The sequence below is a fragment of the Telmatherina bonti genome (assembly GCF_933228915.1).
Source record: "Telmatherina bonti genome assembly, chromosome: 6".
Taxonomy (NCBI): domain Eukaryota; kingdom Metazoa; phylum Chordata; class Actinopteri; order Atheriniformes; family Telmatherinidae; genus Telmatherina; species Telmatherina bonti.
The window spans coordinates 11,510,418-11,653,360 of NC_136624.1; the positions used below are offsets into that span (position 1 = coordinate 11,510,418).

The 142,943-nt window shown below is 41.0% G+C and overlaps 7 protein-coding genes across 10 annotated transcripts; 1 reads left to right on the top strand and 6 right to left on the bottom strand.

Annotated features, from left to right (window-relative positions):
- Positions 1–4,157: 4,157 nt before the first annotated feature.
- On the bottom strand, positions 4,158–15,367 carry LOC306757642 (C->U-editing enzyme APOBEC-2-like). 2 transcript variants are annotated; one of them, XM_079242756.1, is made up of 4 exons: positions 15,042–15,367; positions 10,879–11,097; positions 8,077–8,385; positions 4,158–4,698 (listed from the first exon to the last, which is right to left on the bottom strand). In XM_079242756.1, the coding sequence occupies exons 1-3, from the start codon at positions 15,248–15,250 to the stop codon at positions 8,082–8,084; spliced, it is 732 nt and encodes a 243-aa protein (XP_079098882.1). In that variant the 5' UTR covers positions 15,251–15,367; the 3' UTR covers positions 4,158–4,698; positions 8,077–8,081. The 2 variants fall into 2 exon arrangements, with proteins under 2 accessions (XP_079098882.1, XP_079098883.1); XM_079242757.1 differs by lacking the exon at positions 4,158–4,698 and adding an exon at positions 4,714–7,566.
- Positions 15,368–17,212: 1,845 nt separating this feature from the next.
- On the bottom strand, positions 17,213–30,557 carry ddx27 (DEAD (Asp-Glu-Ala-Asp) box polypeptide 27). 2 transcript variants are annotated; one of them, XM_079242798.1, is made up of 21 exons: positions 30,425–30,557; positions 28,543–28,692; positions 28,408–28,467; positions 26,443–26,629; positions 26,154–26,206; positions 25,993–26,079; positions 25,681–25,786; positions 25,435–25,608; positions 25,197–25,347; positions 25,015–25,114; positions 23,581–23,722; positions 23,326–23,479; positions 23,166–23,247; positions 21,960–22,137; positions 21,777–21,883; positions 20,888–20,981; positions 20,372–20,466; positions 20,172–20,286; positions 19,967–20,060; positions 17,674–17,733; positions 17,213–17,318 (listed from the first exon to the last, which is right to left on the bottom strand). In XM_079242798.1, exons 1-21 carry the CDS (start codon positions 30,506–30,508, stop codon positions 17,303–17,305), a joined length of 2,289 nt encoding a protein of 762 aa, XP_079098924.1. In that variant the 5' UTR covers positions 30,509–30,557; the 3' UTR covers positions 17,213–17,302. The 2 variants fall into 2 exon arrangements, with proteins under 2 accessions (XP_079098924.1, XP_079098923.1); XM_079242797.1 differs by having other exon boundaries at positions 19,967–20,063.
- Positions 30,558–35,437: 4,880 nt separating this feature from the next.
- pltp (phospholipid transfer protein) lies at positions 35,438–55,884 on the top strand. Its single transcript, XM_079242748.1, has 15 exons — positions 35,438–35,493; positions 43,263–43,395; positions 45,299–45,398; positions 45,483–45,611; positions 48,325–48,480; positions 48,666–48,729; positions 49,520–49,675; positions 49,759–49,935; positions 51,607–51,666; positions 52,287–52,451; positions 53,334–53,401; positions 54,251–54,293; positions 54,386–54,449; positions 54,525–54,601; positions 54,699–55,884. The coding sequence occupies exons 2-15, from the start codon at positions 43,284–43,286 to the stop codon at positions 54,819–54,821; spliced, it is 1,494 nt and encodes a 497-aa protein (XP_079098874.1). The 5' UTR covers positions 35,438–35,493; positions 43,263–43,283; the 3' UTR covers positions 54,822–55,884.
- A 1,492-nt stretch (positions 55,885–57,376) lies between these two features.
- Positions 57,377–69,427, bottom strand: khk (ketohexokinase). 2 transcript variants are annotated; one of them, XM_079242638.1, is made up of 8 exons: positions 69,292–69,427; positions 67,468–67,584; positions 65,126–65,260; positions 61,623–61,695; positions 61,268–61,414; positions 59,233–59,321; positions 58,824–58,981; positions 57,377–58,583 (listed from the first exon to the last, which is right to left on the bottom strand). In XM_079242638.1, exons 1-8 carry the CDS (start codon positions 69,384–69,386, stop codon positions 58,480–58,482), a joined length of 918 nt encoding a protein of 305 aa, XP_079098764.1. In that variant the 5' UTR covers positions 69,387–69,427; the 3' UTR covers positions 57,377–58,479. The 2 variants fall into 2 exon arrangements, with proteins under 2 accessions (XP_079098764.1, XP_079098765.1); XM_079242639.1 differs by lacking the exon at positions 65,126–65,260.
- Positions 69,428–73,842: 4,415 nt separating this feature from the next.
- kcnq2b (potassium voltage-gated channel, KQT-like subfamily, member 2b) lies at positions 73,843–104,506 on the bottom strand (the record flags this gene model as incomplete). Its single annotated transcript, XM_079242917.1, has 20 exons — positions 73,843–74,485; positions 74,906–75,081; positions 75,158–75,278; positions 79,632–79,763; positions 81,399–81,437; positions 81,587–81,695; positions 81,858–81,905; positions 85,742–85,945; positions 88,078–88,157; positions 89,626–89,655; positions 91,005–91,073; positions 91,152–91,246; positions 92,721–92,816; positions 92,890–93,000; positions 93,110–93,235; positions 95,136–95,311; positions 97,120–97,246; positions 100,663–100,753; positions 101,202–101,352; positions 104,374–104,506. 20 exons carry the CDS (start codon positions 104,504–104,506, stop codon positions 73,843–73,845), a joined length of 2,757 nt encoding a protein of 918 aa, XP_079099043.1.
- Positions 104,507–106,873: 2,367 nt separating this feature from the next.
- Positions 106,874–132,186, bottom strand: ralgapb (Ral GTPase activating protein non-catalytic subunit beta; the record flags this gene model as incomplete). The annotated part of the gene is made up of 30 exons (XM_079242880.1): positions 106,874–107,046; positions 108,195–108,334; positions 108,496–108,550; positions 109,518–109,620; positions 109,729–109,832; positions 110,022–110,334; positions 110,462–110,620; positions 110,710–110,895; positions 111,392–111,547; positions 114,260–114,363; positions 115,812–115,966; positions 116,417–116,565; positions 116,643–116,825; positions 116,992–117,101; positions 117,986–118,129; positions 118,210–118,345; positions 119,406–119,520; positions 121,548–121,715; positions 122,046–122,175; positions 123,563–123,722; positions 123,913–124,067; positions 124,158–124,205; positions 125,036–125,086; positions 125,289–125,428; positions 125,510–125,641; positions 125,796–125,970; positions 126,065–126,231; positions 126,764–126,966; positions 128,352–128,522; positions 132,139–132,186. The coding sequence occupies 30 exons, from the start codon at positions 132,184–132,186 to the stop codon at positions 106,874–106,876; spliced, it is 4,233 nt and encodes a 1,410-aa protein (XP_079099006.1).
- A 2,064-nt stretch (positions 132,187–134,250) lies between these two features.
- Positions 134,251–142,455, bottom strand: ctsa (cathepsin A). The gene is made up of 14 exons (XM_079242919.1): positions 142,386–142,455; positions 140,231–140,391; positions 140,039–140,150; positions 138,936–138,986; positions 138,766–138,852; positions 138,538–138,693; positions 138,240–138,416; positions 137,567–137,658; positions 137,381–137,459; positions 137,153–137,301; positions 137,004–137,079; positions 134,903–134,992; positions 134,690–134,791; positions 134,251–134,561 (listed from the first exon to the last, which is right to left on the bottom strand). The coding sequence occupies exons 2-14, from the start codon at positions 140,389–140,391 to the stop codon at positions 134,478–134,480; spliced, it is 1,416 nt and encodes a 471-aa protein (XP_079099045.1). The 5' UTR covers positions 142,386–142,455; the 3' UTR covers positions 134,251–134,477.
- Positions 142,456–142,943: the final 488 nt, after the last annotated feature.

Below are 142,943 nucleotides of genomic sequence, written 5' to 3' on the forward strand. Positions count from 1 at the left end.
ATGATTGCGTTTGTCAAGCCGCCACTCCGAGTCAGCCTGTCGCAAATCTGATCACGACAATTAGAGCCTGGACTGAGGATGGGCTAAGGAGACGGAGTGAAAGTGAGGGGGTGGTGGGGATTTTTTTTTTTTTTTTGTAGTCCATGTCACCTCTTCATACACCCATACCAATCTTTAATTATATCACCAGATAAAATGTTGGATTGTTGTGCACCAATTAAAAAGGCAGAATTGCAGCTTTTTTTTTTTTTTTTTTTATTATTGTTTTAATAAACACATAAATATACTAAAAGACCAAACTTTTAAAATATGTTCGATTTCATTTCACTCACACAATCAGAAACGAGTTCTCCAGGAATTCACTAATCCTTAATCTCTTGTTGATAAATAATGTTAATGTAATATTTTATTGGTTAGGCACACAGAAATCCTTACCTTCAATTCATAAAATTACACAAAAAAAATCTAAAAATAAAATAAATAGATGAAAATATAAACATTTTTACAAGAGCAACATTTGGTAAAAAAAAATCAAATTAGATAACAATGAATAATGCTATTTAGTCATAGATAATACATATATATATATATATATATATATATATATATATATATATATATATATATATATATATATATATATATATATATATAAATATATATACATATATACATATATATATACATATATATATATATATATATATATATATATATATATATATATATATATATATATATGTATATATATATATATATGTATATATATATGTATATATATATATGTGTGTATATATATATATATATATATATATATATATATATATATATATATATATATATATATATATATATATACATGAGTGTGTGTGTTGGTAGAACTTGCAGACATAATTGTGGAACTTGCAGACATAATTGTGGAAGTATTTTCAGATCCATGACTCTTGCCTCCTCTAGTGGCTTTCGGACAACATTACAAATACTAAACCTAATTTAAAGTTGTTGACTAACAACTATCAGAAATAAGAGGGGGAAAAAAAACATTTTTGGAGACGTTTTCTGTATCACTTTACAGTGGTCAATTACGGTGGTCAAAATAGTGTTTTTTGTTTAGTGTAAACACAATATCAGTATTAATAGATTTATTTACAGTCATGAGCAACAGGGACAACTTTTTATCTTTAATGATGATGAGAAGCTGGCAGCTTGTGCTTTTGTATGTAGCCTCCTCCTGTTCTCTGTTCAGACATTTGTATAAATCAAATTCAGTCAAATTTTATTCACAGACACATAATCACTCGCTGTAATGTTTCCACAGACTGAGTTCACAATAATTCAGGTACCTCAGAAGTGATTGGATGATTTTATTAACGCTTCAGCAGGTGTTTAAAAACTGCATTGATGGCCTCTGGCAGCTGGGTTTCCTTTGAGAAAAAGTGAGACAAACAGGTGATTCTCTTTAACTAATTTGGATTTAAAGAAATTCAGTGGTGTTGAGAGGTCGTAGGTTTGTTGACACCAATCCAGGATTATGGAGAGGCACAGGACAGGACAACCAGAATAAAAGCTGTGCTTGAACAGAACTCAGTATTTTCAGTCAATCATCCACTATGGCACCGTGTTGTCTTTCATCCATCCCCAGTCTATCCATCCAGAGAAAACAAGCTTAGTTCATAATCCTCAATCCAATCCAAAAACAGCCCCATAAAAAAAATGGGAAAAGCGCAGGATGGGACAGACATGCACTACATAGCTGGGGCAGGCGGGAGGGAAAACAGGTTATACACAAACACCTAGAAAACACTGGAAACAGCTGGATATGTACTGGAGAAAACTCTGACAAGCGGGCAGTTCGATGAGGCAAAGTAGCTGCTTAAATAGATGGAGAGAATCAGCAAGCAGCGCTGAAGATTATATGCACTCAGAGGCAGCTTGGAAAGACTCACTTCAAACCGAGACTATGACACAGATACAAAACAAGATGACATGACATGGAGCATCCTCAAATTACAGTTTCATTCATTCATTCATTCATTCATTCATTCATTCATTCATTCCCAGCATTTGTCAGGAGAGGTGGGCTACATCTTGGACATGGTAAAAGATTAATTTGGAGTAACTTTCAGTTCCAGCTCGTATGTTTTTCCCCTGCTGGACTGAATCTAAATTAAATTAATATTATATTCTTTCCACCAATACTTCAGCCTACATGTTACAGGTAAGTAAAATATCACATCAGTGGACAAGTGGATTCAGACTTCTACATTGACTCAGGCAGCAGTCAGGCTGATAGAACTGTAAATGTCTTTATTATCTATAGGCTAAAGTTAACAAAGCTGCTGGCTAACTGATGGTAGACATACATGTGTGGAGACGTTTGTAACTGCAAAGGCAGCATCACGCGGTGTTTAGAAGTGGGTATACTTGATGCTGACTGAAAAATAAGTGGGTATACCTTGGCCTACACCACTGGTTGCCGTGTTAAATGACAGAGCGGGGTTAGTGGACGATGACGTCCATGGTGCGCAGAGGTTGCCAACTTTTAATCGCCACAGACTTCCAAACTTCATGTGGTCTACAGATTAGCTCCACAACAGCGCCTACACAGCCTTGGGGTTGGGTTTCCATGGCTGAGCTGCTGCATCCGAGCCATATATCACCCTGTGCAAAGCAAGGCATCTGCTGCAGTGGTGTGAAACCTTTTTCCACTGAACAGTGGAAACGTGTTCCCCTCCATGACAAATCATGCTTCCATCTAGCAATCTGACAAACAGGTCTGGGTTTGGCGGTTGCCAGGACAACGGTACCTGTTTGACTGCATTGTGCCAAATATAAAGTTTGACAAAGGGGGATTATGATGTGGGGTTTTTCTTCCAGAGCAGGGCTTGGCCCCTTCCTTCCAGTGAAATGATCTCTGAATGTTTCAGTATTTCCTTACTTTATGGGAACGGTTTGGGAATGGTTCCTGTCTGTTCCAACCTGACTGCACGCCAGGACACAAAGCAAGATGCATAAAGACATGGATGAGCAAGTTTGGTGTGGAAGAACTGGACTGTCTCCACAGGTTCTTGACCTCAACAGGACAGAACACCTTTAGGTGAATTAGAGTGGAGACTGTGAGCCAGGTCTTCTTGTTCAACGTCAGAGTCTGACTTCACAAATGTGCTTCTGGAAGAATGGTTAAAGATTTCTAATAATAAACTCCTAAACATTTCCCAGAAAACTTGAAGCTGTTATAACTTCAAAGGGTGCCGACATCATATAAAACCCAATGGATTAAAAAAGCGATGTCACATAAGGTCAATGCATGCAAATAAAGATGAGACAATATTTTAAGCAATATCGTGTTTGTGAGGCTGACTCACAGACTGTGTATAAAAAGATGGCCGTAGCCTCCATGACGTCACCCATAAGTTTATGAAGAGCTGAATTGAAGCTCGGTGGGCGGTTCCTACCATCGCCATCTTGGCAGGGGCATGCGTGTCATCTTGCCCGGAAATACAAATATAAGCAAAGAGGTGGAGCTGAGAGGGGGGCTGTGAGCATCATGGTGGATGATTGACATTGAGTTTTCTGTAGCTAAGAGCTAACAGAGCTAACCCGGAGATAAGAGGAGCTAACCAGCTAGCGGAGGTAAGCGGGCTAAAGCTAAGTCACTCTGTTAACTAGCTGAAAACCGTGGCTGTTCTACGTTCTTCTGACTTAAAGCAGGAGATTTGGTACCTGTCAATCAAAAGGACACGCCACTAAATACGCCGAACTCCACGATTACATTACTTTTAAACGGGTGAGTTAGAAAAAAATTCACTCCCCCCACAGTTGTCATGAAGGTAAACCTGACCTATTAAACCGAAAATGGATTTTTGAACCAGGCTGTAAACATGTTTATTGCTGCTGTGAAGTTGGTCTTTTTAACATGGGAGTCTATGGGAATTCGCTCTGTTTTGCAGCCCCTAGTGGATGAAGGGGGAACTGCAGTTTTATGCACTTCCACATCGGCTTCACTTTTAACTGCCGGAGGCTCTGTCGATCTTTCATATACAGTCTATGGGCTGACTCAATGTGGAGATGAGATTTTTTTTTTTTAGAAAAGAAAATGGCCATTAAAGATTAAAAACAGTTATTTTATTTATGCAATATGTAAACAACAACAGACCTCCGTGTCACATGTTTAATGTAGGAGTGATTCACCAGAAACAACACAAACAATAAACATTAAAGTTTTACAGATGAAAGCAGTAACAAAGCTTCTTTAAGTGATTTCCGTTGTACCAATTCGTATTTAAAGTTACGTCTGAGTTCTCCACACAGAAAAATTCTGCTAACCTTGGCAGAAAAAATTTGTACATTTACATTTGGTGGGTTTTTCTGTTGTAACAATTGATCTAAGATCAACGGTAAGCCTTTCTTTCTTTTTAAATGGAGCCACATTTTTAATGAAAATGCCTTTTTGGGATGGACAGCAGGGTTTAGTGTGTGGATTTGTACCCTTTCTCTGACAATGTCTGATATTAACTCATGTTTGGGTTTGTTTATTGGTTTGGATTTACTATTGCAACAAGTAAAATGTACAAAACACTAGTTTCCTTGTTTTGCACTTAGTAAAAGTGTGGACCAAACATCGTTCATCAAAAAGAAATTAGCAGCAGAGGCAGTCAGGGAGGCAGACGTCAGCTTTGAGTGGTCAGCGATGGACAGCTGGAGGACAGAGAGAAACTTGACGTTAGTAACAGGAAGTAGAACCAAGCAGGACTGAACAGATGTGCATGTGATCGTACAAGCCTTGACAACCCTTAGAGAAGAATAAAATGTTTTTCCATGTGACTTTGTGGCTTTGTTACAAATCTTTCCACAAGGGGAACATCTGGTTTTGGATCATTTTCATTGTACAAAAACATGAAATTAATGTAAATTTTCATATGAAAATTTCACATGGAAACCATGTGATTTTATTTGGTCACGTTATATTATATATAATATAATGTGATGATGGGTGTTATATATTATATGCATGGGTGGTCCTATAAATGTGATTGGATGTCTGCAAAAAGTGTTGAATTTTAGACATGTAAAGGTTGTTTCCACAGGAGTTCTGCCAGTCGGAGCACGTTTGGCTGTGTTGTGGAGTGTGTGTTGAAGCTCCTTCACATGCACTGTTGCACAGCTAACAGCTCTGATCTGTTCCACTTTGATGGTTTTATCATTTTGATTGGATCTGACGTCAGTAAATAATGTTTTAGAATAAAACTGTTTTCTAAAAATGTTTTTTTTTTCTCATACTCTGGGTGAAAACTTCAGCAGCACATAGACACACCAAACTGTCCAGCTGCTCCTGTCTGTGTTTCTCAAGTTTTGCATAAAGGTTTTTTATTTCATTCAAAGCTTGATTTATTGAACATTTTATGCAAAAAAGAAAGTATGTGAAGAAATAGAGGTTTTTATTGTTATGGGCAGATTTTTTTTTTTTATTAGGTGATTTATAGAAATATTCGAAATCCCCTCCATAAAAAAAAAGGAAAAAAATACACCTGACATTTGTGTTAGCAAAATGCAAGAAAGACTTTTAAACTGGTTTCATGCAGTATTCAGATTTATTTTTCCAGAACTAAAGAGAAATTTAACACTTCTTTGTTTTATAACATCTTATTAGCACATTTAAAGAACGCTTACATATTATTCATGGAAATTTGCAACATTATACATTATTTAAAAAATTGTGAAATAATAAAAAAAACTATAATATAATAATATGATTGTTATAAACTATTATTGTATTAAAATATTTAATTCGTTAATGATGTGGTTTATTAAAAACATTTTAAAATGGTAATTACATGACACAATACAGATTTATATATTTACCAGTTAAAATTTTGTATTCTGTTATCTCTATCACACATTGTAGGTCTGTGCAGGTCTAAATGTTTAGGTTAGCAGGTCGAGTTCCTGCTGTTTGATTAGCTGCTGCAGCTGCTGGTTAACAGGAAACCAACCAGAGAAAAAAAGCACAAGACATCTAACAAAATGAGACATTAGGATGGAAAAATGTGAGTGAAGATAGAAAACTCCCTAGAAAATGAATGAAAATTGGACAGACAGAAAACAAGATGTTGTTTTTTTGTGTTAAAATTGGAGGAAACGAAACATAAACCAGAAGAAAACCAGTGAAGCTGCAGAAAAGCAGTTATGGACTGAGGATGAAAGTAGAATTCAGTAATGAAACAGCAATCTGATTAGTCAAGGAGATGATGCTGGACGCTGCGAGATGGGATAAAATTTCATTTCTCATCATTTTAATTTCTGATATTTAAGAAACTCTTGAGCTTGACAGAATGAATTAAGAAAAAGTGTTTGATTGTTGCCAATAGTAACCATCAGTTTCTTCCTCTAATGGATGACAGTTAATTAAATTGTTGGAGCAAACACACAGGTCTTCAATAATTCCCTGCAAACATGTTTTACTACATGTTTAGATAATGTTTGTGAATTAAAATGATTTAATGTTTTAATGCAACCTTCTAAATGTTGAAAGAACACAAAATATGTGTTTCAGATGTCAAACATGGCTTTTCTGTAAGGTTAAATAAAGATGTGAATAAAATGTGATAATGTAGAACCACATAAAGCGTAAATTTAGCATCATGCGCTTATGGATCTGTTTGTCTCAAGTCCTTTAAACTCTAAGACATTATTTACTGTTTTCAGTCTGCCTGTTTATTTATTTATTATGTTTTTCAGGTTTGTTTTTATTGTCAAAATACATGTAGCATCTCAATCCTTTTATTCACATTCACCATCAAGACAGTATATTTTCAGGACAGCCTCCATTGTCAGATAATGAAACTAAAATGATGTAAAAATTAATTTATCAGTACACATGGCACCGTAAAGGCCAACTTTACCAAGAAAACAGAATTTATTAGTAACAGCAATTTGTATAAATAACACACAGATGAATAGTGAGGAAGCCTTTTCTCTTCTGCATTGCATTCCCTCAAGTCTTGGCTTTAAGGACAAAAACAAACACACAACAGAAACTATTTACATATTTAGACTTTCCTCCAGCTGCATCCAGACAAAACCAACTCCAACGTGGCTTTATTCCACATAAAGGAACATTATTTTTGTTCGTAGGATTTTTTTGCTCACTAGCTGATCTTTGGTTGCTCCTCATTGAATGTTACCAATTTAATCAATTTAATCTCTGAGTGGTGGGAAAGGAAGCAACATCTTTATAATTGCAAGGTAAATAAAGATCTGATAGAAACATAGTAATGGTAGCCATATTTTTTTACCATAAAAATGTGATAAATAATAGTGTTGCAGCTAACTGTCCAATGCCACCATTTCCTTCAGCCGCAGCAGGTTAAACACAGGAGATACTGATGACGAGCACAAAGCACAAAACTTCTTCATCTTACATTTGTTTATTTTCAGCATCATAGCCAAATAAATCAGCAACGAACTAAACAACACACAGAGAACGAGATCAATAAATTACATAACTTGCTCACCCCAGCCCTACATCCTCCAAGACAAGAGATGGACTCTGCAACTGTTTGTAAACTAAGAAAACACACCCAAAGTGACACATCCTCCACCCAAGTGGCAATCAAGTGTGCACACATCAGCATATTCCCAAACATCAAATCACTTACATTATGGCTCCTAGTGTCATCATACATTTAACATATAGTCACTGAATAAACACTGCATTGTGTGGCTGGATTGTAAATCTCCTGGATGGGAGGTAAAATGCCTGGAAAATGTCTATAGATCATTCAAAGCAGGATCCCCAACCCTGGTCTTCGAGGACAGGTGTCCCGCTGGTTTTCCAAGTGTTCCTGTTGGAACACACCTGACACTAAACACACATGGATTTCAATTCGCTGTGGTGCTGCGTAGACACTTGAAAAACCTGCAGGACCAGTCCTCAAGCACCAAGATCAGGATCCCTGACCTAAACGGTAAATTATTCATTACAATTAGAGTTACACACCACTGTTACTGTGGACGATATAAGTAACAGCACTTAGGACACCAGAGCTTTGAAGGGTTAATGAATGAAACACTTACTGTGGTTACTCCAGAATCTCTGCCAGCTTTTCATGGTAATACTCATAATTGTCTTTGCAGTCTTCCCACAGGTTGAAAGGTTGGTCCTCAGCCTCCACAAATGTGTCCCAGGTGTAGGAGAAGTCTAGAGGCTTCATCGCCCTCAGTTTGCAGCCAGCACTGTGCAGGATTTTCAGCCCAGCCTGGATCTCTGCTTCCTCCCACTCAAAGAGCCGAGCAGCAAAGATGCTCAACTTGACATTTTTTCTGGACTTTAATATCTCAGCTATCTTCGAGGCACAAGCAGCGCAGGGACTGGAGGACATGTACCTGGCAAAATGAGGAGAAGAGCATGATTTCTGCACATCAGAGATGTAGAAGACAGTAGTCAGTGTAGCAGCACCAGTTTATCCGATTGATTAACCATTCTCACCTGGACTGGTCATGTTTAAATCTCTAATCTGTGGCAGACTGCCAATATAACACTTCCTCCCACTGCAATGTTCCCAGTTGTCCTCATTTCGATTTGGTTTAACTGTCTTACAGGTCAGCCTGCAGCTGTTTTTGTTGTACACCTGTAGTGATTTTTTTTTTTTTTTTTTTTTGGTATTTTTAATAGGTTTCATTACATTTTGGGTTTCCCTTTTCATGTTACCTTAAATAACGGAATGAGGTGTTCCCTCAGTTGAAGTAGGAATAAGGAATATAGTTAACTGGGTCACTAATGGGGTTCAGGTAGAATTACTCCCACAAACATTATTAAGAGTTGACTTATGAGTAAAAAAGTTCCTTGCTCAATGCGGCACATAAAGGTGACTTATGAGGCGTTTCACTCACACTTTTAGCACAGCACAGGACTGAATGCTAAGTGTCAGTTGGGATGACGACAGTACCAGCTGCCGTAAACAGAAGTTTAGATGACATGACTTCCAAGTCCATTGAAGTGACTGTGACGAAGTGGGTGAGACTGTAATTGTCCCTAACATTTACCTTTTCTCATATTTGTCCCTTTAACTTTATTCTGTTATTTCTGTTGCCAGGTAACCATGCTGTGCTAACTATCCCGGGCTGTTAGTGTTTGCATTGTGTTGCATTTTTCATTGTGTTACCGTTTAACATTATTCTTTGTTTAACTCCACCTTGCAGGATCGGTGTTGGGGAATGGCCAACCCAGCACATCCTCATTGCAGGTGTGGGTGACTTCTTAGATTAGTTGATTGGGAGAAACCAAATGGAGGATTTCCTCTTCTGCAGTTTCTTTAAGTGTGGGCTCATTTGAAATAATATATTAGAACTGGTATTCCTTTTGTGTATTTTTGTTTGCTTAGGAATTTGGTTTGTTTATTCATGTTGGTGTAGAATAAGGTTGCTGGGGATAGTGATATGAGGAAATGGTTTAAGCTAAATTAAATCAGGTGTGTGTCTTATGGGGCAAATAAGTAGTCAGTTTTGGGAGCTGGCGAGGAGAGAGAGTGAGGAAAAGGATGTGAAACTGGTGACTGATTGGCCACAGAGCTTTGAAATGTACGATGGACAACTCTTGGAAAATAAAATGTTCATCTTTAAGGAAATCCCAGGACTGCTGATTCTGTCTACGTCTGATCTTCTTCAAATCTGGACACATCACCTCACAGTGACCTATGGCATAATTTTACAACATTTGTCTCAGAAAACTAGTGAATCTTCTTTCTTAGTGAATCATTAAATGGAGATGATGAGTGCATATTATGGCAATGATAAACAAAATATAAACCTTGGTAATAAAAAAAAAAAGAATGTTTCTTCATTTAACTATTTAAAAAGAAAATTGTTGTACAATTTTGCATGTGGTAACTGGTGAGATAACATCCCTCATTAAATCCATAACATAAACAACATCCAATCCGTCTAAAATGATTCAGTTTGATCAGGTCATCGTCCAATAAAGCTAAATCACTGCCATCCTCTACACCTCTGGTGGTCTTAAACATCTTAGTGATTCTTAGACCCGAGAAGTTGATAAATAGCTTTTATTCTTAAGTTTGAGAGTAGGACTGAATTACAAAAATTCTCAGCACTCAGGACTGAAACTTGATAAATACAGTCCCTGGTCCTCTTTTATTTGTGTTCTCCCTTATGTCTGGTATCATATGTGTGTTTGTGGGAAGCACCTAGTGAGGAGAGCATGTTTGCACACACTAGGAAGCAGCTATCCTAACAAGCTGCATACCTAGAAGGCAAAAACACTGTTTGGCATCCAGTTCAAACACATGTTAACACATCTGCTACATCATAACTGCTCAGGTTTACTTTTTACCTTCTTCATCAGAAATTACTTCACTCATTCTTCAAACTACTGAACTAATTCTGACTGTGATCGTCTGATTTTCACTCACAGTAATGAAAGTAATGTGGGACATTTTTATTTGTTTTTTTTTGAGTGTATTTACTCTGACAGTAACACATCTTCTATCTCTTCTGTAGTAATCTCACATGTCTCAGCTTTCTTTTGAAACCAGGATAATATATTTTTCATACATTGTTTGAACCATAGATGTGGGAAATATGTTTGCTACTGGTAAAGTGTTTTAGTGTTACATTCAGGTAAAATTTTTGTGTTAGCTCTCAACGCTATAGGATGTTATCAGATCAAACTAAAGACAACAGACCTGTCACTTAAACAGCCATGAATTCATGGTTTAACAGAGTTACAGTTTTGTACAGTTTCTTAATTATTTTCACCATAACGTTGAGTTTATTTTATAAAGAAAAGCAAGTGAATTTCATGTTCCCGTTATGGAACTGATGCTTTCTATGCTACACTATAAAAAGACAGATTTGTACCAGGTGACTGTGTATTTGAGGGTAGGGTCGATGTGCGGCAGACAGTGTGTGAAGAAGGCCTCCTCAGCATGAGTACCGGCATGCTCGTCCTCCAGATAACCTCTCAGCAGCCCGTCGTTCCCGTTATCCACCAGATAACACAGGAAGGTCTTGTTTCGACCTGAGGAATATTCTACGTTCTTAAACTGGAACTTAAAGACAAAAGGATCTAGCCGGTCTCTGTGGAGACAACAAAGGAACAAAACAAAAACACATTAGTTGTACAGGCGGCTGGGAAAATGTCACACAGATGGACCCTGAGAGAAAAACCATGTGACCCCATGTGGTTATACACGTGACACACAATGTGAAACACACATTAATGTGTATGGCATGAGTTTTGTTTTATTTTAACCTGTAAAAACTACATATATAATCCCACTGATTTGTCATATGAAAACATGGGTTTCACACGGAAATGGTCATGCCTTTTACATATGATTACACAAGTTTCACGTAGGTTTTACATGCAATTGCATGGGATTCATGTGGTTATATGAGCTACATGTATGAATGTTTGCATATATATACCATTATTTCATGTTTTACCCATAAGAACGCAGCACGACATGTATCATACATACTTTGTAAGACATTTGGCATCACTTTATAGTGCAAATTTGCTCACAGTCCTGTGTAATACAGTGTAATATTTGTCTTCTGTCCCCTAGTGGACAGCAAAAAACAGAAGATTATACCATGTAAATTTTGACATATCACATGGTCATAAACGTTAAGTATCCCTAAAAATAATTTTGGTACATTCTTATTTCAAATGTTATAAAAAATAAAACAATATATATAAATTAAGACCTCATATTTAAAAAAAAATTTGGAAAAATTTCAGGTCTTTATGGGTTAGAGTCTCTAAATAAACAGTACATTTTTCTGGTGGATCATAATCCTCTTGAACAATATATAAATGCCTGGGAAAACTTCCATAGATCACCTAAACCGTGAACTATCCATTGAAATTGACCCCAGAGAGTTACACACGATACTGTTCCTGATGATTGTTGACAATATAAATAAAAGCACTTGGGGTGAAAGAGAGTTTTTACAGTTAATTTTAATAAACTGCTGATACACTGACATTCTTACACAATAGTAAACATATTTGATTGTTTATTAATTTTAAATTATGTAACTAATGTAACTTTAACTTTTGTCATTTTACAGTAATTTTTCTAATGTAACTTTCTGAGAGATTTTGTCTAAATTTGTTTTATTCATAAAATGACTATACAGATATACTGATTTCCTTTTTTTTTACAAGCGTGGCATCAGTCCAGCTTAACATATGAAATGATCAAACCTCCAAAGACAAGAGGATCAAAGATCTACCATCATAAACTCTATAGAAGTAAACCGGGTGTTGGTTGCATCATCAAGTCCAAAATGTTGCTTTTATAAAATAAAATCTTGTTTTGTAATGAAACTGTTTTAAATCATGTTGTATCATATATATATACATATATATATATATATATATATATATATATATATGTTACTCTCTTTTAGCATTTCATGTTATGCTGTAACAACATGATTTAAAACAGTTTCATTCAGTTTACTAATCAGCACTCTTTTTTTTTGTTAAATTTAAGCATTTGATTAAAGTGGAAATTATTCCCAGAACTTTAAAATATGTATAGTTTTTCTATATATTATACATATACATATATATATATATATATATATATATATATATATATATATATATATATATATATATATATATATATATATATATATATATATATATATATATATATATATATATATATATATATATAAACTATACATATTTTAAAATTCTGGAAATAATTTCCACTTTAATCAAATAACAAAACAAAAAAAAAAGAGTGCTGTTTAGTAAACTGGATGTAAATATTCTTTGTTAACCTTATGAATTATTTCCATACTTCAGTCCAACTAAATTTGTAAGGGTATACATTTTTTTTCTTTCATTTAAACTTGCATGATGGAAGAAGATACTTTATTTAATGAAGTAGTTACTAAAAGTGCAACTACATGAATAAATTGTGCTGATCAAACAAAACAAAGTTATGTTGGCAAGATGTTTAACTCACATATAGAAGACTAGTTTATTTCTGTCTTAGGGCATATGATCTTCCAGTCTGGGTTCTGCGGCAACACACTTTCATAAATGTCGGTCACCCGGTTAAACAAGGTCTGCACTGGGAACTGAGGAACCAGAGTACTGAAATGAGCGACACCAGTAAGCACAAGTTGGGGTTAAACGTGATTAAAATGCAGTTCTACCCTTTATTTTGATGGATCAGCACAATTAATTCATGTTGCATTATCTTAAAAAGAGCACTCCTGGTTAATACGTTATATTTACCCTCAATAGTAACACCACAGCCCTGTGATGGACTGGCGAGCTGTCCAGGGTGTACCCTGCCTTTTGCCCAAAAGACTGCTGGGATAGACTCCAGCTTCCCCACAACCCTTCATCGGATTTAACGGTTAGAATGATGAATGAATGAATGAATGAATGAATGAGTAACACCACAGTAACCCAAATACATCATGATAGGCCAGAATACTTACATTTAATTCAGATTTTCAGAAAATGACTTGCCTAACACATCGAGGAGGTTTTAGTTTTCAGCAAAAACTGGGATTAAATGTTAGAGTCGACATGAAGGTATAGAAACTGTAAAAAGAGAAAAGTTGCTGTAAGATTCTGATTCATCCCAGTCTGTAGACTCAACATCTGGACCCAGTGCTATGTGGTGTGGAACCAGTGCTCTGTGGTGTGGACCAGTGCTATGTGGTGTGGAACCAGTGCTCTGTGGTGTGGACCAGTGCTCTGTGGTGTGGACCAGTGCTATGTGGTGTGGACCAGTGCTCTGTGGTGTGGACCAGTGCTATGTGGTGTGGAACCAGTGCTCTGTGGTGTGGAACCAGTGCTCTGTGGTGTGGAACCAGTGCTCTGTGGTGTGGACCAGTGCTCTGTGGTGTGGACCAGTGCTCTGTGGTCTGGACCAGTGCTCTGTGGTCTGGACCAGTGCTCTGTGGTCTGGACCAGTGCTCTGTGGTCTGGACCAGTGCTCTGTGGTCTGGACCAGTGCTCTGTGGTGTGGACCAGTGCTATGTGGTGTGGACCAGTGCTCTGTGGTGTGGACCAGTGCTCTGTGGTCTGGACCAGTGCTCTGTGGTGTGGACCAGTGCTATGTGGTGTGGACCAGTGCTATGTGGTGTGGAACCAGTGCTCTGTGGTGTGGACCAGTGCTCTGTGGTGTGGACCAGTGCTATGTGGTGTGGAACCAGTGCTCTGTGGTGTGGAACCAGTGCTCTGTGGTGTGGAACCAGTGCTCTGTGGTGTGGACCAGTGCTCTGTGGTCTGGACCAGTGCTCTGTGGTGTGGACCAGTGCTCTGTGGTGTGGACCAGTGCTCTGTGGTCTGGACCAGTGCTCTGTGGTCTGGACCAGTGCTCTGTGGTCTGGACCAGTGCTCTGTGGTGTGGACCAGTGCTCTGTGGTGTGGACCAGTGCTCTGTGGTCTGGACCAGTGCTCTGTGGTGTGGACCAGTGCTATGTGGTGTGGACCAGTGCTCTGTGGTGTGGACCAGTGCTCTGTGGTGTGGACCAGTGCTATGTGGTGTGGACCAGTGCTATGTGGTGTGGACCAGTGCTCTGTGGTGTGAACCAGTGCTATGTGGTGTGGACCAGTGCTATGTGGTGTGGACCAGTGCTATGTGGTGTGGAACCAGTGCTCTGTGGTGTGGACCAGTGCTATGTGGTGTGGACCAGTGCTCTGTGGTGTGGACCAGTGCTATGTGGTGTGGACCAGTGCTATGTGGTGTGGACCAGTGCTCTGTGGTGTGGACCAGTGCTATGTGGTGTGGACCAGTGCTATGTGGTGTGGACCAGTGCTATGTGGTGTGGACCAGTGCTCTGTGGTGTGGACCAGTGCTATGTGGTGTGGACCAGTGCTCTGTGGTGTGGACCAGTGCTCTGTGGTGTGGACCAGTGCTATGTGGTGTGGACCAGTGCTATGTGGTGTGGACCAGTGCTCTGTGGTGTGGACCAGTGCTCTGTGGTGTGGACCAGTGCTCTGTGGTGTGGACCAGTGCTCTGTGGTGTGGACCTACCCTGTGATGATTTCAAAAGGAGGAAGCTCCATGGGCTCAACCTGAAACTCTCCATTCTGACTGTCAGCTGCAGCACCATTAGTGGGAGATGCAGCTTCCCCAGTGTTCCCAGTTTTATCTCCTTCCTCCTTCTTTTCCTTCAGGTCTTCAGTCACTTCCTCAGACTTTTTGTCCTTCCTTTTCGCCAAAGTGCGACCTTTTTCAGCCATGAGTGAGAACAAAAAGCTCCACAAAAATCAATGTTCAGGATGTCTAAAACAAAGTAAAGTTGTAAAGAAAATACAATGAATGAGAGACAAAGACAGCTGATGTGTTACAGAAATGAAGAAGCACCACTCAGTGAGGGTGGAAGAGGGTGGAAGAGCAGGGTGAAGGAATGTCAGCCAATGAGAGAGCTGGAAAGAGGAGACGAGTTCATGTCTATATATTATGGCTGCCGGCATGGTGTATATTAGGGTCCATCTACACTTGGTAATTAATCTGCAGGATGTTCTACTTATGGTTGGATTAGAAAACCAAATTTAAGGCAGAAAATAAATAAAACATTAAAAGCATGTTGGCCTGCTGAATGGTTCGACTGAATTTTGGCCCAGAAGAGACAATTATTCCAACATATTGAAGCAGACTTAGAATAAAACAGAGTCTCTCAGCAGTTCTTTCTAAAAATACCAAAGATTTATTTAGGTCCAACAGAAGCTCACAGGCAGCTGCACTTCACAGACTGGGCAAGTTTATTTAAAGAGCTGGAGGGACTGGGGGTCAGGGTGGGGGTGCAGACGTCTATATACTGTATCTGCACTCTGACTTTATATCCACCACCACGTGAAGACTTGTAGAAAATTCGCTTCTTACTGTTACTTTTCAGAGCTTTACAGTGTATGGCAGCATTAGTAAGAAGATAGCAAACTGGAATCACACAAGGAAGGTTTAACTCCAAGCTATGTGACTAAACCCCCCAACACACACACACACACACACCCAAACAGCTGCATGATGTGAACCTGACATTTCCTGACCTGAAGGATTTAAACACTGACTGTACTCTTCTGTATGCAGGCTTCATGTCAGTCTACTTGTTTCTGATCCTTTCTGAAGGTTTTAATATAAATCAGTTTAAATAATTACACTGCTGGTGTGATTAGTTCTGGACTCTGTGTCGGGGAAGGATGATTCATCCATCCATATTCTATTTATCCAGGATCAGGCTGCGGGGGCAGAAGTTTAAGCAGGGAAGCCCAGACTTCCCTCTCACCCACCACTTCTTCCAGCTTATCTAAGGGAATCCTGAAGCATTCGCTGGCCAGATAAGGGATGTAGTCTCTCAAGCGTGTCCAGGGTCTCCTCCCAGTGGGACATGCTAAGAACACTTCAACAGAATCAATCCAGGATGCAAGAGAAGTACCTCTCAAACTCAACCATGATAAAAATGGCATCCTCAGATTCCTGGATAACATCTGTCTCAGTATTTGTAACTCTTCTCTGTCTTGATCCCCTCATATTCACAACCTCAGTATCATCCTCAACAATAAGCGGTCTTCTGAGAAACACATCAACCAGAACATTATCAGAACATCCAGTCTCTTTTCATCTTTTTCCTGCAACAGAGACCCTTGCCCTTGCTTTCGTCATGTCCACATCATCCTGTAAAGCTCGCCACAGAAAGCTTCAACACCTCCAAATCTCTGCTGCCCGCTTCCTCACATCTCCACTGTCCTCCGCAAACTCCACTGGCTTCCTCTTTCTGCAAAATCTCCTCACTTTCGAGCCCTCCATAACCTTTACCACCACCCCGCAGTCGCTTCTCCTCTGACACAAACCTTCAGGTCAGGACAAACACCAGGATTTTGGTCCTGTATGTATTTCATGCTGTACAGAAGCTCTAGACAAGAAGTGTGCCTGAGTTTTATTCGATAGTGTCAGGCTTCTCTGATCTTTCTCTCCAGTTTTAACCACTTTTTCCAGTCAACTTCATGTAATTGTGTTGCATCGTCATGATTCTTGCACCTGTGGATCCAGAAGCCCCTCTCCATAACACCCCCAACAGATGGTGTCCACCACCCCTCAAAGAAAAATTTACTGAAAGATTGAAAGAATCACAATTTTTGTAGTTTTATGTTTAAGTGTTGAAGCTTAAGCTGAGCAGGAGCGTCCTCACAAACCAAAAACACCATCTGTACAATTCAACTTTATTTAAAATGTGTTACAGAACAGAGACAAAGACAAACATCTAAGTGAACGTGTGGAGAAGTCCAACATCCACCTCACTTCTTCTTGAACCTGTGGAATAGAGTAGAGTCAGTCAGCTTCAGTTCTGAGCAGACATCTGAACTGCAGAGCATGTTCAGGACATCCTGGTTATCTCCAGGTTATGTTTGGTATCTTCCACAACTTCATCTAGATGTTATTACAATTATTTCTAAATTTAAAACTATTTCACAAACATTAAGCCAGAAAAACATCAAAGCATTCAAACAAAAACTGAAAAAATGTTGTATCAGCTGACTCTTCCACATCTTTCTTGTATAGAATGATGGAAATAACAAAGATGAACATTTCCCGTCCAGGCTTTGACCTGGAAAGACCAGAACACTCGAAACTTCTGAGCGTTTAAGACACACAAGATGTTACTGACCTGGAGCTGCCTGACCGCTTCCTGCCAAGTCCAAGTCGTTTCCTGTCTTCAAAGGATGGTCTGTAAGGATGAAGACAGGTAGTGAGACTGGCGTACTGGACAGGCGGATGTCCAGACGTTCAGTCAGTCAGACATCCAGAGGTTCAGTCAGTCACCCAGAGGTTCAGTCAGTCAGACACCCAGAGGTTCAGTCAGACATCCAGAGGTTCAGTCAGTCAGTCATCCAGAGGTTCAGTCAATCAGTCATCCAGAGGTTCAGTCAGTCAGACATCCAGATGGTCAGTCAGTCAGTCATCCAGAGGGTCAGTCAGACATCCAGAGGGTCAGTCAGACATCCAGAGGGTCAGTCAGTCAGACATCCAGAGGTTCAGTCAGACATCCAGAGGGTCAGTCAGACACCCAGAGGTTCAGTCAGACATCCAGAGGTTCAGTCAGACATCCAGAGGTTCAGTCAGACAGACATCCAGAGGTTCAGTCAGACATCCAGAGGTTCAGTCAGACAGACATCCAGAGGTTCAGTCAATCAGTCATCCAGAGGTTCAGTCAGTCAGACATCCAGATGGTCAGTCAGTCAGACATCCAGATGGTCAGTCAGTCAGTCATCCAGAGGTTCAGTCAGTCAGACATCCAGAGGTTCAGTCAGTCAGACATCCAGAGGTTCAGTCAGACAGACATCCAGAGGTTCAGTCAGACAGACATCCAGAGGTTCAGTCAGACAGACATCCAGAGGTTCAGTCAGACAGACATCCAGAGGTTCAGTCAGACAGACATCCAGAGGTTCAGTCAGACAGACATCCAGAGGTTCAGTCAGACAGACATCCAGAGGTTCAGTCAGTCAGTCATCCAGAGGTTCAGTCAGTCAGTCATCCAGAGGTTCAGTCAGTCAGTCATCCAGAGGTTCAGTCAGTCAGACATCCAGAGGTTCAGTCAGACAGACATCCAGAGGTTCAGTCAGACAGACATCCAGAGGTTCAGTCAGACAGACATCCAGAGGTTCAGTCAGACAGACATCCAGAGGTTCAGTCAGTCAGACATCCAGAGGTTCAGTCAGTCAGTCATCCAGAGGTTCAGTCAGTCAGACATCCAGAGGTTCAGTCAGTCAGTCATCCAGAGGTTCAGTCAGTCAGACATCCAGAGGTTCAGTCAGTCAGTCATCCAGAGGTTCAGTCAGTCAGACATCCAGAGGTTCAGTCAAACATCCAGAGGTTCAGTCAGACAGACATCCAGAGGTTCAGTGAAACATCCAGAGGTTCAGTCAGACAGACATCCAGAGGTTCAGTCAGACAGACATCCAGAGGTTCAGTGAAACATCCAGAGGTTCAGTGAAACATCCAGAGGTTCAGTGAAACATCCAGAGGTTCAGTCAGTCAGACATCCAGAGGGTCAGTCAGACATCCAGAGGTTCAGTCAGACAGACATCCAGAGGTTCAGTCAGACAGACATCCAGAGGTTCAGTCAGACAGACATCCAGAGGTTCAGTCAGTCAGTCATCCAGAGGTTCAGTCAGTCAGTCATCCAGAGGTTCAGTCAGTCAGTCATCCAGAGGGTCAGACAGACATCCAGAGGGTCAGTTAGACATCCAGAGGTTCAGTCAGTTAGACATCCAGAGGTTCAGTCAGTCAGACATCCAGAGGTTCAGTCAGTCAGACATCCAGAGGTTCAGTCAGTCGGACATCCAGAGGTTCAGTCAGTCGGACATCCAGAGGTTCAGTCAGTCGGACATCCAGAGGTTCAGTCAGTCGGACATCCAGAGGTTCAGTCAGTCGGACATCCAGAGGTTCAGTCAGTCAGACATCCAGAGGTTCAGTCAGTCAGACATCCAGAGGTTCAGTCAGTCAGACATCCAGAGGTTCAGTCAGTCAGACATCCAGAGGTTCAGTCAGTCAGACATCCAGAGGTTCAGTCAGTCAGTCATCCAGAGGTTCAGTCAGTCAGACATCCAGAGGTTCAGTCAGACAGACATCCAGAGGTTCAGTCAGACAGACATCCAGAGGGTCAGTCAGACAGACATCCAGAGGGTCAGTCAGACATCCAGAGGTTCAGTCAGTCAGACATCCAGAGGTTCAGTCAGTCAGACATCCAGAGGTTCAGTCAGTCAGACATCCAGAGGGTCAGTCAGTCAGACATCCAGAGGGTCAGTCAGTCAGACATCCAGAGGGTCAGTCAGTCAGACATCCAGAGGTTCAGTCAGACATCCAGAGGTTCAGTCAGACATCCAGAGGGTCAGTCAGACATCCAGAGGGTCAGTCAGACATCCAGAGGTTCAGTCAGACATCCAGAGGGTCAGTCTTACCCTGCTCTGTACTGTTTCAGAGTCTTCTTGCTTGTGTTCGTCAGCTCCTGATCAAATGTTGACTTCTTCTTTCCTCGTCCTGGTTTCTGGATGGCTGCTGCAGAGACACTTTGTTTAGGACATGTTTTCTGTGTGTGTGTGTGTGTGTGTGTGTGCGTGTGTGTTTGTGCGTGTGTGTGTGTGTGTGAATCTCTGCATGTGTTACCTGTAGTCTCTTCTTCACCCATCGCTCTCGCCCTCTTCGGCCGTCTCTCTCTCTTGGCCGCCCGCTCAGCAAACATTTGGGCCTTCAAGATCTCAAACTGAGCACGCTCCTCCGCCTGTGACATCACAGGGAGAAACATCCGACTGAGCATGCTCAGTGCATACCTTACACATTGACAACTGATTGACAGGTATCGTTACCGTCAGCTGTTGCTTCTTCTTTCCTTCTTTCAGGAACTTTTCTCTCTTTTTCTTTCCCCTCAGAGCGACGTCAAAGTCCTGCAGAGCCTTCGCCACTGAAACATAAACACAGTTACTAATTCATACTACACAGCACCACAGAGTACTACAGAGTACCAGAGTACTACACAGTACCTCAGAGTACTACACAGCACCACAGAGGACTACAGAGTACTACAGAGTACTACACAGCACCACAGAGTACTACAGAGTACCAGAGTACTACACAGTACCTCAGAGTACTACAGAGTACTACACAGTACCACAGAGGACTACAGAGTACTACAGAGTACTACACAGCACCACAGAGTACTACAGAGTACCAGAGTACTACACAGCACCACAGAGTACTACAGAGTACCAGAGTACTACACAGTACCTCAGAGTACTACAGAGTACTACACAGTACCACAGAGGACTACAGAGTACTACAGAGTACTGCAGAGTTAAAACACTGAACTGAGTATTTCTACTCACTGCGACTTTGTTTTCTTTCTTGTTGAGTCTGAAACCAAACCCGCTGTGATTGACAGGGGGCGGAGCCATCAAGACGCTTCTGAGCCACGCTCAACTAAACACACACACACACACACACACACACACACACATAAACACCTTTCATTTCAGCGCAGACTAAAAGCGTCATCTTTCAGTAAAAAAAAAAAAACCAAAAGTTCCAGTAAACAGATCTTAATAAGATGCCTAAACCTGATAAGACCTGGCTCGGTGGTCTCAGTGGTTTACGCTGCAGCAAAGTTAACTATGAGGTTTTACATCCAGTCACTACTTGTAACCATAACAACATGATGGGATGCATCCTCCAGGTTCTCATAATCTCCAGTCTGAGAAAATCTCAGATTTAATGTTCACACAATTTTATATGTATCAATATATTAATAAAAGTTGGGACGTTGTGTAAAACGTACACTACCAGTCAAAAATTTGAATTTAATTAATTATTTTAGGAATTTCATTCTCTTTTTAATACCTAGAGTAAAATGATATGCTAATTATTTTCAACCAATGCTAAACTGCATACATTACGAAGACAAGATATTTAATCTTCTTACCAATGAACTTTTTTTGTAATTGTGAACGTAAATATGATACAGGATCAATCAATGAACCAATAAATCTCATTGATCAGACGTTTGATTTTGGTTTCAAAGGGGAAATACTACTTAAACTCCAACTGAGATCTTACTTTTTCTACTAAGGGCTCTACTTTTTGTTGAGGGTTCTACTCAGGGTTCTCCTGAGGTTTCTGGTGGACTTTTGGCTGAAAGTCAGACGGGAGGTGAACAAATGTACACATGACCAGCCGTGCAGGTGAGCAGGCTTACAGGTTAAAAAGTGTGCATCTTACCTTTGCCTCAGATGCAGCCAGCTCTTTCTCTTCTTTCTCCAGCTTCATCACAGCTTCCACATCTTTCTCCAGTTTGGAAATGAGATCTCTGAACTTCAGGATGACCTCTGCACAGAGTTCAGGCACAGTTTACAGACAAGTAACCACAGCAGGTGACGTCATGTTCACTTCTGGTGAGCAGACCTGCTGGCAGGACGCGAGCCTTCACACTGTTTTTGGCAGACTTCACAACTTCTTTCAGCATCTTCCTCTCAGACTCTCCGACCAAAGACACGGAGCGTCCTGACCGGCCGGCTCTGGCCGTCCGACCCACTCGGTGGACGTAATGTTTGACCGTTGAAGGCATGGTGAAGTTGATTACCTGCAGCAGGAAGAAAATTTTAGTTCAGACACCTAAAGACACGGAAAACACGTCCTCGGAAACTGAAATGCGTCCACACCATAGACTACAGTCTATAAAAAGATGGACGGAGCCTCCGTGACGTCACCCATAGGTTTCTGAAGAGCTTCAGCTCGGTGGGCGGTTCCTACCATCACCATCTTGGCAGAGGATGCGTGTCGTCTCGCCCAGAAAATACATATATGGGCAAAGAGGTGGAGCTAAGAGGGTAGCTGTGAGCGTCATGGTGGATGATTGACATCGAGCGAACTCCAAGTTTTCTGTAGCTAATAGCTAACAGAGCTAACCTGGAGATAACGGGAGCTAACCAGCTAACGGAGGTAAGCGGGCTAAAGCTAAGTCACGTTGTTAACCGGCTAAAAACCGCAGTTGTTCTGCGTTCTTCTTACTTGAAGAGGGAGATACCTGTCAATCAAAAGCACACGCCCCCAAATATGCCGAACTTCGAGATTAAATTACTTTTAAACGGGCGAGTTAGGAAAAAATTCACTCCCCCACAGTTGTCATGAAGGTAAACCTGACTTATTAAACCTAAAATGGATTTTTGAACCAGGCTGTAAACATGTTTATTTCTGCAGTGAAGTTGGTCTTTTTAACATGGGAGTCTATGGGGATTTGCTCTGTTTTGCAGCCCCTGGTGGATGAAGGGGGAACTGCAGTTTTATGCACTTCCACATCGGCTTCACTTTTAACCGCCGGAGGTTGCCGCTTGGTCTGCACGTGATTTGATCACTGAATAAATTACGGAAACGAAGAAATCAGGAAACAAACCAAACTGCCAAATTACAACCGTGTTTATAAAAGCAAATATTAATCTGAAGTTTTTTGGTCTAATAACAAAACTTCAGAGTTTAGGTGTCTTTATCACGACTGTGTTTTGAATTTTACAGTCAAAAATATGTCACACGGTCACAGGACTCATCAGTGTCCATGTACAGTCCAGCTAGTCTGGAACTCGTCAGAAGAACCACAGTGTGTTTGTTTCTTACCGTTTTCACACCATCAATGTCTAAACCTCGAGCCGCCACATCCGTCGCCACCAAGACATCAATCTGCTCGTCTTTGAAACGCCTAGACAAGAAGACATCATTAATGAAAGGAACACAAGAGTAACACAGAGAACAAAGAAAAAGAGTAAATAAGAAGAACCTGAGGTTCTCCAGTCTCTGGTTCTGGCTCAGTTCTCCATGCAGCTCTCCGACCTTCAGGCCCATCAGTCCCAGCAGGATGTGCAGTCTATGTGCCTGTTTCCTCGTCTGAGTGAACACCATCACGTGATCCTGGAAGGTCCGAGTCAGCAGAGCTGGGAACAAACAGAGCAGTCAGTGGCTGCAGGACACCATGGTGAAACAGGACCACAGCAGGTCCAGACCACAACCAGAACAGGACCCCGGCAGTACCTACCTGCCACCACGGCCTCTCGGTCTCCTTCTCTGTGAGGTCGGATTCTGACAAATTCCTGCCGCAGGTACGGAGCCACGTCGGTGTTGCTGTTCACAAAGATCCTGACTGGCTGCTTCAGCGACACGGCGGCCAGATCCTTTACCTGCATACAGGTCACATGACTTACATACTCTCATAGAGGCAGGTCACTTGACTCCGGTGAAGTCTTTGACACCGGGATGTTTGGTTTGCTTGTGGCTTAAGCTTGTTCCATTCTCCACGAGAAGCAAGAGAACAAGAAAAAACTTCTTGTTCGTCAGGTCCATACATCCTCCAGGAGAAGCAGGTCTGCAGCGGGGAGGGCTCACTGTGGGGGGGGGGGGGGGGGGGGGGGGGGGGGGGGGGGCAGATGTCTGCTTTTATGTACACTGAACCCGGTTGTTACCTCCGCCAGGTTACGTTTTTCCCGGCGTCGTCGTGTTTAAGATAACTCAAAAGGTTACAGACGGATTTTTATAAATATTTCAAGAGTTGTTGCAAATGTAAAAATGAACTGATTAAATTCTGGCGGTGATCAGGATCACCGTTTGGATCCAGAAATGTTTTAAAAGGATTCTTTAACATCATGCTTGGTGGAGGTTTCCGCTCTGAGTGTTTTTCTAGTTTCATATTTAAGGAACAACTTCGTCTGTGGCGGGGCGGGTCGTGCACGCGGCTGGGCGGGTCGTGCACGCGGCTGGGCGGGTCGTGCACGCGGCTGGGCGGGTCGTGCACGCGGCTGGGCAGGTCGTGCACGCGGCTGGGCGGGTCGTGCACGCGGCAGGGCGGGTCGTGCACGCGGCTGGGTCCGAGTGTTTTAACGCCACATGTAAAAATGTTTCTCACCACTTCGATCAGCTGTTTTATCAAAACAATCCGTTTTACCTGCAACAGCAAAAACGTGGAAGCAGCAACTCCGCTTCCTGCTTTTTACAGTTTTAACGACGCCCACCTCAACTGTCCGACCAATCACACGATACGTCTCGGAACCCGCAGGGAAAAAAGTTCTTCCAGCCCGATGTGTCGAGAACTGTCTTCAAACACGTCCGTGAGAACAAAATGACGTCATTTTCTTCTCGGAGCCTCGAGAACAAGGAAAAAGCTCTCGCTTCTCGTGAAGGATGTAATAAGTTTTACTGTTCTCCTGTTCTGCTTTCCATTAAAACCATGGCAACCGTTAAACTGCTACCGATATGTGTCTATGACACCATCATCATGTGACTCATCTGCTGTATATTCATTTGTTCTACTTACATAATTATCATAAAAAGGTCCATATAATTCATCTGATTTCTTGATGTACTTGTAAATGGCACAGCTGTCTGTCTCTGTGACAAAATATTTTTGTTGCAGAAACTGGTGGGAGGGGCTTAAGTGGGCCTTCCACAATGGGAACGACCAGGTGTAGGAATGTACCTCTTCTGACATGGTGGCAGAGAACAGCATCGTCTGTCTGTTGTAGGAACACAGCCTGATGATCTCCTTCATCTGCTCTTCAAAGTACTCATCCAGCATCCTGAAAGAACCAAACAGAACCAGACCACCCAGGTAAGTCTGCTGATGGAGACCCGTTCTCCTGCTCAGGCGTGGAGTTTCACCTGTCGGCCTCGTCCAGAATCAGGATCTCGATGTGGGTCAGCTCAAAGCTCGGCGTGTTGTGTAGGTGATCGATCAGTCGGCCCGGTGTAGCTATCAGAACATCTGGACCTGCCCTCAGTGCTGCCTCCTGAGACTTCAGGTCTAAACCACCTGAAGATATGGAACCGCAACCGGTTAGCTGAGGTCCACGTCAAGACCGGAGTCCAGCACGCATCTGGACTCTTAATATAAACATACCAACAGCCAGGCAGGTGGTGATGGAGGTGAACTGGGCCAGCTGGCGGGCCACAGAGTGAACTTGGATCCCCAACTCTCTGGTGGGAACCAGAACCAAAACCCGAGTCACCTGGGATGTCCTGGGTTTATAAACCAAACGCTCCAACACAGGCAACATGAAGGCGGCCGTCTTTCCTGAGGAGGGAAATCATTTGGTAAAGAAACCCGTCCCAAAACCACAAACCCGTCCCAGAATGCTGCCTGTACCTGTCCCAGTAGCAGCACAGGCGCACAGGTCTTTGCCCAGCAGGCCGACTGGGACGCAGGCCTTCTGGATCGGGGTTGGCTGCTTGAAGCCTAAAGCTGTTACAGCCTGCAGGAAGACAAGAACCACGACAGAACGCCAGCAGTTTGAGAACACCTGGTGGGCCGACCCAAAGATGGAACAAAGACTTCCACAGTTCAGGTTCTGGTTCTAATGGAAACCAGTAGCTCTATTTCCTGGGTCTGGCTGGAACCTGGACCCGGCCTGAATTGAACCAGTGGGCTCTGTGATTGGTGAAGAGAAATCTGTTTTACCTTCAGGATGGGTCTGGACAGGTTCATGTCATCAAACGTCAGCTGATCATCGTACTGAGATGCATCTTCACAGAACGTCTGCTGAGCCTAAACACACATAAACACCGTTACCACGGTAACGTGATGTACAAACCCTGACATCAGCCGCTCTTCTTCCTCACCTCCTCCTCGGCCTTCCTCTTCCTGCCACGGCGTTCCTTCTCTCTCAGGGTGTCTGACAGGAGAGAGACAACGAAAAGAGTCAAATCCTGAAGTTGTTTTACGAACAGAATCAAATCAGAAACAGAGATCTGAAACTTCTAGAAGCTGCATTTTCCAAGAACAATACCGCTGACAGAATGTTTCGTTAACATGGTTTAATATCAAGACAAATAACTGGAGATTTGATGTCAGGACAGCACAAAGAAAACGATTTTGTCTACATATTAAAATAAAAACTGACAGATCCACCTGATTTGGTCAGAACCTCTTCATCACTAGAACCAAACTCGTCTTCTTCATCTTCCTCATCATCATCATCATTATCCTCATCGTCTTCATCGCAACGATCAGCTGGCTCATCTTTTATCTCTTGATCTTCCTCCTCCTCGGTCTTCCCTAATGAACCTTCAGCAGCAACACTCTGAGATGATTTCTCCTGCAGGTCAAAGTAAAACTCTTAGGAAGTAAAATATCACAGGACAGGAAGTAGAACCCCCACAGGTCAGGATGGCAAGTTTATTTACCATATTTTCACGACCATAAGGCGCACATAAAAGTCTTAGATTTTCTTCAAAATGTGCGGCGCGCCCTATAGTGCAGTGCGCCCTTTGTGTGCGTGTTGTTGTTGTTGTTGTAATCGGACGTAGTAGAGAACACCATGAGAACGTTAAAGGGTGAAGTGTGGGCGTTGATCGCATATAAAAGAACAGGTATGTGCGTTATGCAGAACACCTTTTTCTAACAACCCTGAAAATGGCAAAAAGACACGCTTATGAAGCACAGTTTAAACTGAAGGCCATCAACTACACCAAGCAACATGGAAATCGAGCAGCCGAGAGAGAATTTAAGATTAATGAATCGATGGTTCGCAAGTGGAGGAAGATGGAAAACGAGCTCCGACAGGTAAAGAAGACGCAGCTGAGTTTCAGTGGACATAAGGCAAGGTGGCCCGAGTTGGAGGACAGACGCTTGGGCTAACGTGTCGGCTGGCACTGTTGTCCGCGCTTTCGCAAAAGCCGGCATCATTTCAGAGGAGCCGCACGGCACGGAAAGTGACTCTGACAGTGAAGAAAGTGAAGCTCGCATGTTTGCTGGAGATTTAGCGCAGCTGTTCAATTCAGAAACAGAGGATGAGGACTTTGATGGGTTTGACTGATGACGATTACCGGTAAAAAATGTGAATACCAAACTCAGTTTTGGTCCCGGTCTATTTTTAAATACGCACACTTGTGTGCTTGTTTTATCCGTGTGTTTTACCATGCCCGCGCCGATGATTGATTGATGATTAAAAAATGTTTGTACTTTAATCAATACTTAAATAAAGCACAACCAAACCCGGTTTTGCTCCTGCTCTATTTTTAAAAAGGCATACTTGTATGCTTGTGTGCACTGAGAACGTTAGAGGGGGATTGTACCGTGGGCGTGGATTGTACCGGTATATAAAACCCGTGCCCTATGGTCAGGTGCGCCTTATGTATGTGTTAAACACAGAAAGGGCGCACATAACTGAGACTGCGCCTTTTAGTACGGTGCGCCTTATGGTCGTGAAAATACGGTATATAGCACCACTTAACAACAGGGTTTTACAGAGACAAAACATCAGAAAAAAAAAGAAGCATTAAAAATTAAAACATGAAAGAAATGAAAAAGAAACTTCATTAAATAAAGAAACACACAGATTTGGACTTAAAATGAACTCGAAATAGCTTTGATTAAAAACGACTGAAATGCAGCAGAGAACAGGAGGTTCTTTAAACTAGATCTAAATAAACTGAGTGTTTCAGCCGATCTGAGACTTTCTGGGAGTTTGTTCCAGACATGTGGAGCATAGAAGCTGAATGCAGATTTTCCATGTCTCGTTTAACTCTATTCACTGATAAAACATAATAAACTGATCCCAATGATGAGTGGGGTCTGTAGGTACACAATGGGACTGACCCCTCTGATGTACTTTGGTCCTAAACCATTCAGAGCTTTATAGACCAGCAGCAGAACTTAAAAGTCTATCCTCTGACAGACAGGCAGCCAGTGAAAAAGCCTCAGAACTGGACTGATGTGGTCCACTTTCTTGGTTTTAGGGAGGACTCAAGCAGAGTTCTGAATTAGCTGCAAGTGTAGATTTCTTAGGAAGACCAGTAAAAACACCGTTACGGTCATCAAGCTGACTAAAGATGAAAACATGGACAGGAAGTAGAATCGGCTCCATGAACTCACCTCAGTTTTCCTCTTCTTCCGGATTTTCTCTATTTTTTGGTCCAGAGTCGTGATGGTTCTCTGCAGACAGAAACATGGCATCAGACTGCTGAAGACTATATTCAGGGTTCTACTGCAGGTTCTATTGTACTCTACCTTTTTCTTGAGTTGCTTCAGGACATCACTCATGGTCCAATCATCATCCACGTTCAGTCCATCTCTTTCTCCAAACTCAAAGTCACAGTTAAAGTCTTTTGACACGTGGCTTCCAAACTTCTTCTTCCTGTTTAGGACAATTGGTTCCTCCTGCAAGAAGAAACACAAAAGCTGGTTTAAAAAAAGTAATCAGCTGATATATACAGTTGTGCTCATATTTATTCATACTCTTTCATTAAAGAAGGAAAAAAACAGCTGCCTGTAAAATAAGCTGAAATTGTCTAAAGTAATAATAAATTTTAAAAAAATTATGACAGTCATTACATTATTTTCTAATTCTGGTTCAATTGAAATATATTTTTAAATGTAACAAATGATATAATTTATTACATATTACATCAGCCATAAACTAATATTTAGTTGAACAATCCTTGAATGTTTCCGCTCCAGTCAGGTGTTTTCTGTTCCTCTCAGTCAGACTTCTGCACCTGTTGACAGGTATTTTGTCCCACTGTTCAACAGAAAAGTGCTCCAATTTTTCCAGGACCAATTTTTTTTTTCTTTTTTTTTTCTTCCTTCAACTCAATTAAATGAAAGAACAGTGTATTATTTTACTAAATTATATTTTTTAGTTATTGTTCCTTTTTAAAGTCTCCAGTTATTTGAGTGACTGTTGTAAATTCAACCTTTTCTTTAATAGAAGGGGATGAATACATATGAGCACAACTGTAGTCTGTACACACTGATCTCTCTTGCAGGTCCACATCAGACAGTACTTTTACTGGGTAGGAGTAGTATAAGCTGGATGTAAATGTACGTAAATGCATGATGTCACAGCAGTCTGACTGTCTTTGAATTGTAAAGAAGAAGAATGCAATACAGAAACAAAATAGTGGACATCAAGCAGTTTGTACTCTTTCTTCTTGGCATGTGGATTTAAGCAGCCAAAAGCTCTTATAGGAGAGAAATCCACAGACCAGCAGAATAGGTCCAAAACGAAGGAATGTACAGTATATCCAAGGCCGGATTATCCCATGGGCATTAAGGGCACAGGCCCAGGGGCCCACACCCACTTGGGGCCCAGCTGTTTGGACATAAAACAAAATGTACATAAAAGCCAGATAGTTTCACCACAGTGTCTAGTGTTCTGCTATTGGTATCATTGGCTGAGAGATGTTAGAAATGTTGTTTCACAGTGTATCATTCACAATTTTAACAATGTTACGGTGGGGAAGTGGGGCCTGTGGGATACACTCTGCCCAGGGGCCTGTACACTTTTAATCCAGCCCTGAGTTTATCATAACAGTGTAGGGCTCTGGTCCCTTCCACTGGACCTCTTTGAGAAAACAGTGGAGGTAGGCAGCCCTTAATGTTACTGGTTACGTCTCCAAAGACCTCTCCTGGATAACCAACATCACTGCAGCATGACTGGGGTTTTTCTTTCTTTTTAATAAAGTAACAAATTCTCAGTTCCTTGACATCAGAAGAAACATTATGACTATATAGGACTAATGTTCAGTGTTTCTGTTACTCAGATTACCATGGTGACCCTAAATCCAGCTGCTGAACATGTCTTTAGTTGTTGTTGTTGTATGTATGTTGTTTGTCTCATTTTGTGCTGATGCTGGTTCGTGTTTCAGACAACATGCAGGTTATTATGGGATGACGTCAGAGCTGAATGTTAATGAAGAGGAGAAAAAGTGTTCTGATTGGTTCCTGCAGACTGTTTCTGGTCTTCGATAGTTAATTATAAACAATTAATTAATCATACAAACAAAAGCATAGTGTTGTTTTTTTTCTGTTTGCTGTTTACCAGCCGGCAATGAGCAACCCTGCTCGGGTCCAATCCCCCTCCAGTCTGACCCAGTTCCGACACACTCACCTCCTGCTCGGACTCGGTGTCGGGTTCTTCGGGACTCTGGTCCTCGTCCTGGATTGTCCCGATCATCCCGAACTGCTCCAACATGTTTCCTGGACTGTGGACACAGTCTAGACCAGATTCTGCAGCGCTCCTTCTACACACGTGTGTTGACGGAAGCCGGAAGCGAAAGCCGCTGGTTTCCGGGTCACGCCACTTACTCGAGGAGTGGTCTGTTTTTGGAGGCTTTGGCGCCACCTGTCGTTGCTGAGTTCACAGACATCCACCAAACTGCGTCCCAGTCCAGCAGCGATGATGTCTGTTTCATCTATAGACTGTATATGAAAGATGAACGGAGCCTTCGGAGGTTAAAAGTGAAGCCTTTGTGGAAGTGTATAAAACTGCAGTTCTCCCTTCATCCCGTAGGGGCTAAAAACAGAGCAAATCCCCATAGACTCCCATGTTAAAAAGACCAACTTCCCAGCAGAAATAAACATGTTTAAAACCTGGTTCAAAGATCCATTTTAGGTTTAATAGGTCAGGTTTACCTTCATGACAACTGTGGGGGGGGGGGGGGGGGGGGGGGGGGGGGGGGTGTTTCTAAATTGCCTGTTTAAAAGTAATTTAATGTCGAAATTCGGCATTTTTAGGGGCGTGTCCGTTTGATTGACAGGTACCCGATCTCCCGCTTCAAGAAGAACTAGAACAACTGCGGTTTTTAGCCGGTTAACAACGTGACTTAGCTTTAGCCTGCCTACCGTTAGCTGGTTAGCTCCTGTTATCTCCAGGTTAACTCGGTTAGCTCTTAGCTACAGGCAGCTCGGAGTTCGCTCGATGTCAATCATCCACCATGACGCTTCCTACCATCACCATGCCAAGATGGTGATGGTAGGAACCGCCCACCGAGCTTCAATTCAGCTCTTCAGAAATCCAGGGGTGACATCACGGAGGCAACGTCCATCTTTTTATATACAGTCTATGGTTTCATCACTGTGGGCAGGGCCGGATTAAAAGTGCACAGGCCCCTGGGCAGAGAGTGTCCCACGGGCCCCACTTCCCCACCGCAACATTGTGAAAACTGTGAATGATACAGTGTGAAATGACATTTCTAACGCCTCTCAGCAGGTGGTACCAATAGCAGTACACTACACACTGTGGTATAGCTATCTGGCTTTTATGTACATTTTGTTTCATGTCCAAACTGCTGGTGTATGCCCCATGTGGGCCCCACAAGTCTCCAAACGGGCCCCAAGTGAGCGTGGGTCCATAATGCCCATTGAATAATCCATCCTTGACTGTGGGACAGGATAGATACTATTTTGAGCATCACTTCTTTCTGCATCCTCATGCTTTTTCTGAAGTGATTTGGGGGTCTATCACTGATTCTCCTGGCTGACCATTGCTAGAGGTGTCCATCATCAACATCAGCCGATGACTTTCTGAGATATTTCCCCACTTAGCATTTCTATTAAAACATCTGAAAACCGCTCAGCTTCACTGTCACCTTCTACTGCAGCAGAGTTCCTAATCAGCCAATTACTTTACTAATTCCTAGATTAAGTGGGCTTCCATGTTCTGGTTTTCACCAGTAGTAATTTAGTTTTCTTTCAGAAGATAATGTGTTCCTGGTAAATGTACTCAAACACAATCACATCTCTTGATTCTGACACTTCAGCACTAATCTCACATGCATCACCTTTCTTTTCAAAGAGATTATCAACGCTGCCATTGTAATTGAAAAGATATACTCATTTATTTTGGGTGCATCCTTTTAGACAGGAGGGAAAAAGAGAAAAAAACATTGTAAAAAAAAGAGTTAAACAACAACATGATTTAATTTTACAAACTGACTGATGTGATGATCTCATCTGTTTTAAACATTCATTCATTCATTCATTTTCCGAACCGCTTATTCCAATTCAGGGTCGCGGGGAAGCTGGAGGCTATCCCAGCTGGCTTTGGGCGACAGGCAGGGTACACCCTGGACAGCTCGCCAGTCCATCGCAGGGCCACACAGAGAGACAAACAACCACTCATTCTCACACTCATTCCTAGGGGCAATTTAGAGTGACCAATTAACCTAACATGCATGTCTTTGGATGGTGGGAGGAAGCCGGAGAACCTGGAGAGAACCCACGCATACACCGGGAGAACATGCAAACTCCACACAGAAAGGCCACTGACCAAACCAGCCAAGGATCAAACCAGTGACCTTCTTGCTGTGAGGCCACAGTGCTAACCACTGCGCCACTGTGCAGCCCCTGTTTTAAACATGTTCATCATAATAAAGTTAATGTGTGTTTTATGAAATATTTTACAGATTCAGATCTTTGATCGATTCAATAAACATTAAATCTGATTCTGACTCCTCTCTAAACATGCTGAAAATGATGCTGACCAACAAACTTTTCTTCTCTGAACTAGAAAAGATTCTTTAGCTGACAAAGAACGAAACTAAATTTAACGTAATCAACGAGTGACTTGTACCTGATGAAAGTTCATCTGACTCTAGACAACAGTGATGATTTGATTGATTCGGAGATATTTATGAACTAATCAGATAATGATAGATTTTTCTCCTTGTAAATCATCTCCATCCCTGTCATCACCTCTGACCCCTCAGATGTATTGAATAATGCAGCTTTAGCTGGGTCGTAGTTTGTTATTTCTTCACAGTCTGTATGTCCTTTGGTCTGATTTTCATCTTTCTCTTCCTCATGGCACCAAAATGCTTTGAGTTGGTCATCAACTTTGATTGTCTTTGCCCAGCAAATAATCCATTATCAATGGAGCTCAACTCTGATAACTGCAGTCACCATGGCAACTGCTGACCAAAAGCGTGCCAGATATTTCACTCCACTGGAGTGAGAGTTTCTCATACAAACATATGAAGAATACGAAGAGGTTTTCCAAAAGAATAAAAAAGAAGACTGCTGCTGCCACTAAAGAGAACGAAAGCTCATGAAAGAAAACTTCTGCCTGAGTCAGTATGTGAGTTGGAAGTGACTTAATATTTAACTTGTTTAAAATGATAGCATGTGGAAGAAAATTGTAAGTTTTGCACGCAAAAGAAAAAACCTCTGAAAGTGCAATTGAGTCATACAAATAATCAAAATAATGGCTAAAACTTAACAAAATGTACATATTAAAAATGAAAATATTGATGGTTAAATTTTCAATTGTATTTATGTTCGAATCTAGAGGTGAAAAACAATCAAAGGTAGATTATTAGATGGAGCATCTTTTGTCAGTATTTCACAAAAGCTGACATACAAAGTAAATATTCACTGATGTTTCTACATCCAGTAATTTAAACACCCAAACAAATATTTATTAACACTTATAGTAGCCTACATCTTCTTTCACCTAATGTACAGAATTCCTTTGTTAACACAAACATAAAGCAGAGCACATGCAGCTAAAACTGACTAAACACTGCTATAGCCTATTCATGGGTTTCATGTGACGTCACTGCGTTTCAGCGGCGCCATCTTTAGGACTGTCCTGAGACCAGAAGTTTTGCTAAGTAATGCAAAAATATTGTAAGAAAACAAAAAAATATAAAAATCTCCAAGTGAACGTTGTCATAAACTTGTTAATAACAAGTTTACTGTATTATTATTGTGTTGTTTTTATCTTAACCAGCACTTTACAACGGTAAAGTGTGAGCCGTTTGTTGTTGACCTTCCAATGAATGACGGAAGAAAGTTTGCTAACTTTAAGACATTTAAATTTAAAATGAAATGCTGCTAATGTGAAACATCTGTTTTAAATACAGTAAATGAATAAAAAGAAAAAATAAAGACAGGGAAGATTTTGGCACGTCTCCTCCTTTTAAGGGGATTTTTATTCAATTTCTCTGGTTCTTTATTTGTGGGTGTCATCACTGTATCTGTGTAGATGTTGTGGACTAATTGTGTTAAAGACAAACTTCCACCATGCAGTCAGAATCACCCATTAACTGAAATCCAGTCCAGTTTAAACCAGATGAAGCTCCCAGCAGGAACGTAACTCTTCTTTTCCTGCAGCGCAGAAATGTGAAGAAATGTGTTGTTTTGTTTGTTTTTTCTGTGGAAACCAGGTGTTGACCTGCAGCAGGACCAGTATTTTATCGATCTGTGGACCAGGTACCATGAGAGCACATCAACATTTACTCAGTGTTTGTTTTACTCAGACGTCTTGTCTTTGTGGAACTGCAGAGGCGTTGCTTGTTTGATGTTCTGGACTGAATCATCTGGTCTTCCTACACTGGATTCTGACCCATATGACAACTTCATGACTCAGAACTCGGCACAAATGGACTTTTCTGACTCTTCTAAGTATAATAAGATCCCACAGCCAAGGTGAATTTTCAGATTCTGGATCAGGACTATGGATTAGATCTCAGGATTCCAGATCAGGAGTCTGGATCAGATTCTTAGATTATGACTGAATCAATCAATCATGGTTTAGGACTCAAGATCAGGACTCTGGATCTGGATTCAGAGTTTAAAAAAACTGAATCAAGTTTCTGAATCAGGATTCTAGACCAGGAGTCTGGAACAGGTCTCTGAATTATATTCTGGATTAGCATCCCAGATCAGACTCTGTTTTTTGCAATTTTCAATTCTGGATCAGGACTTTAGATTTAGACTCTGGATCAGGATCCTGGATCAAGATTCTTGATTAAGACTCTGGATCGGGATTTTGGATCAGGAATCTGGATAAAGTCTGTGGTCAGGACTTTAGAAGAACCAGAACATGTTTACTAATCTGGTTTACCGCTGGTCCAACAACCAAAACTGGTTCTAATGGTCAGAACTGGATCACCTCCTGAGCCCAGTAACACCAGCAGATTACAGATCAGAATATTTAACTCTGAATCTGACAAACTATCAGGGCCATCGACAGTCCTCGAGATTGTGTCATGGATTCAGAGAGAGCAAGTCTGCAAAGAGGAGGAGGAGGGGGAGGAAAAGGGGTGGAGGAAGAGGAGGAGGAGGAGGAGTCAGTCCCTGGAGATAAAACTGTGTACAAAGTGAGAGATGGTCAGAGTGAACAGACACAGGATAACAGAACTCCTCCTCCTCCTCATCTTCATCAGCAGCTGATCTGTGAGTTTCAACACTCTGACATTCAAAAGTTCACCGACGGAAAGACAGAAAACCAGACAGAAAACCAGACAGAAAGACAGAAAACCAGACAGACAGACAGACAGAAAGACAGAAAACCAGACAGAAAGACAGAAAACCAGACAGACAGACAGACAGGTAAACAAAGCAGTAAACAAACAGGTAAACAGGGTGTCATCATGGACAGGTGAGTCAACTGTTCAAGTTCTTCTGACTTCTCTGTGTCTCAGCTGTTCTGAATTCTGGCTTTGGCTGCGTTCAGGTGTTCTGGTACCGGTTCTGTAGGTGGTTTTGGTTCCTCTTTGCTGTTGGTTCTGCGGTTTTTCATCACTGGAATTGTAGCTGGGAGGTTTTGGGAGCACATTGAGGGGCTGGTTCTGGTCTGTTCACAGTGAGGCAGCAGAGCCAGATTTGTGGCAAACTGGTAAGAATTTGGTTTGATTCTTTAAATAAACATAAAAATCTGAAGTCAGTGTGAAGCTGAAGTAAATACACAAGAACCGGCAGCAGTTCTGGGGGTTCTAATTAAAGGCCAGCAGCCAGAAACCATGTGGCAGCAGCAGCTGGATGCTGATTGGCTGCTGTCACTGCGCTTTCATCAAACCCACTAATTACAAAGCACGCGTGTGTTTCTAGGAAATGGAGCTTTTGAAATCTTCAGACCTGGTGATTAGTGTGTGTGCTCAAGTGTTATTACAAACCACGCCTCGGTTTGCCCTGAGTTTTGTCTTCAAGGAGATCTTCTTGTGGATTGGGACAACATGGAGGTTCTCAAACTGCCCCAATGTGAGACTAATGGGTTTTACAATCTCTCAGACCGATTATTAGTCTGAATTGTACTGAAGTTCTGATGGTCCAATCCAAAATAATAGACCAGTCTAAACAGCAGAAGCTTGTGGTTCAATGCAGCCTGCAGGATACAAAGCGATGTCAGCTCTTTGTGTTGTCATGGTGATAGGTTTATTCTCTGGGATGTCGTATGGGAATACAGAGTCATAAAGATTATGTGACTGTAAAATAATATTTACCAAAAATGGCAGATTTTCGTTCTTTTTTTTACACTTATTTATTTATTCATTCATTTATTTAGACTATTTTTACACGTGTCTGATTTATAGTTTTTAAATCTTGAAACTGGTTTCCAGCCAGTCACAGAATAGATTTATAAGCCAACAGATAGTTTAGAAATCGCAGAGCAATTTATATCTATGATATGTTCAGAGAACTAGACCTAACAGGGCTTTCAGATCTAAGGACTCAGGTCGGTTAGTCCAGACCAGTCTAGACCACATTGAAAGGCATTATTTAGCTGTTAGGCTGAAAACAAGTGAAATAAAGTGCAAATGACTTCCCCAAATGTATGTATGCAGGAAACCTTTACAGTAACTTTCATCAGGATTGTTGCTTGCTTTTAATAGTTTTCAGTTTCATTGATTTCTTATATATGAGATTATGATGATTTTATTATTACTATAATTATAATATTTTAATTGTCTTAATACGATTTTGTTTCTCTTTATTTTCTTTTATGTACTTTCTAATCCCTCTTCTGCACCCTGTTGTAATGCTTTAATGTTCTATGTAAAGCACGTTAAATGATCTTTTCCATTAATTGTGCTGAACAAGTAAACTTGCCTTGATTTGATGGGATGGTGACAAATCAAACGGTGTAATCGGAGGACAGACGGCTTTCTGTCCTCCATCACTGCTGCAGGTTATTAAAGAGGGGGGTTTTTATGGATGCATGATGGTGTAACTTCTTCTGTGACTCAGGTGGTTTATAATTTATGATATAATGGGAATTTATATCAACATTTAACCCCTGTAACATTCTGCTTGAGGCTCTTTTGTACATGAAAACTATGGACTGTATGTTGAAAACACATTTTTTAATTAACCCTCTGATGCATGAAATTAAAAATAAAAAAATATCCATGCCACATTTTTTTACATGCAATATTTTATTCCTACTATCAATCAAATCAAAATCAATCAAAACTTTATTTATAGTGCACTTTCATAAACCACAAGGTATCCAAAGTGCTGTACAGGTTAATAAAACAAATCAACATTAAAAGCTTGAATAAAAACAGTTAAATAGACAATATATGACAACAACAACAACAAAAAGGGGTGGGGGGGTCCTAGTAGTCCTGCTCTCCAGAGTTAAAAGACAATTCAAAAAGAAGTCTTTTAAATGAGACTTAAAACCACTTAAAGTCGTAGCAGACCTCACAGAAAGGTGAAGACCTTTCCAGAATTTAGGGGCTGCTAGAGAAAAGGCTCGTACAGACATGTACAGAGACACTTCCCTTTGTTTTTAATATTATTTTACTCTTTTTTTTAAAAAAAAATCTATTCTATAGAAATATTTATAAAATGATATACTGTCATATTTATTTATTAGAAATATTCCATAAAAATGGACCCTCAACATTTTCTTGTCTTGTCCATCTCTGAGGTAAACTTGGTAGTTACATGTATGTGTATATATGAAATGTTATACTATATTTGTTTATTCTTCAGTGAGTGGTAGTGTGTTGGGTGACTCTCCTAATGCCCACTGAAGTGGCAAAATTATAAACATACCATGCATCCTCACTTATGGATATACTGGAAAACAGCCTTTATACAGGTGTCCACTGTAGTGGATACGATGCATCAAAGCTTTGAAGCTAGGTTTCATCATGTACAACAAATGTAAATGTATTTCCATACTTTGAATCATGTCCCTGTATTTATATAATTACACCAAAAATGGATTACTTTTCTATTTGATGTTTGACAGTGGATTTATTTTCTATAAATAAATGTAATCAACTTATTCAACTTTGAAACTCTTAAAAATTAAAATTTAAAAAAAGATTTAAAAAAAAAAAAAAAAAAAAAAAAAAAGAAAGCAAAGGGATTGTGAAAAAACATGAATTTTTTTATGGTGCAGCGATCAAAAAGGTCCTGAAGGAGAAAAGTGAGATTTCTTCTTTCTTTTGAAGAAAAGGAAAAAGTTAAGGATGATGGATTGATGTTTGGAAACATTCATTTACAACCATAAAATCTTTATATTTGATTTGGTCTGGAGATGGATCCAGTGATTTGTTCTGGATAATAATATCATCAGGAAAGTTGTAGTTTTTATTTTTAGTTTGTTTTCTGTTTTAGTTTTAGATTTCTCTGTTGTTGTTGTTGTTTTTAACCTGAGCTGAGAGTCACTGGTTTCCAGCTTCTCCTATGTTTCAGACCATTGAAGGCTTGATGAGCCAATATCAGCTGCATATTCCAAAAACCGCGTTTTTAGTTTAAAATGAAGCCCAAAAAGGTTGTGTTTGGCTCTGATGAGGACTGAACCCTGAGTGTGAAAACACTCTGTGACATCCATTTCAACGAGACTCAACTTGAACTGCAGTAACCTTTGTTTCACAACCCCCTCCGCCCCCACTCCGTCCGGCAGCCTCGTGACCCTGATTCTATTTGTCGGACTGAGAGTTCGGCTCCGCTCCAGCTGTTTGCTCCTGATCTCAGCCTGTTTTCAGCAGTGTGCATTCAGGGAAAAGTTGTGGGAGGAAAAATATTTTCCAGTTCTGGATTTTTTCTGAAACCTCCACAGAATCTATTTGGTACTGTATAATCCAGGAACGCATCCGCCTGCACCTCCTTACTCATCAAAACCCAACATTCATCAGTTTTTTAGGATGTGAAGGTCTTTCTGGATCATTTCAGAGAGAATCTTTCCTGACCAGAAGCTTCATCTGAGGCTTGGTCTGAAAATCCTCCCTGCTCTCGGATCCACGCGTTTCCATTTCTGCTCTAAGTTCCCATGATGCCTCTGTTTTCTTTGCCATTTTGGCTATTCTTTTTGTTAAATACTTATTTATGTATAAGCAGATGCCTGTCTTTTTATTTCTCTTTTGCCTTTTAGTAGTGATCTGTCCTGAGCTTTCTACATGTAAAGAGTGTCAGCTGGATTTTAAATCTCGTTGAATTTTATTGTTCTTGCTGTGCATGAAAACCACCACTCATTGCTCTGATGTTTGCAGCTTCACTTGTAGAGCATCAACCATTAACGGTGGCATTCAAACATTTTATTATCCCTAAATAACTTCTGGTTATTTGTAATAAAAGAGATAAATTAGAAAAAAGAGAACTGAACAGGAGCAACTTTGAGACATTTTAGTTTGCGTGATTGGGAAATGAGAAGGACACTAGAGTTAATTTCTAATTCTTTTATCTATTAAAATCCCATATTATGCATGTTGTCGAATATTTCATATAGATGTCAGAGGTCCACCAACATTGTTTTTACTCAGCCTTTGTCCTTAATTTCAGTCGTTCCAAACGTTGGTCCAGTGGTTTCTGTTGTGAATGAGTTGTTTCTGTGTCTGAACCTTTAGATGTCCAGACACAGTGCCATCCACGCCCACTCCACACCCCTCTCCAGGAGAGGAAAAGGCTTTTGCTGGCACCTGCGTGGTGATTTTAGAAAGCAGGCTCAGCTAGCTGGGGGAACGGGTTTGTGGCATTATCCACTATGGGGGTAAGCGGTTGTTTCCCTTCTTAAGGTCACAAAAGGAAAGATGTCAGACTCACCTGTTTAAGCACATTTTCATTTGCAAAGCAAGGTGACAAGATGTTATCCCAGGTAACTGCTTAGTCCAATTAAGGTTTGCCAGGAAGCTGGAGCCTATCCCCGCAATCATCAGGCCAAGGGCAAATACACCCTGGACAGGTCACCAGTCCATCACAGTAATGTCCGCGTAGTGTTTTTAATGTCAAATTGTGCATCTTCAGAAACCCCATTTAGTGTTTCTTAGTTGTACTGCTGTGATAAATCATGTTGTAAAAGCCTGCAGGATTTGATTGTAATGGATCATCTTGGTATACACTGTTGTTCCCTGAGCAGAGGGTCCTTATTTGTACCTTAACAGTGTATTCAATCCAACTATTTGCATTTGAGTCTTACTCATTTACTTATTTATTTGGATTGTCTGCTTTGCTTGGGTAGGTGTGAAGGTGCAAATTTACTCTGATCTGAATCAAAGACGTTAACTGTACACCGTCCACAAATGTGGGTTTCAGCCTGCTTCAAGTGAACCAACGGAGGTGTCAAACTCCAGTCCTCAAGAGCCGATATCCTGCAGGTTGTCTGTTGTTTCCTTCCACCAACACAGCCGATTCAAGTCAAATGGATCCAGCAGCTTCTTGTCAGCCTTCTTATGCATTTCAGTCAGATGTGTTGGAGCATGGAGACAAAAGTAACCTGCAGGAGACCGGCCCTTGAGGACAGGAGTTTGACACTAGTACAATACAGAATGCTGACTACAAAGCAAAGGGCATTCTGGGTAAACACAACCAAAACATGTTGAAATGTTGCACCATGCCAGAAGACATGTCTTGTAGTCAGATGTGGAAGACTGAGGTCAAAGATCAGACAGAAATATAATCAACCCAGGACAAGTAGGATCTGACATTTGAAAAAGGAGCTCCATGCTTTTAGTCTGATATGATGGAAACAGAAGTTTTCCTGCATTAACCAGTAGATAAATGAGTCTTCTCCTTCAGTAATGCAGCACTACCTCTGGTGAGGAAGGAAATACACTTTACAGAAGGTGTGTTTTAGAGAAAGAGCAGTATAAAAGCAAACTCTGACTGGCTTAATGATGCAGCCCAAATCGTTCCAAGTCTGGAAGTCCATTAGGTGTGAATGCATCTGAGGATCAGTAGTGTATTTCTGGTGAAATCCTGCACTGTAAAAAAGTCGAAAAGTGAGTGAGTGAGTAGAGATTTTTTTTTCTATCACACACTCAACACGTCACATTTTGACATGATGTCACACTACCAGCCTTTGACTGGCAGACCCTGTTTGTAGCGCTTCCTCCTGAGCTGCAGCCAGGGTGGTGATAGAAAGAAGGATAATGTAAAACAAGCTTTTAAAAAAAATCAGAGCTGTGTATTAAATAATTGCATTTAAAAAATATAAAATAATTATTAAAAATGAGCAAAAAGAAAAAAAAAACCTATTTCTTTCCTCAACACTGCACAGTCATATATCCACTTAAAATCTTCTTTGAACATACAAGGAATTATAAAACCTTAATCTATGAGTAAATCTTATTTACCGTTTCACCCTTTCATATGTTTTTAATACAGTCCATTTCCTGGTGTTCTACCCTAACATTTAGAAGAAACAGTACAAATATGTACTTTTTACTAAAAGTATATTCTGTATGTGGGAAAAAAAGGAAAGTAATTGAAAAATAAGACATCCAACAAATTAATTTATTATTGCACAAGCTGTGAGTAAAACACAAAAATAATAATAATAGATTTAATATATGAAAAGGGGTAACACACACAAAACATTACAGATGCACACAGAATATTTATGTTAATAAATAAAATGAAACAAAACAGATGTATATACAAGACAACAGAGGTTAGTTTTTAATGTTGTACATTACATTTAGTGGAAAGAGCATGAAATGTAGTAAAAGTACCATCTATGTAAAGATTGCTGTATTTACTTTCGCCTGTCCTTTGCTACTGGACAAACAGAGTGAAACTAGCTGGGGAAAAGGAATAGTTAGCATTTATATTTATTCCAGATGGGACCATATTGAAATATTCTGACACAGTGAAAATTACTTCTTACTGTGAATAATTTTTTAGAGTAAAGATTATTATAGGAATGTAGTACGAGGAGTGTTCAAGAGAGAGAGGTGGTTTAAATGACCAGTGCAGGAAGTGATGACACATTATTTGGTGCCCTATGTCCTAGTTCATGATGCTCAAAGAGCAAGCAATGGATCCACACTGATAAAAACATGTTATGTTAACATGAATGATTACAGTTTATTTTCTTGGCTATCAGTTCAAACTCTACAATAAAAGTCCTTTCTACGCATCAGAGTAGCATTTTTCATTGCACTGATCACATATTCAATGCTTTTGGAAATGTAGCTTTTGCTTTAATACAATTCTCTGTGTTTATATTTTTTTGTACATGACTGATTTATGTTTAAGTAGAATGTATGTACTGCTACAGCAGCATTTTGTTCACGGCTGTGATACAGACTTGATACTTTTAATTTTGTTCTATGGAAGTGACTGAAGTGTGTATTTATTTATTTATTTATTCTTTTTTTTTTTTTTCCAAAATGCTGTGAGTAAATTACTATTAGAAGAAATAATAGTAAAGAACATATGAAGTAAATTGTAAATCAAATGTATTGTGTCATGTGTTCAGCTACTCTGTGTTCAGTAACGTTACTGTTGTTTTTAAATGGCTATACATCAGTGTGTAGTGTTGTCTTGGGCATTTCTTTAGTCTCCAGGATCTAACTGTTGTGTATTCACAAACTCTTGCAAATCAGACTCACAATGAAAACACAACTAAGCCATTTGTTTATCTTGTTAGTACTCATGGTGACAGTACTTTTTGTTTAAAGTCTCACTTACATAAATACCTGCTTTTTAGAAATGAGCTGTTTTTAGCAAGTGACATGCTTTTGCAGGATATCCACTGGTACTGCTGTTAGTACTAATATTTGTGGGAAATGCACTAACTGCTGGGCAAATGTTAATTCTGCTGTGAGAAAAGCACCAAAGCGACTGAGAAAAACGGTAAAACTGTCAACGTTGTGGAAATATTCTCATCTCAATAAACAGTCAGGCTGAGAAACTGAAAGACTAAAAAACAACTGATCTTACAGAGAATCTATAATATGTTGATATTTTATTCTTCTATTTTGTTTCAGTTCATTGGGCCCTGTTTCAGGATGATTTCCTGTCACTTGTTCCTCTTTGTCTTTTTCCATTTGGGATCCATCATGGCCGCTGCTGAGCCTGCTGGCTGCAAAATCCGCATCACTGACAGAGCACTGGAAATGCGTAAGTTCTTTAAAACTTATCCAAAATAAAACTGGAATCCAGATTCCAACCCTCACCAAGAATAAGTCCCTGTATAATCCAGCTCAAATATTTCCACCCATATTATGTTTTTCTACAAGGCTGACGGTTGCCAAGGTAACGGGCTAAACCTCCTGCTGAGGATTCAGAAGAGGTCCAGTTTTAATGAGATGTAAAATCTCTCAAGGTGGATATTACTATAAAGACGTGACAGAGAGCTGTATGTCTAGAAACATTTGGTCCATCTTGTTGGGATTTCTTCTATGGCAGGACCTCAAAGGAAAACTGATTAACCCTTTCATGCATGAATTAAGTAAAACAATGCAACCTTTTTAAATACAGTATTTTACTTCCACAGACATATGCAATGATACTTTTTATTTATCAGTGATATTTAGAGTTTATCATGATTTATTTATTTTAATGTATTCTATAAAATATTTATAAAATGATATATAATTATATTCTGTAAATCTTCTATTATATGTAAAAGAAAATAAACATTTTCTTTTTCTATTTATCGCAAAGGCAAACTTGCGTGATTACATTATTTTAAATTATATTACATATCCTTTCTGCAGTGAGTGGAAATGTATTGGATGACTCACTAACATACACTAAAGGGGTTTATTTACAAAAATACCACCCTCATTCATGAATATGCAGGAAAAAAGCTTGTAATTATGTGTCTGCTATACAGCCACAATGCATGAAAGGGTTAAACTGAGTTATACCTTATGGAAAGTAAGAGAATATCAAATTAAATTTATTTGTATAGCACTTTATATACCAAGAGCAAACAAGTACAAACAGTAATCTCCAGCTGAAGTTTTGCATCTAAGACTTAGAAAAAAAACTGCGAATGCTGATCATGCAGCTACTTGGTCATTGGCTTCAAGCTTCACAGCTTGAATTGCTCTTACTAAACCGCAGGATTCAAAACACGGTCATAGCTTGACTCAAAACACCATTGTCACAGGACCAATGATGCACAAAGCTTTGAACGTCATTGCTTATTCACTATGCTTTATTTATTCAACATGCCACCGTAGTTTCAGCCTCGTCATGGCATTTTTAAAGTTTTTCCTTTGAAATCCAGACTGAAACAGTAAACTAGAAACTAAATGTTTCTGCGTTGATCCAAATACCATCATCAGTTGCAAACTGGCAGCAGGAAAGCCCTCTTTTCTTGTTTGTATCAACTTTTAGTCTAGTTTTTAACCCTTAAAACTCTGCTAGATCAAGAGCACCCCCAAGTTCTATCGCTTATATCATCAACAGTTTCTCAGGAACGGCAGTCTGTAACTCTGTGGGGTGAATTGTGAAGGATGATTTACCCTTTCTGGGATCCATGGACATGCTACCAGATCACTATTATCTGGCTAAAAGATCTTTATTTTGACCTGAAAATCACAATGAAACTTCCTGCCAAGCTTTTTACCAGCCACATGGGTTAAATTGTCATTAGGTAGCGAAAGGTTTTGTCTTTCTGAAAAGAACAAGAAAAATCATCCACCTGTTCCTGCAATGGTCATATCACTGGAATAAAACCAAGATGCTTTTGATGCACTTTGACACCACAAAAAGCTGTTTTGTTTTTTTTTTACTTTATTTCAGACATCTTATCACTGCACATTGGATGGATGGATTGATGGATGAATGGATGTGTGTGTGTGTGTTCCCTGTCTGCCTGATTCTGATTGCCACCAGAGTTTATAGGAAATTTTAATTTATTTTCATCAAAGTGAATTTTATCCCATGTGGGGGAGTTTGGTGGGGGAGGCACTCTGATGGCATTTCCCTGTTTCCTGTCAGTGTTGCTACAGTACTGCAGCTTCTACTATCTGCTGTAACCATAGCAACCGAGTGTGTTTTGTGTTTCCAGTGAAATATGAGACTCAGAAGTTTGTTGAAGAGGAGCTCAGTAGCATCAATATGCCAGAGATGAAGGGCAAAGAAGGACGTTTTCAGTACACCATCACTGAGTATGCCGATTATTTCTGTCGTGAATAAAACTGTAGTTCTCTGACGTGTGAATTCATCCTCCATCTGTTCTCTCCTGTACTTAGTGTGAAGATAACCGAGCTGAATCTGACCCACGCCGACCTGCAGTTTATCCCTGACGTGGGTTTGTTGTTTGATGTTCAGAACTCATCTATCTCGCTAAGTTTCCACCGACGGATCCTCTACTGGTTATTGTTAGTTCTGCACAACACTGAAATCTTGAAACTACACTAACAATGTTGTATTTTTGTTGTATTTTTGTTTTGTCATTATATGCACAGTCATGAAATCTATTTTAAGTGACAAGAGATCTCGTTCATGCATCTATCAAATCTTAAAGGGACATTGTGTAAGAATTACTCCCATCTAACACTGAAAACATCCAATGCATTAAAACAAACAAAGCATTTTAGCATCTCACCTTTTGCTTACTGCAATAACAGCAGCCACTGTGTATCAAAAAGCCTTGACAACTCTGAATCAAGCATGTCATGTGACACTTCATAGAGAGTTCACTCAAATGAAGAGGTTTGTGAATGCATAAATATTGCAAACTGCATCATTAGTCCGGTTATACTCTGGTGAAACTGAATGTTTACGTGGTTCCAGTGGGTTTCCTAGTCGTGGTAAACACTAACTTTCAGTTGCTGTAAATCAAGTTGTTTAAAACTGGTGCGATCTGAACTCAGTTTTACAATCTTTACTCTGGTTTCCGGTCAGTCAGAAAATAGTTTCTAAAAACCCACTGATTGTTTACATATCCCACAACGGTTTAGGCCCTGACTATATCTAGATATGTTCAGACAGTGTATTATCTATACCGCTTAACTAACTAAAGCTTTGGTCCGAATCAGTGGGTCTTTGCTGCAGGTGGAGAATGAGGTGGGGCTGGTTATTGGACAGGGCTGGATGTCCAACCCGGCCCCCTCAACATTTTGATTTGTGGCCATTGCTAACCCTAACTCCCAACACCCATTGCCCGTCTAACCACGCCCATTTGACATCCAGCTCCGCACAATTTCCAGACCCGCCCCATTCTCCAAGCTGCGCTTATTGGCTTTTCCCAGCAATCATTTCATCTTTCATTTCATTTTTATTTATTTCATTCAAAACAACATAAAAATAAATACAAAATAAGACTGCCAATTAAATATGGCTTGAATGAAAAGGAGCAGAAAGAAGAGCAATCTTATGATATCTGCCCCTTATCATCAGGCAAGAGGCGGGGTGCACCCTGCAAGGCAAGAGGTGGGGTGCACCTGCAAGGCAAGAGGCAGGGTGCACCTGCAAGGCAAGAGGTGGGGTGCACCTGCAAGGCAAGAGGCGGGGTGCACCTGCAAGGCAAGAGGCGGGGTGCACCTGCAAGGCAAGAGGCAGGGTGCACCTGCAAGGCAAGAGGCGGGGTGCACCTGCAAGGCAAGAGGTGGGGTGCACCTGCAAGGCAAGAGGTGGGGTGCACCTGCAAGGCAAGAGGCGGGGTGCACCTGCAAGGCAAGAGGTGGGGTGCACCTGCAAGGCAAGAGGCGGGGTGCACCTGCAAGGCAATAGGCGGGGTGATGAACTGGCTACCTGGGTAGGTAGCCAGTTCATCACAGATTAATTTAATTTATGATGATTCATTTATTTCACTGTGATTGTTGCTATGTTTGGCAGCTTTTTACTACTTTTTAATGCATTCTTTGCAACATATGTAACACTTTTAATGTCTTATGTAAAACACTTTGAATATTTTTGTACACAAAATGTACTATACAAATAAACTTGCCTAAAGCCACTCTAAAAGTCAGTGGGTGGAGGCTTTATAAGCTGCATTTACTGAGACAAAAAGCCGACTTTTAACGCAACTTAAAAGCTACTGAAACATACATTACTGAAACCACATCAACATACACTTCTGTACCAACAATGCGAATGTATTTTAGCAGGGTCGACTGCTATGCTGCGTATGATAACAAGCAACACTGTCTAACATAACCAAATGAAAAAAGTTGGCTTCTGGAAAGTTAGCTGAGGAAGTACAGTTGACTTTTCTTTTCAGCTTTCATTTTAAAATCATTCTCCTTCTTCTGCTCCACCTGCAGAAGGCTAGCCCGATCTTGATCCTCTTTTTTGAATGCTCAGGTCATTCTGCCTTTATAAACGGTATTTTTCACTTTCCTGGCGATGGTGAAACAACTTCTGCACTGCTCCAGTATTTGCATTTGCCTGCATTTTTGTAAATGACAATGAACAGATTTTCTGGGATAGTAGGCCTCTTTCTGACTGATCTTCTCTTCCAGCATCTTGATCATTGTGTGCTAACTCACAGAGAAAACATGTTCTCATTCCACGCCTGTGATATTTCTTCCCTAACATTGACTGTAGTTTCAAGATGGCAAACTGTCATGGTACTTCCCTAATGGCTTATCCATCGTATGTATAAAGAAATCTAAAGTTATTCGCTTACAGTGATGTGTCAGATTACTAGCAGAGGTCACTATACACCAATGATAACATATTTATGAATGCAGACATCAATTTTGGCCAGTAAACAACAGAAAATGTTACACAATGTCCCTTTAAATGTCCGTTCTGGGTCCGTTACACTGCAGAAAACTGTGATGTATTTTCAACATTACTTAAAGTTGACAGTGTTGTACCACCGTCCACTAATGTTAATTCTGTTGTGACCCTTCAGAAAGTTTTGGTATTTTATGCAGGAAGAGAAAGTTTGCCAGAGACTCCTCTCTTAGTTACCGTTGCTAATGAATGATTGGTCAGTGGGACTTTCTAGGGCAGGGCTCAGCGAAGGGTCAGAGTAGCTTTTTCTTTAACGTTGGAGGTTTTTAAAAACATGAAGATAGCTTCATGGGACTGACAAACTGTTCGCAGCTGATACTGTTTTTGTTTTGGCTGTTTTTGAGTCAGTTACGACACAGGAAACATAAACGCCTCAGCTGAAGGAGTGAACATCAGAACAGCTGTGAACCTGGTCAGAGACTATGAGGGACGGCTTAAGATCAATAACATCACCTGTAATGCCAAAATCAACAAAATGATGGCAAAGTTCAGCGGAACACTTGGGTAAAATACACTTGTCAATTCATATTTATGAATGATAATCAGAGCTGATTATTGATGACAGGTCTGATAACACACTGAATACCCTCAAGACCTTCCGGATTTTGTTGTTTAGGCAAAATTATCACTTGGCAATAAGAAATAAAGGTTGTTCTTCATAATGGTCATGTGATCTTTCTTTTTTTCAGGAAAGTTTATGACTTCCTAGGCAGAATTCTGACGTCAGGAATGCGCTTCTTCCTCAACCAACAGGTGACTTATCTGGTTCTGAACCCTCTCTGTGACCCTTTGTCTCTTTTATCCTGCTATCTCCTTTGTTTTCTGCATGGTCACCAACAAGTGGTTATAGAAGATAGCTGTGCCCCAGTTTAGGGTCTGAACTAGGGCTCTTCGAAGTGCGGATTCATCGGCTGCTACGTCATAGTTGCACGCCAAGTGCTGTCCCAGTTCAAAAACTCCTTTGCATCCACCCTTCATATCTGCACTACAAGCTACAAGTGATGCATCCTTCACGGCCTCTTTTCTCCCAGAGTTCATTGCACGCCTGATGGAGAAGAATCAGCAGCAGAGTGCCAGCAAGGATGTTTTTCTTTTTAATGTATATCAACACACATATTTGTCACAGCAGACAAGTTGGGATTGCATTGCATCCGATAACCACAAATGAATTTATTACATGCGTCTGACCAGGATTTTACTGACGTTAACGTCAGCTTGACAGAATGGCTGTCAGCCAGAGGAGAGCTCATCTGGGCCATCTCCCCCACATGTTTGTAATTCAGACACACAGGTAAATGGAAATAAATAAAATTCAAATTATTGGCGTAATTTTCATTTGAAAGTCACCAGAGGTCTCCTCCCGCCCATCTCATTGGTTTAAAGGAGCCATATTAGACCAGTTTAAGTCAGTATGAGTCTTCCAAATGTCCTCTTTAGTTCCTCTTTATTCCACTGAGCTCAGATGTGAAAAGGTTATCATGCTGTGATTTAGTCCTTTGTAAATAGAATTGAATTTAATTTACCTGTTTTTTTTTTCTGTCAGATCTGCCCATCTCTGCATCATGCTGCTCTGGTTCACGTAAACTCGATGTTGGAGACGATACCTGTGAGGACAGAGGTGGATGATTATATTGGGATTGATTATTCCTTGATCGATGATCCTGTGGTGACATCCCGGAGCCTTGATATGCATTTCAGGGTCAGACTCAGACAATCTGAATTTGATGGACTGTCTACAGCTATCAACTGGGTATTTATTTACTGTTGTTTGCTTGTGTCTAGGGGATGTTCTTCGACCTGTCTCACCAGAATCATACACTGGTGAACTATGCTGTGGACCCGATCATCAGAGAATACGACCGCATGGTTTATCTGGCTCTGTCTGAGTTCTTCTTTGACAGCGGGATGTTCTCTTATTACACTGCAGGAATTTTTCAAATGGACATCGTCAATGAGAAGGTGAAGCCCCTACAAACCCTAACAGGCAACACAGAGACATGCAGGTGCTGAAACATTTCCACTTTAAAACAAATAGCCTACTCCCCTTTCACAGGCCATCATCAGTGAGTTCAAAGTAAAAAAAAGTACATCAAGATAGGCCTTTAAAACTGGCAAGAGCCTCAAACTAGATATATTCAGGCTCACCTCAATACACAGTTCAGGCTCTGCAACCAGTCTGCTTGAGAAGGCCTGAACTCTTTTCCACTTAGAGGTTCTTTCCAGTGAAAGAGGTAGCCCCCCTCTAACTTTAAGTGTGTGAGTGTGTAGGGGGAGGTGGGGGTGTGCCTATGCATCAAACAGCTGTTCAGAATACCTACCCTTTTTGATTGCTTGAAAGAGGAACTTGAGTATGTTCCTACTAGGAACTAGGGACTACTACCTGGCAGACTTTAATGCCCCTGTGAGTGATGACTGAGACCAGGAGCAGTGTGGCATGGAGGAAAGGTTTCCCCTGATCTTAACCTGAGTAGTCTCATGTCTTGGACACTCAGGTGAAGGGAGGTGATCACTACCTGGTGGTTAGTTGGCTCAGATGGTGGGAGAGGATGCTGGTCAGGCCTGGCAGGCTCCAACATGTCATGAATGTCATGATGGAACCTGTGGAATTTGTTTTTTAGTCGTGGTTTCCTGTTTTATAATGTAGTTTTTCTTGTTTAATTTCCTTGTTTCTTGTTTCCTGCTTTCCCTGCTGTTTGTTAATTCACATGGTTTCATTCAGTCCATTCAACCTACCTGTGTCTCGTTCTGTTTCTCTGTAAATATATTACTTTGTTTCAGTTCCCATTTGCTAGTTTGTTGTTTGTAGTTCATCCCCGTGTTTCTCAGTTGATCAAAGACAATTCTCTGCAATTCCTCTGCTTCCTACACTTCCATCCAGCATTTGTGTCCACAACCCCACCACCGCACCATGACAATGAGGGCCTGTTGGGAGCAACTGGAAAAATCCAGTCAGAAAGTTTTGCTTCCAGAACTGAGGGAGGTGGGAGACATTGGGCGCCGTTCTGTGCCTCCATTGTCGAGATGATCAACCAGTGCTGTGGCAATAAGGTGGTCAGTGCCTGTTGTGTAGTAAGCACAAAACCCATTGATGGATACTGATGATGAGGGACACCATCAAGTTGAAAGAGTCCTATTGGGTCTTTTTTTTTTTTTTTTTTTTGCCTCTGAGACTCCTGAGGCAGCTGAAAAGTATCCAGCTTTGGTGATCACTGACGTGAAAACTTGGGTAAGGCATTTTGTGCGGCCTTGAAGAACTTCAAGGAGAGTCCAGTCCACTATCCGGCTGCTCAGGAGGGGGAAGTAGTGACTATCAACACAGTACAGTAAAGACCTTTGGTACAGGTACAAAACCTGCACCTGTACCTGACCTTGACTTCAAACATGGTGGGTCAGAGATGGATTGCCCTGTCTCTCATTCAAACATACATATATCCAACATGTTTCTGTAGTTTGAAATCCACTGACAAACATACAAAAGGCTGTAAAATGCATAAAGTTTATTTGTTAATGAGCCTCACAGCATTGTAGCTTAAAGCCAACAGGAATAATAACCCAACACACACAGTTCAAGAGAAGCAAACCAATCCCATCTGAATTTCACTCATACTGATTTTCTCTGTCCTCATTCAGATGCCCAAAGACCTGGAAGTGTTGTTAAGAACTACTTACTTTGGAACTATTATGATGATGGTGAGTAAAAGTGCAGTAAATGCACTCAAAATACAATGGAAACAGTACAGACCCGTCATCTGTGATTATATTTTATATGCTTTGACAACTACTTACAAAATGTTAGGAATAATCAGATTTAGGGTGAAATTTAAGGAAAAGGTAAAGAGGTATTGAATCATGAACGTCAGACATTTAAGGAGGATCTTGAAATGGTAATTCCTTTATTTTAAACATTTTGTTGAAACAAAAACTAACAGTGGTGAATATACCACAATATAACATCTAAATAACTTGTCATGTTAAGTTTCACCTTGGTCTGATGATGTCAAAATGTTGACAAGATGATGAAAAGGACAGTTTAGATCAGGGATGCCCAGCTCCGGTCCTCAAGGTCCACAATCCTGCAGGTTTTCCATGCATCCATGCTCCAACACACCTGACTCAAACTAATCAGTCACTGTGCAGAACTTCATTGGCTGTTGGATCCAGTTAATGAAAGAGCCCTTGAGGACCCCTGGTTTAGATCATCAAGCATTTAGTGATGTCCAAATTGTCAGAACATTTAATGGTCCATTCATGATTCACAATCAAATTAGTTGATTTTTGGTTTGTCTGTCTTGATGTTCCGGTGTGGTTAGAACCCGGCTCTGGTGGACGCCCCCATGTCTCTGCAGCTCGCTGTCAACTCACCTCCAAAAACCTCCATTAAGACATCTGGAGCAACGGTTGTTATGACAGCCACTGTCAAGGTGATGGTACTGCCTCCAGGTCGGCCTCCAGTCCAGCTCAGCAGCATGACGATGGTATGTATAGGCACACACACACACACACACACACACACACACACACACACTGTCCTTTTGCAGTGCATCAATTTGTAATAAAATACAAGCCAATATTAGGGTACATTCCCATCTGCCTTTTTGATTAGAATCCGAGTCCGTTTGTGCGGAAAAGCCGCTACGTTTGTGGAAATGTGAACGCCCCAAACGAGTTCTGATGTGGCCCAAAGAAGTGGACTCTGTCTGTCTACAAACGCAGGTCTCAGCGCGTTTCAAGCAAACCAAATACAGGAAGTGGACTACAAGAAAATGTCACCTCCTGCAATTGATGTAGCAGTGCATTGTGGGTAAATACATAGTGATCCTCTGCCTCATCTGTTCATACTGCGCCCATTGTTACAGTGTATTTCTGCAGTATACTTACATAAGAAAACATAAAAACCCAAAACAGTGATAGTTTCATCTCCATGTTTAACTCACAGGAGTTTTCTTCTTCACGCGGGTCTCGTCCTCTCTTTTGCTAAATATGAGCGCAGCGCCACCTTTGGTGAAAATGTGGATATATCAGTGTAAAGGTTTGTGAATGCAAACTCTATCTGAATGGATACACCCCCTACTACTGAGCCTAGTCGCAAATTGGACCGAGTCTGGCGGACTATCCTGATGTGAATGGACCCTTAAACTTAAATTGGTTTAACTGGAATTAAAACAAAACCACTTTTACAGAATCATCTTTCTGGTACACCTGCAGATGTCCAAAGGTTTTAAACTATCTACAAACCACAGCTGTCTTTCCAGTATCGCTACAGGTTTTCAAAACTGGTTTGAACCAGATTTTAGTGGGTCCCAGTTCAAAGTTTGAACTTGCTCCTCTATAATAAGTGTTGTGTTGTTCTCCTGCAGGAAACAAAGTTTAATGCCAAAGTGTCCATAAGAGGAAAACGTTTGGCTGTCCATGCAGATCTCCGCAGGTACATGATTTACTGTCTTTGTGAGGACAATCACTGACACCTGTATTCCTACACTTCCAACCCTGAAACCAAACTGGATTGTAAGATCAAACAAAATCTGAACCCTCATTAGGATGTACCAAAATCGAGACTGGGGACAGTGTCTTCTTAAATAAGTCTAAGATGTTCTGACTGAGCAGAGATTACGTCTCTCCAAATGGCATAAAACAGAAATGAACGTGGGAATATAATTGCTGTTTTCTGGAAGCTTCTGACTCCTGAAGCCAAACTGGGAACTTGTTCCTCAGAGAGAGCTGATAACCGAAGGTTCTGCCTCTAAAACTACTTTTAGAACCTCGGACCAACTATTAGGTTTCATCAGGTTTAATGGCTATTTGGGAGGTAAAAAAAAAAGAAAAAAAGAAAAATGAGGGATCCTAGATTTTTATTACTAAAAATCTAGCATCTATAATAGATTTGCAGAAATCAAATGAGGACTCTTAAGAGTGGTTGTGGAAATCCCACTGATTGTTTGTATCAGTACTTATATATATATATAAGTTCATATAAAACACAAAGACAAATCTTTACACTCGCAAATTAAAGAGCAATGACATGACAAAATAAGAAAGTGCTCAGTGCATCCTGGGGCATCCCTCTGCAGTCCAAGTCTACCAGGGCTGAACAATTTATTTAAAAAAAAATCCAATTGTGATTTTTCTGACAAATATTTCAATCCGGTTTGCAGTGTAATCTTTTGTATTTTAAAATCTATTTATAACTTGATGTAGAGGATTACCACAAGAGAGAATGAACTGATTACATGTGAACACTACAATGTATTGATTTTCAACCCATTTCTTCCTGCAGGTTTAAGATCTTCTCCAACCAGTCAGCTCTGGAGTCTCTAGCGGTAAGTTCATTTCAACACTGTGATAGCATCAAAAATATGTCCAGGGGAACTTTACAGAGACTTCTCCCTAATTCCTTCCTGTTCTTCTGTAGCTGATTCCTCTGCAGGCTCCTCTGAAGACCATGCTGCAGATGTCTGTGGTTCCTCTGATCAACAGTAAGAAACTCCATGGAGCACACAAACACCTGATTTCGCCGCAAACCCACTGTGACGCTGTCTGTTTTTTTTTAGATTGGACCAAGAAGGGCGTTCGGATTCCTCTCGCTGATGGAATGGATTTTATCGAGGATGTTGTAGAATATCACAACGTGAGTATTCAGACATAGCGGCATGATGCTGCATGGCTTCCACCTGAACAGGTGGCATTCTGTAATCTTTATTGAGCCTCTATGTCCGTCTCTGCAGGGTTTCATTGTGATCGGAGCAAATCTTCATTTCAGCAAAGGACTGAGAGAAATGATGGCAGGAAGCATTGAGACTGACCCGTACAACAGCACCAGTACCAACTCCAGTTCCAGCACCTTCTAAATGTAGAGTAGAAAGATATGATACAACATGTAAATATTTATGCATCACAGTGATATTTAAACAAAAAGACAACAAACACACACAGTGTTAGAACTGTTTTTACAGTGTTAATAAAGTTCTGATTATTTACTGCGACGTCTTTAAATAAAAAGTGCAGCGTGTAGCTAAATCAGAGGTCCACGATCAATATGTATCATTAAAATCTGTGTTTATATTAGTATATGATCATTTTATTAAATTGAATTTTATGGGGGGTTTTTTGTTTTAGAATGAGTCATTTCTATCTACTTGCTGTTGGCACACACATAGATGGCAGGTGGCATATTTGTGGCACTATTTTTACTACAGTGTCTCTGAATGGACAAAAAACTGTGTGAAGCAGAAAACCTTTGAGCTTAATAACTGCAGTATCGGCCTTGTTTGATACGTGGTCGAGCGCCTTTTAGGATGATGCTTTAGTCGTGCAGCTAGAGGGGCAACCAGGGTGCACTGACCACCTCTGAAATCTGGTTTGACACCCTAGGGGCCACCTCAGATGGTTGGCATGTCACAGGAGGAGGGGGACGGTGGTCTTTCCAGACCTACATGGATCAACAGTATTACTCCACCGGTTAGAAGTACATTTTGGAGTAGTTTAGTAACTAATGACTGCTAAACTGACATTGACATTTGGGTGCAGAGAAGAGATTCTGTCCCTGCTGATTGAATGAAGCATCAACACGATCAAAACATCAGGTTTTGAAGCTGACAGAGAGGCTTCTACATTTTAAAGAGATTTAATTTTCTGATATCCTCAAATCATTCATTAAGAAATTATCTTGTTTCAGAAGTGCTGAAATATGTATAGTTGTGATGTTGATCTTTGTGAAAATATGTCCAATGGGACAGTACGGGATTTCTGCAGCATATCAACGACCACAACTATCCAGCTGAAATCAGAGCTAAACCAGTTTTACCAGATTTTATTTCCTCTTACAACCACATGGTCACAACGATGGTCTCATGAATCAGCAGGGAAAACATTCTCATGATAACTTTGTTTACCTGTACTGTAACTATGGCAACGTCACATAGCTGTGTGTGGTCATTTTACTGTTCAAAAATCATTTATGTGTTTAAACAAATAAACTGTTTTATTTATCACCTTGTGATGTGTTTATTTACAACAACAATGAACTGGATTCTAATAAAACACTAAATCATAATGTGTTACTGCTGTCTCTACAGAACACACACACACACGTGTGTGTGTGTATATATACATATATATATATATATATAAATATATATATATATATATATATATATATATATATATATACACATATATACATATATATACATATATATACATATATACATATATATATGTATATGTATACATATGTCACAATCAGCCTTGCTTCCTCCAGCATTGCTGCTTGCCACACCCCTAATCAGTTCACCTGCCTCTGCCACCTGTTCACAATCCCCATCAGTTCAGCCTGCGCATATATGCAGCCTCCACCATTCACTCACTGCCAGATTGTCATTGCTCTCATGCCTGACCTTCCAGCACTCCGACCACAATTGCCTGCCCGTTACCGACCTGATCTGTCCCCGACTTCCGCTTCCTGCCTTGCCCTTGGAGCCTGCTCCCCAGTGGTTACTGGGTTTCCGTCCTGGAGGACCCCCAACCGTGAGTTGTGGATCTTCACTCACCTTGTTGTGCTAGGTGTCCACTCTGTCGGCCCAGAGGAAAGTTACTCTGCCCTGCTCTGCTCTACTCATTGGGAACCAGAGTTCAACTCCAGCACCGGCTTGGGCAAAAGGCAGGGTACACCCTGGACAGCTCGCCAGTCCATCGCAGGGCCACACAGAGACAAACAACCACTCACGCTCACACTCACTCCTAGGGGCAATTAGAGTAACCAATTAACCCATCATGCATGTCTTTGGATGGTGGGAGGAAGCCGGAGTACCCAGAGAGAACCCACGCACACACAGGGAGAACATGCAAACTCCACACAGAAAGGCCACTGCCCAAACCTTGCCCCAGCCAAGGATCAAACCAGTGACCTTCTTGCTGTGAAGCCATAGTGCTAACCACTGTGCAACCGTCTTCAAACATGTTGTTTGAACATGACCACACAAAAAACACATGGGTTTCACATGTGCAAAACTACATGTTAACATGTGAAATGCATGGTTTTCCAGTCCGGCCAGTTTTGTAATGGACCAGATTTATAAAACTATAAAAATATATCATGTGAACACAGGTAACCAAACACAGAAACCATAAGTACAATAGAATAAAATCTTTATATGAACATTTTACTAGTAAGTAAATATAAACATAATCAAAGATGCTTTTGATCAAGGTTTCACTCCAGTTTATTGATCAGGTCACTTCAGTTAAGCTGCATCAGATTAATAGTAGAGTATTTGTTTAGTATCAGGTTACACCATTTCACTATTTATTAATGACAAACAAGTTATTGATCGAGTTATTAACAAAATGATAAAACTAAGAAACTGTTTCTCAGTTAAAGGTATCAACAATTAAAGGAGCTACACTTGATTCTGCACTGAGCAAGCAGGACTGTTTTGTTTGAACTGTAAGCACAACCCCAATTGTTTTTCCTAGTGAGAAACAGTCCTCTTCCTCATGCTCTTCTACCGCTTGACATGCATGTGGTAACATGCACATCTCATACTCGCGCACAATTCTCCATAAGAAACTGTTTTGGTTGTAGTAAATGGCTGCGTCTCAGGTAATTGACTTTTTTTCCCTCTTAAATCCCCACTGGAAATGACAGCATAACAAGCTATTACTTTCATAAACTGTGTTAGTTTACCATAACAGCTTAACAACAAAAGATTTGTATACAGATTTGCAATTATGGTGCGTTATGATGTTATGATGTTATCAGTTAAACGTTACAAAATGACATACCAACCTAACAAAGTGTCTGTTTGGCCGCTGCAACTGAAAGTGATGCTGTGATGTAAAACGGTTTGTGTTAGCATTTGCGCTACATGCTAATGTCATGTTACAGTGTAAATATCGTTATGTATTATATATGGTATGGAGATACAGGGGTTAAGATGGTCAAACTACCAGAATTAGAGCCAGTAGTTAAGGGCATGGTGCGGGTACTGAGATTTATTCCTTCTCAGGTCACGTTTGTGCATCAATTCTCTCTTCTCTTATTTTTAATCCTATTGGAATGTTTTCCTGTGTATGCAGTGACAACCAGTAGAGTGTCCCAGCTTTCTCCTTGGTGGCCATGCTATTCTGTTTATCAGAACCGTTGTACGCAAGCTAGAAGAGACAGCGTTGTTGCTATTTTAACATTAACGCATCTGTTAAGTGTAAAAAAAAAATAACGCATTTAATCATGGAACCTTTGTATCAGAGCACAATTTCCGGGTTTTACCTCTTATCACATTATATAGTAGAAATAAACAGCATTTTCCTTAACTAGAATAAAATAAAATCAGGCATAGTTCCTTTAATAATGAACTAATTTCTAGTTAATATTCAAATAAATTGCACTTTGTTATTGTTTCACATTGATTTCAAAAACAGGATCATCTGTTTTCTAAATAAACTTAACTAAAGGAAATGTGATTAGTTTGATTTTAACTAGTCTCAAACTAGTCATGAAATCTTAAGTTACACGTCGCTCAAGGTTTCACTGATGCCATCGTAACCGTGGAAACCACATTTTCTGCCAGCAACCCTGCAGCCGAAGGTCAGAGCTTCCTGCAAAGTTCCACCTGCAGACAGAACAGATATCTGTCACACACCCAGATGTTTACATGTTGAATTTAAATCTGATCTGGACAAACAGAATCAATACAGACAGAAGAAAAGTATCAAATAATCCAAAACTTTTCTTTCTGGTCACTGTCACTTTAAAAACACTGGACATCAATGTCAACACTGCCTTTTTAAACTCCACCCACAGACCAGCTTTGTATCAGAGGGAAAAGATATTGGACAGAAAAATGTCTCACCTTTGGACAGTGTGTAGATGACGCTGGCGTTGAATGTGTCTCCAGCTCCGAGAGTATCAACCAAAACTTCTGGGGGAAAAGCATCTGAATGAACGAGCAAACCATCAGGACCCAAAGCATCAGCTCCTTTTTCTGCCCAGGCACAGACCAGGACAGCCCTGAAAACGATGAAGAGATGGATGGGTTAGAAAGATGGGTCAGGGCAACAGGTCAAACAGACCAGTTAAGGACAGACAGGTAATATAGATGGGGTCAGAGACAATCCAGTCCGACAGACGGGTCAGAGACAGACAGATCAGTCAGACAGGTTAATCAGAGACTGACCAGTCAGTGAAAGACAGGTAAAACAGACGGGTCAGTGACAGAAACATCATGACATTAAATATGCTGCCTTCATGTCTCAACCCACCCCTTTCTGACTCGATGGTACAGTCCTTTTAGTGCTGCTTCAGCCGAATGGAACCCAAAGTGGCGTGCAACATCTTTACTGACAAACACCTGAAGGAACATGGACATTTGACAGACAGATTATTTCCAGACCTGTGGACTGAAATCTCACTGTGGACTGTAGAGTTCAGTGACCCAAGAACAAAGACCTCCATCTCCAGAATCTCTGACTAGATTAACAGTCCCATCAATGTCTAGTATCAGTATTAGACCTCTACAGGGAAAGTTTGGCAGAGTTTGTCATCAGAAAGAGCTTCAACTCCCATCTCTAGCAGAGCTATACCACTGTCCAGGATAAGCTGGGGGACATTGAGTCTGAGTGTGCTAATAATCACTAGTGGTTAATGAAGGGATCAGTCTTTTGCATGTATCAAAATATTATCATCTTCATCCTGAACACAATGAAAAGCCTGTTGTTGTTTTTGAAATAAACTACCCGACTCATTCATAGCAGAGTTGATTTACTAAAACATCATCAGGTTGACTGAAAACTTGGCTCAACTGAAGAAGTTTGCAGAGACTGTGGGTTTAAAACATTTTACACTAAAGTAAAAGAATGGATAATAATACTGACATGGGCACAGTTTTAACTATACTTAACTACACTGCAGCCACTGAACTGACACATTTTTTTGTGAGTTTCTTTGGTTCATGTGACGGGAGAGGGAGCTTGACATTATTGTTGTTGAGGAAAAGGGAATCATTGCACTAATACATTCTTAATTTGACAAAAATGGACTAATGTGCACAAATATGGATCAATAGAGAATAAAATGGATTTACAAAGACAAATACTTAACTTGGACTAAAAAATAAATAATATCGATCAATATGGACTTGCAATGACTTGCATGAACAAACATAGACCAATATGGACAAATATAGATGATGGATGGATGGATAAACAACATGAAATAAACTTTTATTGTTATGCAGATGATACTCAGATATACTTATCCTTTAAACCAAACGCATCACCCCGAGAGGCTACAAAATTGTATCGTTGACATGAAGACTTGGATGTCTAGAAATTTTCTCCTCTTAAACTCAGATAAGACTGAAGTAATTCTCTTTGGATCTGAAAAACTCAGGGCTAATTTTTCCAGTTTTGTAATGAACCTGGATGGCATTACTTTAGCTTCCAGTGCTACAGTGAGAAACCTTGGAGTTATATTTGACCCTGACCTGTCCTTTGGTCCACATATTAAGCAGGTTACTAAAACAGCCTTCTTTCATTTACGTAATATAGCCAAAATTAGGGACATTCTGTCTCAGAGTGATGCAGAAAAACTGGTTCACGCTTTTGTTACTTCGAGACTAGATTACTGTAACTCTCTATTACTGGGCTGTCCTAAATATGCCCTGAAAAGCCTTCAGCTGATCCAGAATTCTGCAGCCAGAGTCCTGACCAGAACCAGCATGAGAGATCATATTTCTCCAGTTTTAGCCTCTCTTCATTGGCTGCCTGTTGAATCTAGAATAGAATTTAAAATCCTTCTCCTTACATATAAAGCCCTCCACAACCAGGCACCACTATATATCAAAGACCTCATTGTTCCTTATATACCAACCAGAGTACTTCGTTCCCAGACTGCAGGCTTACTTGTGGTTCCTAGAGTCTCAAAGAGCCGAGCAGGAGGCAGAGCCTTTGGTTATCAGGCCCCTCTCTTATGGAATAAGCTCCCAGTTAGTGTTAGGGAAGCAGACACCCTCCCCACCTTTAAGACTAGGCCGAAGACTTATCTTTTTGATAAGTCCTATAGCTAGGGATGGTTAGCATCCCTTAGTTATGCTGCTATAGGTTTACTTGGACTCATAATGACTCTCATGGCTTAACATGGACCTAACATTTAATCACACGGACGAATAAGGACTAATGGACTAAAATTGACCATTTTAGACTAAAATGGATCAACATGGAAACAAATGAATTCACATGGACCAACATGGACAAACAACAAAACAAGGAAACAAACACACCCCTAAAGCGTTCGTACCACATCTCCATAAGGAAACAGTTGATACAAGGGTTCTCTGGTTTTTTCTATCTCCACGGAGATGGTGATCCTCTGCTGCTGTGGCAACATGCTGTTATATTTCTCCACCAGTTGGATCATCTTTACCTGTTCTTCAGCGTTTCGTCCCTGCAGAGTTAAGGAGGCAAACAGAACCCAGACATGTTTAAAGGTTTTGATTCAGTTCCTTAAGTTTATTTCATTTCAGTAAATTCTGCTTATTTCCACAATTCTTACAAAAAGTATTATTTCAGAAAAGGTTCAGTCTGGGTTCATTTAAATATTTTGGCCAGGTTCAGTCAAGTTTCTTTGGAGAAGTTATTTTAACTGGGATTACCTCCCAGTGTATCCACTTGAACTGACGGAGGTCAACTTTGGAAAAATCCTCCAGTGTGACATCAGGAAGGTTCCTGACAGGGGAAATGAAGTCATATTTTATGTCTTTCATGACTAAAGCCAGATAATCTGGAAAAATTTCCTGCCATAATTGGCTCCTCAAAGACCCATTTTTAAACTCTGAGGTACAAAAAGATCCATAATTCCAGCATGTTCAGGATCAGAAAAATTTTCTCAACAAAATCTGTGGAATGACTCTTTAACATGTCCTTTTTTTATTACATCTGTGCTTCCAGGTTGACCAGCTTAGTTTGAGTCTTATGTACAACGACTTTCTACACAAACCTTTCCGGTTTTTACTTCTGTGTCAGGACATTTAAGGGATTTAAATGCTGGATAAATGTTTGTTTCCATGCCCAGGAATTTCACATTCAACTGATCCGTACAAGTAGTAAACCATCAATCATTATGATATGCATCTGTTATAAATTTGATTAAACAGACCAACCTTTTGATTCTGATTAATTACCAAAAATTCCTTATTGTAAAAAAATTATTCATAGAAACAAAGATTCTCTTTCTACGAGACACAATAGCTGCGTTTCCATTACTTTTTTTTTTTTTCCAAAATAAAAGCGATATTTGTAAGTTTCGACAAACAATTGCGATTTGCAGGTGTTTCCATTGAGCACTGTTAGCGCATAAACCCTAAGTCTCATAAAATCTTGTTATTCTCGCGAGATTTTACAAAAAATTGCCTTTGCCACTTAGCGTTATTTTGGTGTTTTCTACTTGCTGTGGAGAATTTGCATTGGCTTTTCAAAGCTTTTTTCCCCTCATTTTCTATTCTAAAACTGAAATTTGATATTATTTGTTTCAGACCGCGCCATCTGTACCAGAAATACACTGGTCATGCCCACTCCTGTCAAGTTTCCATTACACTTGTGCTATATGTTTCTATATCGAAACATCTGGAAAAACCACTTCATGAGTGTAAAAACTTTTCAACGATACTTGAGGCTTTTTTTGAAATGTAATTATTTCCATTACCAGGTTTTTTTTGTTGTTGTTGTTGTTGTTGCTATATTAAGTTTTTGCTCAATTCTGGGTGTAATGCAAGCGTTTCCATTTTGTGTTTTCATTTGGTGCGTACCAAATGAGGCACAAAATTTACTCTTTGTAAAAACAAAAACTGAAATAAAGTTTCCCTTCCTATTTGGGATCTGGTCTTACCTGAGGAGTTTGATCCAGGCACAAGTTGGTCAGAAGAAACATAAATAGCAATAAATTAAGACTGGTTTACTATATAATTATTTTTCTCATTTTGGAAGACTTTCCCCGATCAAAGATCATTTGATTACTGAAAAAATTATTTGATATTAAACTATTAACATATCAAAATAAATCAGAAAATTGGTGAAAATTAATTCACCTCAAACCACTGCAGATGCTGAAAATGACTCTTCTGAATCTATACAAGCAGACTGACCTGAGATGAGTCCAGGACCCTCTGCTGTTTAATGCTAAGCTAATTCAAGCTATCCTGACTCCATCAAACACCAGCTGAGATATGAATTTTGTGGAAAATGTTGAAATTTACAACGATTAATGTGAAAAGGCATTGACACAAGGATCAACAGATTCCCAGAACCAGACTGAAAAACAAAGTAAATCCAAAACACAAGAAGGCAAAGAAAATTTTAAAAAATGCTGACAGAACAAATTAGCTGCTGGCCAAATTTGATTTCAAGAATGACATTGATCAAATTCCCTATAACTAATGAAGGAATTCTAACATCAACTTGATGGGAAAAAGTTGGGAAAATTTATATACATCAATAGTTTTTTTCAAATTTTTACATTGTCTAGTTTTCAATACTTGAGTGATTGTACGCCGTTACTGATCAGCTGGTAGCAACATCATGATCAAGTGGATTAATTCCGATATAGAGGCAACATTCTGCAGTGGATGTGAACAGCCGTCATTAAACCAGATTCAGGATCAGGATCGGTTTTTCATGCTGAAACAACATTCACTGAATACGTCACTTTTTTATGCACCTGCATAATGAGGTGGAGTGGGCGGGGCAGAGTGGAATGCACTTTTTAGTTACCATGGTGACTGAACACTACTCACTTTAATCAGTGATATTTGTGAAGTGAAATCATCCAGATTTTATCTGAAAGTAATAGTTTGTTTTAATTTATTTGTACCAAATGATACCACTCAATAGGGCTGTGACATTACGCTTTTGTCCCAATTGGATTCGTTTGATTTTTTTGGGTGCCGATTCGATTTAAATTGCGATTCTCACAATTCTTCAATATTGCTGATTTTTGTGGATTAAAAACAAAATAAATTAATAAAACTTTATTTTTACTCATCATTTTTCTATATTTCAATGAGGAAAAAAACAACACAATAGCCAGACCATCATTCTGCTGCTATAATCCCTAAGAAGACGAGTAAAAAGATCAATAAAAACAATAAAAATGACAAAAATTTGATAATGGATTAATTTTATTTATTTGGAAAAAAAAATCAATTTTTTGACAAAAAAAAAATCCTGATTTTCGATTTTTCGATTCGATTTTCCCACCCCTACCAATTAACTCATTAGCTTCCCAGCTACAGCAAAAAGCCACATGCTGTCAGCATTTTGGTTCAACTTTCAGGACTGCAGAATGTTGTAGATGTGGAGGGCTGATTTTGCTGGGTGTTGGGTGCGCTCCGAGTGCGCGCTCAGACACCATATTTTGGGGACATTTTGATGAGCGTACCTAACCAAAGCGGCTTTCCGTATACAGAAATTTGCAAAAGACATCAAAGGCAATCAATTAGTTGACACCAAAATGTACCCAGCTTTCAACAGAAATTTGCAAAAGACCTCCTTGGCAATCAATGAGTTGACATCAAAATTTATTTATCGCAATTTAAACTAAATGTATTTATACCAAATGATAGCAGATTCACTGAAACCAGTTTACACCAAATTTCAGTGAAGAAACAAGAAGTCTTCACTGTATGCGTCCTCCGTGTTTTGGAATTTAGGGATTAATGCTTCACTATATGATTCTACTTATCTCTGACAAAGTAACATATTGATCAAGTCTCCATGGTAGCACCGTCTGATTGATGAGTGGGTATTTAGTGAACACTGTTTTGCGTTTGCTGTCGTCTTACGTATCGTAGAGAACAACGGTTCGAGATCCGCTGGATGGACAAACCACACAGCATGCACATGGAGTTTGACCCTTGACCTGCCAAACCACTGCTGAGACATCAATGGCACGCCGCGAGAAGTCGGCCATGATGAAACTGACAGAGACAGACAAGAAATATCACTGTAGTCCCCAAACTAAAAGTACTGAAAGAAAACTGAGCTCTGGTTGACCAAACATGACGTGGCGGAGCCTATCTTTGGTGGTGATAATGATGTCGAAGATGGTGATGATGCTGAAATAGAGGTTGTTACTGAGACAAACAAATACACCTGTCCACACCTGTTCATGTGCAGGATGGTGCGACTGCCTGTACTGACGTTGCTGATGACCACAGAGGCTGGAGACGTGCACTGAGCATGCTCAGCAACCAGAGACACATCCACGCGGAACTTCTGAAAATCTTCCAAAATAAAACTACAGACAAGAAACTGTTTTGATTGTTTCTGCATTTCAAAATAAAGCAACAGCATGTAGTTTCTCCTCGAACCTAAGAAAAGAAGAAACAAGGATACAACCAGAGACAAGGACATAACCAAAGGAGACAGACAGAAAACTGAAACAGAAAACCAGAGAAGAACAAGCCAAGATATGGATAAATGTATCTCTACCTTCTATCCCTGCAGGGCAGAAGGTATGGGGTGGCTGTAGCTCTGGAGGAAGGGCAGTCATCAGTCAATTGGAAATATAGAATGATCAATTCTTGTCTTCACCTCACTATGCACCAAAGTTTCCTTGGGCAACACTGACGCCACACACTGACTAGTGATGTGTCCATCTTGGGTATGAATTAGTGTGACAGGTAAAAGAGAACTTACTATAATAACAATAGAAGAGCTGTTTATAATTGGGAGGAATTGTATGTGGTATGTTGAGTAAAAGTACTTAGAGTACTCAACATATGACTGAAAAAGCACAACACAAGCACAGTAGGGCTGGGTGATTAGTTGGATTTTTAATCTCAATTACGATCTGGGTTTTCAACAATCATAAAAAAAAAAATGCAAGTGCAATTTTTTTTTCTCTTTGCAATTTACTCTCCTGCTGTTGCCAATCGAGCATCACTATCATTGCAGCGCTGTGCTGTAAACTCCTCCCACAGCCACTTTGGTTTTATTCAGCCACTGTTGCCAACTTGGCGACTTTCTCACTAAATCTGGTGACTTTCCAAACCCGCTTGGCAACTTTTTTTTTTGTTGTTAAAAGTGACTAGCAACAAATCTAGCAACTTTTACTGGAGTTATTAGAGACTTTTCTGGTGTTTTGGCAACTGACTTGAGGCCACATATTATTCTGCAGTTACTATAAAATAACGAGCAGTGGGAGCCTCTCCCGTCCTAAAGCACTCCCAGGCGGCCAGTCTCAGTCGGCTCCGGCTGCAGGTCAATGTAGTATAATTGCAGTAGGTTGTGGAAGTTCACCACAACATAGTTTTTATTTATCTATTCAGTTTACATTAATATTTGCACTTTGTGAAGTCAAAGCTTCATGTTATACGTTTGCTTTCTAAAATTTGTGGAATCCTACAGACAATGTTTAAAAGCCACTGTTTAATGTTAAATAAATTTGTGTTGTTAAAGATAATGGATAATTGTGTTAAATAATCAAGATCTTAATTTCAGTCAAAATAATTGTGATTATAATTTCTGCCAAAATTGAGAAGCCCTAAAATGCAGTTAATTTATCATTTACAACTAGAAGAGATATAAACAGAAGAGACAACCAGAGAAGAAAAGGATACAACCAGAAAAAATAAGGAGATGACTCAAAGAGACGATCAGATAAGAAAGGAGTACAACAATAAGAAACAGGGAGACAACCAGGGGAGGCAGGGATACAAGCATAGGAGACAACCAGAGAAGGACAGAGTACAACAGGAGGGCAGAGTGGCAGCATAGTGGTTAGTGTAGTGGACTTGGGTCTGCAGGAACCATGTTCAAGTGCTGTTCCAGGCCCGACTGCTTTCAGTTAAATCTAGGAACGGATAAAATGCAGAGTAATGCTGACATGCTTTCATCACAGAGCTCTGTTCATTTACTCTTCACGTTGAATTTCTCAAGCAAATTTTGTGTAATTTTTAAGTTTTACTTAAAATTCTATATGTGAAGTGGACGTGTTGCTCCTGCTGCTGCGCTGGCCAAAAATGGAAATGTTATTTAGAATAAGAAGTGAGTGAGAGTCTGGAACGTGTTATAGTTTGAATCGAGAATAAAGTACAGGATTATACATGAACATCAGAAGACATTATGCTCAAACTTTTCTCACATTGTGAGGAGGAAGTCACATGATCATAACCGTTAGCTCAAGTGTCAACAGGCTCCACTGGTAACAATGAAAATGACATTTAGTTGTTGCCATGGATACATGCAGTAATGTCTAACTCTGGCTTAGTTCTAACTGAACAGTATATATAGTAGAATGAGTACACATATAACATTTATATAGGACCAGTCGTTAGTGTGGAAACACCTTGATACTTTAAGTCATCACGCCGTTTTAACTTCATCTGTCAACAATATGTTTCTTTCAATCCAAGTTTTAAACTACGACTCCTCATGAGAAAAAGATTTACCATGATAGACAAATGTAGGATAACCTTACTTATAATATTGATTAGTACTCACTCAGCCACGTGACCAGCAGCCACTGAGCCCATGAAGGAGCAAGAAGCGCCGAGCAGCGACAACACGGTGCAGGAGTTTGAAGCATTTCCTCCTCGCTGCCATCGCTGGGACAAACATCTGCAGAGAGAGACAAGGTTTTACTCCACGGATCCATATATTTTATAAAAACCTTAAGTTTTCCGTATATATTTTTTAAAATATGTGCAATTCATGATTTTTCCATGTCTTGTTGTATTTTTATATTTAAATATAAAGCAGGAGATAACTTGTAACATTCACATGTTTCTTACTTAATAGATCCGGATTCAGTTTGTATCATGTGATGAGTAACTCCAGGTGGTTGGGATTACTACACACATGTGGAAAGGGACACGTATGTCCATGTAAAAAAAACTTGTGGCTCTTGAAAAATAACTTTAATTATAATTGTGAAATACTGTATTCTTCAGTTCCAGACATAGTTGTTAAATATTTAGTAATATAAAAGATCCAATGTAATTTCTAAGTTGTAATGTACATTTAACTGAATATTTTAAATGTGATTTATGAAAACACATAAAAATGCTAAATATATAAAATAAGTCAATAAAAAAAAATCTTTTTAAAAAAAACTAAAAATAGAACAAACATATTTTATTTAAGAAGTTTAACAACAACAGGAAGAAATGAAAAACTTAAAAACTCCATTAACTTGATAGACATTCATTCATTCATTCATTTTCTAAACCGCCTAATCCAATTCAAGGTCGCGGGGAAGCTGGAGCCTATCCCAGCTGGCTTTGGGCGACAGGCAGGGTACACCCTGGACAGCTCGCCAGTCCATCGCAGGGCACTTGATAGACATAGCCACCCAGAGCCATTTAAGACTCATTTCAGCAGTCTGGCTCCACCTGCTGTTGGCATTGGCAATAAATGAAAACCTTCAACTTTTTCATTTTCGTGCAGATTTTGATTTGTTTCAAAGTCCTTCGTTCTGCAGTCTGAAGCAGCTACTTCTGATGCATTTAATAGTTATTATTAATTATAAATTGTGTCCTAATCAGTTCTGTGTCTGAAGAATGAACAATGGCCTCAGCCCAAACATAAATCCCACTTTCACATGTCAGATAGATGTTAAAACCTTCTGTTAACAAAAACAACCAAACAAGTTTTGCTATTAAGGACTTAAAAATTTTATTGAAAGATTGCACTTTTTAAAATTATTATTAATATTATAATCATTGTTATTATTTTTATTACTGTTACCTTTCTAACATAATAGTTTCTAATCTTTATGACTTTACTGTCATATAACAAAAAAAGAAAAAGGGACAAATACAGGTAGCTGGTAGATACAGAGGAATCCAGTCTTTCATTTAATTTTCATTCATTTAATTTAATGGTTCTGTTTTGCTCAGTGTACAGCTGTAAACTTTTCTCATAAAAGTACAGTCATGAAGAAATTATGTACCATCAAATCCTGCAGTAGGCACAAACAAAATCTCCCCAGTTCCTCGTGTTTGTACCGCTGAACTCATTTGCTGTCAGTGTTAGCATTAGCCTGTGAGCTAACCTGCTGTCAGTGTAATATTAGCCTGTGAGCTAACCTGCTGTCAGTGTAACATTAGCCTGTGAGCTAACCTGCTGTCAGTGTAATATTAGCATGTGAGCTAACTTGCTAAAGGGTTAGCATTAGCCTGTGAGCTAACCTGCTGTCAGTGTAACATTAGCCTGTCAGCTATCCTGCTGTCAGTGTAACATTAGCCTGTCAGCTATCCTGCTGTCAGTGTAACATTAGCCTGTGAGCTAACCTGCTGTCAGTGTAATATTAGCCTGTGAGCTAACCTGCTGTCAGTGTCCTCCTCAGGGTATTTGTCCACTACGCTGATGATGTCGAGACAAACCAGACCAACACACAGAATTTTCTTCTGATCCTCCATGATGGTGCAGACACAAATTCAAAAACATGCTGGACTTTGACTATAATAGATGCACGCACGCGCGCACACACACAAACACTTGCAGCACGGTTCCCTCCAGTTACAATAACAAGGCACTTTCTAGAAGTAAATACTCCAAAATAAAAGCGTTGTCATTACCAGTGCTGCTAGATTATGTTTACAGAAAAGTTACAAAAAAATCTGTAACTTTGAAATGATGGCATTTTAAAATTACATGGAAAGATTGAAGTTACACCAAGAGAAATGAAAGCTACAAAAAAAAAAAAAAAATCACAGACAAGGAAGTGAGAGACAGTAAAACAGATTTATTTTCCAGTGTAAGTCTCGTGATTTTCTGTTCCCTGCTGGACATGTGATGTAAGTGTTTACATATTTCAGCCTTTCTGTGATGAAGTTAAAGTTAAATATTAATCATAAAGTGTTAATGACAAGGGATGAATACATATTTACACACAGTTTTATGACACTCATTCTGAATGTGAATCAATGTTCATATCACTTTCCCATATCGAAACTGAAAATGGATCCAATTAGAGATCTTTGGAGGGTTTTCCCAGGTTCACCTGAGTCAGATTTGTGTGTTGGAAACCATCATCTGGATTCATGATACCATGTACGGACCTATCACAGTGATAAAAAAAAAAAAAAAAAAGACCAGGTTTTGTCAATTTAACATGACTCATCAGAACTGATGAAGTCTGACAACACCCAAATTATTTTTTTTTTTTTTTTATAAACTTTGTATCCATTCCTGATAAGATAAACAGAGACATTAGTTTACTTATTGATATTTCAATCTATGAGCTATGTCTTAATAAAAAAGAGCTGATATACAACAAACCTGCAGTCATCCATCAGGATCGACTGTTCTGTAAATGTTGGCCCAATCAGACATCACTGGTGTTATTTTCAGATTAGTCAGAATCATCAATTAACTATTACTCAGACAGGATGTTCAGTTGCACAATTTTACATGTTTATATACAAAGTTTGTTCCAGTGTCCATCATGTTGATCAGCATCTACATGGAGGAAGTGGAGAGCAGAGCACTGAACTCTTACAACATCAAGCCACTGGTTTAGATATGTGAATGGCACCTGAGTAAAAAGCATGTTCAAGAAGTGTAAGCATTTACAGACCATACCAACTCAAGTTCACCAGAACGGATACTGAAGACATCATGTGTGGTTACACAGGGGACAATGAAAGCTTCAACACTGAAGTTTAACAAAAACCCAAATACAGACCAGTATCTACATTTAAGCCCTGTTTCCACTAAGTGGTTCAACTTAGTACAGGATTTTTTTCTACATGCAAAAACTAGGAAGGATGCAAAAACATCTGATCCAATCCATTTTTGGGACCTTTCAGTTGAGATCTCAACCTTACCAATCTGACCCTAAAAGGTAGGAACTTGACAACACTGGTTGATTGGCCAAAACAATCGCCATTTTCCATTTCACCTGCATAGGCCAGATAGCATAGTCCAGGGGATGCAGTTTTAATTGGCTCAGATTTCCACAATATTTCACACCTTCCTTTGGTTGTTTTGCTTTCACACTGAAAATATTCCCAAAACAACCACAAACCAAAAAGTATAGAAACAAAACCAAGAAGAAAATCCACATCATCAGTTTTAAAAACAGCATATTCAGCATATGTATTAACATCAATGGATTAACACCAAGTCTTTGAAGTTTTGGGAATTCTTTTTTTTTACATTGGTATTGAAACCTAATGTAGTTTTCACAAGAATCTGTCTAGCACGAGCAGCAGAGGAGGCAGCAAACTATCCAAAATGTTGCACTATGTTGCTGTCTACGCAACTTTCTCTATTTGATTGACTGGATAGTCCATTTGTTTGCACACTGTAAGCAAACTTCATCAGGATTCACTTGCGAGTGAGCCAAACAGACCAGAGAGTCGTTCGAATGAGCGTTCACACTGCCCCAGACTAACCGTACTGCCCGCTGAAGGTGATCAAGGTTCATTTAAAGTGGACTTAACAGTGCCAGTGTGAATTCACCCGAAGAGCCTTTGCACACCTACTCCGAATATTTTGTTTGAATAATTCGCACAGCAACATTTTTAACTATAAAAGTGTAAAGTTAATGGGAACATTCACATCAGTAATTAAATTTCGTCCAGCAATTTTGCAAGTTTTATTTTTTCAAACTGAGGTCAATTTTTTTTTTTTAATAGTCGCATCTGATCGTTATATAATCGACCAATCAGAGAAGGAATGTGGACTGATAGGTCACCAGGTGCGAGCTATGCAGGTGTCACTGCTATTTCATTCAAACTTTGTACTATCATGGGTGAGTGTCTTTATTATTTTTCTCTACTTCTTGAAGTGAGCAGCTGCTGCTACAGCAGATGCTTGAACTGTCCCACGGACATCCTAAAGTCCATCCTGAAGCGACCGTGGTTCAGCTTCAGCTCCTGAATTAAACAATAAAACTCCCCAAGTTCTCCTCTCTCCAAGAACAGGATGAATCCAGTGCCTCTTTTTGTCTTTTCTTTTGCAGCATCAGCACACCGTTGTGGCCTGATGTGGAATCTACCTTGCATCCTTGAGAGTTTGCTTTAGAATTTTAATAATTTATTCACAATTTCACATTGCACTTGGTGTGCATAGATAGAAACATCAACACCAGGACACCAGTCCTGGTGTGTAAAGGCCCTAAGAGCAGGAATAGCAGCATGTTTAAATATACTGTGCTTTTTTTGTTCCCATAAAGGTGCAGGGAAAAAAGGAACAGAACACATCAAGAAACTCAAGACACTTATGAATATCACAACTTACATTAAAATCTGCTAAAATATCTTTAAAAAAAAAAACGACAGAGAGAGTAACAGACAGGACAGAAAGAACACAAGGAAGACTATCATCATCCCATATGTGCCATGTATTTTGAGAAACTCAGGATGACCCTATCCAAACATGATATTCTAGCATGTTACAAACTAAACAACACCTCTAAACGCATAGGACAAGACACTCAAGTACATACTCAGTGGGATCACGCTGAAGTACAGCATCTGAAAAGAAGAGGTGGTCTCCGTATGGGCTGTCATCCAGGAGGTTTCAGAACCACTCGTTGACTTTAGGACCAAAATAGTTTTGGTCTTACTAGAAAGAAATTCATATGTGACTATTATCTTGATGTGTACCTGACTGGTCAGGTGAGTAAAAGGCCCATTTATGCTTGACGTAGAAGACAGAAATGCAAGTAAATGGACAGTTTCTTCTGTCTCAGTCAGTCACACAGGTAAAAGTCTGTTTTGATCGGGCTTACCAATGATCACCTGAGGCAAAAAAAAAAAAAAAAGAAGCAATACCACTTCAAATCATGGGGACAGTGGTGAGTTGTTTAGCTGACAAGCAACTAGTGAAACAAACAAATCCAAGAAGAATAAGAGGAACAAGACGAAGACGACATAAAAAAAAAAAAAAAAACGGCAAGTAAAAGTATCAAAAGAAGACTAAGTTGAGGAGAGCATCAACAATTGTGGACATAGTACGACCATTTGAAGAGAGGCGGCGTCTAACCAAGTTCATTGTGTCTTCTGTCATTTTTTCTGCTGTTGACCATATGACCTGACATCAGATCAAACGGCTTCCTACACTGCCCCCTACTGGATCCTTACATACAACAGCTTATGAACATCTAGTGCTAAATTTTGAGGATGCTGCCAAATGATGCTTAAAACCCAAAATACACAAGGCATGCATGATAAACACCCACACATGTAATTAAAAACAGGTAAACTGTTATCTTTAGCACTACCAACACCACCCATACAACATAGATCAAACAAGCCATTTCCCCAAAGACAGACAAACCTCTACAGTTAATTAACTGCCAAATTAATTTGAGTCAAGTGTCTTCGAGCAGGGAAACTTGAAAAACATGCTAAATTGTAGCTATTGTAGAGCCGAACTGAGTGAGGGTTTTACACTGGTGAGACATCTTGGTTGTGAACTGGACATAGTCTCTGTGTTGGAATGGTGCTGGTTTTCTAGGATGCAGGTGAGGACCAATGGGTTTGGTGTGTACCAGCTCTTAGGATTCAGTGATGGGGACTTGTTATAGAGACTGGGCCTGAGCTCTGAACAGGAAGTACAGAGCACGGTCATACATCAAAATTTGTGACATCCCCATCATGCTACCCAGGTTCTTTACAGTGAGTGTACAGGAACCAATAAGGTGCTGGAGTGTCAGTAACAGAACAGACATGTGCAATACAAAGTCCAATACTGGTGTTTACTGGGCGTCCGGCTGCTATGCAGCGCCAGTACCCACAATGCCCCGCTGTGATCCTCCAGCTGGTGTTTAAAGTCTCTGTGAAATTGTCTTTCATCACATCACAGAGATCATCATCTCAGTTTCAGGAAGGGTTCTGCTGGTTCAATTCTGGTTTACCTGTGTTTTCACTTGGTACCGGTCCAGGCCCGGTCTGAGTGAGGCGAAGGGGCGCAGAGTTCGGAGTCAGAGTCTGACTCGCCCTCTGCAATGTAAGGTCGGACAGCAGCACAGCGGGCGGCGCCTCCCCCTCCCTGGTGCTCCCTCAGGTTGGTGGAGGAGTAGAAGCTGTTATTCAGGAAGTCCAGGTTCTCTCTAGACTGGGAGATGGAGAAACCACTGAAAGATCGCTCCAGCTCCTCGTGGTCTACTGATGGGATGGAGATGGAGGTATCGCTGTCAGGTTTAGCTTCTTCCCCACCAGCGCCCCCTGCCCCAGTCCCATTGGACACCTCTCCCCCTCTTTCCGGTCTCTCTGATCCACCTCTTTCTCCAGCACTGTGGCGGTTTGATCGGTTCCCACCATGTCTCTCTCCAGCAGGAGGTGGGGGTAGTCGAACCAGTGACGCATCCCCCACTGGACTTGGAGTGTTCCCATGGCTGCGCTGAGGAGGGGGAGGGGCCTGTGGTTGGAGTTGGGAGCTGATGGGTTGCCAGGACGTGGAGGGTGGGCAGGTTGGGGCAGAGTAGTTCCTGTGTCCAGTTGAGCTGCTGGAGCGGACCATCTTGGTTACAAATCGGTTCTTTTCTACTTGCTCTCCAGGCAACACCCTGTAAAAGAGGATAACATAAAAACAATCAGAAAACTTTCAAATCTGGCTTTGAGATCCTGTTTGGATTGACTTCACAATCAGAATTTACCTTCAGTAAGGAGAACATTTCTTATCTACAGAACACTCAAACAAAAACTAGGTCTTCTTTAGAGATCAGGTCTGCTTATTATTCTTTAACCATTCAAGACCCTTCAATGGTACCGTCAGCCCTGCATGCTTGCAATCCCATCAGGTGCTTCAGCACATCCAACATCAGGTGCACCTTTAGGACTGTTGGTCTTGAAGAGTTAATATTTGCTGTTCTGTTACTGGTTCTGGTACTTTGGCATATTTATTTCTTTATTGGTTCTGGTTCTGTAGTGTTTCCTTCTGTTATTGGTTCTGGTTGTTTGGTTTAAAAGTACTATGAGGTACTCACTGCAGGATTTTGGAGATTGACTGGCTCTTATCCAACTGATCCACTGGACTGTGGTAAGGTGGGGCTGGGTCTGGCTCCTTGGATCCAAAGTAGGCATCTGTCTCAGCCTGAGGAATTCCCATTCGCTGAATGTAAATATTCACTAGAAAGTCCAACTTCCTCTCCATGGACAGGACCTAAGGGACACAAAACAATATTCAAGACTAACTTGGTACCAGAAGGTCCACTTAAACAGTTTTAGTTATCACTTACCTGCTTCTCAACCTTCCCCAGCCGCCCCATCATGCTTGGGTCCTCAGGTAGTTCCTCCCCAGCAGATTTAGGACGATCTTTGTCTGCAATTGGTGTTCCTCTTCCAACTATTTGATCGACCCTGCAGATTTTTTTTAGATTAATTCCATTATTTATTCATTCCTCCTTGGCAGAAGCAACAACAAATGAGAATAATATTCTCTGTCGGTTCTATTGTCTTTCCATTTTCCGCTGAATTATTGATGAAATTTATTACATTTTTACCAACATTTATTTATCCTTGCTGTTTGCTGCCAATTTATATTTTTCTACTGTCAGACTAGCTGCTACTTTTGCCTATTTTGCTGCCTCATCATATGCTCCTTATTTTCTTGTTCTTCTCAAGACTATTATGGAGGAACAGAAAACCTTGTTCTTTTTGCAAAGCTCAGCAAAGAGTTATTTTTTGTGGTCTTGATTTGAGAGTTCCTTTGGCTTGTTCTCAACACATCACCCATAAATCATACATAATAGATGTAGTTATATGCTACAGTTTAGCACTATAGCAGTACCATGCCTTTCATGAATTATAATGAAGAAGAACGCAACACAGAAACAGAGGAGAAAAAATGGTGGACAACCAGCAGTTTGCATTGTTTCTTTTTGTGTTATGGTTTAAAAACAAAAACCCACTGTATGTTTAAACATGACACTGTTCCAGCTTTGTTCTTTTTACAGAGTTGCACAGGAGCTTTAGATCAATCAATGGATTGCATTGTGTCAAACTCCACCCTTTACCTTCAGATTGGTAAGTTTGGGATCCTAGTGGATAGGTCCCAAAAAAGTAGGATGACTCAGATCAGATAATCTGGCATCTTTCTCAGCTTTTGCATTTAAAAATGCTTAACAACTTGTGTTTTATGGGCCCAGATCTATTGGTGGCAATGGGGTTAAAGGAAATCCCTGCAATGTTCAGAATTCCTCTGGCTGCTTCTGTCTGCTGTCACATAATCAATAAAGATCAGTGACCTAGTTCCACTGGAAGCCATTCATACAAATAGCATTTACAATCTTTTATGATGTTTTGTTTGTTTTTTTTGTTCTCATGAATTATCATGGTGGAGCAGGACATGTCACGTTCTTCGTTCGGAAGGATGTTTTAAAAGAGTTATTCTTCAACAAGGTAAATGATCCTACCCTGCTTTTTTTTCTGAGAATATACCAAACTCTGGATTTTCCACTCCCAACATTTCTGTTCCAGACCTTTTAAGTGCTTGAGTGATGATTAATCAATAAGGGAACACCTCAAGTCAAGTATCCAATGACCTTTGGTCTCATAAAAAAGGCAGCGAAATGTTAAAGAGCTTTAATTCCTAAACCAACTTCTCCAATTGAGATGTTAATACCCTCTAGTTAGAGTTTAAAGTATTTTGGTTAACAGCTAAAATGACAACACTGGTGTAGGGTCTAAATATACTGTATATAGGTGTGGAAATATATATGTTTTATCAAATATCTGAGGTATTTATTTTTTTATTTTTTGCTTCCTGCTCTCGGAGAGGTCGGACGCTTTTTCTCTCCCTCCCGTTCCCACTCTAACCTGCTGCTTCTTTGTATTGTCTATCTGAGCCTCTCGCGCCATTTCCTTTAAAATTTAAATCATGGATCTGGTCAGCTGGTCTTTCATTGCAACTCATGTATCTGCTGGATACATGATAAAGGTCATGTGCCTGTTGCTTCTTTCTGTGGAGGATTTCTACACAACTGGATTTATGATAACTGGGTTTTTTCTGTTTGGTGTGTGCAGTTTCCTCATGTCTCGCAAATTTTGAAAGATCTGTGATGGACTATGCCGAGCAACTCATGCGTGACAGCACTGGACCGCGACTGGATGCCAGTCTTGCCCAATCTGTCAGGCTTGTTGTGGTTCTGGAGCTCATTCGTAGGTGGGAAACATCATGGAGAAGCTGTTGCTCGGATTTGGTCAAAACTGACCCCCCAATTTGGCTGTTTTGGAGTTCGACTGAGACCACTAAGGACTCAAAGCTGAGCCAAACAAAGCTTAGCTTGACCCAAAACAAAGCTGTTATCTGAATCTGGCTCCCTACACTGGTCTCAGGCAGGCTGGTTATCACGTCTCCTGGAATGTAATGCTGCCTGACGCTCAGTCCCTTTCCTAACCCCCCTCCCTCTCTCAGGCCTGTGGAACTTAAACTGAACTCAGCTCTCAAGGCCAAATTTACATCAGGTGGCAAAGATGAACTGGGGAAAGTTCACAGACTCACTCACTGAACACACACACACACACACACACACACACACACACACACACACACACACTGTTACAGACACACTCTCTTATCTTTCACCGCCTTCTCCAGACCTCGCCCCTTCCCCCACTCATGAACGGCAAGTTGGATGGGCGTGCTGCTAGGCTGGCTGTGACCTCACTTGGCTGTCTGGGAGACCCCAACGTACCCCCCCTCCCATCTTGTGTGTTGTCTATTGTCTGAATTTGTGCTTATTTTTAGAGGTGTGTTTTTTTGTTGCATCTTTATCCTTCCCCCTTTAGGTGAAGTGTAGAGATACTTCTTTTTTTTCAGCACCCACCCGTCCTTCCTCATACACTACTCACAAAAAGTTAGGGATATTTGGCTTTCAGGTGAAATTTATGGAAAATGCAATATGTTCATGCTACAGTGATATAATATCATAAAAGTAAGACATTTAAGTAGAAGGATGCACTACTGATTTCCTCATCTCAAAAAATTCATTCAACACAAAAGGTAACAACAATGGTAGTTACACCACAACAAAAAATTTGAACGTCTCAATAACTCGTCATGTGCCCTTGAGCATCAATTACAGCTTGACAACGACGTCTCATGCTGTTCACAAGGCAACTTATTGCCTGCTGAGGCATGGCATCCCACTCTTCTTGAAGGGCAGCCCTCAGGTCATTGAGGTTCTGGGGTGCAGGGTCTCGAGCCTCTACACGACGGCTCAGCTGATCCCACAGGTTTTCAATGGGATTCAGGTCTGGAGAGAGTCCAGGCCATTCCATTTGAGGTACACCAGTCTCCAACAGCCGTTCCCTGATGATGCGGCCTCGATGAGCAGGAGCATTGTCGTCCATGAAGATGAAATTAGGCCTGTGCTGTTCATGTAGGGGCACAATCACTGGATTAATGATGTTATTCAGGTAGTATGGGCTTGTCACTGTACCATTCACAAAGTGTAGGGCAGTTCTGTACCAAGTGGACACCCCTGCCCACACTGTAACACCGCCACCACCAAAAGCTGGCCTGGTGACAACAGTGGCTGATGCATAGCGCTCTCCCTGACGTCTCCAACATCGTTGCCGGACATCATTTCTGCTCAGTGTGAATCAACTTTCATCAGAGAACAGCACTGAGGCCCACTGGTTCCTCGTCCAGCATAAATGCTCCCTGGCCCATGCAAGACGATGACGCCTGTGCCTGGTGGTGTGGTCAGGTACCCGTGCAGGTCGTCTAGCACGCAGACCACACTGATGTGAACGGTTTCGAATGGTCTGACGTGACACTTGGGTGCCTCTCACCTCTCTTAAACGTGCCTGGAGTTGAGTGGCATTCATCATCCGGTTTCTCAGGGCAGTGTTCACAATGTAGCGGTCATCAGCACGGGATGTGGCCAAAGGACGTCCACTTCTAGGCCTTTCTGTGACTCTTCCAGTCTCTCCATATCTCTGTTGCAACCTGCTGATGACACTCTGTGACACTCCAAGCTCAGTGGCCACTTCTGTCTGAGAACGTCCTGTTTGAAGCATCGCAATGGCAAGGGACTGTTGTTCCATTGTTAGGTGTCGTCTTGGTCTCATGATGTCAAAATGTGAACAGCATGATGAGGACAACTGTTTAAACACCAGCTCTAATTGAACCAGGACATTTATTGGTCAATTCAAGGATCACACACCTGCCGTGATTTTTGCCATTAAGCTCCTTGTTAGAGAACAGCAACTCGTGCAAAATTTATTGAAACATTTAACAGTTGGACATGTGCATTTAAAAGCTTAGAGAAGATCACATTAAGTTCACCTGTACAGGTTTGAATGCATTTTAGGCTTGTTGTGAAATTTCACCCAAAAGCTGAATATCCCTAACTTTTTGTGAATAGTGTATCATCTTTTCCTCATTTATAAGGCGGCGCCCGTAAAACTGGCTGCGGGGCCTAAGCTTCAGTTCAGTTCTGTAAACTTGTCATACATTTTAATTGTCTGTATGTCAAACCTTGGACGAGCTGGCTTGAACCTTGAATTTCCCCTCGGGGATAAAGAAAGTATCTTTGATTGATTGATTGATTGCTTGATGGATTGATTGATTGATGGATTTATTGATTACTTTTCTAAATCAGTTGATATCTGATGTGGAAGTTGTTTGTATGTATGTAATAAATAAAATTATGAAAAATTTTAGGTCAGAGGTTGGGGATGAAAACCAAACATTTAATGTCTCACCTGGCTTGCAAGTTCTTAATGCGGGCGAGCATGTCCAGGTGACCTGCAGAATACTGTTCAATCACATCCATGACATCATAGGGGCGAAGACTCTCCTTAAACTTCCTCTTTGATACCATGAAGCGCATGATACTGAGAAAGGAAACAGGAAGCCAGTGGTCACCGTACAAGACTTCCAGAAGGAACAGGTATTCCTTATTCTGATCTGGAAAGTACTCTAGGGATCAGAGGACTACATCACATCCATCTACTGAGAATTATTTGAATAGCGACTGATACCCTTTTTCAACCATAGTGGTTCCAATTCTGGTTCATGACAGGAGCTAGTGCCAGTTCCCGAACTGCAGAATCATGTCATCTGTCAATATCTATTTCAACATATGTGACTTCAATGCAGTATTTTCTGAATTTCTGTGATAGACTAGAGCAGATGGTCTGTTTTCACATAAATAAAAATAGATTTTTATGAATGTATGTTGAATGGATGCTTAACCAGGTGAACGCCAAATTAAATTCAGATTAATCTCTGAACTGTGTTAGCATTTGCAAACACAGTGATCTTTATGTTTTGCTGGTCCAGCTGGTCTCAATAGCCCACCCTCAGTCCCTGCTAAAGAATTGGAATCTGACCTTTGGTGGTCCAAATGAAACTGGGTATAAATTAAGCTCATGTGTTAACCAATAATGGAACCATTGTAGTGAAAAACAAAACTCTTGAAGGAGAAGGAAGAGAAGAGAAATCATTTCTCTTTTGGAAAGAAAGGAGTTAGCTGAGGTGGATTAACAGGATGCATCCGAAACTGATGTTGATCTAGACTCAGACCTGGACTTAATGGAAGGATTATTAAAGCCCTCAGGTCTGGGAAGTCTTTGTGCTAACTGTTCTTGAGTAAAATCTGAAGATGAAAACCAGACAAACCAACACAAAGATGAGTTCCACCAACCTGCTCAGGTATCCGGGTCTGAACAAACTAGACAACAAAGACAACCCCCACTGAGCTGGAAGTTCTGGAGTTAAGCACGCTACCATTCACAAGTATAACTGACCCACAGCTTGTTTTAATGGTCTGGTGCAAGTTAAGGTCTGGACTAAAACACCAGTCTAAGTCAAAACCTGAAAATGTTAGTTCTAACTACTCCTGTAAGCAGCTAATCTAGAATCAGGTTGAGACTTTATAAGACCCGAACCTGAACTGAAGCTCATTGTGCAGTTCCCACTGTCGCCATTTTGGCAGCGTCATGTGTGCCATATCTCCCGGAAAATACAAAAAGCGGGGAAAGAGGTAGAGCTGAGAAGGAGACTGTGATCACCGGGGTGGATGATTGACATCTATGGAACGCCGAGCTGTCTGTAGCTAAATGCTAACTGAGCTAACAGGTGCTAACCAGCTAATGGATGTAGGTGGGCTAAAGCTAAATCACACTGTAAACTGGCTAAAAACTGTGGTTGTGCTACATTCCTCCTTCTTGTAGCTGGATATCGGGTACCTGTCATCCAAAAAAACACACCCCTAATTATGCCAAAATTTTAAATGAAATTACTTGTAAAAGGAGGAGTTTTAAAATAAATTCACTTCCCCACATGGATTATAATGAATAGGTTTGAAGCACACTGCCGTGCCAGATTATTATTAATACTACTACTAATACTACTACTAATAATAATGATGATAATAATAATAATAATAATAATAATAATAGTAATTCAGGAACACAAGACAGAACACAGTGAAACAACATAAACAATGAAGCTAACTAACGTCAGACTGACTGCTCTTACCCAACAGCTGATGGTGACCTTTGACCCTGGGGTGAGCACAAATAAAAAATAAGTAAATCAAAATAATGTGAATAAAAACATGATTCAGTGCATAATAAAACAGCAAATGAAGAGTGAATAAAGCGATGAATGGTTGGCAGGTAAAGCAGGTGATCCTCTGACAGACAGCTCATACCAGATGGCTCTGATGGTGACCTTTAACCCCGGCGTCAGGTCCTGGGGGACGAACTCACAGTGACAGCTCTTGTTGTCGTCTGCCATGTCTTCTCCTGGCAGGCTGGCTTCTGAAACAACAACAACAACCCGTCTGAATAGTTAACACCCACCACCCCATCTGAAACACCCGACTAGTTCCTGCAGTACTCAGTCATGTGACAGTCCAGTGGCCTGAAACAGCTGAAGCATCCTGCCTGCCTTAGCGTGTGCGTGTAGGCGTGTGCGCTGACCTGGGGAGCTCTTCTGTCTGAACTCTTCATCCTGCATCTCTATCAGCACTACAGGAGGAAGAGGAGAGAGGAAACACCTTCATCAGAGGAAGATCACACTCATCACTGTCACCAGCACCACGGCAAACCAAGGAACGATACCAGCAAAGAACATTTTATTAAAACCTTAGCACATATATTCATCCCTACTTTGCTCTCTGCTTCGTACGTCGACACCGCCATATTGGTTTCTGCTATCAATTTTAACAGGACTGAAGAGAGAAAAGATGCCTGGATCTTCTACAGTTTGGGGCTAAACAATCAATAAACATCTTTATGTGATCAAACAGAGTTACTTTCCATTTGCATGAAGAACTTGTTTTGTTAGTTTTTTGTTTTGCGTGTGTGTTTTCAGGGCATTGCTGTCATGTAATCCAGGATGATTATATGTGAGTTAGCTTCCATAGTATATTGTTTATTATGTGAATAATCCACAATCTTTGCTATTTAACTAAATCTACTTATGGATGCATTAATGTACAAATATTTAGTTTTTCATACTTTATATAGGGACACTTTTTAAACCAGAGGACTTAAATCTATTGTTTATAGACATATCTTGAATATAATCTATCTATAGTGTTTAGCAGTTGAAAATCTACCACATCTGTTCCTGACTAACACTTGGTTTTAGCTTTTCCTTTGACAACAATTTTCCCATTCATTTTACATTTAACTAACTTTAATCCCAATAAACAATTTGTCAGTTATTAATGATGAACAATTAAATTACAGTTTCAAACTTTTTTCATAATAACTCAAATATTAAACCCCAAGAAGCTGAAAATGAATAAATATTTCATGTTTAATCCCGTTTAAGATGAACAACCATTCACTTGTGCATCTCTGGGCCTCTTGCCAGGACCAAGATGGCTGAAACTTTGACACGTCGCACTCTCAGATAGAGGAGCAGCATCGATGCAGCTTCTACTTATATATGTCTATGATTAAAACTGCTGGCATTGAATTGGTGGAACAGACTGCTCAGTCTTCTCTGATGTTTCTTGTCCTTTAAAGGTGGAGTATGTCAGATTTTCAATATTTAAAAAAAAAAATTAACTAAAAAAATAACTACATAATTATATAGTTTTTTTTAAACATGTAGGTTCCAGTCTGTCCATAGTTGATGTGTTATTAAATTACAAGTTTAATTAATGACAAAGACCCTTCTTAAATGTTTGCCTACCAGTAAAAAAATGTGCTTTTTGTCATTTGGATTAATTAAACTTCTAATTTAAAAACGCATCAAATATGAACAGACTGGAACCTCAAAAAACTTTCTAATTACGTTTGTAGTTATTTTATTACTTAATTTATTTTGAAAATATTGAAAATCTTACATACTCCACCTTTAATGATTTCATGATTCTTCTATTTTCATTGAAAAATGAATATCACTTTTAGTAAATATCATGAATTTATTTTTCTTAACACATTAAATGATAGTTAATTTATATAAAAGCACATTTTAATCCTTTTAAAATGTATTTTGACATCACCTTCATCAATTTAGCTAAATTTAAACCTAAATAAAGTTGTATCATGATGTCAGAGACAGTATCCAGATTATTTAAATAACTTACAGACAGACTGATTGACATAATGATGAAATAGAACAACTTTTCTGGGAGCTAATATCTTCAATTTTCACTTCGTCTGCTTGAAGTTAACTATTTCTCTGGTGCATTTCAGGAATGTCCGCTGCATTGTTTTAGATAGTTTAGATTAGCACCAAAACACGAAAAGGTCACTACTTTTAGTTTAGCTTAACATTAAGACAAGAAACCGAAGAGTCTGTTACCATTAAATTTGAAAAGCAGGGAAGCTTAGTTTAGTTTAGCAGCAAGACTGGAAACAGCTGGAACAAATTGTTAAACAAGCCTGGTGGTGCATTCAAACTTCATCGGGTTACTATGGAAGCCAACAGCAGTCGTGTCTGCAATAATTTAGTTTGACACTGTTATGTTGAGATTACAGGGCTTTTTTATGTGCTACGTTTACATTGAGCCAAATATTTCTATTCCATTCAGTTTGAAAGTTTAATCAGAATGAAAATGATCCATGTCTGTAAACACCTCATTAGGAATGAAAAGTGCCAAAACATGAAGGATTTTTAATCAGTTTTACAGAGGTAGAATATTGTTTTTCCCAAACTGGTCATATTATCGCGTAAACATTGAATCGGAAATTGTCAGGTTGCTTACGTATTACTTTGGAAGATGGCGGTGAACAAACAAATTTACTGGACAGCGACAAAAAGTACATTTTTAATTCGAATTCTTAAAGAGTGACATATCGTTGCAAGGCCAAAGACGGTCAAAATTCAGAAATACAGAGCTGTTCCAACAAGTCAACATAAAACGTAGAGTGGCTGGTATCAACCAAAACATCAGGAATAGGAAAACATTCAAGACAGGCTACCACAAAGCCAAAATTCAAAATGGCAACAGTGGAATGACTCCTCTAAATTGACCTTTTTTGAATAAACAGACAAAATCACAGGTGGACATCCACAGACAAACTCACAAGAACGTCTGTCTCTACCACGCCTTTTCCTTGTTGTATGTGTGCATGAGTGTCAAGCTGCTGCTTGATTAAAAGTACGACAAAAACCACAACTGTGATGACCTCTATTTTTGATAAACCACATGACAGAAACATCTTTTTGCACATGTCCAACAGGACTATTCGGATTCAATGTTAGCGCACGTACACACCAGATCGGAATAGATTAGTTCCCATGTAAACAGCTGCCCTAAAATCTTTTATCGAAATGATTTCGGTCCGAATGGGAATAAAATCTCCATGTAAACATGAAGCGTTAGACACATGTACATGGCTAACCTTGTAAGAAACACGGCTGACCCTCTATCATTTTACAAGACTGCATTTAAGCCTCATGGGAGTTTTAGTAAAATGCAAATGGAAACATTTCCTGAACTAGCACAAGAAGTCAGAGTCAGTCAAACCAGTTGGGAACCATAAAGTCCAGTTCAGATAAGTGATATCCAGCTTAAACACATCAGATGCAGTTGAAACCAGTCCCAACCAGTTGCCCCTGCATCCCAGATGATGAGATGACCAGTTAAAATTCCTGTTTCCTCTAAAGATTTCCTCCTCCTTTCCTCTTTTGTGTCTCACTGCTCTTCTCTTTTCCCTCTTTTTCATGGTTTCCTTTCTGGTACTGGTTTCATAGGCTACACCTCCTCACTGCCTCTCAGGTTCTCTGTAGGTCTGTAAACACACTGCAGTGATCTGTGTGTAAATGGCAGTAATACTCATGAAACTACAGTTATCTGAATTCAGTGGATATCTGTGTTCCTCGCAGTCAGAAGATTCCTGCCAGACCCTTCACTCATCTCTTGGACTGGACCGCACTTGTTCTCCCTGCTGGACTGTGACTTTCATGGGTGTTATGACCATAGGTGTCAGTGCGTGGATAGCTGGTGTCTATTTGTTAGATGAACAGTAGATCTGTGCAGACTGAGCCAAGACACTCAGCCAACACAGATCAGTTCAGTCACCCAATGATCTTTTAAGGTCAGCTTCAATAAACTTTATTAATCATTTCCTTCAGGAAAGGCAGATCTCTGTTCTATCAACATGTAAAACTGTTTCATAGCAAATGTGAAATTATGAATCTTATTCATGTATTGTTATTTATACAAAATTTACTTGAATTTGAAGATGATTTCTGATTTCTGTGTTTGTGGAGGATGCTGAATGAGAGCTGAACTTCATATCTGTGTCTATGAAAATGAAACCAACCTGACATTTTCGTTGTTGTTGGCAAACTGGAGCTGTGAAAAAGGAGCTGGGACCACCAGCTGGTGGACATGTTTTACCTTCAGAGTTCTGACGAGAAGCAGCTCCTCGGATTCTGAAGGCCTGCCTGGTTCTGCTGCGTTCTCCAAAGCTCCAGCTCTTTGGAACCTTGCTGGGACTCTCTTCTAGACTGGGCTCCATGCTGGGGGATCTTCTCAAAGCCTGGATTCCTCCAGGAGTTCCAGGAACTCCAGGACCAACACCAGTGCCAACTGCAGGAACTACTAATGGAGCACAATGGTAAAGAATGAGACTCAGAGCTGCTACACAGTGTCATACACCTATCCTGTTAAAAAGAAGCCACACCATGGAGGTAAACAATCTGATCCTGAATGGAACCAGATCCAGTGGACCATTGGGTCTCAGGTAAAATCAGCCCATTAAAACAAGGGTGGGCCACTCTGGTCCTCTGCACAAGTCTGCTAATTGACTCTGATGTTTGTCCGGCGTGTTGCAGCAGGAAGATTCGAAGCACTTGCAGGACTGTGGCTCTTGAGGCCTGGAGTTGCCCACCCACAGCTGCTGTGTGTTCACTGAGTGCAGAACATCCAGACTTGTTACTGATATGATACAGAAACTATTACAGACAGAAGTAACGCAACTCAAAATCAATACAATGAAGAATCTACAGCAGAGAACCGATACCACTCAGAACTGTTTTTAATCAGAAAGACGATGATTCAGATGTCTGTGGGTTTTTGATTTGTGTACCATTTTGTTAAAATGCTTGCTAAGTTTGAAATGAACTCAAGAGACGGAGCTTCACATGTGTTCGTTGTTGCTGAACAACTTGTAAGTTTTTTCTCCAAAAAAACACTCCTAACTTTTGCGCCTACACCATAGACTGCATATAAGAAGATGGACGTAGCCTCCATAATGTCACCCATAGGTTTCTGAAGAGCTGAATTGAAGCTTGGTGGGCGGTTCCTACCATCGCCATCTTGGCAGGGGCATGCGTGTCGTCTAGCCCGTAAAATACAAATATGGGCAAAGAGGTGGAGCTGAGAGGGGGACTGTGAGCATCATGGTGGATGATTGACATCAAGTGAACTCCAAGTTGCCTGTAGCTAAGAGCTAACCGAGCTAACCCGGAGATAACAGGAGCTAACCAGCTAACGGAGGTAAGCGGGCTAAAGTTGTTAACCGGCTGTGTTCTTTTTACTTGAAGCAGGAGATCAGGTACCTGTCAATCAAAAAGACACGCCCCTAAATATGCCAAATTTTGAGATTAAACGACTTTTTAACAGGCGAGTTAGAAAAAAAATCCACTCCCCCCACAGTTGTCATGAAGGTAAAAACTGACCAATAAACAAAAATGGATTTTTGAACCAGGCTGTAAACATGTTTATTTTTGCTGTGAAGTTGGTCTTTTTAACATGGGAGTCTATGGGGATTTTCTCTGTTTTGCAGCCCCTAGTGGATGAAGGGGGAACTGCAGTTTTATGCACTTCCACATAGGCTTCACTTCGCTTGGCCTACACCAACGTGATGATGTAAAACCGTCTGTGCCATCTTATGATGACAACTAATAAAGGGTTCAGTCTGCTGACTCAATCTGAACATTACAGTTTGTGTTTCTGTTAGTTTTTCTGTTGCCAAGTGGCTGTTTTCTTTCTTGTTTCATTTTGTAGAGTTTTCTCCTTGTGTATTTGGTTTTCATCTCTTCCTGATAATCAGCACACCTGGTTAAAAATGCTCATTTGCATCACCTGCACCATGTTAGTTTATCTCTGTGTATCTATACCCCTTGGTCTAATTAACTACTGCTAGAATATTGCTTTCCACTGTGCTGTCCATGTAGTAAGTATGTGACTGTTTTGTTTTTTTGTGTGTGTGTGTGTGTGGGGGGGGGGTTCTGACATTTTAACTTAGGTTATTTTCATGAAACCTTCAATTCTTGCATCTGTCTACCTCTGGCCTTGTCAGTCCTACATTTGGGTCCGCTCCCTCCACACATCATGGCATCAGAACCAATGCCATGTAGAATTATGACTTCAAACAAATACAATGCTGAACAATATAACTGAGTACTGACTGAACCAATACAACTCAGAAATGATGCGACTGAACAAATACAGTTCAGAACCAGTAAGATTCAGAAGTTATATGACTTATAATCAATATGACCTAGAATCAATACAACCAAGAAGAATTACAATACAATCCACACAGAGATAATCTTCAGGATTCTCTAATCCAGACTGTCTATATCTGGAGACTAAAAACTTCCACCTGATCCATTTCACTTCTGAAGATAAATCAAATTACTTATTCTTCCAGTTAACTGACCAACAGCAGGTCTGGTTGACAACAGGTCAAGTTCACCACAGTAAGTTCCTCTGCATATCAGACCCACCGTGCTGAGGAGAGCCTTTCCCTTTGGTTCCAGAACTGCGGGGGGATGAGAAGACCCTCTCCTTCAGACTGACTTTCTGGCTACAGAGACGAAAAAAAAGAGACATTTTGAACTCAGAACTGTCCAGCCTGCTTGCTGAAAATGTTTCTGTAAATAAGTACCCTTTAATTTATTTTGCACCTTTAAGAAACGAACCACAAAGTGTTTCACAAAGTTCACAGATCTCAGACTCAGAGGGACAAACTTCCAGAGAGTTGGAACCACTGTTGTAAAAGATCTTTCATCTTTAGCTTTTAGCTGTGTCCTGCACAACCACCAGGTCATGATCATATAACTTCAAGGACCAGATGTGGATGTATAGCTGCAAAGGAGCTGATATAAACTAGTTTTTGACCACGTAAAGCTCTAGACATTAAAACAAAACATTAGAATAGTTTTATACAGGTTTGAATAGTGGTTTTAAAATGGCCCTAAACAGATCCACAGGGAATGATCAAACTTGTTTTTTGTTTTTTTTTAAGTGGGTTGATGACTGCATTCTTGAAGTAAACTGAGATTTAACCCTTTATCAGGCAAGTGACTATTTTTGATCACTTTGTTGTCTTTTATTTTCAGCATATAACATTTTTTTTAAAAAGATGCAACAACAGAATGGAGGTCTTGGTACACACCAGAAGGACAATTTTAGGTTAAAATTTCTCATTTCAAAGTATTTCATTGAGTTCCCTAAAAAGGGTTAAGCCAAAAAGAGATATATTTATAGTGAGCAGACCAATGGGCTGAAAGACATCACTGAACAGAGATGTAGGTAACACAGATTATGCTTTCACTGAGATTTCTTTTTTAAATCCTCATTCAAGAAAAATGGAGATGCAGGACTAATGTATTTAATTTAATAGCATTTTAGGATTGACTCTGCTATTTGAAAGGTTTGAGGGATATGCAGCTTATACAACTCTAACTTACTGTTAAGAGAAAATAAAAGTTCCTTCAGATTAAAAATATAAACATGCAACACTTTTTTTTCCATATTCACTCAACCTTCCTGAGAACATTTTATGTTTTTAGAATTATGAAGATTATTTAGGTCCAGGAGTTGCTCACAAGAAAACCAAGCATATAGTCATGATAGGAGTACCCGCATGATGAGGAGGCATGTTTTATAAAGGCTCTCACTCTACGGTGTACACATATGTGGCCTACTAAGCACAAAACTGTGATGCAGAGCTGGTAGGGGCCCTAGGAGATTATGTCCAGAGATGGGTGGGGTTGGAGGCTAACAGGCGGGGTTTACTTTAGTCTAGAGATGCAAAATGAACACAGAAAGCTAAAGTGGGAAGATTTAAAACCTGCTTTAAAACTGAGACTAACAAGGACCAGAGTATTTTTTAGGATTTTTGTCTGGTAATGCCTGTAAACCCATGTTTTCAAACCCATAAAAAGGAGATTGTTGCTGAAAATGTCCCGTTTTAAAAAATGATGTGATGAACATTTCTAACAGAGAACAATAAGGCCGGTCTGATCTGAGAACCGGAACTGGAGACTAACCTGGGAGAAGGCTCAGGCTGGACATCTTTCCTGCAGAGACACAAAGACATGTTCTTGTTGTCCTTTGACAAAAACATATGATTTTTTACTTTTTATGAGGCAATTAACTATTTATGTTTCTTAAATAGACCTACAAAATACCTCCACATGCTACTCAATGAAATCACAGAACCACATGCAAACTGGATACACATGCAGGCAACGTTATTCTGGACCTTTTGGGGCCTGTGGATCAGCGGTATGTCAGGAGGAGGAAAGACGAAGCATACGCTGAAAAGAACACCTTGCCTACAGGGAAGCATGGTGGTGGATCAGTGATTTTCTGGGGCTGCTTTGCTTCCTCTGGAACTGGAAACCTACAGCTTGTGGGGGGCAAGATGAATTCAATCAAGCATCAGGAAAACCTGAGAAAAAATGTGATGCCATGTGTGAGGAAGCAGAGGCTTGGGCATCTTTGGACCTTCCAACAGGACGATGATCCCAAGCATACCTCAAAGTCCGCAAAAGCTTGGTTTCAAAAGAAGTCCTGGAAGATGTTAGAGTGGTCATCACGGTCGCCTGACTTGAACCCCACTGAAAAATTTATTGGGACTTGAAATGGGCAAACCTGAGAGCACTTGTGAACTGGAGACCTTTGCCCATGAGGAATGGGCTAAATTCATACAGGACCACAGCCAGAAGCTGGAGTCTGGCAATGCATCACGTCTGCAGCAGCTCATACAAGAAAAAGGCTACTCTAAGTACTAAAAGTGCTTTTTATGAAGGGATTGAATAATTTTGAGACTGCAGTGGTCACTGAAAGCGGCATTTTCTGTTGAATTTAGAGAAAACACTTATATTAGTTGAACTATTTAAATGTTTCTTGTTTGATTTGTTAATAACAAGCAGCTGCTAATTTGTAAATTTTTCCAATAAACATAATTTATAGTAAGAGTTGAACCATGTTGACTGCAACTGTATTTCACTGAGACTAACTTTCAACATTAGGTTAATTGGTCACTCTAAATTGCCCCTAGGAGTGAGTGTGAGCGTGAGTGGTTGTTCATCTCTCTGTGTGGCCCTGCGATGGACTGGCGAGCTGTCCAGGGTGTACCCTGCCTGTCGCCCAAAGCCGGCTGGGATAGGCTCCAGCTTCCCCGCAACCCTGAATTGGAATAAGCGGTTCGGAAAATGAATGAATGAATGAATGAATAACTTTCAACATGAAAATGGGGAGAAACTTTTAGTACTGTCCCCTTACTATTTTTTAATAGTACTAATTTTTAAGTCTTGTAATGTCCTCCAAATTTTCAAGTATGTCTGAGGGACTGCTGAAGGGTTAAAGGATGTGCCATTTTATTTTATCTTATTGTTTTGTTTTGTTTTATTTTTTATTTCACCTGAAAGAAAGTCCTGACTTGTTCTTGAGGTTCCTCAGTAAGTCCAGCTGATTGAGAGGAGGAATCAGCCTGCAGACACACAGAAATGGGAGTAAAGCTGCAGCAGGAATGTTAACGGAGCGGGATCATACCCAGGTGGAGCCTCACCTGTACATCGGCACAGACACCGTCCGCTCATAATGATCCCAAGTCGAAGTCAGATCGGTTCGGCTTAGATTGGTTGCGTAAACCCTCCAGGCTGCCTGCAGACATAGACAATCCCTTTCAGGAAGAAACCAGCTGTCTCCACAGATATTGATGCTGAAATTGGCACCAGTTCATTTCCAGGCTTTAATCCATCTTTGATCAGGCTTCATCTCTGATCTACAAGTATTAATCCATCTGCTGCTATTAGCAGCTCTGACTGGATTTATGAGTGACACCAGTAACAGCAGGTTACTGGTGTCAGTTTCAACTGGTTTCGGTTTACTTGTGACTTAAACAGGAGTTTCATCCAAACAGTTTCTACAGATGAACTCCCAGTTCCAACTGAAAGTACAGAACCAATCAAAGGCTTGTGCACCAATTTATTACAGGTAGATGGATAAGGATGTCCAACCTGTTAAATATGACTGAACTGAAGGAACAACTAACAGGCTGAACAAAGTCAGAAAAGTCTGAAAAATATTTTTTGTCTCCGCAAAGTTTTGTAATCTGATTGAATTGGCCTGATCTTCCCTTATTAACTGTGAGCTGGCCCTGTCGGCACATTTGAGGGGGCTGTTGAGAAAAAATCCTGTCAATAACAAAGAGGATGGTTCTTAAGTGAAGAAAATCATAAAGTTTATTGAACAGAAAATAAGAGGGAACAGGGAATTACAAATTGCAATTTGGAGAAACCCGTCCAGAGGTCTGATCGAGCAGAGGTCTGGAGGGGCTCAGAATACAGCTAGACTGAACCATCTTTTTAAGCCCTCGCATAGAGTACGTCAACTACATATCATAAATCTACGCTAGTCTACCCAAAACAGGGTTTGTTGTAACTTAAAGTTTGAAGTCAGCCTGACCACTAAATGGTAATCTTCTCTATTGCCTCAGCTACCTGACCCCCTAACAATAAAACCCTCACAATGGGGTGAGAGAGGGGGTGATGTCCACCAGATGTCAGGTGTCTAAATACATTACAAGACATCTACTTTATTTATGTCAGTCAGGCTAAATAAGCAGATACTAGATAACTGAGCTTAAGTTAATCATGACCTCTTCGGAAAGCCTATAAGGCAGTAATCATAAATGAATATATACCAAGGATTATTAAATATATGAGTACCTAAAGCTAGAATATGAAATTTCTACAACAAGGCTTTTCCACTTTACTGGTTCCAGTGCTGGTTCAGAGCCTGACACAAATTTAAGTCATTTCTGTTTGGACACCCAAGCACTGAAAAACCAGCACCGTAGCAGCACCAGTTCATGACTTAGGGGTTGAGAATTGGGTTCACCAAACCAGTTAAATCTTACCAGAAATTATGATCAGAACCAACTGGACCGACTTATCAGCACTCTATTTATTATCATTCAGAATTTAAAGTTCAGTATAAAATCATCATTCACTTTGTGGTGATGACTAAACTGCTGGGAGGCAGAAACTGAGCTGAACCAGGAGAAATCAGAGTAACCCTGACAACTTCAGACAATCCCATCACCGAACCTGTGAAACATCAGAAAGGGATTCACCTGTATGAGCCCGGCTGCTGGGTTTCGTCTCTTCTCAAAGTGTTTCTGTCTGTGCTGCTCCTGAACCTTCAGAGCAAAACCAGAACCCAGAATGCCCTGAAGACAGACAGAACAACAGGTGAGCAAACAGGTGAGCAGGTGAGTTCAGGTAAATGTTAAAGTGACTCACAGCCGGCAGAGCAAAGAATGAAACTCCGATCAGTGTGAAGGTCGCAGCTAGCAGACGTCCATTCCAGGTGATGGGAAACTTGTCTCCATAGCCGATGGTTGTCAAGGTAATCTAACAGACATAGATACAGACCAATGAATGACCATCCCTCTGTCAATCTGTCAATTCATCTGACTGTCAAAGAATGACTAGGTTGTCAGTGTGTGTGAGGGAAACTTACCAGTCCCCACCAGAGGGCATCAGCATAAGTCTCAAACTGCTCATTGTCTTCTTTTTCGGCCAAGTACACCAGGAAACTGGCCAGAATGAGACACAGAAAGCCAATATACCAGGCAGTGATCAGCTCCTGCAGAGTGAAACAAACAGAAACTCCTTTAATCAACGAGAAATTAACATCTAAAGATCAATACACTGGAGAGATTGTTCCTGTCTTAGCAGAAGAATAAACGTTCTGTTTCTGAGCTGACTGCAAGTGTGAAAACAAGCTTTCTGTCATTGTTTGTTAGCAATGTAATGTACTGATAAACAGTCTGCCCAACAGGCTCCGCCCACACAATCACAGGTTTTTACAGATTCTTTTATGCGCATCACAAAACCTACGGCACATCAAGGGTTAATCAGTAGCTGATCAATACAGTCCAAGGTCATTGACAATGATCAGATGTCTGGAAGATGATACAGCTGACAAACTGGAACTTGCCAACACTTCCAACCTTTTCTTCCCTCTTCCTCTCTGCAGGAATATTCATAATCCCTGATCGGCTAAGAGAGGAATATGAAACTGATACTGAAATTTACAAACCATTATACTCCGATGGTAACTGCCAAACCCCGATATTCCCAAACTAAATGCTCCCAAACTCCTATAGTCTGACATTCCCAGACTCTGATACTCCAAAACTCCAGCATTCCCAAACTATGATAATCCCAAAATCCAAAATTCATCAAACTTTATTTAGAAAACACTTTTCATGCAACCAGCAACACAAAGAGCTTTCAGCTATAAAAGCAATATCTTCAGATTAAATTATAGCTTTCAAACACCAATTTAAAAACAAAAACACACACCACATAATATTCTCCTTCACACATGCACACACACACACATCTCCCCTCAAAAGTGCTCCCAACACTGATTCTAAACATATAGACTCCAGTATTCCTAAACTCAAATACTCCTTCATGTCCTCTCTGCTCTCCGGCCATTTATTTTTAAGTCTTTGATTGATTTCTTTATTTCTTCATGAAGGCGTAGATTGGATTTTATTATTTTAGTTCTAATCTTAGTCATTAAATCATGAGCTCTAATTCTTCCAAACTCTGATATTATTCTACTCTGCTGTTCCCAAACTCCAAAATTTATGAACTCTGCTACTATTTCCGTTCTTTATTCATGAGCTTTGTTTCAAACTCCAGTATTCCTGAAGTGTCTCTATATTATGCACATTTCAGTCTAATTCCTTTTAATATGCAAGTCCAGAAGGGCAAAAAACTAATCAAGCATTTTTCACAAACCCCTTCATTCATTTTGTGATTTTGATCCTCTCAGATCAGCCTCTGGTAGAAACAAGCGAACAGAGAAAGCTCCGCCCTCTGTCCTGCCTGCAGGCTGCGTCTGATTGGTCAACTGCTAGGAGTAGTAATACTGAGCAGTGAAGGTGGGCGTGGCTTTCTTCTTGTGAAGGTGCACAACCTGGAGAAGATGCCCAATCACTGAGTCCCCCTCGGACATCACTAACATTTTAAAATAGAAAAAACTCTCTAAAAACTATCATTCCATCGCCATGGAAACCGAACGTAGCGAGTGCTGTAAAACTCTAACATGCGTTTAGGTGATAAAAAAATGGCAGACATCACAAGTCTGATAAGTATTCAGCACCATAACACTGTAGAAATCTCAGAAAACTAGAAATAGCATCATAAAGCCCCTTTAAACTTCAATACTCATGAATACAATACAATACAACTTTATTTATAAGGCACTTTAAAAACAACAATGTTGACCAAAGTGCCACATTGTGGGGAGTTTTTAAAAAAAAAAACGAATAAATAACATACATTAGGAAAACTTAAAAAAAATTTCAGACATCTAAAAACAATCAAAAAATAAAAGCAATCAAATTACAACAATCGAACCAGAAACCTTTGTCAGTCTGTTCAAGTTGGCTGTTTGGGTCGTTCTCATGAGGGATATTACATCATTAGGGGCGGAGCAAATGTTTAACAGATAAACAGCAGGCCGTTACCTTGCTGTGGGCATAAACTACTGATCCCAGCAGTTTCCAGGTTCCTCCTCGTCGGTCCATCCGTATCATCCGGAGAATCTGAAGAAATCGGAGAGACCTGATGGCTGATGTGGCAAAAACATTTCCTTGAGTCCCCGCAGCCAGGACAGAGATGGACGCTATCAGCACCATGATGTCTGCAGAAAGACAGGTTCAAGTCATCATTGTTTTATTTACAACGTCGTTCTAATGAGAAACTGTAAATAACGAGCAGAGAAACATCCTAAACATCATAAACATCAGCAGCTTCCACAGATCTGTCCTGAGGTCTTCATCGGAGTGGCTCGTACAGTTATCATGGACAATGGACAAATATGTCTTCAGAATTTCCTCTTTGCCATTTAATGGTAAAGCTTGCTACATACTCCACAAGAAGCAAGAAGTTTTTTCTTGTTCTCGAGGCCCCAAGAAGAAAATGACATCATTTTGTTCTCGTGGACGGGTTTGAAGACAGTTCTTGACACATCGGGCTGGCTGAACTTTTTTCTTGCGGAGCTCCGAGAAGTATCGTGTGATTGGTCGGACATTTGAGGTGGGCGTGGTTAACACGGAGAAATCATGAAGCGGAGTTGCTGATTCCGCGTTTTTGCTGTTGCAGGTAAAACGGATTGTTTTGATAAAACAGCTGATCGATGTGGGGAGAAAGTACGAACATTTTTACATGTGGCGTTAAAACACACGGACCCAGTCGCGTGCACAACCCGTCCTGCCGCGGACGAAGTTGTTCGTTAAATATGAAACTAGAAAAGCACTAGGAGAGCAGAAACCTCCGCCAAGCACAATGTTAAAGAATCCTTTAAAAACATTCCTGGATCCAAACGGTGATCCGGATCACCACCAAAATTTAATCAGTTTTTCATTTTTACATTTCCAACAATTCTATGGACCTGGAGGATGGATGGACCTTTTTTCTTGTTCTTGCAACTTCAAGTGCAAGAACTCAGTTCTTGCTTCTCGTGGAGGATGGAACAAGCTTAATACAGTTTGATTTCATTCATCACCTGTTAACGGTGCAGCGTGTACCAAAACCAAAGGTAAGAGGCAACTAAAACACACTACTAAAATGGTATTTTAGTAGTGTGTCACATTGTCACTATTTCCACCAGTTTGGCGTGAGACAGCTGTCACATTTGTACTTATATGAATAACTTTCTGTGTGAAGTTAGAGACCTCTGAACTATAAAACTGCAGAACCAGCTTTGTACATCACTTCAGAGAACTTCCCTTTCTCCACACACACTGAACTCATACTGACTGAACTTTAGGACAGTTTAGGACTCATCATGTCATCTGGATCAGGTCTTTTATCAGTTCCCAGAGTCAAAACGAGACATGGAGAAGCTGCATTCGGCTTCTATGCTCCACATGTTTGGAACAAAGTCCCAGAAAGCGTCAGAGACACTCAGTCTATTTAAATCCAGATGAAAGACCCTCCTGTTCTCAGCTGCATTTCAGTAGTTTACATTCAAACCTATTTCAAGTTTATCTTAAGTCCAAATTTGCATGTTTCTTTAAAGTTAGAATTGATCAAAACTTTAATAGTTTTTATCTATTGTTATCTCCTTTACCTTTCTTGCTTCAATTTGAAATTATGCTTCATATTTTCTAATGTTTTATTGTCTCTGTAAAGCAGTTTGAGTCACCCTGTTGTTGACTCATGCTGTATGAATAAGCTTGTCTTGCTTCTACCTGGACTGTAAACAGGTTTAATGTTGAGAGCACGGAATGAAGCTTCGAGATCTTCAGAACTTGGTAGAAAACTTGATGTCTACATAAAAATCTGTTTAAAGACAGATCTCGAAACAGGTTTTTTAAAGTAGATTTCTGAAAAATCCCTAGAAGATTCTGGATTTGTGCTTAAATAGCAGCTAATAAATCTGTGTTTCATGTCAGTGAGTTCAGATCTGATCAGAGCAATGACGGAGAGAACGAGGATCAGGCTCACCGATGACACAGAAAGGTTTTCTGGCAAATTTCAGTCGCCCTCTCCATCCCCGGTACCGACAACAGCAGCCTGCAGCCCAGATCCTCACCATGTACTCCACCCCGAACACCACGATGGTCACCACCTCCTGTTACACAACAGAAATAAACTAATCAGACATTTTGTGGAAGGAGAAGACAAACAAAACAGAAACCAGACAAAAACTTTGTCTTGTGTTGCATCTTGTCTCGGAGTCTGGACACTTAAAAGACTCCTCATCAGAGCAGATTTAAGCATCACGCCTCCCCATCAGCGATCCATGTTCGTAGACACAGCAGAGTCCATCAGGACTTGTAATATTTATTCTTATTGTGGCTGTGAGGTGAACCAGGTGGGCCCAGATAACGTCCCAATTCCAGCTTGGTAACCATGCACTGCTGTGGTAATATCTTCTGGTTTGGTTTAATTTCATCAAGTTAGTTCAACTGGCGAGTTTATCTTGGTTATCTGGCTGGTAATAAAGTGTACCACTGGATCACCAGTAACCTGGTGGTAGTGAAGAGGTTAATTTAGGCTCGTTAAGTCCATTCGGTTAGGTTAGTTTGGGTTAATTGTTGCTGTTAACTTGTGTCCAGTTGGTTTTATGTTTTGGTTTACTTCCTGTTTGGTTCCTGGTAGTTTTACATTTTTGTTTTTTGGGGGTTTTTTTTGGTTCTGCCTCTCAGCTTTTAACATCCTGTCCAACTTGTTTTGTGTTTCTTCAGGTTGATGATGCTTTACCAAGGTTCTGCTCCTTGTTCTGACTTGCTTTTGGATTGTTTACTGGTTTACCAGTGCCAGCAGGGACTGGGTATGGTCTCCTACCCAGTAGGTCCTGAGTGCCTGCACTGATGGCAGCCAGGTATCTTGTCTTAGTTTTTGGAAATGTTTCAGTTTTGATTAAAGACAGACATTTTCCGCTCTACCTGGGACTGAACCAGAACCACCTGCTTACAATGCTGTTGTAAAGAGGTTCTGTTCTTATTGTGGGGTATACTCTCCTACAGGAAGTTAACAACCATTCACACCCTGAATCATGTGAGCAAAACTTCAGGCAGGTAAATTGGTGACAATGAGCCAAACAACCAAAAGAATAGAACCTTCCAGATAAAACCAGAACCAAAGCCCAGTGGGCTTCTATCACAGCTCTGAGGATTACCATGCCCTGGTTAACAGGTTACCATCATTCCCAGTGAGATTGTTTATAAAGGCTCATTCTGATGTATGGTGGGCTGTTTGGCCGACTAACTGACTGACTGACTGACTGACTGGCTGACTGGCTGACTGGCTGACTGACTGACTGGCTGATTGACTGGCTGACTGACTGACTGACTGACTGGCTGACTGGCTGACTGACTGGCTGACTGACTGACTGACTGGCTGGCTGGCTGGCTGGCTGGCTGGCTGACTGACTGGCTGGCTGGCTGGCTGGCTGGCTGGCTGGCTGACTGACTGACTGACTGACTGACTGGCTGGCTGGCTGACTGACTGACTGACTGACTGACTGACTGACTGACTGACTGGCTGGCTGGCTGGCTGACTGACTGACTGACTGGCTGACTGGCTGACTGGCTGACTGACTGGCTGACTGACTGGCTGACTGACTAACTGGCTGACTGACTGACTGACTGGCTGACTGACTGACTGACTGACTGACTGACTGACTGGCTGACTGGCTGACTGACTGGCTGACTGACTGGCTGACTGACTAACTGACTGACTAACTGGCTGACTGACTGACTGACTGACTAACTGGCTGACTGACTGACTCACTGACTGACTGACTGACTGGCTGACTGACTGGCTGACTGACTGACTAACTGGCTGACTGACTGGCTGACTGGCTGACTGACTCACTGACTGACTGGCTGACTGGCTGACTGACTGGCTGACTGACTGACTGACTCACTGACTGACTGACTGGCTGACTGACTGACTGGCTGGCTGACTGACTGGCTGACTGGCTGACTGGCTGACTGACTGGCTGACTGACTGACTGGCTGACTGGCTGACTGACTGGCTGACTGACTGACTAACTGGCTGACTGACTGGCTGACTGACTGACTGACTGGCTGACTGACTGACTGACTGACTGACTGGCTGACTGGCTGACTGGCTGATTGACTGGCTGACTGACTGGCTGACTGACTAACTGACTGACTAACTGGCTGACTGACTGACTGACTGGCTGACTGACTGACTGACTGACTGACTGACTGGCTGACTGACTGGCTGACTGACTGACTGACTGACTGACTAACTGGCTGACTGACTGACTGACTGACTGACTGACTGGCTGACTGACTGGCTGACTGACTGACTAACTGGCTGACTGACTGGCTGACTGGCTGACTGACTCACTGACTGACTGACTGACTGACTGGCTGACTGGCTGACTGACTGGCTGACTGACTGACTAACTGGCTGACTGACTGGCTGACTGGCTGACTGACTCACTGACTGACTGACTGGCTGACTGACTGGCTGACTGACTGGCTGACTGGCTCACTGACTCACTGACTGGCTGACTGGCTGACTGACTGACTGACTGACTGGCTGACTGGCTGACTGACTGGCTGACTGACTGGCTGACTGACTAACTGGCTGACTGACTGGCTGACTGACTGACTGACTGACTGACTGACTGGCTGACTGGCTGACTGACTGGCTGACTGACTGACTGGCTGACTAACTGGCTGACTGACTGACTGACTGACTGACTGACTGACTGGCTGACTGACTGGCTGACTGACTGACTAACTGGCTGACTGACTGGCTGACTGACTCACTGACTGACTGACTGACTAACTGGCTGACTGACTGACTGACTGACTGGCTGACTGGCTGACTGACTGACTGACTCACTGACTGACTGACTGGCTGACTGACTGACTAACTGGCTGACTGACTGGCTGACTGGCTGACTGGCTGACTGACTGGCTGACTGACTGACTGGCTGACTGGCTGACTGACTGGCTGACTGACTGACTAACTGGCTGACTGACTGGCTGACTGGCTGACTGACTCACTGACTGACTGACTGGCTGACTGACTGGCTGACTGACTGACTAACTGGCTGACTGACTGGCTGACTGGCTGACTGACTCACTGACTCACTGACTGGCTGACTGGCTGACTGGCTGACTGACTGGCTGACTGGCTGACTGACTGACTGGCTGGCTGACTGGCTGACTGACTGGCTGACTGACTGGCTGACTGGCTCACTGACTCACTGACTGGCTGACTGGCTGACTGACTGACTGACTGACTGGCTGACTGACTGGCTGACTGACTGACTGACTGACTGACTGACTGACTGACTGACTGGCTGACTGAGGTCAGTAAACTGATGGGAATGCAGCTGCAGTGCGGTTGGCTGAATCTTTGACAAATAAGAAAATCTTGAACCTCAGACAATGAGCAACAAGCTGAGCAACAACAGGAAACATGATCAGAGTTCCTTGAATGTGGATCAGATCAAAATCGATTATTGTGTGAGGGTGTGTTGTCTGAGTGTGAGTTCACCAGGATGTAGAGGGCGTCCTCTGAACTCTTCTCATATTCTCTGATGGTGGAGAACACAGAAAGAACCAGGCAGGAGAACACCAGCAGGAACCTGAACACAGAACATTAAACACTTGAAAACTGAGTCTAGATCTGCAGCTTCTGCTGGATTCAGAGACCCGATCTGCCTGTATTTATTGATCTTCAGCTATTTCTGTAAACTCAGGGAGACATGAGACGCACTTCTGGGAATCAGATCTCTTTCTGAGTCCTACAAACATTTCAACAAATAAATCTGATTTTGTTTAAAAGTAAAACATGTAAATATGTTTGATCACTATGAAAAAGCTTCCATAAAAAAGTAAAGGATGAATAAACATCTTTATTTGTAATCCTGGTCGCAACATAACAGAGTAAGTCTGGATATAAGAATCCAGAATCACAGACACAGTTCATCAGAAATCTGACCACCAGCACAGATCTCAGGTCAGCAGTTGGTGATTAGTTTAGAAAACAAAGAGGACATAAACACTGTAGACATGCAGAGGTGTATTACTTACACATAGGCGTGGTAGATGAAGGCCCAGCCTCGAGGTCTTTCCAGGACGTTATACAGGAAGTTCTGCAGTCGTCTATAGAGAGCGTTTCGTTTGGGAGGTTTCTTTCCTCCAGAGACGCTGCTGCGCTGACGTCGAGGACCTTCATCTCCACCTAGACACATTTATGACAGAGTTCCCATCAGCATTCACACAAACACCAGATACTTTGAATACATAGGATCACTCAGGGCTCAAAGCTGGAATTAACTGTATACATGTCTTTGTTACTACCATTGCAGTCCTCCTCCACATCTTGGGTTTTATAGAGAAGTTTTTAAAGTCTCCATGAGATCCAACAACAGAAAGCAACTTCCTGTATCAATAAAACGTTGACCTATCAAAGTTTGTTGGGTCCATTGACTTAAGTCCTCAAAACAAGCAGAAGCAACCAATAGAGGGAGTTGCATCAAATAAGATAGATAGATAGATAGATAGATAGATAGATAGATAGATAGATAGATAGATAGATAGATAGATAGATAGATAGATAGATAGATAGATAGATAGATAGATAGATAGATAGATAGATAGATAGATAGATAGATAGATAGATAGATAGATAGATAGATAGATAGATAGATAGATAGATAGATAGATAGATAGATAGATAGATAGATGGATGGATGAGTTACACATGAGTAATTATTATGGATTAGATTACCGAGAACTTTTAAAGGCACCCACAGCTTTCACATTACTCTTTCCCTCACTCATACTTGGGGATGGTAAACCACATGTGTAGCCACAGATGCCCTTGGGCACAACCACAGAAGCATGGCAGCCAATAAACCACCAAAACGTTCTTCATATTCATACCGACATGGAGGGAAGGAGGGGAGAAGTATCCGAACAGCCAACCTTTCGGTCCTTGGACCACCTGTTCTATGCTTCCTGAGCAACTGTCCCCTCATTACATTAGTTTTATTTTAGGATGTCCCAGGAGTCTAACCTGAATAAACATTGTGCCCTTTGAGGGACTTTTAAACTGATTTTACACGGCTGACAACGTCCCTGTCACCAGTGTGGCCGTCCTCATCAGCTGTGTCAGCTGCTGGCTGTAGAGGGATGGGGGAAGGTCAAGCCAATAACAGTATGGATCTAACCAGGAACTGAAACCTGAGCCCATCAAAGACAGAGCAGAATGTGACATACAGTTCAGAAAACCAGACCCAGTCTAAGTTCTTCACCTCCATTTTAAAACTGGTTAATCGCTAAGTTGCCTAATTTACACAACACATGATGGTTGAGGATCCTTTTAATTTCTGCCTGAATGATTTATAGGTTAGAGTTAAGTTCTTTTGAAAATGGTCCAGTACCAGGACTGAAACAAGGAGGAAAGCAAATACTAAACTTTGAAGAGATTTTAAAAGATTTTAATGAAGTCTAAGATGAAGACGTGAGGACTACATCAGGATGCGGTCTGGAGCTTTGAGCGGGCATCACGGCGGTGTAGTGGTTAGCCTAACACAGCAAGAAGGTTGCTGGTTTGAACCTCAGCTAGGAGGGAACAGTTCGAGCAGTTTGCATGTTCTCCCCGTGTACTCTGGCTTCCTCCTTCCCACAATTCTGAATTTTACCACAAATCAGGCTTCTTCAGGTCCGATGTAAGACTGAAAAACACAGAAGATCATTCCTGCCAGCAGCCATCAGCCTCCGGAACAAGACCTCCTCTAGTTAATTATATACTACAATACTGAATTTCCCTTTGGGGATTAATAAAGTATTTTTCATTTCATTTCAATTCATCACTCACATATGTACATATTTTGCTTTGGATAAAAGTGTCTGCCAATATACTGTAGAGTCTCAGTATGACTGGGATTCTGGATGGAGCATGTGGACCAGGACTTTAGACTGGGATTCTAGTTTGGGACCTTGCCTCATAACTTTGGGATTGGACAGGAACTGGTTGAGGATATTAGACTGGATCAGGACTCTGAAAGACGACTCTTGATCAGGACTTTGGATCCGAGTTCTTCGTCTGGACTTTGGATTGGGACTCTGAATTTGGACCTTAAGCAGAACACCAGAGACTCAGCCCAGGATTTAATTTTGGTTGCTTCTTTTGTTCATCAGAATTAAACACTAAAGCTGAGTGAAAAAAAATCATTTTTGTTTCTTCAAAATAGAAAATAGGTCAAGAAAAAAAAAACATTCAGACAGAAGAAGGAGAGAAGATAAAGGAGAAAAGACGGTGAAGACAAGGTAGAGAGAAGAAAATGGAGGAGAAAACATAGAAGGGAAACATGGTGGAGAACTGGTGGAGGATATGATGATGAAGACAGGGTGGAGGAGAGAGGAAAAAGGTGAAGGAGACAAGGTAGCGGAGAGATGAAGGAGAAGATATGGAAGAGAAGATGAAGGAGAAAAGTTGGAAAACAGGATGGAGCAGAAAAGGTGGAAAAGAGGATGGAGGAGAAAGGTGGAGGAAAGAACATGGAGGAGAAAATGAGGTTTAGAAGAGGTAGAGGGAAAAGGTTGTTGGAGAAAATGTGCAAAGGATGATATGGAGGAGAGAAGACAGGATGAAAAGTGGAGAAAAAAAAGTTGGAAGAAAGAGGAAGAGGAGAAATGGTGAATGAGATAAGAAGATAGATTGAGACAATGAAGGACAAGGGGTGGAGCAGAGAAAATAGATGAGAGAAGATGGAGGACCAAAATGTGGAAATGGAGAAAAGTTACAGGAAAGAAGGAGGAGAAAAGTGGATCGGAAAAGGTGGAGGAGAAAAAAGGAGGAAATATGTGGAGAAGAATAAACAGAGGAGAAAAGTTGACGAGAAATGGTGGAGAAGAAAAGATGGAGAAGAATAGATGGAGATCTGATCTTGTGAAAGGCTGCAGCTGTTTCGGATTTCAGGTTGAATGTGGTAAACAAAGGTTGGTGCCATCAGCCAATCACAGATCATGTCTTGGTCTGCTGCGCGTGCAGCTAAACATCTCATCTCCTGAAAACAGCTCGTGCAAACTCTTCAATCTGACTCTGAAAAGGGTTTCATGATGTTTCTTCTGGTTCAGTGTATTAAATCAGAGACACCTGCACACTGACACGCGCAAACACAAAGACACACCTACCTACACACACACCTACACGTACGGTTTTCTGGGCGCGTGTCACGGTGAATTAACTGTTTACCTGCAATAAGAAGTGCTCCGTCCCTGCTGGACTCGGTCCCTCCGGCCTCCAGGCCCACAAAGCCGACCTTCAGCTTCTTCTGGTCGGCCTGTGCTCCGGGAAACACGCCGCCGTTCCGGGATTTCTGCACCATGATGGAGAGACTTGCACAGAGCTGCCGATCTCCTGCCAGCCCGATCACCGCACTCCGAGGCGGGGCAGAGCCGGAGGGAGCATCGCTGCTGCGGAGCGGAGGATGGAGGAGAAAACCCGCAGAGACAGACGGGCTGCAGATTGGCTGATCAGCAGCTTTTTTTTTTTTTTTTCTTTTTTTGTTTTCCCCCCTCACCGACTTCCCACACAATGCCTAAAGCAACAGAATGACGTCACTGATGTGTTATCGATCATCGCTTTAGAAAAGAAAAACATAGATCTGACGAGCAGTTAATAAAAACGATATCATCACTGACTGTCACCAAGGTAACTGAATCAGCTAAAGATGGTAACTATGACAACCAGAAGGGAGGCAGGTGGAGTCAAAAGACCAGCAGCGCAGTGAACGAGGAGGAGAGGAAGCTCCCTTATTGGATGATTCAGATGACGTTTTTAGTTCATTATTTAGGTGGCCCTCATAAAAATGATGACATCAATATGATAAAGTCATCAGATAGAATTATCTCGTAAGATCGCCCACATGTTCAAAAGCAGAGGTCCAATTCCGAGACCACCCTATGGGATCCTCTGCGCTCAAGGCTGCGTTTAGAAATTCTGTCTATAAAAAGTATATTTTAAAAAAAAAAAGAGTTGGTGATGAATAGCAGCTTTGATAAAGTGTTGGTGCTCTGTGGAAACGTGCTGTCGCAGGCTGGATTTATAAAAGTATCTGTCAATCTGTGATACCTTATCAGAACAGAAGAATAAGAATAGTTTTAAACATTTATAAACCCAGCTTTGTATTTAAAAATAGTTAAAAGAATAAAGGGAATTAATCTACATTTTTGTGGATAAAGAATATCAAAAAGTCGTTCAATAACAAACTTTAAAAAGAAGTAAATGTCTTCATAACACAAAAATATCAAAGTAGCCTTTATAGGCATGCGATTTCAAATAGTATTCTGCTGGTATGAGTCAACAGTGTGGATTAGTGAAAGTGGTAAGCCTTCATAATATTGAATAGATAAAAGAACTTATCAGTGACCAAATCAATAGCTGTGACGTCTCAACATTTTGAATTAAACCAAAAAAGTAGCCCAGGCCGACCCTGAAAGTAGTTACTAATATATGTATGACTGTAGGAAACTTTCCTCAGTGTAAATTATCCCATAAAAATATGCTACCTTATACAGTAGTCTATATTTGTACGATAGGATGCCTAGATTAGGTAAATTTGGGTTTTTATATTGGCAATATACCAGAACAGTTGTAACGATTTTATCTGTAGGGATTATACTGGATTTGATTATAATTAAATAGCTTTAGTTTGAATTATAATTGGATTAGTTTGGACTATTTTTAAAAGTGAATTCTTGTGACTTTTGCTGTGAATTGGCACACAACACACATTTTTTTCTCACAATAAAATACAAGACAATAATATTTACTTTATTCATCAGCTGAGAAATTGGCTTCCGTTTTATCCACATGTCAACTGTTTATCTACATGTAATTACACTAGATAGCAGAGTAGAAGCTATTTGATTTTTGTGATAAATGCAAAACCTCTTTATAGTATCTGCACTAATTAGGAAGGATCAAAGATATATATAAAATAAAATCATCAGATTATTAACTAAATTGTGATCTATATTGACAAGGGACATGGATTCTGGCAGGCTGAGAAATGCAGCCTGTCTGTATATTTTTAGGCTGTATATATTTAGGTATGTGCAAAGCACCTTGTGTTTGAACACAGACTGAGCTTCAAAGACATAAAACATGACAGAGTCCTGAACTGATTCAATAAAATAATAATAAAGGTGCAAACTACAACTATAGCCTGTCAGAGAACCATTTTAACTGCGTTGCATAATTTAATCTCTTGTTAATGTTTTTTATTGTTCCTTTTTGGATTTTTTGATCAGATCAAGGGAAAAAAACAACTTTTGCTTTGTTTAGCTGCTTCAATACTTTATTTCTAACGCTTTTAAAGACCATATGTTAGCTTTTTTAATGCTTAATCCACTTTTTTCATAAAGTCCCACATGTGTCATTCAGCCAGAGAAGATTGTGTTTTATCTTGACCTTGTGTAACATAGTAACACAAGAAAGGAAGGAAATTGTTTTTGTTCCATTACTGTGATTAATCACATTCTGTGAGTCATTTTCAGATGGTTCCATGTTTTTCTTTTTCTGGCTATGAAGTAAAGGTTTGTTTTCCCCTCCCAGCAAACATTTTTCATAGTTTTCATGTACATGTCTGTAGTGGGAAGTTATGATCAGGAAATGATCATGGTATGTTTTAGTTATGCAGTCTGATTTTCTTTGTGAAAATCCATTGCATCAGCGTCACCATGGTAACATGTCAAAGGTCGTGGAACAGGGCAGAGTAGAAGGCTGGTTCAGAGTGTTGACTGCTGTATCGTAGAATGATGTCACTGATCATATGTTTCCTTCTAATGTGAGGTGGAGGGTTGGAGTCACTCTCCAGTCGTCGCCGACGGCAACAGTTAACTACCATCTCTCTGACCAAGAAACCTGAAGACAGAAAACAAAGGAAAAAAAGGCCCCAATAAAGTTTGTGTGTTAATAGTTTTCAGATTGATATTATTCTTTTCCACATTGTGGTTTTTTCAGTTTTGTTCTTTACCTCATGTCTTGTTAAGGAAATAGGGAAAGTAGCAGCAGTGATGTTCCTGAGGATAAACTATGTTTTAACCAAGGAGCAACTTCCGGCGGTAAAAAGTAAAGCCTATGCGGAAGTGCATAAAACTGCAGTTCCCCTCTCATCCACTAGGGGCTCCAAGACAGAGAAAATCTCCATAGACTCCCATGTTAAAAAGACCAACTTCACAGCAGAAATAAACATGTTTACAGTCTGGTACAAAACTCCCTTTTCAGTTTAATAGGTCAGGTTTACATTCATGACAACTTAATTTTTTTCGAACTCCCCCGTTTAAAAGTAATTCAGTTTCTAAATTCAGCATATTTAGAGGTGTGTCCTTTTGATTGACAGTTAACCAATCCCCTCCTTCAAGTAAGAAGAATGTAGAACAACCACGGTTTTTAGCCGCTTAACAATGGGACTTAGCTTCAGTCCGCTTACCTCTGTTAGCTTGTTAGCTCCTGTTAGCTCCGGATTGGCTCGGTTAGCTCTTAGCTACAGGCAGCTCAGAGTTAACTAGATGTCAATCATCCAACCCCACGCTCACAGCCCCCCTCTCAGCTCCACCTCTTTGCCCATATTTCTATTTTTCGAGTGAGATGACACTCATGCCCCTGCCAAGATGGCGATGGTAGGAACCACTAACGAGCTTCAATTCAGCTCTTCAGTAACCTATGGGGTACGTCACGACAAGGACGCCCCCAAGTGGTGGCCGGTGCCACCCTGAACAAAAAGCTGGCCACTACACTGGCCACCCCTCTTCAGTTAAATGGTTTTATGTCAATTCTCGGTGGTGTTTAAATAATTACTGGGATGATGGCTAGCACTGACATGTGGATGTAAGTGACCCAAAATGAATAACAAAATCCGTTCCTGTTTCATGGGCTAATGCTATGAAGGCTTGTTTGGGCTGATGCTACTAAGGCTTGGCTAACATTAGCTTGGTTACCAAGCCTCAGTCACGGTTGGGAACAGAGAAACACAAAGCCACCTACCAAGACAACAGAAGGTAAAATCTTACCCAGAGAGCTCTTGCTGACCACACTGCCATTCACCAATGGGCCAACCAAACCAAGCTTGCTGCTGGCGTTTCCATGGAAACGGATCTTGAAGAGTCCAGTTTTCAAAGGGTGGATAAAAATCAGCTGGACATTTGAGCCACTAAGAGACAGATTGATTGACAGCAGAGTTGGTGAGGATTCCTGATGGATGAGAGTTTTACCAAGTTTCAAATGGTCATGCCTGGTTTCTAAAGGTTTTGCCTGGTTTTAGAGAGTTTTACCTGGTTTTGGAAGGGGTTTACCTGGTTTCAGGGATTTTACCTGGACTCTGGTTGAATCCTTGTCTTTGATAGCAGCTCAGATAGCGGGAAGCTTTCTGAAACACAAATGCACATTTGTCACCACATAAATAGAAAGACCGCCTGGTTAGTGCTGGTCTGAAAATGAATCTGAAAGACAAACAGAGCCAGTGGGTCTGAAGAAAAGAAAGTAAAGGCTGGAATGGACTGTGAGGTGGAATACAAAGCAGGCCTTGTACAGGGCATCTTACAGGAGCCATCATGTCTGAGCCAAGCCAACTTCTGGGGTTCATATTGCAGCCCTCTGGGTGCAGATACTCAGGGTACAGAACCAGAACATACCAGTTAAACATATCTGGTACCTACACGGGGAGTATGAAGTACTAGATCCCGTTGTATGTGCCATTTCATTCCATATGACCACTGCCAAAGGTTGGTCTACATGAGCCGAGGCAAAAAGCAAAGTTTTTAATTTCCTGGTTATCAACATTCCTACTCTCACCTATGATCACTCAGGGTCCAGAACCCGTTTTTGGTAGTTACTGTAAGAACGAGGCCGTAAATACAAGTGGCCAAAAATGAGTTTCCTCCACAGGGTGTCTGGGCTCTCCTTTGGTGAGAAGCTTAGTGTGAGAAACTCAAACATCCAGGAAGGTCTACAAGTAGAGCTGTTGCTCCTCTACATTCAGAGGAGTCAGATGGGGCTGTTTGGGCATCTGGTTTGGATGCCTCCTGGATGCCTTCCTGGGAAGGTTTTCAGGTTACATCCCATCAGGAGGAGTTCTCCAGGAAGACCCAGAAAATCCTAAGGAATTATGTCTTTCTGCTGGCCTGGGAATGGCTCTGGATGCCCACGGGAGAGCTTGAAGAAGTGGCATGAAGAGCGACTTTAGATAAGAAACAGAAAATGGATGGATGGATGGATGGATAGTTGGATTCCCCAAGTTTGACACACATACACACTTATATGTGTATGTGTGTCACTTATAACATACACATGTGTTATATGTTAATTATGATATGTTAACATTTAAAAATCATTACCAATGTCCTCAAAATATTCGACCCACACGATGAAAAGTTTAGACTCAGAGCTGAAAACTGATGGCGGTATGCAAGAAGACCGGATTCCCTCCTCAGGACTATTCTGGACAGAAAAACAAGTGAGGCACACACTAATGAGACACAGACAGACAGACGAGGAGAAACGGGTAAAAAAAAAAAAAAAAAAAAGAGTTGTTTTCAAAGTCCTTACAGTGGATTTGGGAGCAGAGTCTGGTCTCACTTTAGACTGACTCTGTAGATTGGTTGGTGACTCGGTCATTGGCTCCCCCTCATTTACACTTTTCAGCCAAGCAGCTGCTTAAAAGAAAAAGTAATTAACTGACTAACTTACTTTATATTGCCAGCTATCCTCAGTTGGATGAATACATCGAATGAGACTTTTTGATCCACACTAAATGGAAGAAGGTTATTACACTACAGGGACATCCTGAATATTCATTGGTCGACCACAGTGATATCATTGTGACATCATTAGATACTAACTGTAGGATTGTGATGATGGGATGATGAAGGTGATCTCTGTCAGAGCATCAGTGGACATAAGAACGAACCTCCGTCCATCAAACACACCACCTCCACTGTCACCAAGAACAGTATGGAATTCTGGGAGCAGAAAACAACCAATCAGATAACAGCTGACCTCTCCCACTTTCACAGAAGCAGAACACATACCTGAGCTGCTGGCATTGTCACCGCCCATCTGATGTTGTTGCACATCCACTGGCCAACCGAGAGACGAGAGGAAGTCCAAGAAATGAGACTGAACGCTGCAGCAGTGCTCAACATTCTTCAGGATCTACAGAGTCATGGCAGGGACAGGTGAGACAGAGACAGGTATGACAGATAGGTGACAAAGATGGTGAGACAGAGCTTGTGACAGGTGAGATGGAGTGGTAAGGCAAACTCAGACAGGTGAGAACAACCTCAGCAGCCGTCTTCTGTCCTCCTCTCATGTAGAAGACAAAGGCAGAATCGCAGGTTCTGGATGGTAGCCGATCCAATCCTCTAAGATTCTCATAGAAACCCGGAAGAGAAGAGTCCAGAAGCACAAGCTGAGCTGGAACATCGCCGAGACCTGGATCCTACAGAGTCCGATGACACGGCAGACATGTGAGTCTGTCCGTACAGAGGCTTTTAAGCTAATCAGGTTCTGTCTCTGCATTTCTGGTACCTTTACACTTTCAGGTGTCAGAAGACCCATGTGACTCAGGAAGAGTCTCGAAGCCTGAAAGTGGCTGACAGAAGGTGGCGGCCTGCAGGTTGTCATGACAACTGAATGAACGTTGACCTGCGTTCGAGCCTCGATGTGACATTGCCTCTTTAAGGCTGCATGCAGACGATCCAACTGGTGCTGCAACTGAAAGAGAAATGGTTTGACACCTGATCCACACCTGCTGCCATCAGACGTTAGACAGATCGATAGACTGATAGAAAATAATAAACTGAGGCAAAATAATGCCGAAACCTAACTTCAGGCTGTTCATAATATTTTCTAAAAGATAGTAAATTCCATATAGACATTTTGGTAATGTACTTGTACTTCTTTGGACTCAAAGGGAAAACGTTTTTATAGGTTATTAATTGGTTGTTTAGCTGTTATTTTCCTCATCTGACCCTTTAGAAGACCAAAATGTGTTGTTTGTGGCACCTGAACTAAAATGAGTTTGATGCCCCTGGTTTAGAGTCTCTACTTCCAGTCTGTGAACCTAATCTACAACACCTGATCTTTACCATAACATCTACCTTAAAATAATTCTGATATGACCATGATGGGTTAGAGAAGCAGGCCTGAGGGGAGGAGCCAGCTGCAGGTAAAGAAATAAAATTAGTTCTGGTTCTGTTTCTGTTCTTACCTCCACGGGAACAGTGTCACACAGATCAGGAATACTCAAATCCGCTCTGACTGAGGAAACTCTGTCTGTATTTTCAGCACCCAGCTGAGCTTTGACAGCACACTTTTTCCCAGCATCCTCCTGGGCTGCACTTCGCTGCTCCAGGATCAGAGTTGGCTGCAACAAACAGGATTATTCATTCATTATCCAAACCGCTTAGTCCAAGGAAGGGTCGCGGGGAAGCTGGAGCCTATCCCAGCAGTCTTTGGGTGAAAGGCAGGGTACATCCTGGACAGCTCACCAGTCCATCACAGGGGACACAGAGACAAACAACAACTCACACTCACTCCTAGGGGCAATTTAGAGTAACCAATTAACCTAAAATGCATGTCTTTGGACGGTGGGAGGAAGCCGGAGTACCGAGGAGAGAACCCACACATACACAAGAAGAACATGCAAACTCCACACAGAAAGGCCACTGTCCAAGCCTCGCCCCAGCCCAGGATCAAACCAGCGACCTTCTTGCTGTGAGGCCACAGTGCTAACCACCATCCCACTGTGCAGCCCCATGTACAGATACATTTTGGCAAATTTTCAGGGTTTTTGGGGATATGTAGCAGTATCACTGGGAACTGTGGTGGCAGTGAGGATCAGTTTAACTGATCTGTGACCAGTGATAGGAATATAGATGATTAAGTTGCTGCGTATTTAATGGCAGGTCACAGATTTCTCCACTACTGTTGACTAAAATTGACATTGGAACTTGGAGGTGAACTTTGAACTCATTGTTACGTTGTTTAACAACCATGCCAAGGTAAAGGATACATGGAATTATGAGGGCAGTGATGTCTGAAACAGGTTTAGAAACATAAAGGGGACGTAAATGAGCCTTGGAGAATAACACCAGGGATAACTTGCAAGTGAGCCAAGATCTCGTGTTTTCAAGCAAACCAAAGTTCACATCTTTGGTCTGCACCAGAGAGAAGATGCACAATCACACCACTACAAAAGAACCATCCATGTATTGACTAGCAACCAGGGATAGTTCTGGGGGGGGGGGGGGGGGGTGTCCAGGGAGGGCCAGTGTCCTCCTGACAACATGCTTGAAACCACCTGGTGCCCCATTAATCTGTGGAATAAAAGGTTGGGCAGATGATCCTGGAAAACAGCAAACCAAATTTTAAGAATAGAAGTAAATTTTGGGCTTGTGGGTGCATTGTCACTGTATTGATCTGAATCCACCAAAAACAAGTTTAGGTGGGGTTTTTGTTTCTTTGATTAGTCTTTTTTTATTTCCCCCTTTTTTGATCAACATTTCCTTCAGATATCGGCAAAACCTAAGAGGACCTTCCAGTGCAGATTGTTTTAAGGCTGTGTGGTGTCAAGTTCACAGCTGGCTTCGATACTAAAAATCAACTAAACTGCATTTAATTATGCTTATAAAACCTTTTATCCCATTAAAACCCCAGACAACGGTGATGCACCATCTGGCTAAAAGGACTGGAAGAAGGCTACTTGTGTTTTTTTTAATATGCCAAATCAGACAGGCACAAATGTGTAATGACTGCATGGAGAGAGTCCTCTAAACTGTGCTTTGTGAAAGAAAATTATTTCATCATTTATCTGAAGCTGAGATGAGAAGCTGGGACAAATACGGTTTCATATAATCTCTGAGAATGAAATATTATCCTCATTATACCGCAAATCCATGAAGTCTGTCTTTGTTGTGTTATTTTCTCATGGTTGTGCTTCTCCAAAAAAGCAGCTGCCCTACGAACAGAACAAAAGGCAAAAACATCCAAAGACAAGCTTTAGAGCAGAGGTGTCCAGCTCCGGTCCTCAAGGGCCAGAATCCTGCAGGTTTTCTATGTATCCCTGCTCAGACACACCTGATTCAAATTAATTAGTAGTAGAGCTTAATCAGTTGTGCACGCCATTGGCTGTTTGATCCATTTAGTGGAAGCTAGATGTGTTGGAACAGGAATACATGGGAAACCTGCAGGACAGCGGCCCTCGAGGACCGACTTTGGACACCCCTGCTTTAGAGCATCCACCAAGAAGCCTGAAGTACTATTCCTGAACGATACTAAAAGAAATGAGAGAAAGTTTGCCTACAGGTCCATTTATGTTCCTTTTACTTACATAATTAGGAAGATCCATTTAAAACCTCACTGTCGTCATACTTTCATGCATCCCTTACATCAATATTGCTGTTAGCCAACACATCCACTGGACATGAGAGCAAAAGTCTGAGTCCAATTCAGCGTTTGACCGCAGTATAAGACAACAGCCAACAAGGTGATGGTAGAGATTATGATAATGTACATTCTCAGAAACACACGTAAAAGGAAGCAGCACAGAAAATGCCTGAACTGTTGAGCCAAGATATGGTGGATCCATGCTTTAATGTTGTTTCTACTCAATTCTGACACAACAATCTGAATAAGGGACTGAAATGAAAGCTCAGGCCAAGCAGCGTTTTTCCATCTGATTGGTGGATGCTTGTTTTAATAAGTAGTTAAACATTCGACACACCTCACTTGTGATCAGTTTAACTTCGGAGCTTTAGTTGAACACATCTTGAGAAATGCGCGCTTCATGTCATGATAGTAGATACAAGGACCATTCAAATTTGGTAAAAAAAAACCAAATATAACTGGATGTCCATCATGCTGAATGGCAGGTTTTAAATTCCACCCACAGATAGTTTGAAAACAAAGATGGCTACCTTTATGAGTCTGAGGATTGCTGGTCTAACAATGACTTCAGATGAGGAAGTTCTTGGTTTTTCTTTCTGTTTTTTGTTCTGGATCCTACTGTCCCACCAGAACTGAAATCTGATGGACGGGGTTTCACAGTGAAGATCCGACCACGTGATGAAGCTTTTACCTTTGTGGATGCTGGTTCTTCTCTGGGCTGCAGGCGGAGTTGCAGAGACCAGGTGTGACGTCCTGACGGTCCCCTGATCACCACGGTGAGGGCTGGATGTTCTCCTGAATACACAAGCAGAACCATCGATCGGCAGAACCAGTTGGGTCTATGTGGAGCAGAATGTCATGTCCCTCTGTATGCAGAGGGACATGACATTTGCTTGGGTGAACCTCAGATGCCTAAATGAAGGTGAATGGTCAGCTGTCTGTTAGCAGGTACATCAAATGTGGCACAATGTTTGAGATTCAACATTTCAACATCAGAACGACAATTTGTGAGTAAATAAATGAAATGTGATTTTAAGAACTGGTTAAATCTTTCAGAAAGGTGAGCAGCTGTGAAAACAGCAGCTGGGATCAGGAAGATAAAAATGTTTTAGAGAAACAACTAAAAATTCTGTGGTGTTCCTACTTCAGTACCATCAGACAGCATCATCTGCATCAGTTCAGCGTGTTTCTGTCCAGATTGTTTGTGTTTTATAAATAGGAAGTTAAATTACTGAAGATGTGATGACTCAGAAGAAATGCTGTTAAAACCTGAGTTTTTCACAGTTTTGAAGTTTTTAAATATAACCTCACTGATTTGCTGGTGCTTGAGAAAAGCTGAAGAAAAAATACGAGTTACTGTGCAGCATAAAAACAAAAAGAAGAAGGAAAAGGTCAAACAGAAGAACGTGTAGTTGGATTTAAAGCACATAACGTTTCTAGTCATGAACAAAGTGGAGATGAAACAAACCAAAACAACAGATTTTGTTCAGGAAGACGTGAGAAGCTGTCAGTATTTCCACACCTCAGACAAGTGTTCAGCTCTAGATACCTTCTAGAAGTTTAATGTCATAGATCTCTACTACGGAAGTCGAGAGCAGTCGTGGTCACATGTTTTGTTTTTTTTTTATTTCGAGACTCAAATGTTTGGACTAGGAGGGAGCTCGGAAAAAAACACACACATAGGTTGAACTCCCCAGAGAAATCACTTGTTGTTCAATTTGAATTTTAAAAATAAGAAATAATAATATGCACATTAACAAATTGCTGTGGATTTTATTGAGTGCACTTGTTGCAGAGCTGGTTTCCAGTCTGTAGGAATCAAAGACTTGTCTGGATGCAGCAGTCTGGTGCTGAAGCAGCACTACAGGACTGTCAGCGTTCCAAGAGCTCACTTGACACTCAACCTGTTACACTTACAAAGCGTGATTGTTATAAGTTTTTCTGTCATGATTAAATCCGAGGTGTGTTACAGGATGTTTAGACAAACTGAGACTGCAGAGTTAAAAAAATATATATATAAGATCATGAAATATCAGCGGTTCTGCCTGAAAATCTCTAGAAAAGTGGTTAAATTGATAAACAAAAATTCATTTTGGTTATATTTACAGAAGAAACAGTCGCTGTTGATGTCCTGGATGGCCTCCGAAAAGATGGAGTCATTCACACACCAACACCATCACCACACTAATGTAAGCAGAGCAGGTTTCAGAAAAAGCTTTCCTGACCAGTGGGTCTTAACTTACCCTGCTCAGGCCCCAGTCCTACATCCATCATGGCCAGGATCACCGAACTGCCCACCACAAAATACCTAAACCTTTTCAGATTGTGTCCGTTGGTCAGAGCATAATCATTTGGCGGTGCTTCAACGCGCTTGCACACTCCTGAAACCTGCATAATACTGGTACATAAACAAAGAGAAACAGTTGGAACCCCATCATGAAGACCTCTACATCAGTTTAATTCAGCTCTATTTAGTCCAGTTCTTAACAAAGTCATCATCAGGCAATTCACAGATTTATTTAATTCAAGTCAACTCATATACAAAGCAAATCCACATTATTCAACATAATAACTGTGCTCATTTAAGCCAATATATATATAAAAAGAAGAAAGAAATTGGACTACAGTGGACAACAACAAATCTTCTCTTTAATCCAGTCCTCCAGCCTGAATATGTGTGGGGCACTGGACAACAGTGGGAAGAAAAACATTGTTTAAGGAAGGAAAATCCTTCAGCAGAAGTCTGAACAACAACAACAACAACACAGTGTTGAAGCTGTGAAAGCTGCTGATGGTTTAAATGTTGCTGCAGAGTCACTGAATCTCTTCATGTGATTGATTTGCTCACCAGCTCAGCGTGGCTTCAGCCGCCTCCTTCACCCTCAGAGAAGCTGGGTTCAGATCCTTCTGATCTTTACACTTGACTTCCTTTTCCTGCCTGGACTTACATCCGGAGATTCCCAATTCAACGATTTCCAAAACCTCTGATAAACATTCCTGACAAGAAATGAAGCGCAGCAGAGTTGAGCTACCTGGTAATCTGTCACCTGTTATTTCAGACGCCGGTTAAATACCTGGTTGTTGAGCAGGGATGGGTATTCAGTCAACCAGGTCTTCAGACAGGAGAAAGCAGCGACGATGATGGAGTGTAGATCTCTAGAGTGTAGAGGAGGAGGACGACTGCACTGAAACACGATGTACATACAGATAGAACTGACCGAATGCCTCCTCTCCGACTCCTCCACCTGGACCTCCACCTGCAGGACAACACCACTAATCAAATTCTGGTTCTGTTTGAAGGTTTGTGAAGCTTCATTTATAGAAACTGTGTACATATAAATCTGTTCTGCTCAGAGGAAAACTTTCTGTTTCACATCTAGTTTGTATCCGTGTGTGTGTGTGTGTGTGTGTGTGTGTGTGCACCTTGGCCAGTCCTCCCAGAGCTTCCAGCGCAGACAGACAAACTGCTGAATCATTCCTCCACTGAGAAGTGAGGCGCTGAGTCAGTAAACGTGCCATGTGAACCCACAGGACTGCCATTTCATCTGGTTGGACAGCTACTTACCATGGTAGAACACACACACACACACACACACACACACACAAATAAAATCAAATTAAAAGGATATTGAATGCAACTTGTTAGCATTCTAGCCTGTCTCTACCTCCCAGCCAACACGTTCATCACTAATAATAATAATTTAAGTAAAAGAAATGCTGGTCTTCGGGATGCTTTGTGATCCACTGAATGACAGAAAATGTCAAGTTTTAAATGGATTAATTTCAGTTTCCAAGAAAATTGTTAATAAAACAGACGTTCACTCCACCTGTGGTGCCCCAAGCATACCCAGTTAAACATCTTTTCAGCTTACTAGTTAAACAGCTCGTTAGAAAACAATGAAACATTAGTTACTTTGTGGTCTGGTCCGTCTGGGTCCACTGGTTCTTTGGCTACAACCAGGCTCCCTATGCTGGACATGAATTTCCTGAAAACAGATGTAATTTAATTATAAAGACGTGTGATTCTGAAGCTCCAATTTCCACTCAGGAGCCCAACTCAGGGAGAGGCAGTTAGTTGCAGCTTGGTTTGATTAATCCTGATTTCTGTTGCATTTCCACAGCACAACCGTACTCTTACCTGGTAGTGATATATAAGCTGGATAGATGCACCAGCTACATAACAGCAAGTCGTGATAGCGACATAAGGTCTTTATTAGCAAAGGAGAAAAATAGCAAATATCTAGAAGTTTTTTGTTTTTTCCTCTTGGCATGCCGCTTTCTTTTGACCAGTCAGTGAATTACAGTGTGTCCAGCTCCACCAAGGAAAAGGGTGGATCAGATCAGATGTTTTGGCACAAAAGATGCAGCCCAACCCATACTGTTCTGTCTGGGATCCATTGGTGGAAATAAAGTTTACCACTCCTCAAAGTGGTTAATGGAGGGCTGTTATTGGTCAAGAAAGGGACAATTTTAAGTGTTGACTTGAAATAAGTTAGCAGAGTCAATGGACTCACCTGTTGACATCGTCCTGCCGTCTCCTGAACCAGATTCAACATGGCCGCTGTGTCAACACCAGATCAGATATTATTCAAACAGAACTCAGAGCCGGTTTAAATCATGAAATCAGAACCAGACACTGACCCAGAAGAAGCTGTGTGTTGCAAGTGTCAGTCTCAGTCTGCAAAGCGCCAATCAGAAGACTGACAAGGCGTGGTTTCAGAGACCGGAAGTTGGCTGCCATGACATCGTCAGCATTTAACTTCCCATCCAAAGAGACCTGAGTGTACACAGTAGAACGTTACTATGATCCAGTTATATCTGAGACCTCTACTATCAAGCTGGATTTCTCTTATCAAGGTAAGTTCAGAGTTAATTTCAGGTTTCCATAATGGTTCACTTCTCATTGAGGTACAGTATATCTCCTTGGTAACTTATGCTGAATAAATACCTGCTCCGGAGCAGGTTATGTTTTGGATAAGAGATGAATAAGCATAAAACCAGCTGACCAATCAATTCTCTTGAAAATTGCTCTGCCCATTCATAGAACATTGGTGTGCAGATCTTGAAAAAGGCACTTAAGGATTAAGGATAGACTCATCCTTTTGATGAAATAAAAATAAACCATTGTCAGTGTCTTGATTTGTTACTAGTCCGTTAAGCTCCACAAAGGTTGCATCTGAAATAATATGAGTAATAATAATGGTCACCATGGCAAAACTGCAGAACCATGAGTTTATGGATCATACAACTAGCTACTTGTGCGGTCATGGGTACGAATAGCTTTTCCAAGACAAAATGGGCTCACATGCAGGTGGAGGTGGTTAAACCTAAAACTGAATATGAAGAAAAAACTGAGGAAGTTCTGTCTGAAATGTCTGGGCTGTTACAAAGTAATCAGACTACTGCCCATTTATTGTTTGCTATGTGAATATTATATAATCTGCCGAATTTACGCATTAACAGAGTCAGCTAGTTCTGCCAGCAGTCTTTCCTGGCTGTTGTGTTAACGTTTTTGCTTTTGGCCAGAATGATGTGTTTAAATTCTTAATATTTCTGAAGGTCTGCTCCTCCGGAGTAAGGTAGCTGTTCTGCTATGTTTCTCCTTGTTTACAATTGGTCAAAGGCTGCAAACTCCACCTTTTTTTATGTGAGCGTGCACTGGTCTTGACAGGAAAACCCTGAGTTGAAATATCAAGTTGATAGCCAGCTTTGTAGACCCTGAATGTCTGGATAAGTCAACCCAGGTAATGGTGAGGCATCCTGGGTTTGTTAATATAGCTTTGTAGTACAGGCCTCTAGACAGGTGTGTACATATTTGTAGGTGGATGCTTGTTTACCTGTGATTGGACAGATCCAAAGTGGAGGTGGAGAGGCAGCAGGGACATCAGGATGAAGATGGAGGCCCTTCTTAAATCCACTGAACTCGCCAAACCTTTAAATCTTATTAGATCTCTGTCACAGAAACAGAAAGTGAGAATAATTCATGTGGTCACCAGGTGGGTCGCCACTCAGCTGCTAAAGTTCACCTGTGGAAAATTCTGGCCCTTCTATTGACTGAAACCCAGTGAAACATTTGAAATTATGTTTTTTTTTTTAAGGTACATGTCTTTGCTTTTTGCAGATGAAGTGGTTCTGTTGGCTTCATCAGGATGCGATCTCCAGCTCTCACTGGAGCGGTTTATAGAGGAATGTGACACAGCTAGGATGAAAGTCAGAACCTCTATTCAGAAACCACGGTCCTCAGTCAGAAGCCGATGGTGTGTCGTCTCAGAGTCAGGAATTATATCCTTCCCTTAGTGGAGGAGTTTGAGTGTAGCTCTTGTTCACAAGGGAAGGAAGAATGGAGTGAGAAATCAAAAGGTAAATTAGAGCTGTGTTTGCAGTGATGTGTATTCTAGTTACCGAGATAAAGAAAGTTATCAGGAACAGAAGCAGCAGAAATTAGTTCCCTACACAGGGTGGCTGGTGTCTAGATGGCCTGGTCCCACTTTCGGATTCCCCATGGATTGACTGGAAGAACTGTCAACCTTGCAACGTTACCTCAGCTAAGAGGAAAATGATGGATAGATGGATGAATGAATGGATGTTATAGTATCATTCTTTATAATCAAAATCATATAAAATAAAAAATCTTGAGGACAAAACTTTACATTTTAAACATTTATGTCTGATGCCATGCATCACCTTCCTGCCCTTCTATCATGTTATTACAGCAGCCCTGAGGGGACAAAACTGGAGCCTTTTCCATCTTTTTATTAAACAAGTGAACCTACAGTGGTGACAACTGGTTCGTACTAATATGGTGGGATTTAACAGCAGCTTAGTCTTTATTTGAGTGGCCTCCATCCATCCATCCATCCATCCATCCATCCATCTTCTGCCGCTATCCGGGGTCGGGTCGTGGGGGCAGCAGCCTAAGCAAGGAAAGCCCATACTTCCCTCTCTCCAGCCACATTTGCCAACTCTGCGGGGGGGATCCCAAGGCATTTTCAGGCCAGTCAATAGATATAATCCCTTCCAGCATGTCCTGGGTCTTCCCCGGGGTCTCTTCCCAGAGGGACGTGCCTGGAACACCTCACCAGGGAGGCGTCCAGGAGGCATCCTGACCAGATGCCTGAGCCACCTCAACTGGTTCCTCTTGAGTGGACTGAATATGTTAAATAAATAGATAGTAGATTCAGGGTTAACCTCACCCTCACTTCAGACTTTTGAGATAATGGGTACGGTTACATGGTGTTTTTTAGTTCCGAATTAATAATTCGGAATTAAATAATTCAGAATTAACTTAATCTCCTAGGAGTTTACATGAAGATAATAATTCCAAATGAGCGTTTATATGAAACACGTCCTCACTTAATTCCTTTTTAGAGCGGCGGGTTGGGAAGGGTTCTGATTGGACAGATGACGTATGACGTACACCAGAAATAAACAAAGTTCGCTCCCTGCTTCTCGTCTTTTCAGTCATAACTTGTAAAAACTACATAATAAGTACCAGTTTCGCTGCTATTTTTATTATAATTTTTAAGTAGCAGCTCAACACGAGCATACTACTTCACTTTTTACAGCAACTGAGAAGGAGAAGAAAGATAGACCACCGAACACGGGAGGCAAAGCAACGCGCGTCATCGGGACAGGACAAGGTAACGAGCATGCTCAGAACGACCGGAATTAACTTAGAGCGGAATTAAGGTTTACATGACAGAGGAATTAAATAGATCAGAATTAAAATGCGAATAAACCAGACACTTACATTGGAATTAAATTTAATTCCGAATAAAAATTAGCATGAGGAATTAAGTGTTTACATGGTCATTTTTCATCGGTTCAAAGCGGAATTAACTTTTATTTGGAATTAAACAGGAATTAAAACTCCCATGTAAACGCACAGAATTTCCGGAGTGATGAGACTTAGAGAGCTGTATCTCATGTGAGCAGAGATCTTTTTTCCAGGACATGTTAACTTCTTGGAGAACGTTTACCTGTCCAACAACACATGTTCCACAGCAGAGATGAACGGGGGGAGCAGCAGGTTGACTCCTTTCAGATCACAGCAGAACAGACAGGTGGAGTTCAGCAGGACAGACGCCAGTACTTGAGGGCACGCCACCTTCGATACCTGGAGACCCTGCAGAAGAACCAAGTAGAACCTGGTGGAGGACAACATGATGACAATCATTGCATAGTCCAGAAGTAGGACCGCTGGACAGTCAGTTACCTGGACAGGTAGAAAGACAGGTCCTCGAACAGGAAGACACACAGACAAACAGATAGTAGTAAGCAGAACCCCTGGCAGGTTGATAGACTGATCCCTGAACCAGGGGACAGACAGGTACCTGAACAGGTATACAAACAGGTACCTGGATGGGTAGACAGACAGACACCTTGAGCTATAAACAGGCAGGCACCTGGACAAGTAGACAGACAGGTACCCAAACAGGTGGACAAAGGAATACCTGGACATGTGAACAGACATGTACCTGGATAGGTAGATGGACAGAATGTTCTCTGCCGTCTTCTTGCAGGTGAAAATCCTGCAAAGTGTCCCGTAGGCCTCGGCTCGACCTGCTGCCCATCTGTCTGACATCACAGTGACATCTTTCGGTCTCCCTGTTGATGACATCATTTGACATGGAGAACATGTATAAATGTGTCACTGTAATAGTACAACAGAAACGCTAAACGTCCTGAGTGTTGCATTCATGTCCCGATCTGTTTTGGTCTGGTTCTGATAGGTTCTGCCCGGTTCTACCATGGACCAAATCAGCCTGAACAGCATTGTTAAAATGTGTTCTGACATTATGAGTGTCACCGAACCGAGTTATTGATCAACCAGGGGCCTGTTTATCAAAAGCAGATTTAAATTATCCAGAATAAGATTTTTTTTTTGACAGTGACCTTGCATCTGTACATAGCCACACGAATTTGTAGCTGATGCCAAACACAGGTTTTAGCCAAAGCTAATTCTCAACTCTTGTCCCCTGGTGGGGCCTTTCTACACTACATTAAAACACAATGATACATTACAAAACCTCTCTCAGACTCACATATTCACACGATATAAAATCTGTAATTCATTACAAAACCAACACAAAACTCACCTATAACATAATATAAAAATCTATTCCTTATTCACACATACACACATACAGTGCTATTTATAAATGGGTACAATTTGATTAGCTTTCAGCCAGGACTTAAGCCTATGTGAAGTTTTTAAGGTTGGATGTGGTCTGGACTTCAGTCGGTAATGATTTCCACAGCTTTGCACTTTTGTAAGAAAAGACAGACAGACCAAATGAAGCTCTGCAGTGTGGAAGCTGCTGATTGATGGAACCTCTGGTGACTCTATTACTGTTCTGTCTCTCAATGAACAAACTTGACCAGCCTTGTCAAATTATCCTGGATTATTGGTTTAACAAACACAAAACCAGGCTAAGGAGGAGTGACTAAGTCCATCCAGGAGTCAATAATCCTACTGAGTACCACTACACGGCTGTCTTCAAAAGGCCACGAGGTCGGTCACTAATTAACTGATGTTGACATAGAAAAGTTGTTGATCCTAACTTCAAAAAACTATTTTATTCTTGTAATTTCACCTCAGTGGATCAATAACATAGAATTTTATTTAATTATATTTCATCCCAAGTGAGCAACAAGTAGTAACGGATGGTTACAAAGAGTTAAAACATATTACATCATATTGTTCTGGGTGAATGGAGCTGCAAAGACTCTTGAGAGTTTATGTTGTTGGTTAAAAGAAAAAAAAAGATCATGTTAATGGTTATAAATGTAAAGGTGTTAGCTAAAGTGCAGTACTTACTGTTATGTTCATGTTGTGTTTATAAGTTCTGATTCTGATGGGTGTTACGGTTGATGTTGTTTTGGCTGTGATGAGATCCAGTTCAAGCTGTTGCACAAGTTATTTGTTTTTGTTGCTGTTGTTTTTGTTGTTTTTAGTGTGGTTCTTTTGTTGTGTGGTCTGAATTACACTTACAGGACTGATCGCAGTCTTTGCTGATCAAAGCAGCATCAAACAACCAGCTGCCAAACAAGTGTAAGAGGGAGTCCACGTTACACCTGATAGCGGAGGGAGAAGGTCGGGGGGAGGAGCCTAAAGAAGGAGGGGAGGGGGGAAGTTGGGAGGAAGTCTTCCACTGATGAAGGGAAGATGATGTTTAACAGGACAGAGGACAGAGGTCAGGAAGTTAGATTATACATATAATATTCTAACAAAAGTACCTGGACAGGTAAAAACAGTTTTAACAAAATAGTCCCCAAAAAAAAAGCTGTTTACCTGGACAGGTAAAGGCAGGGAACATGCAGAAACAAAACACTATCTGGTACCTTGGAGGGCTTTTTAGTTGCTGGAGAAACGTTTGCTGCTTTCAGGCGTCCTTTTTTATGCAGAGGGGGGGACGTTTTTGAGGAAGGGGTATCAGACATGCTTCTAATGTTCACTGGATTGGGCGGGGCACTGCCAGAGCGAGGTCGGGAGAACCCTGAAGAGAAATGGGATCAGGTGTACTGCTGTGTTGTTTCGCTGCAGTCTGAATTACCACCAATTAAAGCGCGGTGGAGGCGGGGCCTACCATACGCAGGGAGGCGATCTTTGAAAGGACTTCTGCTCATGGAAACACCTGAAAAGTACAAATCAGAAAATTTAACTTTATTTTCACTGACCTGATTAATAAAATTAACATTTTAGCTCAGCTGATCCAGAACCTGTTCAGATTCTGTCGGGTTCCAACAAATTAGCTTATTCATCAGATTGACTAGATCATTCTGTTTTACCAATAGAAGGTAGTCGGTCTCTGAAAGGCATCCTCGACATGACTCCTACAGAAACGCAGAGAAACAACATAAATTTTACATAAACATAACATAAATTTTATTTATCAACCAGGATTTATTTGCAGAACAATATTTTTGGTTTCATGTAGCATCACAACTATTCTGAAAAAGCACGCATTTTAGTTTATGTTGTAATGATTTCATTTTAGTTCTTTTTCCTTTGAGTTTCAGTGGCTCCAGTTCCTTGGCTGTGAACCAGCAGGTGGCCACGGGATGGAGCCAGCTAATTGGACCAAACCAGTGGCAGAAACGGGAGGGGGAATTTAGGGTTTTCTTTTGTTCATTTAGTTAGGTTTTTGTGTGTCATCCCCTTTGTCTGGTGTTGTTTGGGCTGATCAGCCACAAGTTTACCCTTGTGTGTCATTTGTTAGGTCAGTTTGTTTCATTTTGTTGCTTGAGTTACTTCTGTTACAAATTCTTTTATTATAGTTTTGTTAAGTTGACCTCTTTTATAGGCCTGATTTATTAATTTATGTTAAAACAACTTTTTCTTTTTTGGATCATAATAGAAACCCTATTTTTGAACTTTAAACCTGTACCTGACTGTGCTTCACTGCTCGGCCCATCACAAGGCTGGTCAATATTTCGTATTAATGTCAAGATGTTTTGTTCATACCTGAGTTTCTCAGAAGCTGTTCCTTTGGTTCTTTGTTTTCCACAGTTACACCTGCAGGAACACACGTACAGGTAACACTTTGCTATTTTCATACCGTCTGATTTATTTTCTGCTTCTCAGTGAACAAAAAACCCGTAAAGCTAATTTCTGTTTGACACAAAGTGATCAATTCTTCATTATAAATATTCATTCCTGTGGCTGAAAACTTAGCCTTCAAGCAGAGACTTGTATGAAGTCTGAGAGGTCAGAATACCGAGGAAAGCGTCGACCAGCTGACTGACAGCCATCATGGCTCTGAAGAAGACGTCTGGTAGCTGATTGTCTTTAAACGCATCCTCCGCTGAGGAAGAGGTTGATGGACCAACTGCAGAGTGGCATAGCTCCACCGGGTTACTGCAGGTACACAGGACACTCCTCAGCTGTACAGGTAACACCATGTACTTGAAGGTGGAGCAGTTACCTGAACAGAAATACCTGAACATGTGCAGGAACCTGAGCCAGGTGTGAGGTATCCACTCATCCTCCATGTCTGCAGGGACCAGAACTGCATCTTCATCCAGAACATAAAGAGGAGGGAAGCTCGGCCCGAAGGTCAGAGGGAGAAGCCTGAGAGAACAACATGATTTAAACACAAACAAAGAAGAACAACGCACAATAAACACAAATAAAACAACACAAACAAAGGAAAATGAGACGGGGGAATCTAAATATGATCCAGGTAAAGAATTCAGGGATGAAACCTGAGAGGAGAAACAAACACCTGGAGGTCAACGCTGCGATGGCCCGACTCCACTGATGGACAACCACTGGCTGGTGTCTCCAGCTGCTCAACATCTGTCTGCACGTCTGCCACAGCGAGCGAGATGGGAAACACCTGGAGCATGACAGCAGCCACACCTCCAGGAGGACTTCCAGTGACTGGTCCGATATACCGCCTGAAGAGAGAGACACAGGTCAGTGACGCGCAGGCCGAGACGTAGATGGAGAACAGACAGGTGAGAGACAAGCAGGTGATGACATCTGTCATACCTGCAGCAGTGGGCAGAGCCAGGATGGCATGGTTGATGTGTAGCAGGAAGTGCAGAAGTGTCTCCCAGGTGTCTCTGGTCATCGTGGAACTATCTCTCGCCAGAGACCGAACAGCAGATAAAACCTGCTGACAGAGAGATAGGTGGACCGGACACACCTGGTCTGACCTGCACAGGGGGACATTTAAACAAGACAAAAGAATAGAAAATTATACTAGAGGCACTCTGAGAGTGCAGACATCCACCAAAACTTTGTAACTTTTCTTTTTGTTTTTTGTTTTGCGTCTTCGTTGTTGTTGTTTGCTTTGGGGTTTTTTTTTTATAGATTGCGGTCTTCATTGTTTTTAGTTAGAAGCTCTAGTGGCAAAATTATTCCCATCCCTCCACTGAAAAGAATCCTTTAAAAAGAATCTGGCACCAAGCAGTGATCCAGATCGTCCCCAAAATCTAATCACTTATTCTTTATTCCATTTCTGAGATTATTTTAAAAATCTAATTGAAATCTGTCTGTAACTTTCTGAGTTGTCAACAGACAGACAGACAAGCCAACGCCACCTATTTACATGGCCTCCACCTTGACAGGGATGATGAATTAAGATGTAATTGGGTTCTGGTCTGTGACTAGGTCTTTCTTCAGGTCTAAGATCAGGCTTAGGATCTGGGATCAGGTCTGAGGTTCAGATAAAGTGAAATAGTCTACCTTGGCAGGAACAGGATGTAGAGGTCTCGAAGGATCCTCTGGGCGTAAACATTGGGATCTCTGCTGATTGGTGGAGGGGTGCAACCTCTCTGGGAGACCAGAGCCATCAGCCAATCAGTGTAGACCTCTACACAGAGTTTGACAGTGTCTCTGTCCAATGGGAGAGTGAGACCATAACACAGGACCTCCATCGTCCATTTGACCTGGACATAAAGGGACCTCAGATTATCATCAACAATGTAAAAAACAAAAACTAAGTGTGTGGATTTGCTAAACTGTCCTGAAAAGAGAAAAGACTGAGACCAGAGACATCTATAGAATCAGGTTTGTCTCTGAAGGAATCCTTTAGTTTAATTGACAGTGACATCCTATAAATGCATTAAAGTATACCCCAGCATCAAAACATGGATTATTAAATCAGTTTAGTCATGTTTACTAAAGAAAGGAACAACTTCTGATCAGATTCTCATTTATTTATATTTTATTTAGCTGATCAGTATTATTGAGTATTACTGAGGTCACAGTCCTCTTTTTTTAAGGGAATCCTGGCGAAGAAAAGTTCCATTACAACCTACACGATAGTCAATTAAAAAACATTGTTACTCTGAAGACAGACAGAATAAAAACAATTTGAAAAAACATCCATCAATACAAAGTAATGGGTCAATTATTGCATTTATGTGTCTTTCTACAAGATTATTAAGACACAAGGTATCACAGTTTTAAGGTGTTTTATTGACTTTTCAGCTTCAAGTAGCACAGTACTGATCAGCCTTTTTCCTACTCTGGACGATTGCATGGAACAGATAATGTTGAGAGCACAAAGCTCTGAAGACATCGAAAAGAGTTGCCAAAGTTTACAGTGGTGAGTCTGAAGTTTAGGTTGTTAAAGAGGTAATAATAGGAGTTCGTCATTTTTAGATGAAAGGAATTCAAAATTTGCCATGTGAAGAACTTGAGGTGCTATTTCATCTGGATCATAACACAATCATGTTTATCAGCTGGTCGGACTACAGACTCAGTTACGTTCATCTGAATCGCCGATTCATCTGTCTTTTCTGAGCCGTCAGCCCTCCCTTCCTGTAAGGCTACAGCCAGTGAACAATGACAGTTGGCAGCAAGCGGAACATTCACCCAAATAGGACTAAGGTTTTATAACAACACAACAGTCATCGGTGAAGAAGCTCATGGATAAAGAAAGGGTCAGAACCTGGGTGAACTTAGGCTTTGTATTTTCAAAATTGAGAGTACTGTGAGATCTAAACTGGGTCACAATTTCACTCAGTTAGCCCTTTTTGTCCTGGACAGGTAAGTAACAATATAAATGTTCTAAGTTACTTTGACCAGACCAGGACAAATACAGCATACTGGAACATTGAGACCGAATATCACCAGATTTTCTAACAATAACCAGAATTGTTTGGCTGCTGTGTTTCTGCAACACTGCTGTTACATCCCATAAACTGCAGGGGGAGCTCAAGAGCAACAACCTGTCACACCCATAAAACTCTACAAACCTGCTCTCTGCTTCTCCTACAGAAACATAAACACCTGAGCGTGTTTGTGTTTTTGTACAGGCAGCACTCACCTGTCTGTCTGTGCGCAGCAGGCTCCAGGCATTGGGGTTTCCCAGGGCTGCTCCCAAGGGTTTTACCACAGCGACAGTGACATCTCTACCAACAGAAGGCGGGAAACAACTGAGCACGCTCACCTGACCAGCACTCAGTGACGGGTCCATGGCAGGTCTGTCACAGCTCACCTGGAGTGAAGACGGTTCTCAAATTAGAGAGATTGTTTGTCAGTAAGATTAAAGGAGATCTGACTCCTGATCTTTGGTTCCTACAGATCAACTTTAAACCATCAGAACTTCAACCAGGCTGTCAGGGTTTTAGAACAAGAAGCAGCTTTCCTTTTATTTTAGTTCACAGAAAGCTCTGATTGCATTAATTTTCCGATGACACTCGGCCTGATCTCATTACCATTCCGATGACACTAATGCCTTACGTTAAGGACCGGAGTTTCGCCGTCTCTCTTGGGGCCACTTCTATTTACTCTTTACATGCTGCCACTAGGGGGTGACGGTGGAATGATTTTTAGCACTGTGGCCTCACAGCAAGAAGGTCGCTGGTTCAATACTTGGCAAAGTTTGTGCAGTGACCTTTCTGTGTGGGGTTTGCATGATCACCCCATGTGGGTTCTTTCCAGGTACTCCGGCTTCCTCCCACCATCCAAAGACATGCATGTTAGGTTAATTGGTTACTCTAAATTGCCTCAAGGAGTGAGTGTAAGTGATTGTTTGTCTCTGTGTGACCCTGCGATGGACTTGCAAGCTGTCCGGGGTGTACCCTGCCTTTCACCCAAAGACTGCTGGGATAGGGATAGGCTCCCCGTGACCCTTCATTGGATTAAGCGGTTGGGATAATGGATGAACGAATGCTGCCACTAGGTCATCTGATACAACTTTCAATACAGCATATCATCTATATGCAGACAATACACAACTCCATTTCACCTTCAAGAAACATTAGCTATCTGAACTCACTAGACACCTGAACTGTACGGGTGCAATAAAATGCTGAATGGCTGACAACTTCCAACAAAACCTAAGTCCTGATCATAACTCCAGATAACACAGTAGATGAACCAAAAGCAGAATCTTGGGCCTCAAATCTTGGAAACTTAGGGGTCTAAATTTGACTAACTACTGTCATTAACGTCTTATCAGGGTGGAAGTGGCTCAGGTGGTAGAGCTGTGACTTGCAGGTCGGCGGTTCAAGTCAAGTCCTATGCTACAGCCCCAAGGGGGACCCAAGTCTTCTCTGACAGCCGGTCCCAAGTCTGCATCAGGGAAGACATCTGATGTAAAACATGTGCCAAAGTAAAACCGAGCAAATAGGTTGTTGGAACCAGATGACTCGCTGTGGCGAAAAAGGCCAAACAAGGAAAACAATAATTTACCTCTTATATAAAATCACTGGCGAAATCCTTTATCTTGCATACCGTAATATCATCAAACTCTTCAGTCCTATGCTGATGTGGAAATGCCTATTCACATCTTCATTTCATTCTGCATTGAGCACCTTATTTTAATCACTTTACAAAACTTTTCTTCACCATTCAAAGTCCATCGAATATGCTGCTGCCCACTATGACACCCACTATGACACTCATGTCAACTCTCCACAGCTTCCTGCACTTTACAGGATCCAGTTTGAGACTTGCATGGACAAGCCCCCACTTATCTCACTGATCTCATTTGTACACAAACCACTACAGAGGTTTTTCCTCCACATGTTTGTGTTGTTTCTATCGTACCACAATGTACTTATTTTTATTCTGTGTTGTAGAGGGACACCAAAATAAAATCAGTCTTTCACTCGCACGCACACACACACAAACACACACACACAGAGCATGAACTCTGAACTCAGTGTAGTCAGTTTTAAGTCAAAGCTCGAGACACCTGTTTGAGGTTATGGTTAGAATGGTTTAAGTGAACCAAATGTCTTTATCATTATTATTCTACTGTATTATCATTCCATTGCCTGTGTTTTTGTGTTTTTATCTTTTTTGTGTTTTTAGTTGTCAAACCAAGCCAAGTAAACTTGATTTACAGAAGCACTTTACAACAGCAGCCACTAAACAGAGTTCTGAATTGTGAAGCACTACAGATTTTATTTGTGAAAGGTTTTAACTAAATAAACACCAGCTACTTACTTGCACTTGGTGTGATTATTTATACATAATGATGACACTCGGCCTGGTCACGTTATGGTTCAGATGAAGCTTTGGTCGTTTTTTAATATATTTACTTCTCTGTATTTTATCCTTGAGTCCAGATGAGTTGTCATCAGTGGAGGACCACTTATTGTTCCACAGTATGCAAAGTACACACCAGGACAAGTATGGGCCGAGTATGTGTGTACATACTTGTACATCCTACTTTCCCAGAAAATCATGTGGCATAAACAGAAAGATGGCAAAGCAGAAAACTCAAAACATTCTGTTTTTTAGTTTTTTTCAGGTAATATTGGCTTTAATCATTTTTAGGTACATTTTTAAATTATTGTTTTCTTAATCGCAGTATTGTGCTTTTGCTGCCGCTTTAATCTTGTCACTTCAGCCTCAGCTTTAAGGCAGAGCATACCAGCAGTTGCAAGCACTGATCGGTTTCATTTAAAACATTTTGTGAATTTATTTTTGCAAATTTAAGCTCTTGTGTGGCAACAGCTTTGACAGCAAGTCTGGCATCATTCCAAATGCAGAATGACTGTATTTGTCTCATTTTATCATTGGAAGTTTGAGTTTGCAAGTCAAATTGCTTAAGTCCATGCTAGCATGGTAAAAACCCATTTGTGCTCAGCACAGACGGATTTTGTCCAGTTCTGGTCATCTCCTGCGTCAGTTACATGCGTAATTTGGTCCATTTTCAAGGGGCTTTGCTATCCATCACTTGGTGCAGAAAAACGGAACAGTGCCACCATAAATTGTGGAGACAGTGTTGACCTATTTGGCTCACATGACACCAACGAAAAGAACAAACCAGAGAAGAAGAAGAACAGGAAGACACAACGCAAAAACTGTTAAATAAAAAGTACACAAAGAAGATGCATAATGAGTTAAGTAGAATCACAAACAGGGAGTTTTATCAATCAAATCAATCAAAGATACTTTATTTATCCCCGAAGGGAAATTCAAGGTTCAAGCCAGCTCGCCCAAGGTTAGACATACATTATTCTGTTACTTCTGGTGATTTCAAGCTGAAATCATAAAACCACCAAGCAATCTCAACAGCTAAGAAACAGCCTTAGTCTGATCCTGTTATGTTCCAGTGGCATTCAGTCTGATCATGCTGATGTTCTGAGAGACATCAGACTGAAGAAAAAAATCTCACCTGCTTCAGGTTTCAGTTCAATGTGAATTTTCAGGAGAAGTCCCATGGAAGACCCAGGACACGCTGGAAGGACTGCGTTTCTTGTATGGCTTGGGAACACCTAGGGATCCTCCCAGAGAAGGTGGAAGAAGTGGTTAGGGTACAGCGAAACCTGGGTTTCCCTGCTTGGGCTGCTGCCCCCACACCACGATCCCAGATAAGTGGCAAGAAGATAAATGGAGGAAGAATTTTGGTCCACAGCTGTGATCCTCATCAGGGAAAAAAAAACCTCAAATAAACTAGTTTCTGTAACATTTCTATTGCACTTTCCACATATAAAATCAGAAAGAGCTGCACAATAACTTCCATAAAACCCTAATTCTGTGTCTGAATAAAAAGCATCATACCTACACAGGTTTTTCACGGAGCTCTGTGTCCTCTCAGCCTGAACTGCAAGCAACAAAATGGAAAAATCATTTGCTCTGAAAGTCAAAACTCTGACCTTAAGCTGGGGGAGGCGTGACTTTTTCTCCCTGAGCTGTGTCTGCATGGCGGTCACTGAGTTTACAGTCAACAGAGTGAAACACAGAGGCTGACCAGGTGAGTTACAGGTACGTGCAGTCCTGCTAACTGAAGCAGGACTGAAGCACTAAAGGTCCACACACCCCACAGAGACCCACAGCATAGCTTTCATTGACAGTGGCAACTCTCGCTTCACTTAGTTTAGTTTTGGTACTGATAAAAGTCATGTCCAGATGGAATCTCTACGTGGACCCGGTCCTGGACACAGTTCCTGCAATATTCCAAGTCGGCTTTTAGCTGGAAGAGTCGTGGAAACCTGACGGGAAAGACCACCAGATTCTGAAGCAAACTTTTCCATCTCTGCTGATAATCAGAACAGTTCCAGGTGAGCCTCCCAGGAACCTGCCGCTGGAGCAGGAACATACACGACCAACATTAAAGAAGAGGAAAATAAAACCACCAAGCAATCACAACAGATGACATTAAACGCATCAGCAGTACAACATAAAACCTGGTTTGATGTCTATCAGGATGTCTGTCTGCTTGTTGTACATAAAGTTATTTTCTGCTTTAACTAACCTTAAAACTGGTTTGTCAGCTTGGTCAACGATGTCTGGGGGTTGATGTAAAAGGGGCGGAGCCGATGGCAGACCACCAATCACAGTTGGTGCCGTCAAAACAGGAAGGAAAGACAACAAAATATTTTTAGATCCATAATCTGATCATTTATGTGATCAAATTTTACCAGCTCACTACAGAATGATTCCTGACTGTGCTCTCCGAGTGTTGCAGAAGAACATGAAAGACTGATCAGTCTGAAGTCATCTCTGATCAAATGATTGTGTGCTGCTGCTCTTTCTCAATTTCCCAGGCTTTAGAGTATTTACAGACTTACTGCTGATCCAGTTTAGTGTCACCTGCATAACCTGAAGCTGGTTTTAAAAGCAGATTAAACCAAGTTTATCATATTCCCTCATAACTACCAGCAATAATTCAGCTGATAACAACCATGCAAGGCAATTCAATATAGTTGGTTTTCAGTAACAAGTAGGGTTTTATAGTTGATCATAAGCTTTTCTTTTTAAGTTCATAATAATTTGGTTTGTAAAATAGGGGTTCAGTTTGGTTTTAACTACTGCAATAAATCATGTTTCTCCCTCAGGAAAGGGAAGCAGCTGTTAAAGAATACAGTTTTGTCTATTCATATATATATATATATATATATATATATTCACATTGTTTATCAGCCAGTGGGAAACCAAACCTAGCAAGTTTGGTCATTGAGAGCCACAGTCCTGCATCTTTTCAACATCTCTCTGTTTTAATGTGCCTGACTAAAATGAAAGTTACTGAGCAGGACTTTATAGGATGTTGGATCTATTTAATTTGAATCAGGTGTGTTGGAGCAGAGAAGCATCAACGTACAGAATTGCAGCTTTGACACACTGAAATTTTTATCTTCAGTTTCCAGGTTTTTTTTTTTCCTCTGATGAAATTTAACCGGAATAAAACTCATTTCTATCACATCTATAATATTTTAACCCACCTGATCCAGTTTTAATAAAACTTAATATTCAGTCAGTGATCTTGTAGATATCAACTTCCACATGACCCCCAGCTGTAGTTTTCTACCATGATGCGTCTGTTCCCGTTTCTTCCCAGAAATCACCTTCCTTGTACACTTGTATGATCTCCTACTCCAGTGGGATTAAAATATCTGGCAACTTTTTGTCAGCAGTTGCCATGGTGAATCAATGGCAATGGTATTGGCGCTCCGGCTGATGGATTTATACTGTGGTTCCCAATGCTGGTAAAGATACTCGGATGATGGAGCCAAGTCAAATCAGCTGATCTAGAACCACATATTCAGAGTTGCCTAGCTCAGTAGGTTAACCCAAAAATTAATTTTAGACTCAAGAGTTAGTTGGACTTCCTTTCTGGCTGAGAACTCAGGAGGCGGAGCTTCTACCAGAGCTCATATCTGATCTCAGCTTTGTTTTCCTGCATCGGTTGCCATGGTAACACAAGCCGTAAGCAGTGACCAGCTTGATAAAACTGAGAATTTGAGAGAGGAGGAGGAGAACTCAACAAGTCCATTAAAAGTCAAACTTTATTATTTACCCTTTGAACAATTCACATTAAAAAAATAAAATAAAATAAATCCAAAAGGCAGTGCTGCTTTCCATGACAGCCAAAAGCTACCATGGCAACCCAAAGGAGGAACAATTAGATTAGTTAACTTTGCTATGGACTTTGTTGAGATCCGGTTGAGGAAATTTGCTGACTGGCTGGCAGTATAGCAGCTGTGAACATCACAGGTCAGTATGGCTGTTTCTTGATGAACCTGGTGAACATGGTGTAGGCTGCGATGGGTTTGTCAGTCGGAACCATGTGACCCGAACCCTGCAGGATGACCACAAGGGTAAAACTAATCAATCAGAATCAAGTGAACAAGTTATGTTTCCATCATGAAAGAAGAAGCAGCAAAGCCCCGCCCACAAAATTTCATGACAACGACGACAATGATGTACCTTCACTGTGAGGAAGGCAATGTTGCTAAACTCTTTGACGAAGCCTCCAATCTGCTGACCATCGACATCATCATAGATCCAGGGACGCCTCTGAACCTCCACCTGAAACACACACACGCACACACAAACACACACACACACACACACACACACATCTAAGACACAAAGGAAAAGAGGTGAACACACTTGCTGAGACATTTGACTGACAAGTACCTGCTGCTGTAGAGACTCGACGAACCACTCATCCCCCATGAAGTTACAGGCCATGTCCACATCCCCGTTATAAACCAGGACCCGGTATTTCTGCAGAGAGCATCCCAACACATGAGGGACACGCCCCCAGCACACCCACCCTACCCCACTATGATGATCACACAGACAGGTTCTTCCGAACTGGTCGAGAATCAGGTCTAGACCTGGGGCCTGTTCCAGAAAGTGAGTTATGTTTAAACTCTGAGTATGTTAACCCTGAGTTGGGTAAAACTGAGTGCACAGTCTTACCCCAATCCTGTTACCATGGTAACTGAATAAGTGCTGTTGTACATGATGGTCTGTCTTTCCTGTCATCTCCACCCCAACCAGTCGAGGGAGATGGCTGCCCTCCATGAGCCGGTTCTGCCGGAGGTTTTCTTCCTGCTAAAGGGTTTTTTTTTTTTTCCTTCCCACTGTCGCCTCGTGCATGCTCAGGATGGGGGATTGGATCGAAGTCATGACTCGATGCAATCAGTTGGTTTTTATTTTAGGATATGTATGAACTGGCTTGAAAAGATGCGTATGTAAAGTGCCCTGAGACAACGTTTGTGTGAAGTGGCGCTATACAAATAAAGCTGAATTGTAAAACTGACTCTGAAGCAAACCTCCTTACTGTAGGAGGTGAAACCGTAGGTTCACCAAACAGAAACTTACGTTCCTACCAGTCTCCTCCTACCTGTTCGTTGTTCGTGCTGGTCAGAGATTTAAAAACTGATTTAATACGAAATTATTTACGTAAAGAAAATATTTTTCCCAACTCAAACATATGTGGGAGTATCACTTTTTATCAAACATGCTTACCGAACAGCATTGTTTTTGTGTTCACGCAGGTTCTCTGGCTGTAGATATCCGACATTACACACCACGTATACAAGATGACGTCACAGCAAGACTTGACACCTTGATACTTTCTGAAAAACTCCTTTTATACACGGGACTTTTCTGTACAAAATCCCTAATACAAAACATTTGAGAAGGACAATGTGTTTGGAGTCACCAGGAAAGCCTTCACACCTCTGAAATTATAATTTCATAAATACGTGATGGTAGAAATCTACAGTCGGTCTCTAGATCCCAGTTGACAGTGTCTCCTCACCATCCACTTCCTCCTCCTGCTATGAAGTAGATTATTCTGCTTTAGTATATTCTAAAAAGCACCAAATGTCCACCACCGTTCAACAGCAGGTTTTCTACTGGGATTGGAGTCTCTAGGACTATCTGATACAGGCCTGGAAAGTCGATATGTCAGGTGAGAGCACATGTACTGAAGGCATGAAAGCATTAATTGTTGAGGTTAAAGATATTAGATGTAAAAATAGCAACTGGATAGTTTTATTTCACACTGGTTGATTTAAAAGTAAAAGATGTCCAATCATGATCTCGGGCAACACATGACCTTACTAAAATATTTCATTGTAGCTCTAAGTTTCCTGCATGTATGTTTTCCCCCCAGCAGGCCTGAATCTATATGAAATGAAGACTTAATTCTATCAACCAATATTTCAACCCACATGTTACAGTTTTACTAAGGTTAAAGTATTTGATCAGTGGATTCAAACTTCCATGTTGACTCAGGCAACAGTTTTCTTCCATCATGTTTATCTCTAGTCAGCAGAAACAGCTGTCTTCCCCTTTTTTTCCCCCACCTCTTTTTTTTTTTTTTTTTTTTTAACTAAATACTTCTGTGTTTTCTCACGCTTAAATTAAAACTTCTCTCTCCAGCTGGGTAAAATAACCAGAATTTTTATCAGTCGTTGACATGGTGAATCCAGGTATCTGGAATCCAGGTTCACGATGACTTTGTGGTCTGGTTCTTAGCTCTGCACAAAGATACTCAGAGTTGATAAAACCAACACAAAGCAGCTGATCTGGAACCGAAAACTCAGCTCAGAATCAGTTAACCCCGAGCGAGTCTCCAAGTAGACTCAGACTTTGCTTAACCTACTTTGTGGAACAGGCTACTTATCTTAAATCAGAACCAACGTTTCAGTTTGCAAGATTAAAACTGTCCCAACTTCCTGCTCAAGCTGGTTGAACTGGCTGAAGTGGTGTGTTCACTAACCAGAGCAGAGAGCAGCTTCAGGTACTGTTTCCTGACATCCATGTAGAGCCGACCGTAGTTCAGGTTCACCTCAGAACTGCAGAGACAAACCAGCAGGTGAGAACAGGACATCTGAAACCAGGTGAGACCAGGACAGGTGAGTCCGTTACCTGCAGATGACCCAGTCCAGAGCTTTGGGGCTGATGTGCAGAGCTTTTCTGACATAAGGGTTGTTCAGGTATAGGTTGGAGGGGGTGGAGTTGGTGCAGGGGGGGTCCAGACGGACAGACAGGCGCAGAGCAGCCAGATTTTGTAGCTTCTACAGACAGAGACACACCTGTGAAGCAATTCTCAGGTAAGTCACCTGAATAAGATGCCAGTTGTGTTTCCATACACACCTGGTTCCTCAGCTGAGTCCGCTGGTGATTGATGAAAGTGTTTCCCAGATCTCTGACCACCAGCTGACCATTCTCCACACTGACAACCAATAGACGATCAGTAAGTGAGCTGCCCCAGTTCATCACCACACCAGCTGCAGGTGAGCTTCAGCACAGAAATACCTTTCCAGTAAAGTTAGACCTCACCTGAGCCCCGGACGGAGTCCGCCTGGACAGGTAGCATACAGGTTGTACATGTTGAGTCCAGAACTGTAGACAATATTCTGGACCTCAGCAAGCTGTAGAGGACACAGAACACCTGAGCCCAGCAGAACCAGAACCACACAGACCAGCGGGTAAACCAGTCCAGATCCCAGTGGGACCAGACCAGCAGGTAAACCAGTTCTGATCCTAATGGGACCAGACCAGCAGGTGAACCAGTCCAGATCCCAGTGGGACCAGACCAGCAGGTAAACCAGTTCTGATCCTAATGGGACCAGACCAGCAGGTGAACCAGTCCAGATCCCAGTGGGACCAGACCAGCAAGTAAACCAGTTCAGATCCCATTGGGACCAGACCAGTGGTTGAACCAGTCCAGATCCCAGTGGGACCAGACCAGCAGGTAAACCAGTTCAGATCCCTGTGGGACCAGACCAGCAGGTAAACCAGTTCAGATCCCTGTGGGACCAGACCAGCAGGTAAACCAGTTCAGATCCCTGTGGGACCAGACCAGCAGGTAAACCAGTTCAGATCCCATTGGGACCAGACCAGCAGGTAAACCAGTTCAGATCCCAGTGGGACCAGACCAGCAGGTAAACCAGTTCAGATCCCATTGGGACCAGACCAGCGGGTGAACCAGTTCAGATGGACGTAGACTCACGCCGTCCGTGCAGTTCGGGTTCTGGTTGTTGTAAAAGTTGCACTTCCCGCCGCTGCAGCAGAACGTTTGCAGCTCGGTCCACAGCTGAGTTCCCAGCAGGCCGTGGTAATAAGCGAAATACACCAGAGAGTTGTCGTTCATCTCGTAACTCGACATCCCGTTGCCCACGGCGATGCCCTGCAGCACAAGTGAGACCAGGTCCCTAATGTCAGCATCCAGCACGTACCAGTCATGTGACCCTGACCGAAGACAAGTACTGGTCACCACGGCAGCCAGCGAGCGAGTCATCGCCGTGTACCTGCAGGTTGAGGCTGTCGTCCTCCATCACTCTCTCAGCGAGCGTCGGGATGTAGATTCCTCCGTAACTCTCTCCTGTCAGGAAAAGCTCATTTTTGCTGAACTCCGGAAACAGGCGGAAGAATTCCTTCAGCGCCAGATAGTTGTTCATCGACACCTGCGGACACGACACAAAGTTCCTGAACGCCTGCGAGCCAATCAGAAGCAGCGCTTCAGGTGCATCACTGACCTCCGTGTCATTCGTAGTGTATTTCTGATCGTCAGAATATGAAAAGCCGACGCCCACTGGAGACTCCAGGTACAACATGTTGGCAATCTGCGCACAGACAGTCAACCAATCAGCTTTCAGGAATCAGTTTGGGAATCATCTGACATCACCACCTGAGTGGCGTGACTTGCCTTGTTCCAGGAGTACGGGTTGTACTGCAGTGTCACGCCATCATCCTGAATCTGAAACAAGAGGTTTAGTTTAGTTTATTTAGGATCCCCATTAGCTGTAGCAAGCTACGGCTATTCTTCCAATTACAACCTTAAAAAAACAAAAACTTGTAAAAGTTACCCGGCACATCAGCACTTCAGTTCAGTCCTGGAATACAAGCTACTTACAGTTGTGTTCATATGTATTCACCCCCTTTCATTAAAGAAAAGGCTGAATTTACAACAGCCACTCAAATAACGGGAGACTTAAAAAAGGAGCTATAACTAAAAATTTGCAAAAATATAATTTAGTAATATAAGACACTGGTTTTTTTTTTTTTTTAATTGAGTTGAAGAAAAAAACAAATGTGTCCTGGACAAATTAGAGCACTTTTCTGTTGAACAGTGGGACAAAATACCTGTCAACAGGTGCAGAAGTCTGACTGACAGGAACAGAAAACACCTGACTGGAGCGGAAACATTCAAGGATTGTTCTACTAAATATTAGTTTATGACTGATGTAATATGCAAGAAATTATCTTATTTGTTTGCTTTTTTAAAATATTTTCATTGAACCAGAATGAAAAAATTATTTAATGATTTTCATCAAATAAATTTTTATTACTACTTTAGTCAATTTCATCTTATTTTAGAGGCAGCTGTTTTTTTCCGTCTTAAGTGAAAGGGTAGGAATAAATATGAGCACAACTGTACCTCTTCAAATCCATCTCTTTACATCCATTTTTTCAATCCTAAATGCATGCATGTCCATTCATGTTACATCGTATCATAAACTATTCATTCACAAAAATATGCTTACTCATAATTGGATATCAACCTATACATTTCATTTCATTTTTGTTTACTCTACATATCCATTTGTATTTATTATACTTTTATCACCAAACTCTTATAATTATGATATATACAAATACCTGTACTTTTGAAAAATAGTCTTAATAATATTTTAAAGTTTTTTAGGTCAGTGGTTAATTTAATGTTCTTTTGGAGTGAATTCCATATTTTCAAGGTCAAGTGGGAACAGATAAAAGTTGATCAAGTGGGTGGAGTCAAAGATGACCAACCAGGAAGGGTCCATGTTCAGTGAGCAGTCCATCCAGGGAGCTGCAACCAGGACCACCATTAAGCCACAGCACCACTGGGTCGGAGGATGGATTGTTTTGGGACTCTAGGAACCTGAAGACAACAAAGAGTCCAGGTGAAGCAGAAAGGTAAGTGTCCCCAAGCAGGTGGGTGTGTCCATCTCAGGTACCGACCAGTAGTGCAGGTGTTTCCCATCAGCCACGTTCAGGTATCCGGAAAACTGCCTGAAGCTTGGCTGCTTCTCCAGACCAGGGAGGTAAGTGATCTCATCCTCAGTCGGAGCTGCAATGGTGCCCAGAAGAGGCAACAGGAGGTACCAAAAGAACACCCACATCTGAAACCAGACAGGAAGTGATGTCACTGGCATCTGTACACAATACTGCACTAAATAAATCCTAAGTTAGACCTCTTGAGGTCAGAGAACAGAGGCCTGAGCTACAAAGTGGAATAAATAGACGTGAGGTATCGCTCTGTTACCTGGACTGACTTTCACCAGACAACGGCAATCCTGATAAGCAGTAATACAAAGCAGATTATCAACCCATGATTATACAATCTTGATTAGTGTGTGTGTGTGTGTGTGTGTGTGTGTGTGTGTGTGTGTGTGTGTGTGTGTGTGTGTGTGTGTGTGTGTGTACCAGGACTGTGACAATATGCTTTTGTCCCAATTTGATTTTTTTTTTTTGTGCCAATTCTATTTAAATAGCAATTCTTCGATATTGCTGATTTTTATAGACTAACAAAAAAAATGTTTTTTGTTCATTTTAACTAGGAAAAACAACACAGTAGCCAGACCATCATTATGCTGCTAATGCCCAATAAGACAAGTTAAAAGATCAATAAAAAAAACAGTAAAAATGACAAAAAAATGAATAAAAATAGTATTATTGTTTTATAATAATAATTTAAAACAATATAATTATAATTCATTTAAAAAAATATTATAATAATAATAAAAAATTATAAATGTTTTAACATTTAACAAAAATATTGATTTTAAAATTGTATAGCGAAAAATCCAGATAATTAAATTTTCAATTTGATTTCCCACCCCCAGTACTTACAAAAAAAGGGAGGTGTTTGCAGCATCTAACAGATCGCAAACACAGAAATCCTGCAGAGCAGCTACTTCACCATGGAGAAGCAGACAGCTCTTCAAAATTATAGAAAATTCAAACATCATTCAGGCCTAAACCAATATTGTGAGCATGTTTGGTGTTAAAATATTTATTCTTCACTGTAGTATGAGTTTTTGTGTGTTCGGTAAGGCAAGTTTATTTGTTTTAACCTTTCATGTACAAAGAATTGAAAGTGTTTTACATAAAACATTAAAAGCATTACAGAGGGTGCAAAAACTTATTCATCAACTCATGGTTCTGCTACAATGCCAGTGTGAGCATTATTATTAACTTCGTTATTTCAGATGCAACCCTAGTGGAGTTAAACAGACCTAAGAAAAAAGAACAAAGATATACTCGGTGTCAGCAACAAGGTTTTATTTTTGTCAATGTCTCCATTTAAATAAAACCAACAAAATTTATTTGACATTGTTTGTAACCCGCAGGGAAAGTAATGTTGCATTGAATGTGATGATGGCAGTGTGATCCTTTCTGAAACGGTTCCATATCCTGAAAGGTAAAATCTGGTGGGTTTTTTGGGTTTTTTTTAATATTATTGTAAAATATTTTAGATTCATTTATACTGACCTGAGATCTGTCAGTGATATTGTGGTCATAGTATGACATGCAATTTCCTCTGATTCTGATATCTAGTTTAATTAGTTAAAGAATTAGTTGATTAATTTCAGTTTAAGTTGAGTTTAAAACGTTTTTAAACAAAGAAATGTTTGATTTTATCAAATGTGAATCTGGGGAGAGGGGGGGGGGGGGGGGGGGGGGGGCGCTGCTTGACATAAATTATACGTGCTGAATACAAGCACATGTGACTCTCAGAGGACCCCTGATTTTGTCCAATAAATGTTCATAAAACCCGATTTTATCACTGGAGGTTTTGTTCCTAATAGTCCACCTCGGAATAAATGCTGTTGCCCAGTTTCAACCAGTTAGAATAAACTTCTTATATTCAGACATTTTTCATGGAGTCTGGTGGAACAGATTAATGTCCAACTCTTAACTTAAAGTTTACAGAACCACCAGCTGCTGTTTACTGGGTCGAACCAAGGAGATGAACTGTTTTTACACCATGTCGGGTCGTAGTAGAACCGGAAGTCTCTGCAGCAGAAATGTTTTAAGTTTCACTCAGCCGAACCGTCGTCGAGTCAGAACCGAGGAAATAAAAAGAAATAAAGAGTTGGATTTGTGAACTCACCTTCCCTGCGTCCACCGGGCAGAGCTCCGTGGATCTGACTGATGAAACTGCGGTTCGGGCGATCCAGCGGGTCATGTGACACACTGAGGTCACGTGACACATTACGACCATGTGATTTCTTGAACATTGTTCCACTTTTATGACGGTGAAAAGGATTAACGTTGATTTAAAAATGACCAAGCAATAAAACTTTACGCTCTTGTTGATAAATATGACTTAACTTAAGCCACAATCCCTTGCGAAATTATCCTTTGCTATTTATTTTCCTTTTTACTTTTCTAACACTTATACATGAAACATTTATGTTCATTTTCTTTAACTCGATACATACGTCTATCCAAGACTATTCTCACATAAAATTACATATTGTTAAAAGGTTAAATTAATTATATTCTTAACTGTCAGACATTTTCACATCAAATATTTTCACAGGTTGTGGAGAAGAAATCCCAAAAGACATGCAAGAGGTGGGAAATGGTTTTGTGTCCTGTGCTGAAAAATGTGAATTTATTTCATTATATGTATATTTCCATTTTATAATAAAAAATTTTGTTTAAA

Bases quoted from the DNA above. Each gene is read 5' to 3' on its own strand.
- ctsa (XM_079242919.1), bottom strand. From the start codon at position 140,391: ATGTGGGTGTTCTTTTGGTACCTCCTGTTGCCTCTTCTGGGCACCATT. The intron at 138,694-138,765 runs GTCAGTGATGCA...TCGTGTCCGCAG, and splicing joins ACACTACGAATGACACGGAG to GTGTCGATGAACAACTATCT. The intron at 134,993-137,003 runs GTTAGTGAACAC...TGCTCTCTGCAG, and splicing joins TGAAGCTGCTCTCTGCTCTG to AAATACCGGGTCCTGGTTTA.
- ddx27 (XM_079242797.1), bottom strand. From the start codon at position 30,508: ATGTTGGAGCAGTTCGGGATGATCGGGACAATCCAGGACGAGGACCAG. The intron at 26,207-26,442 runs GTGGATCTGTCA...CTCTCCTGTCAG, and splicing joins AGAGGTTCTGACCAAATCAG to ACACCCTGAGAGAGAAGGAA. The intron at 20,467-20,887 runs GTGAGTAGAAAT...TTTATGTTTCAG, and splicing joins AGAAAGAAAACAAAGTCGCA to TGGCGAAGGCTCTGCAGGAC.
- pltp (XM_079242748.1), top strand. From the start codon at position 43,284: ATGATTTCCTGTCACTTGTTCCTCTTTGTCTTTTTCCATTTGGGATCC. The intron at 45,399-45,482 runs GTATGCCGATTA...TCCTGTACTTAG, and splicing joins TTTCAGTACACCATCACTGA to TGTGAAGATAACCGAGCTGA. The intron at 48,481-48,665 runs GTAAAATACACT...TCTTTTTTTCAG, and splicing joins AAGTTCAGCGGAACACTTGG to GAAAGTTTATGACTTCCTAG.
- khk (XM_079242638.1), bottom strand. From the start codon at position 69,386: ATGGAGGATCAGAAGAAAATTCTGTGTGTTGGTCTGGTTTGTCTCGAC. The intron at 65,261-67,467 runs GTGAGTACTAAT...TCTTGTCTGTAG, and splicing joins GCTGCTGGTCACGTGGCTGA to TTTTATTTTGGAAGATTTTC. The intron at 59,322-61,267 runs GTACGAACGCTT...ATGTTCCTTCAG, and splicing joins TGTTTCCTTATGGAGATGTG to GTGTTTGTCAGTAAAGATGT.
- LOC306757642 (XM_079242756.1), bottom strand. From the start codon at position 15,250: ATGGCTGAAAAAGGTCGCACTTTGGCGAAAAGGAAGGACAAAAAGTCT. The intron at 11,098-15,041 runs GTAGGTCCACAC...TTGTCTCCACAG, and splicing joins CCTTTTGAAATCATCACAGG to AGACCGGCTAGATCCTTTTG. The intron at 8,386-10,878 runs GTACAAATCTGT...TCATTTTGCCAG, and splicing joins CTCAAATACACAGTCACCTG to GTACATGTCCTCCAGTCCCT.